General features: G+C 32.5%; 18 protein-coding genes, 2 long non-coding RNA genes and 4 pseudogenes across 35 annotated transcripts; 12 read left to right on the forward strand and 12 right to left on the reverse strand.

The window, feature by feature from the left end:
• The first annotated feature begins 2,984 nt into the window (after positions 1–2,984).
• LOC108854781 (E3 ubiquitin-protein ligase UPL7) lies at positions 2,985–9,076 on the forward strand. Of its 3 annotated transcripts, none has more exons than XM_018628438.2 (15): positions 2,985–3,129; positions 3,235–3,357; positions 3,432–3,672; positions 3,739–4,301; positions 4,445–5,404; positions 5,486–5,808; positions 5,942–6,220; positions 6,328–6,580; positions 6,694–6,864; positions 6,968–7,060; positions 7,140–7,247; positions 7,371–7,487; positions 7,579–7,668; positions 7,750–7,847; positions 8,658–9,076. In XM_018628438.2, the coding sequence occupies exons 1-14, from the start codon at positions 3,106–3,108 to the stop codon at positions 7,831–7,833; spliced, it is 3,429 nt and encodes a 1,142-aa protein (XP_018483940.1). In that variant the 5' UTR covers positions 2,985–3,105; the 3' UTR covers positions 7,834–7,847; positions 8,658–9,076. The 3 variants fall into 3 exon arrangements, with proteins under 3 accessions (XP_018483940.1, XP_056865211.1, XP_018483941.1); XM_057009231.1 differs by having other exon boundaries at positions 8,665–9,076; XM_018628439.2 differs by lacking the exons at positions 6,968–7,060; positions 7,140–7,247; positions 7,371–7,487; ... (1 more) ...; positions 7,750–7,847; positions 8,658–9,076 and having other exon boundaries at positions 6,328–6,596; positions 6,694–6,836.
• LOC108854782 (GDSL esterase/lipase At3g53100) lies at positions 8,127–10,241 on the reverse strand. Its single transcript, XM_018628440.2, has 5 exons — positions 9,600–10,241; positions 9,396–9,526; positions 9,088–9,321; positions 8,673–8,928; positions 8,127–8,557 (listed from the first exon to the last, which is right to left on the reverse strand). Exons 1-5 carry the CDS (start codon positions 9,838–9,840, stop codon positions 8,364–8,366), a joined length of 1,056 nt encoding a protein of 351 aa, XP_018483942.1. The 5' UTR covers positions 9,841–10,241; the 3' UTR covers positions 8,127–8,363.
• Positions 10,242–14,578: 4,337 nt separating this feature from the next.
• LOC130511731 (DEAD-box ATP-dependent RNA helicase 38) lies at positions 14,579–17,468 on the forward strand. The gene is made up of 8 exons (XM_057009232.1): positions 14,579–14,738; positions 14,818–15,061; positions 15,356–15,649; positions 15,731–15,955; positions 16,060–16,125; positions 16,468–16,866; positions 16,963–17,071; positions 17,145–17,468. Exons 2-8 carry the CDS (start codon positions 14,819–14,821, stop codon positions 17,300–17,302), a joined length of 1,494 nt encoding a protein of 497 aa, XP_056865212.1. The 5' UTR covers positions 14,579–14,738; position 14,818; the 3' UTR covers positions 17,303–17,468.
• Positions 17,356–18,218, reverse strand: LOC108851175 (vacuolar protein-sorting-associated protein 37 homolog 1-like). The gene is made up of 4 exons (XM_018624590.2): positions 17,966–18,218; positions 17,786–17,873; positions 17,638–17,677; positions 17,356–17,548 (listed from the first exon to the last, which is right to left on the reverse strand). The coding sequence occupies exons 1-4, from the start codon at positions 18,022–18,024 to the stop codon at positions 17,442–17,444; spliced, it is 294 nt and encodes a 97-aa protein (XP_018480092.1). The 5' UTR covers positions 18,025–18,218; the 3' UTR covers positions 17,356–17,441.
• Positions 18,219–20,456: 2,238 nt separating this feature from the next.
• On the reverse strand, positions 20,457–22,219 carry LOC130511732 (vacuolar protein-sorting-associated protein 37 homolog 1). Its single transcript, XM_057009233.1, has 7 exons — positions 22,035–22,219; positions 21,487–21,684; positions 21,328–21,415; positions 21,148–21,187; positions 21,013–21,059; positions 20,796–20,916; positions 20,457–20,726 (listed from the first exon to the last, which is right to left on the reverse strand). Exons 1-7 carry the CDS (start codon positions 22,046–22,048, stop codon positions 20,563–20,565), a joined length of 672 nt encoding a protein of 223 aa, XP_056865213.1. The 5' UTR covers positions 22,049–22,219; the 3' UTR covers positions 20,457–20,562.
• A 346-nt stretch (positions 22,220–22,565) lies between these two features.
• On the forward strand, positions 22,566–24,846 carry LOC108852696 (uncharacterized). 2 transcript variants are annotated; one of them, XR_008944922.1, is made up of 7 exons: positions 22,566–22,777; positions 23,084–23,210; positions 23,431–23,554; positions 23,670–23,763; positions 23,839–24,316; positions 24,387–24,456; positions 24,567–24,846. It is a non-coding gene; the product is annotated as an uncharacterized LOC108852696 (long non-coding RNA). The 2 variants fall into 2 exon arrangements; XR_001949574.2 differs by having other exon boundaries at positions 22,571–22,777; positions 23,670–23,772.
• A 10,898-nt stretch (positions 24,847–35,744) lies between these two features.
• LOC108852097 (thioredoxin-like 3-3) lies at positions 35,745–36,663 on the forward strand. Its single transcript, XM_018625592.2, has 3 exons — positions 35,745–36,061; positions 36,152–36,177; positions 36,262–36,663. The coding sequence occupies exons 1-3, from the start codon at positions 35,951–35,953 to the stop codon at positions 36,479–36,481; spliced, it is 357 nt and encodes a 118-aa protein (XP_018481094.1). The 5' UTR covers positions 35,745–35,950; the 3' UTR covers positions 36,482–36,663.
• Positions 36,664–42,685: 6,022 nt separating this feature from the next.
• LOC108851177 (F-box/kelch-repeat protein At3g27150-like) lies at positions 42,686–43,891 on the forward strand (annotated as a pseudogene).
• Positions 43,892–44,841: 950 nt separating this feature from the next.
• On the forward strand, positions 44,842–45,235 carry LOC108851178 (auxin-induced protein X10A-like; annotated as a pseudogene).
• A 279-nt stretch (positions 45,236–45,514) lies between these two features.
• Positions 45,515–48,306, reverse strand: LOC108854852 (phenylalanine ammonia-lyase 2). Its single transcript, XM_018628517.2, has 2 exons — positions 47,763–48,306; positions 45,515–47,437 (listed from the first exon to the last, which is right to left on the reverse strand). Exons 1-2 carry the CDS (start codon positions 48,185–48,187, stop codon positions 45,688–45,690), a joined length of 2,175 nt encoding a protein of 724 aa, XP_018484019.2. The 5' UTR covers positions 48,188–48,306; the 3' UTR covers positions 45,515–45,687.
• A 9,943-nt stretch (positions 48,307–58,249) lies between these two features.
• Positions 58,250–60,812, reverse strand: LOC108851983 (uncharacterized). Of its 7 annotated transcripts, XM_057009969.1 has the most exons (10): positions 60,604–60,675; positions 60,438–60,508; positions 60,129–60,243; positions 59,970–60,028; positions 59,747–59,873; positions 59,539–59,652; positions 59,258–59,456; positions 59,131–59,176; positions 58,946–59,021; positions 58,250–58,866 (listed from the first exon to the last, which is right to left on the reverse strand). In XM_057009969.1, the coding sequence occupies exons 3-10, from the start codon at positions 60,226–60,228 to the stop codon at positions 58,637–58,639; spliced, it is 951 nt and encodes a 316-aa protein (XP_056865949.1). In that variant the 5' UTR covers positions 60,229–60,243; positions 60,438–60,508; positions 60,604–60,675; the 3' UTR covers positions 58,250–58,636. The 7 variants fall into 7 exon arrangements, with proteins under 7 accessions (XP_056865949.1, XP_056865951.1, XP_018480968.1 ...); XM_057009971.1 differs by lacking the exons at positions 60,438–60,508; positions 60,604–60,675 and adding an exon at positions 60,685–60,812; XM_018625466.2 differs by lacking the exons at positions 60,438–60,508; positions 60,604–60,675 and adding an exon at positions 60,685–60,808 and having other exon boundaries at positions 60,153–60,243.
• Positions 60,813–62,267: 1,455 nt separating this feature from the next.
• LOC108855440 (L-type lectin-domain containing receptor kinase VIII.1) lies at positions 62,268–64,656 on the reverse strand. The gene has a single exon (XM_018629274.2). It carries the CDS (start codon positions 64,493–64,495, stop codon positions 62,372–62,374), a length of 2,124 nt encoding a protein of 707 aa, XP_018484776.1. The 5' UTR covers positions 64,496–64,656; the 3' UTR covers positions 62,268–62,371.
• Positions 64,657–65,732: 1,076 nt separating this feature from the next.
• On the forward strand, positions 65,733–69,946 carry LOC108848491 (uncharacterized). 2 transcript variants are annotated; one of them, XM_057009487.1, is made up of 11 exons: positions 65,733–66,136; positions 66,930–67,253; positions 67,334–67,442; positions 67,534–67,627; positions 67,818–67,905; positions 68,003–68,086; positions 68,272–68,368; positions 68,459–68,546; positions 68,662–68,767; positions 68,856–68,948; positions 69,027–69,946. In XM_057009487.1, the coding sequence occupies exons 1-11, from the start codon at positions 65,954–65,956 to the stop codon at positions 69,429–69,431; spliced, it is 1,671 nt and encodes a 556-aa protein (XP_056865467.1). In that variant the 5' UTR covers positions 65,733–65,953; the 3' UTR covers positions 69,432–69,946. The 2 variants fall into 2 exon arrangements, with proteins under 2 accessions (XP_056865467.1, XP_018477376.2); XM_018621874.2 differs by having other exon boundaries at positions 65,735–66,136; positions 69,018–69,946.
• A 5,496-nt stretch (positions 69,947–75,442) lies between these two features.
• On the forward strand, positions 75,443–77,512 carry LOC108855058 (uncharacterized). The gene has a single exon (XM_018628759.2). It carries the CDS (start codon positions 75,912–75,914, stop codon positions 77,301–77,303), a length of 1,392 nt encoding a protein of 463 aa, XP_018484261.2. The 5' UTR covers positions 75,443–75,911; the 3' UTR covers positions 77,304–77,512.
• A 1,480-nt stretch (positions 77,513–78,992) lies between these two features.
• On the reverse strand, positions 78,993–79,556 carry LOC108851295 (60S ribosomal protein L12-2). Its single transcript, XM_018624702.2, has one exon. The coding sequence runs from the start codon at positions 79,501–79,503 to the stop codon at positions 79,003–79,005; it is 501 nt and encodes a 166-aa protein (XP_018480204.1). The 5' UTR covers positions 79,504–79,556; the 3' UTR covers positions 78,993–79,002.
• Positions 79,557–82,968: 3,412 nt separating this feature from the next.
• On the reverse strand, positions 82,969–84,390 carry LOC108831267 (uncharacterized; annotated as a pseudogene).
• Positions 84,391–84,492: 102 nt separating this feature from the next.
• LOC108831266 (uncharacterized) lies at positions 84,493–86,024 on the reverse strand (annotated as a pseudogene).
• Positions 86,025–90,793: 4,769 nt separating this feature from the next.
• Positions 90,794–91,228, reverse strand: LOC108831264 (glutathione S-transferase T3-like). The gene has a single exon (XM_018604823.1). It carries the CDS (start codon positions 91,226–91,228, stop codon positions 90,794–90,796), a length of 435 nt encoding a protein of 144 aa, XP_018460325.1.
• A 7,419-nt stretch (positions 91,229–98,647) lies between these two features.
• On the forward strand, positions 98,648–100,012 carry LOC108835237 (uncharacterized). The gene is made up of 4 exons (XM_018608519.2): positions 98,648–98,919; positions 99,013–99,188; positions 99,330–99,525; positions 99,680–100,012. The coding sequence occupies exons 1-4, from the start codon at positions 98,841–98,843 to the stop codon at positions 99,898–99,900; spliced, it is 672 nt and encodes a 223-aa protein (XP_018464021.1). The 5' UTR covers positions 98,648–98,840; the 3' UTR covers positions 99,901–100,012.
• Positions 100,013–103,812: 3,800 nt separating this feature from the next.
• Positions 103,813–105,335, reverse strand: LOC108831262 (NADPH-dependent aldehyde reductase-like protein, chloroplastic). Its single transcript, XM_018604821.2, has 2 exons — positions 104,909–105,335; positions 103,813–104,338 (listed from the first exon to the last, which is right to left on the reverse strand). Exons 1-2 carry the CDS (start codon positions 105,289–105,291, stop codon positions 103,930–103,932), a joined length of 792 nt encoding a protein of 263 aa, XP_018460323.1. The 5' UTR covers positions 105,292–105,335; the 3' UTR covers positions 103,813–103,929.
• Positions 105,336–107,370: 2,035 nt separating this feature from the next.
• Positions 107,371–110,530, forward strand: LOC108831263 (protein SINE2-like). 3 transcript variants are annotated; one of them, XM_057010105.1, is made up of 3 exons: positions 107,371–108,811; positions 109,414–109,806; positions 109,926–110,530. In XM_057010105.1, the coding sequence occupies exons 2-3, from the start codon at positions 109,552–109,554 to the stop codon at positions 110,346–110,348; spliced, it is 678 nt and encodes a 225-aa protein (XP_056866085.1). In that variant the 5' UTR covers positions 107,371–108,811; positions 109,414–109,551; the 3' UTR covers positions 110,349–110,530. The 3 variants fall into 3 exon arrangements, with proteins under 3 accessions (XP_056866085.1, XP_056866086.1, XP_018460324.2); XM_057010106.1 differs by having other exon boundaries at positions 107,372–108,811; positions 109,872–110,527; XM_018604822.2 differs by lacking the exon at positions 107,371–108,811 and adding an exon at positions 108,864–108,953 and having other exon boundaries at positions 109,872–110,527.
• Positions 110,531–116,153: 5,623 nt separating this feature from the next.
• Positions 116,154–119,986, forward strand: LOC108831269 (uncharacterized). 2 transcript variants are annotated; one of them, XR_008944911.1, is made up of 5 exons: positions 116,154–116,265; positions 116,638–116,741; positions 116,848–116,986; positions 119,597–119,688; positions 119,751–119,986. It is a non-coding gene; the product is annotated as an uncharacterized LOC108831269 (long non-coding RNA). The 2 variants fall into 2 exon arrangements; XR_001946329.2 differs by lacking the exon at positions 116,638–116,741 and having other exon boundaries at positions 116,161–116,265.
• Positions 119,987–127,416: 7,430 nt separating this feature from the next.
• LOC108831260 (UDP-glucuronic acid decarboxylase 1-like) lies at positions 127,417–129,953 on the forward strand. Its single transcript, XM_018604819.2, has 7 exons — positions 127,417–128,134; positions 128,477–128,624; positions 128,718–128,797; positions 129,048–129,131; positions 129,228–129,302; positions 129,394–129,486; positions 129,563–129,953. The coding sequence occupies exons 1-7, from the start codon at positions 127,517–127,519 to the stop codon at positions 129,767–129,769; spliced, it is 1,305 nt and encodes a 434-aa protein (XP_018460321.1). The 5' UTR covers positions 127,417–127,516; the 3' UTR covers positions 129,770–129,953.
• A 1,274-nt stretch (positions 129,954–131,227) lies between these two features.
• Positions 131,228–135,291, reverse strand: LOC108855281 (uncharacterized). Of its 3 annotated transcripts, none has more exons than XM_018629057.2 (5): positions 134,863–135,291; positions 134,066–134,151; positions 132,229–133,971; positions 131,969–132,146; positions 131,228–131,880 (listed from the first exon to the last, which is right to left on the reverse strand). In XM_018629057.2, the coding sequence occupies exons 1-5, from the start codon at positions 134,936–134,938 to the stop codon at positions 131,288–131,290; spliced, it is 2,676 nt and encodes an 891-aa protein (XP_018484559.2). In that variant the 5' UTR covers positions 134,939–135,291; the 3' UTR covers positions 131,228–131,287. The 3 variants fall into 3 exon arrangements, with proteins under 3 accessions (XP_018484559.2, XP_018484558.2, XP_056865226.1); XM_018629056.2 differs by having other exon boundaries at positions 132,229–133,977; positions 134,863–135,290; XM_057009246.1 differs by lacking the exon at positions 134,863–135,291 and having other exon boundaries at positions 132,229–133,977; positions 134,066–134,222.
• Between the last annotated feature and the right edge of the window lie 1,309 nt (positions 135,292–136,600).

Consider the following 136,600-nt stretch of genomic DNA (forward strand, 5'->3'; position numbering starts at 1 on the left):
TTAATTAGGCACTAATAAAAATGCATATTCCATAAGAAGATCTGTTTCTGGTGTTTATATAAGGGATAAATGTAATATATACGTTTGAATCTAACATTCAAAAACTAAATTAAGTGCAAATATTTATACTAACTCATACGTTTGAGTCAAATAATTATATTGTATCATATTTAACTTGAAATGTTATGTTTTGTAAAATCAACTGATAATGTTAAACTATATATATGCTGATTCGATTATTCTATCATTTTATGTTTGCTTGACTTTCATTCATGAAAATATGTTTTAGAATAATATGAACACTTTAGCAGATCTTATAGGACATGAATTAGTATAGGTAACCCTGACTTCTGTCAAATAACCTAGATTGATATCCCATTTGTAAATGATTATAACAATATATAACGTCACACATATATATATTCTGGATATGATTATACTATAATAATTTTGTAGATGATTAATTGACAATGGCATAACATGTAATTAGTCTAAGGAAAAAAAGAGTTATTCAATAATCATTGTGAGAGGCATTATGGTGGTGCCACCTAAAAAATGATATTTTTTAAGATCACACATTAAGTAAAGGTTAGCAACTAAAAGTATGGCTCAAATAATAAAAAGAGATATACGTATAATGCTGCAGTTAATATAATATAAGCTTATAAAAAAAATTCAGAAAGTTTGTTTAAATGGAGGATGAGACCAACGCTCATAAGGAACATAATTTTTTTATGAATTTAACAAAAATCTAGTATAAACAAAAATCATAGGAAATTCTAGTATAAGTACAGAAATCTAATTTTTATAACTTACTTTTTCATCAACAAAAATCATTTATATAGTCTCTCTACCAGCAGTCGAATATTATTTCCAAAGTCAAATGACTTTCACCTTAATCTTCCATAGAGACTTCTTTAGTTTTAAATCAGAGATAAAATTCAAGCCTTGCATTTTGAGTGATATTTTTGAGGTGTTAAGATTGTGATGGAGGTGATCATATAGTGTAGGTAGGCTATATATATAGTACGTCGAATTTACTAAGTGTGCGGAAATATTGATATCTAATTAAGATGTTAATTACTAATTATCGAGCTGTGATTAACGTAGACAATCCCAAATTGATTAATAATTAAGAAAGAAAATATTATTTCGGACCATGAGATGACAATCATCGCCTAAATGGCAACGTCCTAATAGGATTTACGAATAAATGCATGATTTTTTTTCAAAAGTGGAATCAATTTTGAGTCTTAGACACATTATTTGAATATATTTAGACATAAATACTTTCCTTAAAAAAAACTTGAATCAACCATATTTTTAAAGCCGTAACTTTCTGAAACAAATCAATTTGATCACAATTTATACCATTACATATCTACTTACTTTTTATTCACCCATTAACATAGCAAAATAATACATGGAAAGAAAACTTAAATCGTATTCTAGCTTTTCAACATTAACATGGACACTACTCCATGTTACGGATCATTACGAAAAGTTAATATATATATATATATTATGTTAGTATGAGCATTGTATTAATTTATATGATAACCTGCGAGCATTATAATAATTATCATAGTTTATAGCAAAACATAAAATAAAAACATATATAGAATATATATGTTAGTATCATATAATATATCATCTGAGAGCATTAAATATCATGAAAACAATTTGTCATTGGATTACTATCCACATGGGTGTAGTATAAATTATGTATTATAATATTACAATATTGTATCATAAAAATATTAAAATTATGATAAACATAAAATATAAAAGAAGTATAACAAACATGAAATATAACAAATATAAAAATATAAGGTATATAAAATGTAGTTTATAGTTTAGCAATGTGAGTGCACATTTCATAAATAGCAAAGCACGTTACGTAAATATGAATAACATTCAATATGAGGCATATAACATCTATCTTATTAAAACAGAAACATTCTATTGGACCTAACATTTATTTTGTAAGTTTTTAAATTAAATACATTTTTATACTTTATAGTTAAACCTACATTAAATCACTAATGTTCCTTTCTTTATACTACTATCCATGTTTCCAAACAATATACTTATTTTTTTATACTACTATCAATGTTTCCAAACAATATATTTTTATACTATTATCAATGTTTCCAAACAATACAATAATTAATCTTAGTTATTTTATATATATCATTTTCTCTTTAAAATTTTGTAGAAATATCATAATTTCATAAATTGCAAAATAATAAACTTTAAAATTTGGATTATAAGATTAAAAATTATGAAACTATTACAATTTAAATCAAATTAGATTACATATCGGTCATCCATCAGTTCAATCGGTTAGTCTAGAGTTTTAGTTATTTTTTTAATATTAATATTTTAAAAACTTAAACTGAATTGTCAGATCTCCGGATTAACCGGTATAATCACAATCGGGTTGAATTTAGAAATACTGATTTAAATGCAAAAATATTTTAAATACACACTCTTTAAAAATTACCAAAATATTTATTAAGTTACTAGTGAAATTTTTCATCGTAAAATATTCCGCGCTTCCAAAGCGCGGATCAAAATCTAGTTTATCTATTAAAATGGCATGAGAGGTAAATATTCTAAGTAATGATGGGCTTTTGAAAAAATGGTGTAAGGTGAATTGTGGAGTTGTCAGTTGTCACATAAGAAATAGTACCCATGTAATCATGAACAAAAGGTTTATTTGAAAGTGGTTTCTTCCAATAATAAAGGGGATATTTTTTTTCCGAAATTCTATTATAAAAGTAGATTTGCTCCAATGTATGCCTCTATAATAGAGTTCCTCTATTTATAGAGGAAAATATAGAGATATGCTATTTCCATCTCTAAATATAGAGATAAAAAATAGAATTCCTCTATATTTTCCTTTAGAATAGAAAAACTCTATTATAAAAGCATACATTACAGCAAATCCACCTATTATCTCTATAACAGAGTCTCTCTATTTCATAGGAAAAAATAGAGGTGTACATCGGAGATGCTATTGTATCCTTAGAACGTCAATCCAAAGCCTATACGCAAAGACGAAGAAGAAGAAGAAGATCGGAGATCAAATTTTAGCCTCCAATGGACCTTAATCGAAAACACAAGGTACCTCCTCCTCCTCCTCCTCATTCCGATCATCTACTTTATTTTTCAATTCGCTATCGAATTGGTGCATGATGATGGATCTGTGTGATTGTTCTCATTAATCAGGTCTCCCTCAGAGGCGCCAGCAGTGAGGAGATGTCAAGAGATGCTTTGCTTGCTAAAGTCTCACAAGCAAGGGAGCTTCGCAGTTACGCCAGACGTGCTAATGCTGCTGCCATTTTCATTCAGGTCCTCTCTCTCTCTCTCTTTCTGCTTCACTTAGTTGGAATCTTTTGGTTTAATTAACTTTATAACTGTTGTAGAGAGTTTGGAGGTCGTACATTGTGAGAAAGAGAGCAGCTTTTGTGATCCAGGAAGAGTGGGAGAGTTCGCTGAGTTGCCATTCTGATACATTGACTAAGAGTTGGGTGTCAAGTAGAGTGTTGAGACCTTTCCTCTTCTTTATCAGATCTTTGTGTGTCCAGCAACAGAAGATAGAGCCAAGAGATGTACAGTGCATGCACACTTGCTTTAAGATTCTATTGGAAAGCATCAACTCTAATGGTATGATTGTTTTCATTTTATTGCAAATTAAAGTGGATTTGTAAAACTTGTTATTGTCTGTTGCAGATCAAGGGTACAACTTTTGCTCACTAGCAGTTGGTACTTCTGAAGAGAGTAAAACATGGGCCTGTCAAACACGAAGACTGGTGTCTCTCTGCTCTTTCCTTCTCACGGAGTGTAGTTACTCACAGGAAAGGCTAAAAGATGTTCTTGGTGTCAGTGCCCTTTTACTACGCATCCTTATTGTTTTAACTGATCCCAAAATCTGGAAGATTCTCTCAAAAGAAAGCTTTGAAGATGCAGAAACAGTTGGGAAAATGGTCGTTCAGTTTATAGGGAGCTCTAAAAGTGGATATTACACAGCAGTTAGAAGATATATCAAGTCATTAACCAAAAATACAGATGAGAGACTGTTGATTACTACAAGTGCAGTAACTTTGGCTCTACGACCATTCCATGCGAGACAACCTGCTTTTGTTGGTGACAGTCAGCTAGACACGAATTTGGCTGTTGAAGAATATGTTTCTTTAATACTTACAATTCCTCGACTGGTTTGCTGCCTGCCAAGCGCTCTCATACGTGCACTGAAGCACAAGAGCATACTAATGCCAAGCTTTCATACTCTATTGGTAAGTCTCATATCAAATTTTGTTAGAGCAAATGATTCTTTTTAAAGTCTTCAAAGAAAATGTATAGAGAAAGGGTTTGGATGAACCCATTGCATTTTACCAAACAATCGAAGGACTTATTAAAGTGTGGCAGGTGACAACAGATTTTGAGGGACAAACTGTTGACCCGAATATCGGAAATAGAGCATTTAGAGAAGCAAAGCTGCACTACTGAGATTCCTTCTGTTGGATGGGCTATGGGGAATATCATATCCCTGGCAACAGTTAGTGAGAATGATTTTATGGACCCTCAAGAATCCAATCCACAGATGTTTTATGTCTTTTATGTTCATGTTATTGTGACCCTCGCCGAGAATCTCTTGTCTCAAGTTGAAAAGGTTGGAACTCAGGATAGCCATCTTGACTTGGAGGCCACAGCGGATGAAACTGAGAAAGGAAAAAATTCTGTAAAGATTTCGTTTGTGGAATTGCTTCGACCAGTATGTCAGCAGTGGCATCTCGCAAAACTGTTGGCAGCTTCTGGAAAAGAAACTCGTGTAGGAGATAAAGATGCATCAACGAGTAGTGAAAAAGGATCAGAAACATTAGAATTATTTGACATTGCACGATTCTATTCATGTATGTTGAGAATCTTCTGCGTGCTGAACCCTGTTGTAGGGCCTTTGCCTGTTCTAAATATGTTATCCTTCTGTCCTGGATACATTGTCTCTTTATGGAGCTCTCTAGAGAGTGTCCTACTCCCTGAAGATGGTTGCACTGCTGATGAATCATTACGCAAACCTGCTAAAGCTTCATGGAATACAAGAAGTCCTTCTGAGAAGAAACAAAAGCATCTTAAGAATGACGGAGTCAACAAGTGGGTGAATGTGCTTAACAAATTTTCTGGTAAATCACCGGGACCGCGGGAACATGTGGAGAGTACTAGTGATCAGCCAGGATCAAGCCAGGTTAATGAGTCAACCGATGATGGGTGGGATGTGCAAACTCTTAGGGGTGGTCCTGTAGGTATCTCCAAAGATGTGTCATACCTGCTTCATCTATTTTGTGCAACCTATGCGCATTTACTCGTGGTTCTTGATGACATACAGTTCTATGAAAAGCAGGTAAAATACACAATATTGTCTCCTGCAGCTTATTTGTTATTAGTCTGATATTTACTTGAGGTTTGTTTTGGCATGATACAGATCCCCTTTACGCTAGAGAAACAACGGAGAATTGCGTCAGTGCTTAACACTCTCGTGTACAATGGATTGTTACGGGGCACAGGTCCTGAGAATAGACAACTTATGGATTCTGCTATCAGATGTTTGCATCTATTGTATGAAAGAGATTGCAGGCACCCTTTTTGTCCTTCTGCCCTGTGGCTCTCACCTGGTAGAACTAGTAGACCTCCAATTGCATTTGCTGCAAGAACTCATGAGGTTTTACCAACCAGTGATGTTTTTACTTCTCCAAGCATGGGTTCTGTTATAACAATTACTCCTCATGTCTTTCCATTTGAAGAAAGGTACTTTCCCACTGATTCGCTTTATAGCCTATTTGTCCTTTTGTGCTACAATGACTTATGACTAACTATTACCTGTCTCGTTTTTCATTATCTTTTGAATTATGCTTATTTAAATGTGTTGTTATCTATGCAGGGTCCATGTGTTTAGAGAGTTTATAAGCATGGATAAAGCTTCAAGGAAAATGGCTGGCGAAGTGGATGCACCTGGCGCGAGGTCAATAGAGATAGTCGTTCGCAGAGGTCATGTGGTTGAGGATGGATTTCGACAATTGAATTCTATTGGTAGCAGGCTAAAATCCTCCATTCATGTCTCCTTTGTGAATGAGTCTGGCCTTCCTGAGGCTGGCCTAGACTATGGTGGGCTTTCAAAAGAATTTCTGACGGACATAACAAAAGCAGCTTTTGCTTCTGAGTAAGCTCTTCTGTGCATTACTTTATTCTAAATCTAATCTGTTTTGTTACTTTTCCAATGGGTTAACTTATGTTTTATTGGCATGTCCATTCTATTTTTTTCACAAGGTATGGGTTATTCTCGCAAACCACTACTTCAGATAGGTTGCTTGTTCCCAGCCCATCTGCTCGGTACCTTGAGAACGGGATTCAGATGATTGAGTTTCTTGGAAGAATAGTTGGAAAAGCTCTATACGAAGGAATACTTCTGGATTACTCCTTTTCACACGTTTTCATTCAGAAGCTATTGGGACGTTATAGCTTTATTGATGAACTATCAGGGCTTGATCCGGAGCTCTACAGGAACCTTATGTATATCAAGGTAAAAACCATCGCAGGTGATAAATCTGTCACCTCATAGGAGAAAATTCAATCTTGAGTTAAGTGTAACAAAAGAGTGTTTCTGAGATCAAGACTATTGTTTGTTGTATGCAGCAATATGAGGGTGACTTACAGGAACTATGTCTGGATTTCACAGTCACTGAAGAGTTTTGTGGAAAAATGAGCGTAATTGAGCTCAAACCCGGTGGGAAGGATATCTCAGTAACGAATGAGAACAAAATGCAATATATTCATGCAATGGCCGACTATAAACTCAACCGGCAGGTCTCGTCTCTTATTTTATCCGTTTAATTTAAGGTCAATCATCCGTAAAAATAAAACTTACTGAGTGATGAGGAGATCGTGTTGTTCTATGTTTTGAATGCAGATTGTACCCTTTTCAAATGCATTTTACAGAGGATTAACCGACCTTATATCTCCTGCTTGGTTGAGACTATTCAACGCCCATGAATTTAATCAGGTATGTGGCTTTAGGAAGTCATTTCTATGGGTTTTTCTCTTGTACAGAGCTATTTTCTTACGTAAATGACTATGTGCAGTTACTCTCTGGAGGAAACCATGATATCGACGTTGATGATCTAAGGAGGAATACAAAATACACTGGTGGTTACACTGATAGCAGTCGAACAATCAAAATCTTCTGGGAGGTAATGGCTCAGATTCAGAGGCCATGATCTCTTCTTTTCCTCCTAATCTGTCTGCTGATTTATGACATACGCAGAGAGTTTTTCCGCTACTTGTTTAATTTCTCTCTGGGATTCCTGCCGCAGGTCATGAAAGGGTTTGAGCCGAGTGAACGTTGCATGCTCCTAAAATTTGTGACTAGTTGTTCTCGGGCACCACTCCTTGGTTTTAAATACTTGCAGCCAACCTTCATCATTCATAAAGTTTGTGTTGCAACCTTAACTTCTTATAAATTTTATGTGAAATATTTTGGTTGGTAGTTTATTCTTTACATTTGTTCTTTTACATCTGAAGGTTTCTTGTGATACCTCTCTTTGGGCTGCTATTGGAGGACAAGATGTAGAAAGGCTTCCATCTGCTTCTACGTGCTACAATACTCTTAAGGTTGAGTTTCAGTTGTCGTGTGTCTACTTGCTAACATTCATGTGCATGTTTTGTTTATTCTTTATTTGTTCATTGGTTCAGCTTCCAACATATAAACGAGCAAGCACTATGAGGGAGAAACTATTGTACGCAATTACATCAAATGCAGGATTTGAACTCTCCTAGAGACCTCTGACCAGGTACTATCCGGCGTTGCATCTAGACCTTTTATCCTTTACTCTATTCATTATATATATGCTTTGTGAGTTATATCGCTAGGCTTGATGCAAATAGTTTGTTCAGTTCGTCTTAAGATGTCGGGAACTTGGTGCTTCTTGGTTGATCGTATATGATAATTAACCACGCAGATATGTTGAATCAAACGTGAGTGTTTATGGTGTTCACATATGAGTAAACTTAACATATTTGTAGCTATACCAAAATTACTACTTTATAAAATAATAAAAATGCTCCAGAGATAAATCAAAACACACAAATTACCAAAGATCATGATCGTCTTTAACAAAGCTTGTACCTATTGACCCATCACACTGATCACAGATGCTCTTAGTAGTTTCTACATTTATCACACAGATACTGACTCTCTTATTTGTAAGTTTTATGAAAGTCAGTACTTCGTCACACAGACATGTCCTTAGAAATACAGAGAGACAATGGTAGGTATACCATTTGAATTCATCGAGATGGAATTTAATTCAAGAAATTAGAGAAATCCCTTGGCTCAATAGTTGACCAGCCAACAGCTCGTACACAGCCTCTGTGGGATGAAATCCATCCCAAAACATATATCCTGTGGCATTTGAACACGTTCCTAATGATAGAGAATTGCAAAGGAATGATGTCTCTATTGTTCCTGTTCCACAGCACGCCCTTTTTGTTTCAAAGAATCCTGTAATTAGATGCAGTTTAAATAAATGTTATTGGTATCTTATTAGTCGTTAATTAGATTAAATTGAGAATTTCTTCTTGTATTTTTCCTGTGTATGCAGACTGCAGAGGCATACCATTATCATATGGGTTGGTGATGATGTCCATGAGAGGTTGGTAGGCGTTAAAGGCGACGAGCTTGAGGCCTGAGTGCCGTTTCATCAATGTCTGGGTTGTGGTTTCAAGTTTGGTGTTGAACATGATAGCATCATTGTTCAGCCGTTCGACACAGCTCTTGTTTCCTGCACCGAAAAGAGTGATAGCTGCGGGCAAGCAACCCATTGGCGGTAACGATATCACTCCAATTCTCCTTGCTCCTAGTTCATACAGATTCTGTTACAAGCGACAGTATTGGTTTTGTTGACACACAAAAAGATGGTAAATAACTGAAACAGAGTTGTTTTGCTTCTTGTAAATTTGCAAATATTGTGGTTGACTTGTTAAGAATATTAGGTTCTAACTTTTAAAGTTCGTTAGTAAACTAAGAAGTACCTGGATGAACTCTGAATAAGATCGCATGAGAATATCAGAGAACTGTTCAGGTGTATTTAGGATGTTGAGCAGAGGATTAACGTAATAGTTCTGAAGAAAGTCGCTAGATCCCGCACTCAAAATATGGATAGATTTAGAGAACATAGTGCGTGCTCTTTCCCTCCCTATCATGCCCCTCACTCTGTTTTGATACATCCTGTAATAGCTCAACTGTCGTGTTAAGGAGATCGCACCCTGCAAAAGGAAGAGCAAAGCCTTATGGAGCATTTCATGGGTATGTGTGTGTTGATGTTTTTAGTCTCCCTTACAAATGGAACAGATGTGGCGTCATAGTATCCTGAAGACGCTGATGCAAAGTTGGCACCAATCAAGAAATCCTCGTTTCTTGCTTCTCTGCTTAGGAACGCAGGTGGGTATGAAGAGAAGCCAAGGTACTCAGCTACACATAAGTAAGAAGATAAAACCAATGAGAGTACGGAGAGTGATGTGGTTTCTGAATATAAAAGACTTACCTGCGAAATCTACAGCGAGTTTTCCGTTACAGAATCTTCCGGTGGGTGTTTGGTTGGTGAAGTCTCTGCCATAAGGAGGGAAGTTTGATTTAACAATGCTGAGTAAGTTATTGTTGTTGCCAACGTCAACAATGGAATCACCAAACATGATGAGTGCAGGAACAATGGCTCCTTTGGATTTGCAGAAGAAACAAGAAACCAATAGCAGAACCCAAAACCTTGAAACTCTCATCTTTTGCATTCTTCCTTCTTCTTGTACAATGCAATCAGACCGTTAGGACAGAGAGACGAGAGAGAAGGAGATAGTTATTATTAGTGGCAAAGGAAATGGAGTTGAGAATATGATGAATGTCATACAAAGATGATCATTTCGTGCTTCTTTTTAAGATAAAGAAAAAGCATTTGTTAGTGCAATAGAGTAGGTGGAAACTGTATGAGGCCCATCTCTCTGTTCATTGATCTTTGGACTATGGGCAACAATACTATCGGAAATGCAACGAAGTCTTCCCTGTTCAATCTGAATCTTAAACTGATCAATTGTTCTGTTAGAAGTTTGAAGGGTTGTTTTTTATAAGGGTATTGATAGATAATATAATCTTTGATTATTTGATTGCTCAGTTCTTGATTAATATAAGTTGTTTCTTGTAGAACCGTTAGAGGCATAAATAGATGTTCTTGGCAAGATATGATGAAAACAAAGTTAAATATTTGCAAAAAGTAGCATTATAAACAAAGTGTGACCTCCACCAACTTAATGTTATGGTTATGATAATGTCTCTGGTAATGTGACATCCACTTTGCGCATCTCAAAGATTGTGTTTATCTCTTTTCTGTTACCCTTCAAAGATTGTGGGTTCTTTTTCCTCTTATACCACCATCTTTATTTTCTTATATCTATTTTTTTTTGGTCAAAAGCTTGCAAAATTTCAACCAAAAAAGGAAGGATGTGGCCATAGCACCATGGAATTTTTCTACTTGACATAAGAGACCCAAATTGTGTGAATTAGGCAATAAACGTGGCCTATTTACATAAATAAAAATGGCTGATTCTTTTGTATTACAGAAAATTATTTCTACAAAAAAAAACGGTCTAAAAACATTCTGATTACGCCAAATTGGTTTAAGGATCAGTCCACGAAAAGAATTCAATGAGTTTGTGTCTCAATCGTTTTTCTTAAAACAAACTAGCTTTTGATCCGCACACCCGTGCAGGTGTATTCTTTCGTTTTAATATATTATTTAAAATTTGTTCTATATTATTGTATGTATATAATTTAAACACTTACCGGTTTTTCTAGTTTCTCCTTTATATATGACTAACATTTGTTAATGCACTCAATTTGATTGTTCTTATTTGTGTTATTGATGCATGCATCAAATGATTTTTAGATTTGAATCTTTTTTCAATGTGTTTAGTTTCTCAACTTTTTTATTTATGAGATTTGAATAATTTTTTTGCAATGTGTAAAGTTTCTAAACTTTCTAAACACTAAATTGAAGCATAGTATTATTTTAAGTATACTTTATAGTTTTATTAGATTTAAAGATGGGTACTTTGGTTTGAAATATTTATATAAAGTAAAAATTTATACTTAATATAAATATTTCAAACTTATTTGGCATGCAAACATTATTTGCAAGATTGTCGGTTTCATAGTTAATATTTTTGTTTACTTTCAAAATTTCCTTGTACGTAAGAAATGAATGATTAAAAAAAACCGGTTGACTTAAACCGAATCCTTGTAATAGATAATAATCCAAACATGACCAGCTGACCTATCTTCTCAGAGTATGTTTTACAAAAAGCATATTAGTAATATACGTATAGAATTGCATCCATAATTTATGCGACATATATATAGTTTTCGGTTCAATTTGTAGTGACATATACTGAGATCTGTGTAAAAAGTCAAAATCTGATTTTCATGTATGTCGGCCCAAATTTAAAATTGTAGATCATCTTAATGGACTTCGAAAGCAATGAAGGCCCTTCGATTGTTAAAATAGAGTGGTGATAAGAATTAAAAAGATGTTAGAAACAAATTAATAAAACAATTGTGTTTTAATGTTAGTGGCATAAGGTTGTAATTATTGTAGAAAAATCAGAACTAAATACTAAATGTACTTCAGTTTTAATAGATTAGATATTTGTATCAAATTCATAAACTCTTTGCAGCTAATTTTAGCTTTTAGACCGTTATTGTTTTGTCACCAAATTTTTTTTCCCTCTTATACCACCGTCATTAGTTTTTTGATTGTTTAGTTCGTATAATGACATTTATTTTGAAATAAAATAAAAAATCTAAAATGACACTTATAATGAAACAAAGAGAATAAAAACAATAACATATGGTTATCATTTATTTTATTAATATTTTATATATTATTAAGGTTTCTAATGAAAAACATTTATATATGGTAAACTTGTAATAATATATTTTGTTACTACCATATTTTATGTAAATAATAATATAATTTTATTTTTAAAGTGTTCACATGATATTAAGACAATTAAACATTTTAATAATCTTTATATCATATCAGAGATGATATATATAAGTATAATATAAATATATATATATATATAATTAAACTATATATATTTTTATTATTCAATGTAAGGATAAACATAATCAATTAAATAAATTATTGAATTTTATTTAAAATTTAAATGTGAAAAAAAATTAATTTAGTGATTAGCATCCGATTCATTAGGTTTAATAATTATCTTTTATAAGTTAGATCTTTTTAACTAAACCAACAAAACAAAATTTTATTCTTAAAAGAAATAAAATATTATATAATTTATTATTTTCAGAAAATGGAAATTAATTTATTAAATTAAACTAATTTAAATACAATCAAATCAGAAAATTAAAAAAAAAATACAAATGATTATTATATATTTTTTTAAATGATGGGGCCTGCACAAGTCGTGAAGCATGTGGTTTAATTCGATACAATGTCTATAACCTTACCAATTAATAAAATTAAAACTAAATATAACAAAAATATATTTTTAAAATATTAAATATTTTTAAGAGTTATTATTTCTGCATGATTTTTTACTGAAACGCATGTTATTATGAATCATTTGTATAAATATTGATTATCATCGAAGTTTATTATGCTGTGTTCACAAAATATATGAAAACATGTGAATATTGAAGGCATCTAATCTATTAAAACAGAGTCCTATTTTTTATCTACCATTACAAGTTGTCATTTAAATTTGGACTTATTGGACTTATTTATAACAGCGGTTATCATTTTCATTTAATTATTTTTTGTCATTTACTTCCTATAATTCCTATCACTCGCCTTAAACCACGTTTCATTAAAGTTACATAATATGGCATGTCAAGTTCAAACATAATGAATTCTGTTAAGTAATACATAGAGTATGTTAAAGCGGATTCATATGTTAACTAACCCTTTTCAAGAACCTGGTGCTGTATTTCAGATAGGGATTGACGTTTGGATATTCGGGGTTCGGATTAGAGATTTAGGATTCTCGTTTATCTCGGTATAGGGGTTTGTTTTGGTATTTCTGTATCTTGGATTGGTTCGGATATTTTTAATTCGAGTTCGACTATTTTGGGTCGGGTTTAGACATTTACATTTTGGAAAAAAAAATTCATTTCTCAGTTTTTTGAATGTAAAATATAACTTTCACTTAACCGATTTTTAATTTTTTATAATAGATTGAATGATTCATGGATTTGGAGATAATATTTTAAAACAAAAAAACATTAATTTGGTTATTTTTCTAAAAAAAAGTTTTTGATGTAACTTTTGTTACACATAAAACAAAAAGCTTGACACACATTTTAAGTGAGTAATAAATCATTTTGTCCGTAATTATATGTGTATATGATCTTAAACTATGTATAGCATAAATATAAATATTTTAAATAAAATAAAAGATTTAAAATAGAAATATAAAGTTAAGTATACATATGCTCGGTTATATTCAGATATCTATTCGGATTTGGGTATTACCCGTTCGGGTTCGTATATCCAATATCTTCTAATTCAATATCCCTTCGGATATTTTGCTACTTCAATTTGAATTTCAGTTCAGGTTTTTCAAATCAGGTTCGGATACGAATTCGGGTATCAAATATAATTCCCAAGCCTAATTTCAGACTTGCGGGTTCATGCAGATTATTTATATTATGTTTACAACTATATTAAATTTAAAACTCATATAACTTCCTCATAAATTGACAACAATATTCTAAATCCATTTTTCTTATAATTAATTCCAACAATTACCAATATATATCAACATTTACCGAAAGGATAGTTACCTAATTTCTATTTAGACTAAAAATATTTACTATTTCAAAATGATATCTAATATATACTGATCACAACTTTTGATTATATAGTTTATTTTTATCACACAAAAGTATAAAATTAGTTTATATTTTAATTTGGTATATAGCTTTCAGATATATCGATTCCCTAAAAATATTTAAAATATAAAAAATTCAATAAAAATAAAACCAGAAAATGTAACAAAAAATATAGCTATCTAAATCAGAATCAAGATCCAAAATTCCATATCCATATTCAGGTTTCTGTATTTGAATTAAACTCAAAATTTTATCAGGTTTTTAACATTGTTATTTGAACTAAATCAAGAACCAAATAACAAAATCCAAATTCATAAATAACCAAACTATTATTATATTTCAAGAACTGAAATTCAAAATCCACAATCAAACCGAAACCAAAAAAGAACAAAGCATAATCTGGAGACGAACCAAAATTTGTAAAATATCATCATATCATAAAAATTTAATGATAAAGTATAAATTATAAATATAAATAATTCTGCGCATCCGCGTGGGTCAGAATCCAGTTCTGTTAAAAAACTAAAAACCAGTTGTTAAAAAAGGACAGTAAACCGATGGAAATTGGAAATGATAAATTAAACCGAATCGTAAGAAAAGGCAAAGTCGGTTATTTCCTTTCTAGTAGCTTGAAAACAAAGCTTGATTCCGGCTTTATAGCTCCAAACCGAAGCGGCCAGCCGAGCGTGATCGTGCACCCACGAACTCAACACAATCTGCTCTCCTCTTCTCTGATTATCTTATTCTCAGCCTAGTCTAGATCCCTTACTTTAAAAGGGTTTGTTTTGCTATCTCTCAGCTCTTTCACCAAACCGATTAAAGGTTTCTAATTTTCTTTTTCTGGGTGTATCCGACAGAATGGCCGACACTGTAGAGAAACTCCCCACCGATGAAGCATCTTCATCCTCCGTAGAAGCATCAATCACCGGCGAGAACACAGAGCCCACGACAACAACAACGGAGAAGACAAAGTGGGGCGATGTCGAGGATGACGACGAAGAGGAAGCAAACGCAGTCTCGGAGCTCAACTCTTTAAGTATCAAGGAAGAAGAGAAACATGAATCTATCCTTGACGAACCCGAAGACTCAAACATCAAAGCGGTACCTACTTCTTACTATCCCCCAATCGAGCTTAGATCTGTGTTTTACTGTCAAAAAGTGTAGGTTTTTATTGATGGGTTTGATGCAAAAGTATCTCTTCGATGATCCCGACATCAGTTTAGGGTTATGTTTGGATTTTTGATTGTTTCGTCATACATCAGCAAGTAGCTTAGATCTGTGTTTTACTGGAAACAAGTTTAGGTTTTTCTTGATGGGTTTGATGCAAAAGTATCTCTTTGATGATCTTACAATCAATCTAGGATTGATTTTAATTTTGAGTCGTTTTTTTTGTAGGTTACGTCAGGTGACACACCGTATACATCAGCGAGTAGGTTTGAAGATTTGAACTTGTCACCTGAGTTGATGAAAGGCTTGTACGTGGAGATGAAGTTCGAGAAACCTAGCAAGATCCAAGCTATTAGTTTGCCTATGATCATCACACCGCCTCATAAGCATCTCATTGCCCAGGCCCATAATGGATCTGGCAAGACTACCTGTTTCGTTCTTGGGATGCTCAGTCGTGTTGACCCCAGTCTCAGACAGCCTCAAGCTCTTTGTATTTGTCCCACCAGAGAATTAGCAAACCAGGTTTTGTTTAGTTAGTCTACTAGTACTGGCTAATGATCTGAGAGTCATTGATTGTTTAATGATTGTTTAAATGAATGACAGAATATGGAAGTTCTTCAGAAGATGGGGAAGTTTACTGGTATCACTGCTGAAGTTGCTGTCCCTGAGTCGAATCAAGGTGCAACCTTTGCAAGAAGAGCACCTGTGTCTGCCCAAGTTGTGATTGGCACCCCTGGGACACTTAAAAAGTGGATGGCGTTTAAGAAACTTGGTCTAAATCATTTGAAGATTTTGGTTTTCGATGAGGCTGACCATATGCTTGCTACGGTATGCTATTTAATTTTTGTTTTAGTTGGCCTTGTTAATCTTTTTATAATTTGACCATATTTTCCCTTCATATGTTGATATCTGGGATTGCATTGTTGTTGCAGGATGGCTTTAGGGATGATTCTTTGAGGATAATGAAAGACATTAAGAGAGTTAATCCCAATTACCAGGTATGGTAAAACTCTTGTCTGGTTTTGTCATGGCTCGTGAACCTTAAGTAGGATGAATATAGATATTTAGTGGCCATAACTACCATTATACCCTTCTATACAATAAGTAGGATGAATATAGACATCAGCTGTGTCTCTTATTGTATAGAGCCCGTTATGTTAGTAAGACATATCTCCGTGTTAGTTTGATGATGAATCTGTGCCTACTGTTAGAAAGATGTATTGTGTTATTTAATTTTCGACATGGTTGTTAGTCTCAGTTTGAACGAAATTCTTTTGCTTTTTACTTTCTTATGCTAAAATTGATTACGTGCTTGTGTTCTTGGCCTCTTTTCTTAACAGGTTCTTCTGTTCTCGGCAACGTTTAACGAAACTGTCAAAGATTTTGTTCAGAGGACAGTCGAGAGCGCTAACCAACTCTTTGTAAAAAGAGAGGATCTAGCTTTGGACTCAGTAAAACAGTACAAAGTGGTTTGCCCAAAGGAGCAAGACAAGATTGAAGTCATCAAGGATCAGATCATGGAGCTGGGGGATATTGGCCAGACCATAATATTTGTGAAAACGAAGGTGTCAGCAAGCAAAGTGCACAAAGCTCTTGCGGAAATGGGGTATGACGTCACAAGTGTTCATGGTAGCATGAGTCAAGAGGAGAGAGATAAGATAGTGAAGGAGTTCAAAGACTGCCTTACTCAAGTCCTCATTGCAACTGATGTCCTTGCAAGAGGTTTTGACCAGCAACGGGTAAATTATTCTTCAACCCTATTGCTTTCATCTTGTTGTTTCCCCTAAAATGCTTCTTGGTTAAATGACTCTTGCTCGGTTATGAAATACTTGCAGGTGAATTTGGTTGTCAACTATAACATGCCTACTAAATATGAAACCGGGGAGCCAGATTATGAGGTTTACCTTCACAGAGTTGGAAGAGCTGGTCGGTTTGGTCGTAAAGGTGAGCATTGGGTGTTACCATCAAGTTAGACATTGATGATCATCAACTTATAAACTGTGTATTTGTATGACAGGGGCTGTGTTCAACCTCCTTCTAGAGAATGGGGATGATAAAGAGGTGATGGAGAAGATAGAGCGCTACTTCGGAGCGCAAGTTAAGGAGATTAAGTCTTGGAACTCAGAGGAAGAGTACAAGAGTGCCCTCAAGGAAGCTGGCCTGCTTGATGAGTGAAAAGAATGAAGACAGACAGATGTTAATTAGAAAACGTTTAAGGGGCTTTTGGCTTTTTGTTGTCTAAGATTTGCTGTTGTAATTTCATTTATCAGATTACAGAGAATTTAAACTTTGGTGTAGTTTTGTTTTTGTCTTATTAAAGAAAAACATAGTTTGGTTTCAATGCGAAAAATAATTTTGGTTGTTGATAACTCGCTTGGTTTCTGAGCTCCGTTATCTGTGGCTCCTTCTCTAAGTTCTCTCCTGTTTACATTTGACCATCAGAATGTCGTTAGATTTCTGGATGATAGGGAAGTCTCTCACCAAATGACATGAAGCAACAGAGCACTTACTAGCTAGCTGCAATGTTTCTCTGCGGAGCTCATCTTTGTTCTTATGGGCAGAAACCAAAACAATGAGCACCAGTAATAATCTCAATACATAACTAGCTATAAACAACCGCCGTTATCGACAAACAATTAGTGTGTTTTTAAGACTCACATTGCTCTGGATTTTGACCTGGTCAAGAGAGAGAAGAAACTGCTGATGCGCATCTTTGTCAGAAAGAAGCTTCCTGAGCTCGTCCACTCTACATCAAAAGTATAGAAATATTCAAAAAGTGAAGCATACAATAACCACAACACATGAGAGAAGCATAAGAAAACATAGACAGAGACGAACCTTTTGTCTTTCAAGAAGGTAATAATGCCAGCTGCTTCACCTGGTAAAACATTTACCATGGCTGCTGCTGCTGCGAAGAAACTTCCAGAGGAACGTGATTGCCCTTGTTGGTCTTTTGATCCCCTTTGATGTAAAGCAAATCAACAATATCAAGTCAGTTCTAACCACGTCAAAGTATAAACTTTAAAGATGATTTTAAGGGCACACAGCTCAAATAACTCAAGTCTATTTGAGAGAGATGAACAATATAGTATTATCAACACTTAGTTTCAGACATTAGAGGAGTTTTGGCCCCCAATGTTTGGTAAATTTTTGCTTAATGAAATCTTTTTTTTTGACAACTTGTTTAATGAAATCTAATATTGAAGGCTTCAAACTTATTTTTTGTGATTGAAACTGTTTCTCTATAGGTAAATCCAGTAGTTAAAAAGACACGAAGGTTTTAATTGTTTATAATAACCATCAGAATTTTACTGTTAAAAATTTAAACTCTAGTTTAACTGTTACAACTTTACACTTTTAAATAATGGAAATGACTTTAAAAATATTAGAAATCATGAAATATTGCCTTTAAAAAAACAAATAAGGTAAAGAATAAAATCAGTTATTTTGGCTTTGAAAGTTTTAATGAAAGTTTTTAAAACTTTAGATAGTGTAAAGTTTCATTGGAAATAAATTGACATTAGAAACTTTAGAATAAAATTAAAATATCAACCATAAACTAGAATTAATGACAGAAATTGGTAACAAATATTAAACTGAATAGTAAAAGAAGAAAAAAAAATCTAGGACTAATTCATGAAGAATCGGAATTTTGGAAGAAAGATCGTAAAGACAATGGATTGACGCTTTTAAAAAGCGAGTGCTTACACTTTATTACAGTGGTGTAGATATCTCTTTATGTTCTTCCACTTCCACAGCTCCTCATTCTCTCAAATGTTAACATTTGACATATATTAAGTGGACAATAATTGTGCAATCATTCCTCAAGCAACCCACATTTGATCCTTAACATTTCCCACTCACAACATTTCAAACAGAAAATAGGTTGGAGCTTTTTAAACATTCTAATGTTTCCGCTTCCAAGTTTGGTAATTTTTCATAGTTTGTTAATTAATTTAAACTATGATACTTTGACAAACTATTTATTTGATGATTACATGTTTTCAGAGGTTTATATTTACATCTTACCAACAATGGTGATGTATTTTACCATGTGCCAAAATTTATCATGTAAGGTAAATATGGCTTGTTTTATTGGTTATATCAACAACTTAAGGTCTTCTTGCCTGATTACCAAGTGTCAGAAATGCAACACAATCAGTTTCAAAATTTATGCTTCTACTTTAAAATCCAAAATTGTTGAATCCATGAATTTTCAAATAATTTCTTCTATATGTTTTAGTGGGATATCAAAAAAAATCTCATTTTATCATCAGAACCTAATAATCGTCACTTTATACCATAATAGATGTTTCTAATGAATATTTATAATTTGTATTATGAGTGTCTGATCACATTTTAAATATTTATAATCACATTATGCATATTGATCATATTATTATAAGATTTGTATTAGATACTGATCATATTATCTGATCACATTTAAAAATCCATTATCTAATCATACTTATATAGTTTTAATCAAAGTTTCAAATACTTGTGATCATAATCAAATTAAAATTTTGATTAGATACTTATGATCACATTATCTGTTCTTACTACATAAATCTTCAAAATTCATTAAAACTATTTAAGCTGTCATAATTATCTGATAACATTTCAAACAATTTGAATTAGCCGAAACACAATATAAAAGTTGCATAAATTTTTCAAAAATATTCAAATTTTTTAAATCATGTAAATGAGAAATTATTATTTAGTTTTGGATGCAGATTCAGATTTTGATTTGGAATGAGCATCACTTACCTAAAGCTCATGTTTAGTGACAAGATGGTTGGTGATTTAGTGAATTAGTGGTAACTGAAAGTTTATAAGATTATTAGTTATGTTCTATTTGATAGAGAGAGTTTACCTTTTTAAAACACACTAGTATCAATGCCTGGTTCCAGACACTAGAGGATATTGTGATCCAAAAGTCCGAAACTTCAACAATTATTTCGCTTAAAAATTAAAACAAAGGTTCGGTGAACTTTTAAACACTAAAATCATGTGAATGTTGAAGGCTTCAACCTCCTCCTCGATAATGGGGACGATAAAGAGGTGATGGAGAAGATTGAGCGTTACTTTGGAGTAAGGAGATCAAGTATTGGAACTCAGAGGAAGAGTAAAAGAGTGCACTCAAGGAGCTGGCCTGCTTGATGAGTAAAAAAACTCAGGGATGAAGACACAAGTTATTTAGAAAACGTGAAGCCTTTGGGCTTTGACTTTTTGTTGTCTGAGATTTGTTGTTGTAAGTTCATTTATCAGATTGCACAGATTTCAGATTTTGGTGTAGTATTTTTTCTTATTACAGAAAAAAACATAAGACTGGTTTCAATGTCAAATCAATATAGTATGAACGTAAACAGCAAAATCATTTCTTTTACAACATCATAAGTCACAAGACAAAAAAAAAAGGACTGGTTATCATAGTTTCAACCGATGGTTGAGGTTTTAGCAGCAAGATGAATCAATGCACGTCGATGATAGATAGTGCGCAGCTTCTTGTATTTCTGAACAAAAGCAGCTGTATCAATTTCCTTCTCTAGGAACTTCTCTTGCAGAGCTTCAGATTCTTCATCAACCTGATTCATAGCCTCTGCAAAAACCGTTGTTGTTTAGAAGTGATGACACATGAAGTATTGAAAACTTGTTGTATAAGTTTTACCTTGAAGTTTATTAAGAAGAGAAGCAGGGGAGTAGAACTTGAGGATCTCTTCTTTTTGTCTTTCCAGCTCATTAAGCTTTTCTTGCGCAGCTGCTAGCTCAGTCGTACGGATGATTCTGCACTGTAAAACGAGTGACACAAGGTTCTTAAGAAGAGATATCCAAAAAAAAAAAGCTTGTTTAAACATGGGTGAAGTGAACAAGGAAGTACAACTCACTTGGTTTCTGAGCTCCGTTATCTGCGGCTCCTTCTCTAAGTTGTCTCCTGTTTACATTTTGACCAATGACAATATTAGATTTCTGGATGATACAGAAGTCTTTGGTTAAATGACATGAAACAACAGGGAACTTACTAGCTAGCTGCAATGTTTCTCTGCGGAGCTCATCTTTGATCTTATGGACAGAAACCAAAAACCGAAACAATGAGCACCAGTGAATAATCTCAATACATAACTAATGAAGAAGCTACATTCTTATACCTACAAACAATCGTCCTTATCCAGAAACAATTAAAAAGTGTTTTTAAGACTTACATTGTTCTGGACCTTGACCTGGTCAAGAGAGAGCAGAAACTGCTGATACGCATCTTTGTCAGATAGAAGCTTCCTGAGCTCGTCCACACTGCATTACAAGTACACAAATATTCAAAAAAGAAAGCATACAAGAACCACAACACAGAATATAGAACAAACCTTTTGTCTTTCAAGAAGGTAATAATGCCAGCTGCTTCACCAGGTGAAACATGTGCTGGAATGTGACCAGATGTTTGAGGCCGAGATGAGGAGCTTGGCGAGCTGACTAGAGAAGGAGAGTACCATGGCTGCTGCTGCTGCGAAGAAGAAGAAACTTCCGGAGGAGGACGTGATTGCCCTTGTTGGTCTTTTGATCCCCTTTGATGTAAAGACAAACAAACATTATCAAGTAACCATGTCAAAGATATAAACTTTAAAGATGCTATAAAGGGGATACAAACAGTAACAAGACTACAATACACTACAACGTTCTAAATCTATTAGCAGCAAGCCAGTAACTATGAACCTTGCCTAAAGCAATAACACAGTGCTCAATTCAACAACTACATAACCAGATTTTCTTAATCAACGAACATACTAAATGTCCTGAGCACACGTATTTGGTTATCATAAATAGAAAATCTTGAAAGCATACGAAACAAGCTAGCTACCAACATAAGTCTCGAACAATCACGAAATACACAAAAAAATAAGATTTGGGTATTTACCAGAAATTGAACATCGTTTCTATAATTCGGCGAATAACCAGAAGAAGCTTGTGTCTTGTCGGAAAAAAAAAGAGTTTGCCCTTTTACAGGATCGACCAAATTAAAGGACTTTCTATAAGATCGAAGACTTTGGGAACTTCGGTTAGAAAGCGTGTTTGTCGACGAAAACTTTTTTACTTTTGTATTTCAGGTTCCTGACATGATTTTGGTTTTGGTTTTCCTCTGACGGGCCGTATTTTTTTAAAGGCCCAATTACGAACAATTTAAGAGTTTGAAACTTTAAGGCCCGTATAAAGTTTTACTGTTGAAACGACACTATTCACAGTCAACGGAAAAGTCAGTCGTAGTAATGTTAGTTTCATGATGGTTAATTATAAAGATCAATATATATATCAATACAATACTAAAAGGCAAATAAGATGCATAGAGAGGATGTCCACGTCGGATTAATTAAATCAACCAATAAGGATCTCTGCTTTAGCCACGTAATCATCTGTGAGTTAAATTGGGCTTTTGTGTGAAGTGTGTTAAAATTATCGTTTGGCCCACCTCAACCATGTCGAGAGTAATTTGTCCGACTCTTCCACTTCATATCTCTAGCTCTGTTTTCCTTTGATCCTCTTCATCAATCAATGGCTCTCTTTATTTTTTTTCTTAATGTTTCGTTTTACTTCGAAGCAAACTCGAAAAGTCTCCATTGAAGAATCTGAAGCTATGGAGATGACGCTGAGTAGGGTTATGAGGTAAGATTTTCGCAATCCTTTTGTCTTTTTTCTTTTGTCACTAGCCCTGTCCGTTTCATCACCCCTGCGTCTAGCAGCAGCGTCGATAATTAAGCCTTCCATCACGGCAACTTACAACGCCGGTGAAGCACCATCGACTTGATTTCCAGACGCTGCGGTAGCTAACAACAAACAAAACGGACGCGGAAAATTTCAGCGTCACTGGCGTCAAAATTTTTTATATCTCCAGCATTCAATCGACATTGTTTTGACTTTCAGTTCTGTTTTTTCTTTGTCTCCGTTGCCGTACGCTGCGGCTGAAAGCAGAGGTGATGAAACGAACAGGGCTATTGTCCATGAAGAAGTATGTCTATTTTGACAACTCGATTTTGTCATGATTGGGACCATGCTGATGCAACTATCTCATTGTGGAATGGTGGAAACTGCACGAAAGGTAGGATTCATATTGAAGCTTTTAGTCTACTGAAAGAAAGAGGAAATATACTTTTATGCTGATGGTAAATTTGTAGAATTTGTTAGAGAAGGATGTGAAGGTGTGAAGTTAGTACTCAAAGTTGTTGTAAAACTTATCCCAAGTGTGCTTTATGGGTTGTCTTACCATTGTTTGTTTTGTTCCCATGATGCATGTCTGGACAATATTGACATTACGCCAGTGTACATGGGACATGTGCTGCAAATAATAGAGAAGGATGAAGATAGTGGACACGTAAAGCCATCGGACGAACTTTCTCCAGCAAGAAGATATATATTGAAGAAAGTGATTTTGGGTTATTACAAGTAATTGTTTCAGAACATGAAACACTGATTGGATTAGTTGGAAATATTAGTTTCAGATTAGCATTTGTTTATGCATACATCACAGGCTTAAGCTAACTCGGGTTCATTGTTACAGGTCCTTCGAACTTTAAGGAGATTGAAAGGGAACTCACTAGGAGAAGATGACATTTGAGACAAAGCTTACCATTAGTTCTGCTGTATCCAGAATGGTGACTACAGTTAAGTCTCATATTAATTTTGCTATATCAAAAGCTTAGCTAAATGAAAATGGTGTCCTGTCATAGATGAATATGCAGAGACTGGCTCAAGCGAATACAGAATCTTATGATACGTTTGGCGATGACAAAAATACTACTGAATCTGAAGCCGTCCAATCTGATTGAAAAATCTTCAGGGTACGTTTATGAAGGTGGATTAACACCACCTGTCGATGCTCTCTTCCAGTTGAAAAATCTTCGAGAATCCTGAGACGATGAAGACCATAGTTGGACTTGGGTCTATATTACACACTTTTGCAGAGGATGAGTGAGTCAGGAACAAGTTAAGGGTGCAATCGATTTTGTAGGAGTGATAATAGCACCTTACGTCAACGATAAGTCTCCTCTCTCAAACAAAATTTCCATGATTAATTCACCATTGTTGAAATGGCTGTGGAACTGATCCATAATTTATACGATTCTGTGGCATTAAAGCTATAGATGTGGCTCACTGATTGCTTCTGTTTGCCTTGCAGCGTTTGGAAACACAAAGTTCAAGAATAAGGTTCGTAATATACATACGTGATCAATTAAAAGACAGAGAGATATTGATGTTTGGTGATTTTGCTTCTCAGTATATAAATACACCGTGCAAATTGAAAGGCAGAGCTGTGCAAGTACATCTGTATACCAAAGAAAACGGCGGTAAGTTTCCTATATAAATCGCAGAGAAAACGGCGGTACACTTTCTCTCTTTACTTCAGTTCGGTTCATGTATGTAGCTCTACCTCTGGTGAATGATTCTTCTCTTACAGGTCAGACGACTCCTCAAAGCTCATCACTTGAGGACATGCAGAGAATTAAGTATCTGAGCTCACACATTGAAGCAATGCTTCATTCCTCAGGTAACTTCCACAATAGCAAGGGCTCTTAAGATTCAATATCCCACAGCAGGAAAGGTTCGAACGGCAAAGGGTATTCTCAGTGGTCGTTGATGGATTGTGAGCTCTTCAAGGATCCTTATCTTAGTTTTTTTTTTAAACCAAACCGTTTTATATTGTCACACAAATATATAAAGTAAATTAATTTTCCGAATGTGCTAATGAGTAAAAAGTCAAATTCAAGCTAATTTGTAGAAAATCAGGAAACGTCTAGAATGACATCTAACTTATCAAAGACTAACTTATCAAATTACGCCACTCCATTTTTGTATTTCCTAATACATAACACTATTTAAAAAACATCCCAGACATATTTATATATTCAACAACTCATATTTTACAACAAATCAGAGAAAATATGAAAAATATGAGATATGAATTACATTGGAGGAAAACATATTATATAGAAAACTGAACAAAACAAATAATATTAAAAATAAAAAAAATACAGTAAATTTATAACACATACTCCACCCGTAAATAAATTATAGTTTAAAAATTCACAATTATAAAATACAATTCTATCATTATTGATACTATATTCTGTTATAATAATAGTATCTCATACGGAGAAAATTGAAAAGATACTAAATTGGAGAAAATTAATAATGTTTGTGAAATAAAAGAATAGTTTAATCATAAATAAATGCAGTTACTCTTTGATTTTTAGTGTACAAATCAAATTATAATATTTAATTCTGACATTATTGATACTAGAACTTTTTCCGGACTACGCCCGGGTTTATTTTCGTTAATTTTAATTTATTTTAAAATAGTATGTTAGTATATATAAAGATATAGTATATACTGGAAACTATGTTAAATATAAATCAATAAAATAAAGTTTAATTATTAGAATGCAAACAAAAATAATTATAAGATATATTATATATTGTCATAGTTAAAAAAACATGTTAAAATCTCAATCATTTTAAATTTTGATTTAGTAACTACTTTGTTTATTATATCTTTCTGATTTGTATTGTATAATTAGCTGATTTGTATTGTATAATTAGTGGCTAAAAGATTAAGTTCTTACCAAGAAAACTAAACTTTCTAGAAATATACACGAAAAATAAAATGGGGTTGCTGAATTTTTTCAAAAATGTTGGAAACAATAAATAAAATGGGGTTGCTGAACTTTTTCTTCCAAATACAAGATATTTTCTTTTGTAAATACCTTGATAAAAGGTAAAGAACTCTTCTTGACGATGGGTTTGACCGGACTGAAGGAATCTGCTGCTTCACCGTTCGTTTTCACTGAGTCGGGAACACCGGATAACTTTATGTCAATGTACAATCCTGAGGATAGAAGAATTTTTGATGAGAATAGAAAACCGGGTAAAATATTTATATAGAATCTCAGAAGGAGAAAGCGAAAAGGATCCATTAATGAAATTAAAGAGTGTACATTAGTGGGGAGAAAATTGATTGTTCGTAGGTGAAAGATTCATGAAACGGAGGAAACGAAAAAGAGGAAGAGAAAAGGTCCGGGAATCGATTTTGCAAAATAGAGTTCATGCTTGGCGGAAAGTGGAAAGGATATTTAGCAGTGAGATGAGCTCCGGGCCAGTGAAATTTCCCCTTCTCGAATTTGAACATACGGGCCGATGAAATTCGAAGCCGTGAGATGGGCTTTACGGGCTTCTCGAAATCGAAAGACACCGGGCCGTTAAAATTCGAAGCCTAAATGCAGAGGAGACGAGTCTGACATGGCAAAACGAAGGTCTCCTATAAATCGATTTTATTGGGGGACGTGGACACTCACCTTCTCCATCGATTATATCTTCCTTTTAGTATTAAAAAGGAAGAATACCTTCCTTTTCTTTCCACACAACAATAAAAACATCAAAGATTTCAATTAAAAAAAACACTAATAATTTATCGATGATTGTACTAAAAAACACTGATTTAAGTTCAATTATATTCTATTTTGATTATAACATCTCATATATAGGAAATAATACAAAATTAGGGAAAATAATGTGCGGAAAATTAAAAAATATTTAATCATAAATCAGTTCAGTTAATCTTTATTTTTACAATTCTGAATGTACAAATTGATATTAAAACAACTAATTTTCAAATAATAATATGCGTCATTTCATTTGGATCAACTATTCAAGAAACATGTCGATGGAGTTTTAAAGAGACTATGAATAACACGTAAATTTTCTTTTCAAACATTTTAAAAGATTCAGTACATAAACATTTTAAAATATTTAGTACACTGTTTATATATAATTTATGACTACATTAAAAAAAATTCAACATTTTAAAAACCAATGTCAATGCGTTATTGGACTATGTTCAGATCCGGCCTCTTGCTGATATACAATTATGACTATTAATTTTATCACTTCTGATAAACATTCATTTTTTTAGTTTGTATAAATTTATATTTCATATGTAAATTTTATTCTTAGTTATGTATATAGCAATAATAATGTCAATTTAAAATTATATGACGTAACTGTAACAAATAGAGCAAATGATTATTAATTCCAGCCAATGATAGAGCTTCATCTCTCCACATCACACCTTCACGTTTGAATCATAAAATTGAACATTTTTTGGGCTTCTAACAATAGCTTAAGCCCAAAACTACCAATACATTACCGTAAGGGAACTGTCATAACCTTTTTATTTTGTCGACACTAATTTGCACTTTTCTATCGTTTCCACTTCCATTACTCTTCTCCAAATCCGTTTCAATGTACTCACCACTATCTGCTCTAATCAATCCTTTGCTTGAGCTCATTCAATGGATTTGTTTCACTTTCCTCTCTTTTTATCTATTTATAAATCTCTTTTCTTAGCTTATGTTTCCATTAAAATTGATAAGATTCTCTCAGATATTCATCCCGATGTAACCCAGAGCCAACCCTCAAGTCTCCAGCGACCGCAACACCAACAAGAAGACCGTCGCTTCCTCCGGGACTGTGAAACAACACGGGAAGTCCACTGCTTCCTCCGCGATTGTGATGAAACCTAACGGCAAGACTGCCGTTTCATCAGGTTTTCATGCTGCATCGAAAACACCAGTAACTCCTTTATCCTCATCTCTCATCTGCAAATCTTTTTAATTGGTTTTAAATACAGTGAGTATTCGATTTGGTTCAGATATAAGAAGTCTTTTTTTTTCCTTTTGATCAACAGATATAAGAAGTCTCAGAATAATGATTTTGTCAAGCCCAATACCGCTTAAGAATGCTTGATTGGAAGAGGCAGTTTGAGGAGTTTCTTCAGGAGCAGTTGATGATAAGATCATTGCCATCTCCAGGCTTGAGGAGTTTCTTCAGGAGCAGATCAAAGTCACTCCGTTTCCATTACGCGAGACAAAGGCAAGATCACCTTCACCACCGCTTCCAACTCCGCTAAACGGTACATCACGATTTTTGTTTTGAGGTACTTCAAGTATCTGACCAGAAATATTTGAGAAAGTACAATCTCTGTGATTGGCTTTGCGTGATTGCGCTGAGCAAAGACAGGGACGGTAAGACCTTAGATACTTAAAATGTACGAGCTAAGATTTTAAACCTATACTAGATTCTGACCCGCCCTTTTTAAGGGCGGGTATATTTTTGTTTTAATTTTAATTTCCATATTTGTGTGTGTGTTTTATGGTTATATTTGTGCATAAGTCTTAATCAAATACATTTTATTGAATAATTGCAATTTAAAATTGATCTGGTATACGTTCGGTTAGGATTGGGTTGCGGGTTAAACCTGGTTCGCTGACCCGTCAACCTGCGGATTTCAATTTCTTTTGGTCAAAAAGTCTGACCCGCATAATCCGCAAAAAATAATTTTGTATTTGCTCCGCTTAATTTTGCGGTTATCGGAAGATTATATTTTTTTGACCCGCCTTAAAAGGGCGGATATATTTTTTGTTTTATATATTCTTAGAAATTTAATTTTTATATTTTTGTTCTTAAGTCATATTTGTGATTTTAGTCATATTTGTGATTTTCTTGGTATAATATTTCTCCTAAATGGTTAATAAGAGGTTTTAATCTATTTTATTAAAATAGTTGAACCACACCTATATCTATAAAAAATTATAATTATAAAATGCATATAAAAAACTGAAACATAAAATTAAAATTTTCAGAAAATTTTTAAACAAAAAATATATCCGCCCTTTGAAAGGGCATGTCATAATCTAGTAATAATATTAAATAGGAATACTAATTTACTTTTTTATTAATAACTTATAATATTTTATATTTTTTAAGATTTAAAACTTAATTTTGTAATAATTTTAAAATATTTTTGAACACGCAAAATTCTTACATTTGCACTGAACAGGCAAGCTATTATATGTTGATAAAATAATCATTTAAAATAACCGAATTTATATGTACATATTAGTCGACCATGTAGATATTTATTATCAGATGCTGAATACATTTTATAACTGTCGAGTACTATATGTGTATAATACGAAAGTGGTTGCGAGAATATTGGCACTAAATGGGAAGTTACAAAATTCAATATTATTAATTTATTCAATATTATTTCTGTAACTAAAATAAATAAATAATTGGACATAACCTTGCATCAATTGGTCATATTGAAGAATTAATAGAATAGATGACTTAGTATGCAATAGAAAAAATGATAATTTGGCATACATTTTAAAAAAAAATACAATGATTTTTACAATTCTATAAATTTTATAAAATATAAAAACGCTCAGTTTACAAAATTTGGCATTTATTCTTGAGTATTCTGCAAATCTGGTAATTAATAATTTATTTGGAAACAAAATATAGATAATTTATTATTTAGTTAAATATAGATAGTTAGAGAAAATCATGGCTATAGTTTGAATGATAATTGTTCACAATATATCTTTAATATATATATATATATATCTTATTTATGATGAACTGTTTCGGAAGTAAAGAGAAAAATGGATTTGGAAACATTTAGTATCATCTAATATTTAAACTGTTTATCTACGTTTTAATAGTTTATATATTTTTTTTTTAATAATATTATATATTGATTATAGATTTGGAAATATATTCTGTTTGGATTCAAAATTAATTATTAATTTGGTTTGTTGATATAGCTTAGCAAAAAACAATTTTGAATAGGTGGTTTGAATTTTATATATAAATAAATATAAATGTATATATCTCGGTTATAACATTTGTAGAAATTTATATCCTTGCTATACCATATATGTAAGGTGATTGAACATTGGACGGTTAAAACTATATGTGTAATAGAAGTTGGAGTCAGGATTAAGCCTTTTTTCAAAAAAAAAAGTTGGAGTCAGGATAATAGTTTATTGGACTTTTAAAAATATATATGTATAATATAAGTGGGAATCGAAAGTATAATGTAGCATGCACGTATATAACTTAGGACCCTGGGAAACTACCTATTTGATTTGCAGTTTTTAGAATTTATTTTTAGTTCCATTTTATTTTTGGAAACACATTAATTAAACTAAAAAAGACATGTATTAAAATAGGAAATTTAAATTAAACTAAAAAAGACATGCATTAAAATAGAAAACTTAAATTAACTTCTCAGTGGCATGCCATTGTAAATAAATTGAAACACTAAGGGTTATTTTCAAAGTGTACTTCTTTTTTAATAATATAGATATGAGTTTTCTTTCTTAGTTTTTTTCCAGTGCTCATGAATAGGTGCTTAACGTTCTTCCTCTGTTTACTTAAAAGAAGAGGCCGGATCTGTTTAGAAGTTGCAGAAGAAAATAACTTTTTCATGATGGATAAAGAGAGAAGAGCAGCAACTACTAGCTTACCAATTTCAGGTATTCTCACAAGAACTATAAAATCGGTGCAGTCTACGAGGCTTGCTTGGTTCCTTAAGCGGGTGTTAGTCTCAGGTTCCGGCCTGCCGGGATTGATATAGTAACCGGTTGGGGTAGACATTTTAGAGTTATGGCTACAGAAATTGTGAGAAAGCTTTTGAAGAGCTGCTCTACATCTTTGGCTCAGCGTTTTTCATGGAGAATGAAAACTTAGGTTTTTTAGTTTGATGTGGTGGGTCTCTTATCGCTTCAGTCTTATGTTGAGAGGATACATTTGCTGTGAGTTTTATTTGTTTCACATTTTCTACTTTTTTAATAAATATTATCTTTAGCTAATTGAATAAAGCGTATGAGGAGATCATATAACATTAGTGAAGAATTGTTTCTTGACAGGTTCGATATCAAGGATTATGTCTCAGGATTTCAGGAGCCATTTACTTGCATAATTTTATTAAGTTACTACTTCTCGCAACAGCGTGGTAGCAGCATTAGGATCTGGATTTGAGTATTCTTTGGTGACAAGGCTTGCAAGGTTTTGCTTTCTTCCAAGGAATACTTTTCAAAATGAGTTATTATTCTTCACTTGCTCACCGATTAGTACATATATCATCTTGAATGTTTCATGTCTGGATGGCTTTAGAAATATGAATGAAGTGCGGTAAGAGATGTGAGCATCCCACTAGGGACACGGCTTCTGATACTCTAGGGACACCGCCCTAAATTGTTAATAGTAAAGTCCAGTTTCTCATAGTATTGTATTGATGCTTTGATTTTTTATTATTGTTGAGATATTTTATGAGATGTTTACAAAGACCATTATCAGTGGTTCACTATATTTTTCATCAAAACAGAGTTGTTCTATAATAAAATTGGATCTACTCCAATAGTAATATATTTTAGAATGAAAGATAAAATGATGAATGAAAAATACATAAGTTATTCTATTTATAAAGTAAATTTATTTTTACTCTATTATACAATGAAAAACAGAGTACATTTGGAGGTTTTTTACTCTAAATTTTATTTTAGATGAGAAAATAGACTGAGCTTAGAGATGCTATAATGTAGATATCCTTACTTATCTCCAAAATAAAATAAAAACGATTTGTTTCGGGGAAGGCTAAATCAGAAAAATAGTAGATAACTGATTTTCCTTTTAAAAAAAAGTTTGATGTTTATTTTTGTCTATATAAATGGTGAAGAATTATGAGTACTTTACTGTCAAGGTGATCTAATTAAGTAATAAAACAGTAAAATTCTTGAAATAAATACAATCAAACAAATGTGATTAACTACTATGCTTGTGTTTAGTTGTTTACAATCACCTTGGGTTTGAAAAAAAGTCATAATAATGGAGACTGCAAAATCTATGCAATGTTTTAGAATATAGCATAAACTTTGGTTCTGGATAATCTAGAGATATACGATGTTTATTCCTCAAATCTTTCTCTTTTAGTAACTGCTTATACAGTATTATGTTTATCATACAAATTCAGATCCTGAGACAAAGGTGTGGTTAGAGAATAAAAGTTAATAAATACATGTTCTTTTGACAACAGATGAAAGTTTGGAGGTCAAAAAAGGAGAGATATCACCAGCTGGAACAACAAGCGTGACAAGGATAAAGAAAGAAGACAATTCTTCCCCGTCATTTGCGTCAACCTTATAATCTAAGAAACAGACGTGATCCACGTTTGGTGAATATAAAAGAAAGAAAATACTCGACATTTTGTTGATGCATAGTAATCTTTTTTCTTTTGTCAACTTGCATTGTAGTTGAGTGGAAGAGAATGGAGAACTTGCAAGTATATTGAGTAAAGTAGGAGAGAATGGAAAATATGCAACTGTATCAAGAAAATTGCATATTAACACGAAAGCAAGAATTCGTGATAGTGAACTATGTTTTAAAAAATTGTTGTTTTATATCGGTGTTCATTTGAAATATTTTGACTGCATGTCAATTTGTGATGAAATAAATAAAGTGGATCAAATATTTTACCATTAAACTAAGTCGCAATGCAGTGTTTACATAAATAGGTAAAAGAGAGAGTTAATTACACTTAAAATGAAGCTTAAACTAAGTTAACACCCACTGTATCACTCTAGATTTATTTTATTTTTTCAAATAATGTCATTTTACATTTCTAATGGAACTTTATAAATTAGATCTATTTTTAGTCTCTTAAATAACCAATAGATTTTTGTTTAATTTAACATATATTAAATAAGGAAACTTTAATATATTATACAGTAGAAAAATTTACAATTTATATTCTAAAGAAAAGTAATTATGCAGTGTTTACATAAATAGGTAAAAAAAAAGTTAATTACACTTAAAATGAAGCTTAAACTAATTTAACACCCACTGTATCACTCTAGATTTATTTTATTTTTTCAAATAATGTCATTTTACATTTCTAATGGAACTTTATAAATTAGATCTATTTTTAATCTCTTAAATAACCAATAGATTTTTATTTAATTTAACATATATTAAATAAGGAAACTTTAATATATTATACATTATTTTTAAGAAACGAAGGGAGTACAACAAAAATAAATTGGATATGAACAAACTGAAATTATATCCAAGCTAAGAACACATTATTTGATTATGAATTATTTTATAGATTTACATCTAAGCAAACAAACACTATAAACTAAATATATACATACAATGATAATGAAGCTTTTTTTGCAAATTGTAAATGATTCTTAAACATTTATAATTAACTTAGGAGAATTAATTTACTCTTATTTTCATCACATATTTAAGGTACTTATGAAAATTATTATTTTAAAAAATAAATTTAGAAAATTTATCAAAATATATGGTAAAATTAGAATTCCTCTAATTTAATGACATTTAAATATGTAATATGCACATGAGTCCTATTTTGATCGTTTTAAGTATCTTACAAACATTTGCATTATTTTAATAAAAAAATTCTAAAATAACTAACTGGATGAAAAATCACAACCAAATCTTAATTATTATTTGTAACAAAATATTATTTGATTTATATTTAATTATCTATTTTGATTGTACCATTCAAGATGTTGATTAATATGTATTTTTTCCTTAATTGGGGTCAATAGGAGGATTCGCGTATCAGCATATATACAAATATACAATCAACGATAATGTCTTCTATCTTCACTCTTGGAAAATCGATGAGGAAAAATAGGAACTTTGTGGTGACTGATAACATTTAAGAAGATATTTAGCGGGGAACTACGTATTAAATATAATATTTAGCAGAGATATTTAGTCTTCATAACATAAGAACTTCATGAAGTGTTTGATTGGTAGAAGCTGTGGATTTAATTACTTTGCTTTAGAATATAAATTATAAATTTTTCTACTAGCTATAAAATCAATTGATCTAGAGCAATATCAATAGCTATCAAAGAACTAAACATAAAATTTTGGAATTGATTTTTAAAGCCAATATAATTTTTAATTTAACTTTTGCGCTATTATCTTTAAATTATTCTCTTAGAGCACGATTGGTAAATTAAATTAGTTGTGGAAAAAAGAATGAGAAGCATTCAGAGTATTTACCAATCACCTTCGAAAACTATTGTATATTTTTCAACATTTATGAAATTTCAGAAAATATTCAATTATAAATTAAATGTTACTTTTAATCAAAGTATTTGCAAAAAAAAAATACTTATTATATCCAACATTTTTGAAATTGGATAAAAAATTTCAATAACCCCCATTTAATTTTTCATGTATAGTTCTAAAAAGATTATTTTTCTTGGTAAGAACATAAACTCTTAGCCACTAAATATAAAATACGAATCAAAAAATAGAATGAACAAAAGAGTTATAAAATCAACATTTTAAATGATTGAAATTTTAACGTATTTTCTTACTGTGATATATTTTAAATAATTTATTTTATCATTACTATACGTTTTGCGTTCTAATAAAGTATACTTTATTTTAGTAATTTATATGTATCATAGTTCCCAACATATAATATATATTAAATATAATAACATAATTTTTTAAAATATTTTTTTTTTGCAAGTAACCCGGGCGTAGCCCGGGAAAAACTCTAGTAACCTTAATAACTAAAACATTACTTTTGATTACCATTAATAACAATTCATGTTTCCTTTTTTCTTAGTAAAATTTTGATTAAATTTTGATTTAATTTTAATGTTCTACTAAAGCACATATATAATAAAAAGGAAAGCTTTTTAAAATATTAACATAGATTTTCATATAAAAACGAATTTTATTTTTATTGTTATTTCTGTTTCCTAAAAATATCTATAAATTTTAAAATATATACTAATAAATATATAATATAACTTAAAAAAAATAAAAGCAGAATAATTTAGGCATTCTTATCTAAATATAATAATATTTTTACTATAAACATATTTTTGTCAAAAGTTTTAACAACAGAAATGATCATTTAATATCTTATTTTCTAAAAATGATTATATATTATGATTTTTAAAATCCAAATAAATATTTAAAATGTGAGGCTGCAGTAAGATAAGTAATATTTATTATTATAAATATATTTTTGATTAAATGAATAGAATTTTTAAAAGAAAAATTATCAACACTTCCTTTTTAAAACTTTATTGAAAAGAACATATATCAAATTATACATAACTTACAAACATATTTATCATCCTAAGATAAAAGTAAGCAAAATCTAATTAACAAGATGTTTTTATTTTAGTCTAATTGTAACAAAAAATTGTGATTCATTTAAAAAATAATTGATACAATCCAATATACTAAAATATGAATAACCAACTATTCGAATGACCAGTTTTTATTACACATTTGGAGGAGTTCTAGCGAAGTAAGATTTTCTTTCCTACCTTCAAGATCCGACATATTCCAAAGATGCATAATTTAATGGCGGACAAGCTGACACGAGGTGTTCAATATTCCCCTTCTACTATGTTCTATGTCGATTATATGTCTCCAATTTTGGATTTCTGAACCAGCAGAGCATATAACCTAGTTTTAGATTTTATTATTGTTGTCAGAAAAAAAAAAGAATAACCAACCATTCTTAATATGAAAAATCAAATCAACCAATTATTATGAGTGTATGAATTTTCAAAATATGACAAGTTATGTTTATTAGTGCCACTCTTATTTGAACTATAAAGATCCAATGAACAATTAATGACACAGAGCAAAAACTTTTGGGGATGTTCATCAAAATAGGCGTAAGAGTTAGCGACCACTTCCCTTTGCCAGACAAATAAAACCTTAAAATTCAAACGGTAACCTAAAGAATCCTGAACGTAGTTGAGCCGGTTAATGAAACACGTCTATGTTAGAAATCAGATCGGTTAAAACCGGTTAGAGAATCAAGTTGATTGGTTTGGGTTTGATTAATGGTAAGTAGACTTATGGTTAGAGTAGCTTCTGTGGCCAAAAGGATCAAAATTGCCAATCCCGAAAGCAAAGATCAAAATGAGAAAGCAAGAATCGGAGGAGGCAAATCGTAACGTCAATATGGAAACCGCAACAAGCGACCAAAGTCTCATTACAATTCTGGACGACATCAAATCTTCAAAATCTCCGGTAATTATTACAGGCTACATTTTATACAGGTTTAAGACCCAAGCTTAACTCTCGAAATCTAAATTAATCTTCTTGTTTTGTAATTTGCAGGCTGTTATTAACTACGGTGCTTCGTGGTATTGACATGTTTGGTCTCTGTTTCATAGTGCTTACAAAGTGTTCGATGAAATGCCTCAATGATAATTGTTTTTGTTGAGTAGGTGTGGAGTTTGTAGCCAGATGTTTCCTGCGTTCCAAAAGCTTAGCAACAGTTTCCAAAGGATCAAGTTTGTTTATGCAGATATTGACGAGTGCCCTGAGACCACTCTTCACATCCGTTACACTCCGACGTTTCAGTTTTACAGGGACGGTGAAAAAATTGACGAGATGTTTGGAGCTGGTGAAGAGAGGCTTAATGATCGTCTTTGGCTTCATTCTTGAAAAATCAAATTATGATCTCCGCATTTTCTTTATAAACACGTTTATGATAGAATAAAGATCTGCTACCGTGTGCTACATAATTGATAAATTGTTGTAATACGATATGAACATATTGATTAGCAAACAAAACAATAGATAGATATAATAATAAAAAAAGTTCACTAAAGAATAATTTTCAGTCAGATATGGCATTCCTTATAACATATATCTGAAGCTGAGAAGGAAATGGTTTGGTCTGTGCTGTAAAATGGGCGTACTGTGCTGTAAAATGGGTCTACTCTGCCGTTTCTAATTCACCTTTGGATTTGCTTTTATAATATCATTTGAAAGTAAAAGTATTTTTGACCCAAAAAAAGAAAGTAAAAGTATTTTAATCAAATTTTCTTTTTCTTTTAAAATAGAGATTTTACTTTTTTCTTCTATTTATAGAAAAAGAAATAGTATTTTCTATTTTTATTATATATGTAGAAATTGCTATCTTTAAAAAATACATTGAATCAAATCTCATTTCTAATATAGAATTATTTTCTCTTTAAAAAATAGCAGAATACGATTGTGTCTAAGAATGATTGTGTTTTATACTCCCCAATAAACTTGCACTTTACATTGATGGAACATCTATTCCAAACTCGAAAGTGTACATAGGTTAACTTTGAATGAGCATCAGTAGTTGAAGTACTAGGTGGATATTAATTCAGTATAGAAATTTAAAATCAATTTGAGATTGCTTGTTTATACTCGGAGAGTTTTATCTTTGATAATCGGAGAGTTTATAGTAGAAATGTTTTCAAAATTATTTGATCTTATTGTTCACAAAAAGTTCAGATTTTCTTTTCCCATTTAACTAATCTATCTCGACAGATAATGCTAAGACAATTACTAAAATCCCCTTCGATTCAACTAACTAACCAACTATTTGTTTTTTCTTTACATCAAAATTGAAAGCATTTCAAGAACAAGATAGATTTGTGTCTACAAAAGACGTTAAAACATAAATGAGAAATAGTTCAAGAGAGCTTTATTATATGCAAAGAACTAAAAAGAAAAGAGAAGCTTTTAAGCTGTCACCAAAATGAATATGATATTCGATTGATAATCATAAATTGGAAGAGAGAAGCTGCTTTGGAGCAGCCAAGCTTGCTGTTTCACAGTGTCATGATAAGACATATTTGAAAATGATTTGTCATGCTAAAATCCTAGATACATGGGTTCATAGGCTTGCATATCATATCGGGCTTGAACTCTCTAATAAAATAATGTTCTACTAACTAACCAAATATGTAACTGTATAAATCAAATGATGTTTATTTATGATAGATGGCTTTAAGGCCGAACAAACTGTCTTGTGGTTTTGAAGAAATATCTTTTAGACATTGGATATTGTAAATGTCATGAGATAATGATTGTCCATCTTTTTTTCATCTAGCAAAGAGGTGTCACAACCTCAATATGAGACTGCATAGTCACCACCACTATCTTTCTTATGTAAGAAATATGAGTCATCTCTGTTTCCCATCTAGTATAAATAGGGTGTAACAGAATAATAAAGACATAAGTTCTATAATCTATCTCTCTTTTCGTTCTAACACACACACAAACATCACTATAAACTCTCTTTCTGCCACTCACGTTTTTCTTCTTCCTCTTTATACACCTAACACATATATACAATAATAAAAGTAAAAGTAACTCTATCTCTCTCTCTCACCTAATATTTCACAATAGGTTATCAGCACGAACGCTCCCCAACCAGAAAGATAAGTTTTTAAATTATGTCTTTTAGTTTATTTAATTTATTTTAATTCTATTATTATTCCGAAGTGATAGGCTAGGCTTTTTTCGTTTATTTTTCGGGATGATAGGCATTGTCTTCCCCGACTGATCCTTATGGTAGGTTATGCCTTCACGATCAGAGGATCACGTGATAGGTTTTACCTCCGTGAATTAAAAAAAAAAAGAACATGTAGTATGCTTTGCCTCCGTGAATAAAAAGAAAAGACCAAAATGGAAGATTAAGTCTCCTCGGATCTTCAAAACAAAGAAAATGTCAAAATGGTATGCTAAACCTCCTCAGACCTTGAATAAAAGAAAAATATTAATATGGCAGAACTTATCTCCTCGAACCTTTGATAAAAATAATCAATGTGGAAGGCTAAGACCTCCAATTTTATTTATGCTCTTTAAATTTCTGCATTTAATTATGAATTTAAATTATGCATTTAAGTTCCAGTTTTTATTATATTTCTATATGCTATTATATGTATAAGGATATCATGTTGAATTTAACAAAGCTCAAAATAAATTGCCTTGATAGTACGCGAAATAATTATATGACATGGGCAATGGGGTGCAAAGATGCATCTGAGAAAAAATGAGCTTTTGAGAAATCATTGATAAGTTAATTGGATGAGAAAAGAAAAGCCATGATATCTTACACCACTTTGATGATGGTTTATAATATGAAGTGTATCATGAGAAAATATCTAGAAGATCTTTGAGTAATTAAATCCTTGAAAGAAAGGATTCAATAAATAGTTGGAGTTGACGTAAATCCTCCATTAAAATTAGAAAAATGGAAATCATGATACTAAACCATCAAGTCGGTCCTATTAAAAAAGGACGAGGGTGTAGATGCAGTAGAAACTACTATCATGGTCGAGGAAAAGGACGAGGAAGAATATTCCGTCCCTATGAAATAATAAGAACTTCCACATATATGAAAATGGTCGGGTGAAAAGGCAAGCAGAAAAAGTTTGCTACAGATGTGACAAGAAAGAACATTGGGAACATATTTTTCATATGCCAAAATATTAGCCGATCTGTATTGTTAGTCAATAAAAAAAAAGTGAAATAAACTTCAATAGTGTTTCAGTTTGTTTTTCTAAAAGTTATAGGTTTACAAAAGTTATATACACATTAAAATCAACTCTAAATTTATTTTCTTGGTATGGATAAGTAGAGTTTTTAGGTTATTTGGTTTTTAACAACAGACCATGGTCGTATTAATTATATTTATTAGAATTTCCTATTTTTTATATGGTTAGATAATGGATTTACTAAATATAGAATATAATAATTTAGTTTCGGTAATTTTAATATAATAATTGTATTATATTTTATATGATCCCAAAATTGTATTATTTACATAGAGGAATGGCAAAATAATGGAGTTGTCAATAATTAGAAAGAAGCAAGCAACAGTTATGAAAATGTGCTTATTTATCTATAAATAATAATAAGAATAACTTTTTTATTTTAGTAATGTTATTTATCAGTGTATTATTATTGTCTTGATATCTGTAACTAGCTACTACATAATCTCAATTTCAAAAGTCTTTATTATTAAACCGCGATCAACGATTTCACTTCACTATGTTTTGTTTCTTTGAAGCCGATTTTAGGAATATTCAGAGGCTATATGAGAATCAGGTTTTGTCTTCGTAGAAGTGAACATTGTGAGCTACTTATAAGGGTTCCCGAATCGGCTTTCATGATAACTGGAAAGTAATCTTTTAATTTGAAATGAAACCGTCTTATTTCCGAAATGTTAACTTTGATATTTATTAATTTCTTTAATAATACAACTTTTTTAAAGTTGCAAAATTTTTTTTGTCAAATTTATAAATATTCTAAAACAATTTTTTAAAACCTTAGTTAAACTTGCAAAGAGTCACTAATTAGTAGTCCTATGATATTTGTGAAATTTTTAAACAATCTGATCAAAGTTTAATTATAATTTTCAGAGAATTTATTACTTGTATTTATGGTAGAAGGTTGAATAAGCATATTGCATTACTATGGTAAGAAAATTAAGCAAAAGATTATAATTATGGAAGAAAATTCAAAATAGATATACTATATATATATATGTGTGTGTGTGTGTGTGAGTAACTGGGTCAGGATTTCCTATATATGTTTTCAATTAACTAAATATAATTGAGATTCAAGTGTGCGTTCAACAAAAATAAGCTTTTAAGGTACACATGCAATTTTTATAAAAGACCTAATCACTAATTAAATTGTTACATATTCAGATTTTTATACTATATCAACATCATAAAATATATTTATCTTTGTCCTAATATGCTTGAAATTAAATTGGTTAGATTACGATAAATATCACATATTCTCAATTTCATATTCTAAATTTTTTTAAATGGTAAAATTTATAGCCTTAAAAAGCCTCAAATTGTATATTTTCATAAGAGTAATTTTCCATTTCCATCGTGTTACATAATTTAAAAATGCATTTTCTCTTTTGTTTTGTTTATTGTCGCTTTGGCTATTGTTTAAAATAATAAGATACTTTTTAAAATCTCTTGAAATATCAATTTCTGAATACATAAAAAAGTTACAAAAACATTAATTAATTAAGTTTTGGAAAATGATTGAGTTTAATATAGTTAATACAATTTTGAATCTCTTTGATTTCCTAGTTTACATAAAAACAAGGGAAATTTGGATGCATATACATAGTAGGATTTAAATTAAATCACTAACCATAGTATTCATTAGGCTATGATATTTGTGTATTAATTTCTATATTGTCCTTTCTTACTTTCTCCCCTTTTTTTCAATTAACTTTATAAATATAAAAAATATTTATTTGAATTTCTTAGGTATCTACAAAAAACATAGATTTTTTTCTGTTTATGAAATGTTTTGAATTTTATAACACCAACATATATTTATAAATTGTGTATGTATAGTTATAAGAAATGTTTGTCTATTCTATTTACGAGATATAGAATAGCTTTGAAATTATGCAATCTGTATGTGCTGTATATTTCCATCTATTTATTTTTCCAATCTCCATCTCTATCCCTCTCCATCTTTCATTCTTTATATGTATCTTCTTTTCTCATTTTCTCTTTCTTTCTCTTACTTTTTTTTCTTTCTCTAATATGTAATGCTTTTTATTTTGTAAAAGGCTTTTCTAATACGTATTGTTCAAATAATAAATTGTTGTATTATATTCTATTTACTAAGTATAGAATAAAATTTTAGTAATACATTTTCTTATTTCTCTCTTTCTCTCCATCCATTCCTCCTCAGGCAATTCCTCTCATACCCCTATATCTCATTCTTTAATCTCTATTGGCCATATTTTTTCTTTTAATTTTATATGTCAAACGAAAAATCATAAAATTAAATTGGAAACGTGAATATTTTTTATTTGATAAAAATATTTCAAAAATAAAAAATTGTTTTTCATATTTTCGTGAAAATCATAAAAATATGATTAAAACGATTTTAAAATATTTTTTTGATGATTTTGTATAGAACTTAAATATTTTCCCGTGGGTTCACTGGTCCATAGGGGGGGGGGTTAGGGTTTAGTTTTGATGATAGGAGAGGATTTGATTTAGGATTTTGTATAGAACTTAAATATTTTCCCGTGGGTTCACTGATCCATAGGGGAGGTTAGGGTTTAGTTTTGATGATAGGAGAGGATTTGATTTAGGATTTTGGGTTTTGATAAATAATAGAATTATAGAAAATGGGCATAGGAGATCAAGTGAGCTCATAGGAAATTGACTTACCACAAATAGGGGCACGGAAGAAGTTGGCTCATCCCTCCTTCCCTCCCTTCCCCCTCCCTCTTTCCCTCCTTCCCCCCACCCTCCCTCTCTCTCCCCGCCCTCCCTCTCTCTCTCTTCCACATACTAATATACTATACTATAATGACCATCACATATAGAATAACAATTTATTTTAATTTGTACTATATCAATCAAATAGATTTTTTCATATGTTATATCATACTAAACTATCTGTTATGAACAAATATGCTCTTTTATATTAAACATTGTGTTTATTCCATTAAACACTACAAATAAATAATAGAAAGAAAATTAAATTATTTTCTATTGTTGCATTCTTGTTTGAGATATCTATTCTATATCAATAACATAAATAGAATGGTATATGTTGTTGTGCGTGGCTTACAAACGTGTGACGCGCTACGGAGGATTACATTGTCTATTAGTGGGCTAAAAAGACACAGCTCCCAAGCCATGGCTATATTCTTAATTGATTGGCTTCCTATGAATATACAGCAAAATCACCCTAAAAACAATTCTGGTTTATTTAAATAAATATTGGGAGTTCAGATTCTTAAATTTGTAACTATATGTAGTAAAATTGTTTTGTCTCATTTTTGCAATTATTATTTTGGAATTCACAGGAAATGATGTCAAAGAGATGGCTAAAATAAATCAAGACATACTAATGCTAAGAGAAGATCAGGCTCCTAAATTTGACGAAATCTTGAGACAATCTAAACAAAGGAAAATTTCAATTGTTGGCATTAAACCCAGCATAATTGATCTGAATGTGAAACCTTGTTCGGATTCCGATGAGGAAGAAAAAGGAGAAATTACAAAAGCATTTCAGAATCTTGCAGGTTTAAAATCTCATGATGTTATATTGATCATAAGGTTTTGTACAAGCTTCAGGTCGAGATCTTTGCTCGTCTTCCATGCTTAGAATATTGGAAACTGCAGTTTCTTAACAAGAAACTTTTGCAGTTGTTAAGGAGTTGTGAAATTTTCAGGGTGAGACAAAAAGGGGACTTGTGAAACCCCATGTGATTTTGCATTCAGGGGCTGAATCTAATTGGGAAATGTTTGATAAGGATTTTAAAACATTTCGGTGACTTCCTAAAGTTCCTTCTTCTGACTATTGCTTTTTCTACAGCAATGAAGAAACAATTAGTGTGGGTACGCAACTAATTGTCATAGGAAAAGAAATAGAGGGAGTTGTGGTGTTTCGCTATGAGCTAGAGAATCATAAGTGGTTCAAAGGTCCTTCGATGATCACACCGAGGGTCATGTACGGTTCTGCAAGCCATGGAAAAAACACATTTTTGGCAGGAGGCATTCAACTGGATGACAATGGGAACCCTATTATTGTGCAAACTGTAGAAAAGTATAATGCTGATAAAAAAAGGTTGACTATGATTAATGGAATGCATAAAGCAAGGAAGTTCAGCTCAGGATTTTTCTCGCGTGGAAAATTTTATGTCATTGGTGGCCGAGATGAGAATGATAAACACCCTACTTGTGGAGAAAGGTATGATGGGACCACAAATCTTGGGAGTTGATTCCTGACATTTTAAAAGACGTGAGATTAATTATGTCTTCTCAATCTCCGCCCTTTATTGATGTGGTTGATAACAATCTATACATGTTGGAGACATCTTTGAACGAGCTTTGTATATATGATATAAGCAAAAATATTTGGAAAAAACTTGGTGTTGTCCCTGTGAGAGCAAATGCCTTTGGTTGGGGGGTTGCGTTTAAATCGATGGGAGATAGATTTCTGGTTATTGGAACTTCTCACTCTTTGCATAGGACATCAAGACTCTATTCATGCAGTCCTTCTCCAGATGTGGAAGAACAGCACTGAGAAGAATTAAAACATTGGTGTGATGGTGATGAGATCCCACATTTTATTCATAACTGTTGTGTGATGTTTGCTTAAAGTTGTTTCTTAGGCAAACTTGGTTGTTTTGAATTATGCTTACAATAATTTTGGCCGTTTGGACCCAAAACAATTAAAATTGTGGTTTTATGTTGTTTGTGTTTTCTGATTTTTTGTTTTGAATATGGGATATAAATGATGTTGTTTTCGTTTATTTTAACTTCTTTTGTTTATGCAAAAAAAAAGATTAATGTTGTTTATTTAATGTTTATTGAATTTTATGGTTTTGTGTTTTCCGCTCTTCAGACATAAAATATCACTTAATCGTGTTCAGTTAAAATTTAATATGGTTTCAGTTTGTTTTTCCCAAAGTTATAGGTTTTCAAAAGTTATATACACATTAAAATCAACTCTAAATTTATTTTCTTGGTATGGATAACTGGAGTTTTTAGGTTATTTGGTTTTTAACTACAAACCATGATCGTATTAATTTTTTTTTTTTAGAATTTCCTATTTTATTTTATATGGTTAGATAATGGATTTACTAAACATAGAATATACTAATTTAGTTTTGGTAATTTTGATATAACAATTGTATTATATTTTATATGAACCCAAAATGGTATTATTTACATAGAGGAATGGCAAAATAATGGAGTTGTCAATAATTAGAAATAAGCAAACAAAAGTTATGAAAATGTGTTTATTTATCTATAAATAATAATAAGAATAACGTTTTATTTTATAATATTATTTATTAGTGTATTATTAGCGCCTTGATATCTGTAACTAGCTAATACATAATCTCAGTTTCAAAAGTCTATTATTTATCCGTGATCAACGATTTGACTTCATTATGTTTTGTTTCTTTGAAGCCGATTTAAAGAACATTCAGAGGCTATATGAGAATCAAGTTTTTCTTCGTAGAAGTCAAAATGAAGAACAAATTCATAAAATCATGTGAAAACAAATTCAAAAATATGAAGAGCAAATCCATAGTCACACCTTGTTGAACATCATATTCATGGGAGAGTTGCTACGAGAAGGTTTCTTGGGGATTCAAGAAAGAAAATGAAGCCATATCTAAAAATGTTCCAAGAGGACATTTTGTAGTGTATGTAGGTGATGATAACAAGAGGTTTGTAATAAAGATGAGTTTTCTTAAACACCCAATCTTCAAGGCATTGCTTGATCAAGCTCAAGATGCTTATGATTTCATTTCTGGCCCATCAAGATTATGGTTTCCATGCCAGAAAATACTTTCCTCGATGTTGTTCGTTACAGTGGGCTCCTCAGCATCAACGGAACTGTATTGGTATGTACATGTAAGAAATGGAGAAATATTCATTTGATTTTGATTCATCATCTCTGAATCTATTTTTCCAGAGAGGATTAATGTTCATTAGATAATGTTGTACACTAATTAAGTAAAAGTTTGTCAAAGAAACAAAAATTAACGTTTCGTTCATACGTATGATCCATAATATGATAAGTATAAGCAAGACTCAGTGAACATGGAACATTTCAGGTAAACTCTGACAGATTGTTTTTTCTCAGACATGGTTGCTTCTGTTCGGTCTCATATAACAGATTGAAACGATTGTCTGATGCATCAAATAAATTACACGTAACTTTCATATATATTATACAAAGTGACACCATTCACATTACAATCAGTCACTGGTAAAAAACTCAAATTCAAACATATAAAAAGACGAAGTAAAAGCAACAAAACTGAAGCTGGACAAAATAAAACAGAGCAAAACAGAGGAATGCTTCTCTTAGCATATGGGAATGGGAGCTCCGTTCCATTCCTTGAGACAATCCATCAGTGGATCAATAATCTTACCTTCACACATTGCAGTGAACACCTTATCAAACTCCTCTCCCGGAGACACAACCTTTTCTCCGGTCAACAACTTCGTTCCGAGCTCCTCCCTCACAAACTTATACAATGGATAAGACCGACATTCCTTAATCCTGTTCGGAATCACAGCTGTTCCGTTACCGTAAGCCTCTCTAGTCGCCTCAACTTCTTTAGGAAGAACCACCTTGAGCTCCTCCTCAAAAGCTCCAATCTTTTGAAAGATCGAACTCACTGCGTTCTTCTCACTCTCCCCATTGGATAAAGCGTGATCAACAATAACTTGTCTTAACTTCTGCATCAATGGGTAAGTAGCGCTACAAGGATCGTCAACATACGTAAACACCTGTTCACGATCAACGACCTTAAGCAAGTCTTTCTCACAGAACCTTGATGGATGCAACTCCCCGTTGACTCCAGTGGTCAACACTTTCTTCGCCACTTGAGAAACAGTATTCTTCACAGTCTGTCTCAGATTCTCCTCAAGATGTCGCAAATCAACAGCTTGACATATAGCGACGAGGAACGTTGTGGACATCAGCTTGAGAATGTCAACAGCTTCAGACGTTTTACGAGACGAAATGAGTCCTAAAGAGTTAACATCTTGGTTATGCTGCTCAGCTGACTGAACATGGCTCGTAACCGGATTGGCTAGGTACTGAAGCTCAGAGCAGTAAGAAGCCATGGCGATCTCAGCTCCTTTGAATCCGTAATCCAAGCTCGGGTTGTTGGAAGCGGTTAAATTCGACGGAAGACCGTTATTGTAAAAGTCGTTAACAAGCTCGGAGAACTGAGCGAACATGAGCTTCCCGATAGCTGCAATCGCTAAACGCGTGTTGTCCATAGAGACACCTATAGGAGTCCCCTGGAAGTTACCGCCGTGAATCGCTTTGTTCCTCGAAACGTCGATTAACGGATTGTCGTTAACGGAGTTGATCTCACGCTCGATCGACTTGGTGGCGTGACGGATCACTTCGATCTGAGGGCCTAGCCACTGAGGAGACGTGCGGAGCGCGTAACGGTCTTGTTTCGGTTTCTGCAACGGATCCATCTCGTGAAGCTTCTGCGCTAACTTCATGTACGAGCTCCCGTCGAGGATGTGCTCCATGATCGCCGCCGCTTCGATTTGTCCGGGGTGGTGTTTGAGTCGGTGAGTCAAATGATCGGTGAACTCCGGCTTCCCGCTCATCACCTCCGCGAAGATCGCCGATAAAACCTCGGCGAGGACCGATTGAACGTTCGCTTCGAAGAGAACCATCGACGCCATGCCGGATCCAACCGCCGTGCCGTTGACGAGCGCTAAGCCTTCCTTAGGCTGTAGATCGAAGAATCCGGATGCGATTCCGGCTTTCTTGAAGGCTTCTTCGGCGGTTAGGGATTCGCCGTCGGGACCGGTGGCTTTGGAGTTCGGACGGCCGGTGAGGAGGCCGGCGATGTAGGAGAGGGGGACGAGATCGCCGGAGGCGGTTATGGTTCCGCGGAGGGGGAGAGACGGAGATATGTTGTGGTTGAGGAGGCTGGTGATCGCTTCGAGGATTTCGAATCGGATCCCGGAGTATCCTTGGAGGAGTGTGTTGACTCGGACGAGCATGGCGGCTCTCGTGGCGGATTCCGGTAGCGTGTGGCATGTCTCCTTCGTGTTCCCGAAGATTCCGGCGTTCAAAAACCTGAAACGTAACAAACAAAATTTCATTAAAAACTATATTATAAAATAAAATAAAATTTGACCTCGACCTGACCCGACCCGACCCGATATACTGACCCGGCGTGTTTCCCATGCAACAAAAACCCTCGTGAGTATATTCAGTGACAATTAGACCGCACCAAATAATCTCTGCCAATTACCCACTTAATCCACTAAATTATTATATCTCTAATTCGAACCCCGAACTTTCAAATTTAAAAGAAAAACTAGAAAATAAAATAATGGTTGATCACATTCCTTGCATGCTCTAGTTAATTACACATAATTTTGAAATTTTAGTTAATTACCTGATGAGTTCGGTTTGCAATGCGGTACCGTTTTTGGTTCTCCGGTGAGAAGTAGCTCCAAACCCGGTGGTTACACCGTAACTGTCAGTACCTTTACCCATACTCTCCATAACCCAATCGCTGCTAGCTTTCACGCCAGCTCTCGAAGCCTCCGCTAGCTCGACCTTCACTCCACCGCCTACGTTCGAGATCGCCGCGACTTGTCCGATCGTGAGCGTTTCTCCCCCGAGATTCACCACCGGTCTACGGTACTCCTCAACCATCCTCTTCACCTCATCCAAATGACTCCCTTTCATCTGCTCCGCCGCAGCACCCCAATTCAACGGATCCGCCGCCACAATCACTTTAGTCTTCTCTACTCCGCCGCACAACAACATCGCTTCGGTTTTGCCGTTTTGGTGAACTGATACGTTGATCTGATCCATTGGTTTTTGAGTTAGTGTTTGATAAATAGGAACAGATCTTTTGAATTGTTGGTGAATAAAGAGAGCTTTTGAAATGTTGGTGAAGGAGTTTGGTTTTGTGTTCCTGAGGAAGAAGAGAAGGAGAAGAGTGGTTTATATAAGGACACCATGTGGTAGTGTTTGTTGTTAGGTAAGTACAAGATAACAAGTTTATTTTTTTGTTTTATTATGTAATAATGAAAACCATATACTGAAAATGAGAACTGAGGGGTGGGTGGCGAGTTTCATGATGACCGTTGGATGACTTGTGAGAATCTAACGGTTGAAGATGGAGAACGTGAATTTGGTTTGAGCCGCAAAAAGTCTCTTTGGAAAAAGTGGTCGCAACTGGTGGGTGAAGGAAAATAGCGTTTTGCGGTTGGTGAGAGATTACGAGTGATTATGGTTTGGGAGGAGTAGGTGTGTAAGAACGTAGTAGAGTCAATTTCAAAGTCCCCACCAAATAAAACTTCAAGGATACTAAGAGATTTTTAGTAGTTTTGCTTCGTCTCATATGACACAATTTGTTATGTCTCAGCATGTATTCATGAGTTCATGACCGGTCTTTAGCACAGCAGAACAAAACGTTCAGTTTAGTTCCAAAAACTTAAGTAATCAATTTGTATAGACTTTTTAACTTTTAAATTGATTAATTAGATATTATGTATAAATTATTCAATGTCAATCCAAAATTGTTTTAGGTCCTATAAATTATTCAATGTCAATCCATAATTTAGGTCCTCTATATTTCTTCAAAAAAAATTATCTATATTATTAAAGTATCTATTTATAGAATATTAATTAAACTTTCTATAAAAATGTTTGTCTTAACCAGTTTATTAAATGTGTTTTTATCACTTTATTTTTTTATAGATGGTTTCTATTTTAATGCTTGTCTTTTTCAGTTTAGTTAATGTGTTGTCCTAAAACAAAATTTAACTTCTCTTATATTAAATAAATTTCGAAATTATATATTTGTTATCATAAAAAAAAATCTAAGATATTAATTTCGAAATTATTTGTTGTCGTAGAATAAAATTTAACTTCCATTCTCTATTAAAATAATTTCAAGATAAAATTGAATTTTTCTTTTCATCTAAACCAATGTTTATTCACCTCATATAGAGCTAGGTCTCAATAAGTCTAAAAATTATCGTATGAATAAATTTTCTACCTTAATGTTATATGTATAGTTTCAACTTTTTCTCATATATAACATTAAGATGTACCTGTATAAAAATCAGTGTAAATCATTAATCTATGTAAAATATTACCGATCTATATATATATTTATCTATGTTTACGCTTCCAACCAACTACACAAATCGACTGTTGTTAACCTTTCTCAAAAAAAAAAAAAACAAATCAAATCGATTTTTCTTATGCTTTCACAACAAACCAAATCAATCATTTTAGAACACAAACAAAATATCTTTATTACTCTATCAAATCTACAATCAATATCAAATATTAATTAACTTCAATATAGTGACATGATTTTCGCTAACTATCTATATTTAGCTAATAAATAATAAATTATATATGTTTTTCCCAGTAAAATCTGTTAACTGAACTTGCAGAATACTAAATATTAAATATAAGATTAAGTAAATGGTTAAGAATGAGGCAATTGCTTATATTTTTGCTAACTACATTATTTTTAGGAAACAATTGATTTGCTTTATAAATGTTATGAACATTTATTAATTAACTAGGTGTAACTAGACATGCAAACAATATACAACTTTGAAACAGAATGAAAAATAAACCAATTATTTCAAAAGAGATTTAATTACTCCATACCTTGATTCATAAAGAAAAAACATCAGATTCACAAAGATAAAACATTAGACCTTCGATTAATGAGTTTTGAAATCATCATCGCCATGGGAAAACACCGAAGTCGAGATATTTCTTTTTTTTCATTCTTCACAATTTTTTTCTAAACACCGAACGGTTACAAAACAAAATTATCGGTTAGAATAAGAGAGGGGTCATGAGCCACTAGACCAACTTAATTTAATCTAAAACACTATGGCCCTAACAAAAAATGTAATAACAATGAGCCGACTAAATTGATTTATATATGACTCGAAGTCATTTATTTCAACGTATTTTAAATTAACTAAATTGATTTATATATTTCATATATAATCTATCATTGTTTCATTTTAAGCTTTCTTTATATAATAAAAAATATTTTTCACACATTTGAAAATATTTTTCACACATTTGATTGTTTTCTAAAAACTCAAAAACTATCACAAGTAACTATTAACAAATACATCATTTAGTGTAAATCAAAAATTAAAAAATAAAATAAACACCCGCCCGGTCATGGTCTAGTAAGAAATTATATACATAGTCAAAAAATCATAATCATATTACAATACTGTCCATTAGATAACCATTTTTCTAAACGTCAAATACATCTTTGCATTTGATGATGACTTAAAAGAACCAAATCGAAATCAACGCGACTTAAAATATTTCTCAAACAAATATTATTACACCCCACTAAATAGTCAAAATCGAACCAAGCCAGCATGAATTATTTTCTATTATATATTGTTTTTAAAAGTTTTTATTTTATTTTATAAATTTTTATTTTCTACATTAAAATTTTATTTATTAACTATATTTATATGAATATATAGGGTTAGAGTTTGTTTTGAGAATTGGAGCCAAATATATTTATTGATTTCAGTAGTATTATATCTTTAAATTTGGAATATGTTGTGGGTGCAATATCTTATCAATTAATATCGATACCTTTTTAGTCGAGAGATAAACAATTATAACAAAATATATTCTGATATTTAAAATTTTTAAATTTTATTATGAAAAATCTTGTGTGCTTTTTAGCAAAAAAAGAAAAGAAAAAAAAACTTGTGCGCTAATGGATCATGCACTCCTTAATGGGCTCATTCTCATTTTATTATTGTAAAGACACGTGAGAGAGACCACGTGACATCTTCTTCTTTATGTTAAACCTAATTTTGTCTTGTATTTGTTACAGTTGCCGTTCTGTTTTTTTTACATTATGAAACTTCTCAAATACAGTATATAGATTTTTAATTGTAAAAAATTGTAAATCTATCATCTTTTCAGAAACTTTAACAATGGATATCCCAACTTTTACCAAATTAGGTGACTTTCTAACTCAGTTACTCAGGAGATTTGTTTCTAAATAACAGTTTTAGAGGAAAAAATCTGTTGACCTAGAAAACCACCAATCAAATCGTATACGCTTCCGAACAACGCTTTCTGGTAGTTTTTTGAACAGAGGATGAAAATAGAACGTGACAGTGTTTAAAAAATAGAACGTGGTTGTTTTTTTAATAAATCAGATACAATTATATAAAGATACAATAAGTGATTAATTAAATAAAAAAATAAATGATTGGACACAACTTTTATCAAATGGTCACACTGCAAAATTAATAGAATAGATTACGAAGTTGTGTATTGCCCTGGTTTCCTTCGTTTATGTTGCCGTCCGTTTGAATATGTAAAATAAGACGGTTTGAATCATGATGGTTTAGTTGTAGGTGATGACTTATTTGTTAAACGATTTCCCAAATTTTCTATGACTAATCTGACAAATATTATATCTTATGAATGCCAATTTACAAAAAAAAACAAATATTATATCTTAATATATAAACTCGAAAACGTTTCAATAATAGCATCTCTAAAAAGATTTTTTTTTGAAGTTTCCAAAACTTCATATTTAAAGTTTTTAAACTAATTTTCTCCAAAAACAAAACTTCAAACTTAACTTCAAAAAAAATTATATTTTATATTATGGTCCTTATATTTATGATACCTAATTTAAATTTATAAAACTTTATAAATAAATAATACATATTTAAAATTTTATATAAATATTAGTTAACAAAATGATACAATAAATATAATTTTACATAAAAATACATAACTAAATATCAAATTACAAGTAATATACTACATTGTTCTCTAAATTTATTTTCGTAATACTTTCATATATGATCAATTAGTGCATTTGTTAAGTTTCTTTTCTAATAGTATTGTTATCTAAATCTAGTTTTGAAAAAAAATATTCGAAATTTTTTGTTTAGTTTTATTTGTAAAAATTAAAATTATGAAAACAAATTTGAAATATTTATCAGTTATAAATTTTGAAAGATTAAAAAAGATTAAAGGATAAAATATTTAAATATAATATGTAACGTAAGGACCAAAATGCATTGAAAATATGAAATTCTATATTGAAGTTCTATTATTCAAGACTTCAAATTTGAAGTTTTGAAATTCTTTCTTAAAGAGCAAAAAATTTCATATTTGAAATTATATAGTATCTTTTAAAGAGGTTCTAACATGTCTGCAAAAGGAAAACATTGCTCCATCAAAAAAGAGAGAGAGAGAGAGAGAGTAAAACTCTTCAGAGTATTGTACATATATAGCTACCATGTCATCTTCCTTGAAGGAGAATACAACATATTGTATTCTCATTGTGAAATTTCATTTCTATTTATGTAGAACTTTATATCTCTGAGAGTATAAATGTTTTATCTCTATAGAAATAACATGCAAACGTGAATATATCATAGATATATAACTTAATACACGTGAATATATCAAAGATATATAAGTTAATATGCATAGCTATTTAAAAGCCATAAAACTATATATATATGAATTCTGTTGATTTAATAAAAAGTTCAGAATATAAAAAAATTCATAAATTACGTTTAGCAAAAAAAAAAACTATTTAAAAGCCATCACCTAAAACGTTTGTTGCTCCGTTTTACTAACTTTATAGCCATCTCAGTAACTACCCAAGAAAAAAAAAAGATTTTGACATGGGTGATTAACTTGAGGACAAAACCTAATACGGTAAAGCCACTAGAATTCAAATCCTAACTACTGAAAATTAATGAGATATTTCGGTATCGCCAAAAATAGAAAATTGATATGTAGACTATTAATACATGGCTACTCTTATCCACTTTATGTGTACCCTTGTATGATTCAAATAAACTCTTGATGAAAAATCCCCTATATATTAAAAAAATATTGTCATTTAATACTTTTATACTATATTAGACACGTGACAGTTTCACGTCGATTTCGATTTGAGTATGCTGACATTTTTTTTGTCGGGTTTATTATGCTATTAGAAACAATGAGAAACATTACATAGACGATATTACAGCTGACCATTCTACCTACCTTATAAGAATTCATGTCTGACTGCATCATCCTGAGCTGCCCTATGAGATCCATTCCTAACGGTATTCCTTGCGCCATGCTGAAGATCCCTTATAAGACTTGTCTCCAATATTCTGCATAATTCGCCTTCTCCGAGAATTGAAACCCAGACCTCCTGGTGTAGAAATTGTATCGCCTGGGATTCGAACACCAGATTTGGGTGTAGAAGCTTTTAAACCTTGACCACCAAACCAGTATGCTGACATTTCTACCTTACAATAATTTGACAATTAATGCATTTACATTCTAATTTTTTGTTTATTTTTCAAATAAAAAAACTACTAAACAGTAAAATATCTTTTATATATTATTTGATAAACATTACAATTTATGACATGTGTTATTATTGAAATAACTTTTAGAAATCTTAGAAATTTGTTGATATATCTAAACATATAATATGCTTCTCATTAAATAGTCATAAAATTAATTGTAATCAACACAAAATATTCTGTCTCATTTTCTTAAATAAAAATTACGAAATTATCTAAAGTGATTAAAATATATAAGAATAATTAAAAATTTTGAATAATAAAATTTTGATAATAATTTGTGTATTCTCTATCATTGTTCTTTAATTTTATATTACTAAAATAAATCAAACAACCATATTAACCATATGATAAAGACTTAGATTTTCTTGTATATTTTATATTTTAAAATGACTATAAATTATTAAAATTGTTAAAAATATCACATTTAACATTTTGTGATCAATGGTTTAAAAACTTTTTTATTACAAGATGAAAATTATGATAAAACCATATGAGTATAAATTTTCATTAATATATACATAATATATATATATATATACTTAATATTGTTCAAAATTAAACTATACACCATATAAAAATATATAAATATTTTAATTTCAAAATTTTAGAAACATATATCATATTTGAATTGATAAAATTTAAGTATTTTTACTATTTTAATTTAATAAAATCATTCAAATATTTTTCACATTTTTTTGTTATTATTGAAAAAAAAACATTTTTCTAAAAAAATAAATTATTTAACAAATATTATATAAAATATCTCGTATGGCACAAATTATCACCTAATCTTTAATTTATGATTTATAGAACAATATTAAGGTTAAGAGAGACCATATAATTTGCCATTTTGTCTTTCTTGCTTGAAACCGAAGTCTTATCATACAATCGTCGTAGAACAAATCCATTGATCAATTTTTTTTAGTATTGTTCTTTTTGTTATAAATATGAACGATGGTGATATCTAGCTACTATTTAGGTTAATTGCAGCTAATAGGTTGCCGAAAGCCAAAATTTAACATTTTCTGAAGATATAGCTCTATATACACAAATAAATATAGCTAATGTAAACCTATTGAACACGGAAATTAATTTAAAAGGTCTTCAAATTAAGCTACTATGGCTCAAAGAAGTAGTGGGTTGGTACTTGGTAAGATGGGTTCATTCAAACACTTGCATGTGTGTACACGCACTTTCCCGCTACTGCAGTAGGCGATGACTCCGATATGAATTCAACGAATACAATCATAGGTTATGATGATTTTATATTTTAAATATATATATTTGACTGGACGGGACCTTTTTTTTTTTGAAAAGATACCTATTTTCTTACATGAAATGTTTTGTTATATTTTTTTTTAACTAAATGTTTTGTTATTGTTTTATATAATAAACGAATTCTAGCTAAGATAGTATTAATTATCAACTGTAAATACAAATATAGAGACGTACAAGCACAAACTGACAAATTGTTGATTTCTATTGTGCTCACGTCGGAAGTTAAAAACACCAACACTTTCATTTTATCCGAGAAAAGCCATTTTTTTTTGTAACTTAGAAAAGCCATTTTTCAATAATGGGTTTTTGTCATTGATCAATACAATAGTAATTTACACGAAAATATTTGGAAACTTTCGGATATAATATAGATCTGAGTCAATTAATATATCGTTAATTGGCTTTGAACTGGAAATCCATATACTTATCACACAATTTTAAGTTTCTTAACAAAGATGACCTATTTACCATTATTTATAGCGTCTTCCGAAATACTCCCTCTGTTTTTAAAAGATTCATGTTTTAGAAAAAAAATTTGTTTCAAAAAGATACATTTTCTACATTTTCAAGACATTAATTAATGAAAAATTGTATATTTCCAAAAATATAATTGTATTTATTAAAATCTTATTGGTTCAAAATTTTGGGGAATTGTTAATTAATAAAAACAATGCATTGGTAACTAAAATTTTATGTTTTTCTTAATAAGTGTGAAAAATCTAAAACATGGATCTTATAAAAACAGAGGGAGTAATATATAGTCTTGATGGTTGATAATATAAATACAATGCAACAGGATTCTACTGAAAACGCGGTTCCCTGCGGCAAAATAGGAGTCATCAGAGTTGACAAATCAAACTCGAAACTTGTAAACATTGACGTAGAAGATGTAGTGGTAGGTGATCCCTTGTGTGGGGGCCCCGGTAAAAGGACCACCGAGGCAACAACCATATTGGCGAAGATCCAGCAAACACCACTCGTCTCACCAACCCCCTTCACCTTGGTCCTACATTTATTTCAGATATACAGTCATAAAGTCGCTTTGTTGCCCAAATCAGCCACATAAACTCATCTCTCTCTTTTTTTTATCATCCACAAATTCATGCCTCAGACAAAATATATGACGTGTTTAAATAAACATAACACATAGTATATTAAAACAAATCACCAGTTCTCGATTGTATTATGAGTTTATCAAATCTTGTTTTTGTAAAAATATATTTGTGTCAGCATCTACTTAATCCATGGTGTGATATGTAATGGTATTACTAGATTTTGATCCGCGCTTTTCAGCGCGGGTTTGTTTTCAAAATTAAATAAATTGATTTTAAATAATTTTTATATAATTGTAGTGTATAGCCTTTAATACATTTATCTGGAACCTCGAACCGAATTATACCAAGCTGAAAAAAGAAACTAAAATTGAACTAGGTTTTATAAACAACCGAGCATATCATATATAATTGAAACCAAAAATTTGAAACTGAGAACCAAATGGATATCTGAATTTTAAAATACAAATTATCTACCTACAAATATTAATCATATTTATTTATTTTAACTGCATTTAATTTCTAAATAATAAAATTTTAAAAATACTATTTATAAACCGAATCATTCAAAAACCAAATTACCTGAATTTAATTTATTTAAAATGTCAAAATATCTGAATTATCCTATATTTTATCCGACGAACCAAAATTACACAATGTTTAAACTAAAAATCCAAATTATTTGATATTTTTATCTATTAATCCGTAATTACCCAAAATCAGAATCAGACCATAGTTGACTTAGATCCAAGTCTTTTTAAAAAAAAATTAGCTGATTCTCAACTTTGTAACTAAACCGAATAAAAAATAACCCAACTGAAACTAAATTAAATTTTGTAAATACATGAACAGTTCTTAAATTTCTTAAACCAAAATATTCAAACCAAAATAGAATGTTGAAGATTAATAGTGCATTTACATTTAAATGGTACAAAGAAAATATTCTAGTTTTGCTTATTAATTTAACTCCTTTTGGTGGGTAAATATGTGGTTTATAGACTAATTATTAATTAAGATATAAACAGTATTTTTATATTCGATTCGGACTTGCGGTCGTAGCGATAGACCCAATGACCATATATAATTAAGATTGATTTATGTTTTCCATATAGTATTCGAGCAGAGGTTCTACCAAATGATGCGTTTCTACAAAATTCAGATTTAGAGATAACCTATTAATTCAAAATCTACTAAAATCTAAAAACTGGCCATTAACCTTTGAAACAACACCGGTTGACCCAGTAAAAACCTAGAAAAATATGGAGTATCATACATGCCTCGATATATAAACCGTTTATTGGTTTAAATATGGAATATTGTACATACATCAGTAAATATTAATTATATAGTTATTTTGTATAAAATGTGTACCTAATAATTCCCCCTTGGGGCATCAATTAGTAATAATGTCATTTACACTGGTTAACGGTTAACCGTGGATGAGCTTATGTTTAGTATTATCCTACAGGTACCCAATTCATAATTACGCCAATCCGTATAGAAACCAAGATCCACTTATTTGGTAAATCAGCCGAAATACTTGGTTATTAAATAAGATACATTTTTTTTTGAAAAAGAGTTTATGATAGATATTGAGTGAGTTATTGTTAAAGAAATATATGACAACATATTGTTAATCTAAGGTAAGACTAAAGTATTAGTAGTTTAATGAAATAGTGTAACAAACTTGTATAAGTAGACTTTTTAAAAAAAATAATTTTCTTTTAATAATGTATATTTAAAATTTAAAGTACAAAAAAAAAATAATTACAAAAATTATTTGATATGTTTTTAACTATGATGGGTTGAGTAAATATAAACACAAATTTAGATTTGAGGTATTAGTAGTCAGAGAAATAAATAATTTAGGCAGATATTAATTCACTGGATTAGATAATGTATAATGTACAATAAACCCATTATGTGTTGCTTATAATACTCTGGTATTAATTACATAATACTCTGGTATTAAATTGACAGAGTGTCGCACATGAATCAAAATCCATCGACCCATCGTATAACAAATTGAGATAGTGGGTCCCGCACGTTTCATATAATTCAGTTGAAGCGCATTTTTTCTTCTCAAATTGAAATTCATTCATATGTCAAATATCATATGTCAAATATCAATACCATATACAAACTGGCGGCAAAACGAAATAGCTCCAGAAACAAGAGACCATAAGAAGCGGCAATAGAGAGCTTTTCAATAAGCACTTGATACAAAGTCTGGTTCAAGCAAACTCACCTGTAGATACCAGGTCTATAGAGAGCTTTTCAATAGCGGGCATCCATAAAAGGTGGTTCTAGTGGCTAAGAGCATCTCCAATGTAAAACTCCATTTTTTTCTCTAAAATGGAGTAAAAGTGAATATGGAATAAAATTGCTCCAACCCTACTCCATTTTTCACTCTATAATAGAATCATGAACAAACAAAAAATAGATTATTCCATTTATGGAGTAAACTTTAAAATAGAATGAGATATGAAGTTGGATTGGAGCATATGTTACTCCATATTCACTTTTACTCTATTTTTGAGTAAAAAATGGAGTTGGGTTAGAGATGCCCTAAGTCAGCTCTCACAAAGTAGGCGATCAAGCTCATCAAACCCATCATCTTCACCGTTTTCAACATCTTTCAGAAGTTTCTGTGTCGTATGAAGACCATCAAGCTTGGTTTTCTCATAAAATGAAACTTTTTGCGAATCCCATTCCTCTTTCAGTTTCTCCACTCTCTCTGACATCAGTTCTTTCTCTTCAGCTATGTGCTTTATGCCCTCAATCTCCACTATTTCTCCTGCACCTTAAAAATTACCAAAAAATAAGAGATATGAGGAGATACCATAAATTTCGCATAAAACAGTTCATATGAAGTAACATACTTTTCACTGTACGCTTCTTGGCCTCTGCATATTCCATAGACATTTTACGCAGGGAACTCAGATCAACTTCATTACCCTGATAAGCACAAAAGCAGCAACAACGGATCAAATATTCTTTTGTCCTCTAATCCCAAGGAAAGAGCAATAGAGATCTGAAAATAAGATTAGATATCTCGTACTCTCACCATATCCAAATGAATAAACTTCTCAATCTCGGTTTCAGACGCTAATCTGTTCAAGTCAAGATGAGAATAATATCACTAACAAGGTCATTTACCAAACTACGATTTATTAAGGGACAAAGTGACGTACTTTCTATAAGCACACCGCACAAGTGCATTCTGTAGCTCTGTTGATTGGTGAAGCTTCTCAGTTGTAGACGCTTCATCAAAGTCTACAGCTCCAAATATAAACATGTTTCTGTCAAGCATTTGTTTCGCCACAGCATTAGCCATCTCTACACCTCTGTCCTTTGCCTCAACTATAAGATCCCTAAGTTTCTCAAGCTCCTCTGCAATATGAGAAGCCGTACAACAAGTTCATTACGAATTATAACGGTGAAGGTTGGATTTCAACAAATGGTAAACACTTACGAAGTGAGATATAGATCCGGAACTTGGGTTTAAAAGGCTGGATCTCATGAAGGCAATAAAGACAGTAAAGACCTCCAAGTCTCCGTGAAAAAGAATCAATACTAACCATGTGACCTGTAGAGATAAGGCTGGCTTGTGAGTTTAGCTAAAGAGAACAATCACAATGTGGATGTTCCAAAAGTAGTCCATGAGTTAGACATAAACGTACCAATGGTATGAGCATATAGTGACTGAATGAAAAAGGCTAAGTTGGTGTTAGGAAAGGCTTCATATATATAAGAAAACTTTCTTGATAGCCACACCCTCTTCATATCAGCAAACGTTGTCGAACTACCCTGGAAAGTAAAACCAGAGACTCAACAAGTTGAGAGGCCTGAAAACAATTCGAAATAACTAAAAATAAGATGGAGAAAAAAATAAATAAAATGTACCTCCACAAACTCGTCTATGAGCTCATCGATATCTCTCTTGAACAAAGAAAGATTCGTCCCTGACATGCACAAAAAGGTATGAGAATTGAAGAAACAAAAAAGTTTTTTAAGTACCAAGAGAAAGGAACCAAAGACTTTCATAGTTCTCGTAGCACCCACACAAGAGACAATGCTCAAATTCACCTGCAGGATGTGGCTTCCTCTTCATTTGCGCCTTTTCACTAACAGGAACAACCTTACAGTGTTTTCTCCGGTTCATTATGGTTTCTCTTTCCTATTTGGTAAAATATGTAACAGTTAATTTAGAGCTCATTCAACATAAAAGATAAAGACTTTCCTTAGAACATAAAAAACGATAACGCTAGCCTACACACAATCAGAGTCTGATTCTACACAAAGCATTAGTTTTTAAGTCTGATGTATAAAGAGTATCCATAGTATAAAGGACCGATCTTACAATTTGTATACCTTTCCTTGATGAGGCAGACAAATTAAACTTAACAAAAGTCGTCATTATTCATAAATTCAAGCAACATCCACTGACAGGGAGATATAGTCAAATGAAAAGCTTTTGAATTTAGAATTAATTTCTCTTTGACAGTGCACAACAAATAGTTTCGTTAAAATTGCATACTCGAAATTTCTCAAAACCCAGAGCAACGAATCACATAAGCTGAAGCCTGAATCGCTCGCTAGACAAGAAGATGATCTATACCTGGGTAGGTGGTTTCCAAAAGACGGCCAATCCAAATAAGAAAGATAGGTGAAATGTTAAAATCGAAACTGTGGCCCAAGTCTAAGCTGAAGCCCATCAGTAAAGAAAAAGCCTGCTGCAACATATCCACAGCAACAGTCAACACCTAAACAAGAAGACAAAATAGGCAGAGGAAGTAATGGGAAAACTGCTGAAGCTGGGACGGATTGCATATACGAGGTATTTTAGGGTATCCGGATCCGGATCTGGATCCATCGGATCTGTGTTATTAGTATATGGATCCGGATATGTGCTTTCTGGGCATCCAGATTTCAGATATCCATTCTAATATCGTATAATCCACGAATATATAAACTTACGTTAAGAAAATTTTGTTGTTGGATTTCGATGATAAAGTGGTAAACGAATGAAAAGAGTCGATTTATTTAAAAAGAAAAAAGATAAATATTTCCCACAACAATTGCTGCATGTGTGCGAAAATCTCGCGGAGATCAAAGAAAGCGAGTTACAGAATTTCCTTCCCAAGATCCTATCTCTCGTTTAAAATAAATATCTTGAACAAACAGATGAAATGCATGTTGTTTAAACAACTACACAGTGTTTTGCCACAAACATCTGGTTCAGAAATAGGCCAAAAAAACAAAAGTAATTTGCTCCAAAAGAGTTTTATTGGGATATGGTCCTTCTCCAAGACCCAAACTCAAGCCCAAGTCAGACGGACGCTGGCGTGTGTGGAGAGCCACTCTATCCCTATGAGCCATTTGAGTAATGATAATACATGATCATATTATCATATATATATTACTCAGACTTGGGACAAGTTTTTCTTAACTTCATTTAATCGATTAAAGCCTCTAATAGACCATTTATTTTCACTTAATTACATTTTTTTTCTAGAAGCCTTAGGCTTTAAATAATTGATCCAATAGGTCTCTGAGTCGTCTTCCTATATCGAGTATCGACAAATCGAGAAAACTTCTTTACATTCGCCTATGAAGTAGATCTTTGACACCACTACTACAGTTGAAGAATCATACTTATGAGGAGGGAAGGGAGTTGGATTTCGAACTAATCGAGGATACTCGTCATTCAGACGGAGGTTAAACCAGTGGAAAGATGAGTTGTCGTCGCCTCGGTAAGATAGATAGATGGAGGAGATCTTGTGGAGGGAGGTGGATTTTGAGCTCAGGCGAGCGAACGAGGAATTTTAAGTATTTTGAGATCCATGAAATCTTTAGGTGGTAGATAGGATCTAGACCTGAACCGAGACTCGCGGATCTAATAAAATATTCAATAGGTACTTTTCCATAGACTTAAACCATACTTATATTTGTGGGTTAATTTCAGTTGAGTTTTTTGGATCTCAATAAATTTTCATACCTAATAATGTGTTACATAAGAATGTAGATACAAAATTTTAGATAAATTAATTCATAAATTATATGTTTTAAATGAATCCTCTACTTCGATATAATACATATTTTGTAACATAATATTGTACAATCCCAAAATACTAATTCATATCAATTTTTTATAATCCAAAAAACCAGCGTATAATCGATCTGCTTGAATGGTTTAGTGGCTTTATAAACAAACAAATTCTGTGTACTAAACTCACATAAAATGAATTGAATGTTACAACACAAATCAAATTCTAATCGAATAAACAAACACAACATCTCTCGATCTACACCATATGGTCATCTTCACCTCTAATCATAACATTATGCTCCGGCACCGACCATGACGACGATCTGCTAGAATTTAACGCCAAAGTATTGCAATCAGAGAGAGTATCTTGCAAACTCAGCAACAAATGCGAAGTGCTAAAACTCATAGTAGGTCTCGACTTAGGCACCACCGGAACATCAGCCTCGCCAATCAGCATTTGCACCACAGACCTCATAGTGGGCCGAGCCTCTGGATCCGGATGAGAACAAGCTAAGCCCACCACCATAACCCGCCACATCTCTCCTTCATCAAACTTACCTTCAAGCCTTGAATCCGCCGCAGCCGTAACTTTCCCTTCTTTATACAAACCCCAAACCCATTCTACTAAATTCGGATTTGCCCCAACATTTTGTCTCTGCACATTTAAGTCCTTCTCGATCGGTCTCCTTCCCGTAACCACTTCAAGAACCACTGCTCCGTAGCTGAAAACATCCGTCTTTTCCGTGGCCCGACCCGTTAAAAGATACTCCGGCGCTAAGTACCCCATAGTCCCGGCGGCAACCGTCGCTTCCGGCGATTTGTCGTGTTCGATTTGTCTAGCTAACCCGAAATCTCCAAGCTTGGCGTTGAAGTTCTCGTCTAGCATTATGTTACTGCTCTTCACGTCTCTATGTATCACCTGATTCTCACACTCTCTATGTAGATAAGCAAGAGCTGATGCAACTCCAAGCAAGATCTTCTTCCGGTGATCCCACGGCAACGGGAACCGCGACTCAAACAAAGCTTTATCGAGCGAACCGTTAGGCATAAGATCATAAACCAACAGAATCTCACCTCTCTCGTGACACCATCCTTGTAACCGGACAAGGTTTCTATGTCTGAGGCTTCCGATTATAGATAGCTCCGACATGAACTCGTTCTTCTTGTCTTGCGAGCTGTGGCTACACCGTTTGACCGCGACGATGTCTCCTGTCTCGGGTAACACGCCTCTGTATACAACCCCGAAGGCGCCGTGTCCAATGGTACGATTCTCGTTGAAGCTCCTCGTGGCGGCTTTGAGCTCCTTGTAGGTGAACTCTTTAGGAGCTTTGATGATCTCCGACGCGAAGGAGTCATGCCTCTCGACGCGTTTGAACTTCTTTGAGAAAACCCAGAACAAACCTCCCGCGAATAGTGCTAAGAAGAAAGCTCCGGCGGTTACTACTCCGGCGATTGCTCCCCGGTTCTCTTTACACAGGTGGTTATGGCAAGACGAAGACGACGAAGTTGAGCTGATCGGAGTTGCTGAGGAAGACGGTTGGGAAGCTATGGGCGGCGGAGAGTTAACCGAATTAGCTTTCGGGTTCACTAAAGTAGTAGTAGGAGGAGAGGATCCGGGAGGACCCGACCCGAAGGAGGATCTGAAGCTCCACCACTCGATGATGTGGCTCTCTGTGCTTCCCTGAGTAGACGCGGAGAAACCAACGAACATGAAGTCGTTAACGTAACGGTCAAGATCGAGAGGGAAAGACAAAACCGGAGTTTTAGGTTTGAGATTCGAGTAAGAGACCGATACGTTGAAGACCCGGCTCGTTCCGTCGTACTCTATCCACGAGTTCACGGTGTTTCCGCTCTTGAGATCGATGTCTACAGTGCCGAGATCGCCCGAAACAGACGAAACGACGCCGTTCACATCGAACCCGACGTGGTTGCTGTTGATGTCTTTTAAGTCGACATCCATCAACGTGTCGAACTCCACAGCGACGAATTTGGAACCGCCGGCGAGACCCAGCGAGCCACCGGCGGCGCCGATTGTGTTTCCGTCGGGGGTGATAACGAAGGCGAGACCACCACCAATTGAAGAAGGGTTGATGTTTGTGATGGAGAAGGAGAAAAAAGTGGAGAAGCTTGTCGGAGAGTGAGTTCCGGGCTGTCGGAATCTGATTGGGTTAGCGTACAAGACTTTCCCGGCGGCGGAGTTGGGAACGGAGAGGTCGCGTGTGAGGCTGACGATTCCGTTGCTGAGACGAGCGTCGCCGAGAAGCTTCAAGTTGCTGATGGCGAGGGTGGAGAAATCGAACTCTGTCGTAGCTTCATTTAAAGAGGAGAAGAAGCAGAGGAGGAAGGTCGAAACTGAGGAGAGATATGAGAGAAAAGACATTATCTGTTTGGACAAAAAAAATGTTTTCAGAGAAGAGCCATTGAAGAAGAGAGATTGAGATAGGAGAGAGAGAGAGAGAGAGAGATGGGAATGGGAATTGATGAAAGTCACGGGTGGTGTATTGGGGGCAATACTTTGCTTGGAGTAAAGTAAAGAAGAGGATGAGACAAAGGAATATTAATTTGGGAAGAAGTGAGAAACCAAAAAAGAGAATCCAAAGAACGACAACGAATGAGAGCAGACAAGTGGATTGACTTATAACGCCACGTGGGTTTTCCCAACGGCTATAATATCTTTTTTGTCTGAAAATTTTTTCTATCCCGAAAAATGCAATGAAACTTTATATTGTGTGATAGGGAAAGAGGCTTTTCACGTATAACTAGAAGTAACGGTCATGGTCGTATCCACTCACAGGTTTCTTTTTGGTCGTGGTCGTTATTGAAGCTAAGGCATGCATGAAAAAGGTATCACAAACTCATTTTATACCGTTTTCATCCGATTGGTTAGACATGAATCAAAGCCGTATAAAACTTTACTGTAATCTGAATTGTATGATCATTTTTTAGTACCGGCCAAACTGAACCCTTTTTCAGTACCTTAAACTGAATAGAACTTATGCTTAATACATAACCAAATCGGACCCAAACTCATGCAACCAAACAAAGTCAACAAGAAAAAGGGGGTAATTCTTCCAAATAACTGATCCTAAAATAAGTTTTTTTTCACCAAAAAGGCCTACAATGAAAATGATTAAAAGAAGTTCCATTAAAAAGCCAAAAACATTCATACCCCTATTTTATAGATTATAAATATAAATAATTATTTTAATAAAATATTATAGTTTTGAATTATACATTTTGAATTAAAGTATTTATTTTTAAAATTTTAAATCTCAACACAAAACTCTCATTGTTCAAATATAAACCTTCTAAATATAGATTAGTTAATCTTATAGGTATAAATGTCTATTTACTTCTTCCACAAAATATTTTGGTCATTTTGAACTTCTAGGGGCTATAATTTGTGATGAAAACTAATCTCTCAAAACAAAAACCAAGTGATTGACATCCAAATAGAACCACAACCCCTCGGATCAATTATCTCATATCCAGACTTAAGGCCTCAGTTTAAGGGCTTTAAATGGGCCTGAATTAGTCTATATTCTTTAGAAACCCAATATCTAGGATCAATTATCTCATCTCCAGACTTTTGAGAGTCAAAAGCTTTGATAATAAGTTTGATTCGGTCATATGCACTTCTCAATAACACCTTTGATTCGATAAAACTGATAGAAGTTTTTATTCTTCCACTATCTCCACGAGCAGAAGAGAGAAATAAGGGATTGTTTTAATTCTCCCGATCTCTGTGACTGTGAGAGAGAAAAGAAACCCTAAGAGGGGTCGTGTAGGTTTTTTCTGATCAGATGCTATTGGATAGGAGCACGATTAGATAAGAAACATGATGAACACTTCTAATGGAATGATATCAGCACCATCTTCCTCCTCTTCACCTGCCGCCAATCCTCAGTCCCCTGGGATTAAAACTTATTTCAAGACGCCGGAAGGCAAGTACAAGCTCCACTACGAGAAGACTCATTCATCTACCCTCCTTCACTACTCTCACGGCAAAACCGTTACTCAGGTGAAAAAGATTTTGTTTTTATACTTTAATTCGTTTCATCCGATCCGAATGCGTAGTGGGTTTTTGATTTCCGGTTTGCCCAGTTGCAATTTTGAGTGAATCAATCGGTTTTGATAGTTGAAATTTGAATTTGCAATGATTTAAAGGTTGTAACTTGATCAATGGGTTTCACTAGTATTGCTCTCCTTTAGATTATAGAGGTTCCTTTAGACTGTGCTTAAGGTTGCAATGCTTAAAGGTTGTAACTTGATCAATGGGTTTCACTAGTAATCTAGTATTCCTCTCCTTTAGATTATAGAGGTTCCTTTAGATTATGCTTAAGGTTGCAATGCTTAAGGTTGCAATGCTTAAAGGTTGTAACTTGATCATGGGTTTCACTAGCATTGCTCTCCTTTAGATTATAGAGGTTCCTTAAGGTTGCAATGCTTAAAGGTTGTAACTTGATCATGGGTTTCGCTAGTTTTGCTCTCCTTTAGATTATAGATGTTCCTTTAGATTGTGCTTAAGGTTGCAATGCTTATAGGTTGTAACTTGATCGATGGGTTTCACTAGTATTGCTCTCCTTTAGATTATAGAGGTTCCTTTAGATTGTGCTTAAGGTTGCAATGCTTAAAGGTTGTAACTTGATCGATGGGTTTCGCTATTATTGCTCTCCTTTAGCTTAATAGCAAATGAGAGTTCCCTTTTGTGTGGTTTCTTTAAATTATGCTTAAGGTTGCAGTGCTTAAAGGTTGTAACTTGATCAATGGGTTTCACTAGAATTGCAATAAAGAGTTTCCTTTTGTGTTGTCAGGTAACGCTAGCTCAGCTTAAGGAAAGAGCTGCTCCTTCGACTCCAACTGGTACTTCGTCTTCTGGTTACACTGCTAGTAGCGGATTCCGTTCAGCAACGGCGAGATTGCTAGGCACTGGAAACGGAAACCGTGCGCTTAGTTTCGTTGGAGGTAATGGAGGGGGCAAAGGTGTGAGTACTAGTTCAAGGATTAGTGGCTCCTTTGCTGCTTCTAGCTCTAGCACGTCGATGATGACGAATACAAACTTTGATGGGAAAGGAACTTACTTGGTCTTCAATGTGGGTGATGCAATTTTTATCTGTGACTTGAACTCACAAGAGAAGGTATATAAAACTGCTCATCCTTGTTTTTTTTTTTTTGTTTTTTTCAAGACTTGGTTGTAATGGATTTTTGGGTGATGTAGGATCCAGTAAAGTCTATCCATTTCAGTAACTCAAACCCTATGTGCCATGCTTTTGATCCGGATGCTAAGGATGGGCATGATTTACTTATTGGGCTTAATTCTGGGGATGGTAATATTGGAATTTTGAGCTCAACATTTTTAGCCGATGATATCATGATGCTTTGTACCGTGGATTTATAGTTTATGTTGTGTTATTGTAGTGTACACTGTATCGCTGAGACAGCAGTTACAGGACGTCTCTAAAAAGCTAGTTGGTGCTCTACACTATAATAAGGACGGCTCTGTGAATAACAGGCAAGAATTTTTCTTTTCCATGCCACCTATTTAGCCTATTAGTCGTAGTGACATCTGAAGATAACAGTTTTAGTTGGTTGAGCTGAAACACAAATCTCGCCAAAAGTGTTTTTCAACGCTTGAACTTAATTCTATTGTGGTGTCATTCTCTCCCTAAGATGAAACTAAATTGTTTTTTGTTTGGTCACAGCCGTTGTACTAATATTGCTTGGGTGCCTGGAGGTGATGGAGCATTTGTCGTTGCTCATGCCGATGGCAATTTATACCTGTATGAGAAGGCAAGCTCAGATTTCAGAAAAACTACTTTTCTTTTACGTATTATTTTTATTTGCCTTATCTAATCTAATAATTGATCCTGATTAATTTAACTTATAGAACAAAGATGGTGCCACTGATTCAACATTTCCTGCTATAAGAGATCCTACACAATTTTTAGTTGACAAAGCCAAAAATAGCAAGGTACTTGAGTTTACAGCATCTATTATTTCCTTAGATCCTTGTTTAAGTTACTGGAAACATATGTTACATGCCCCTATCCTCTGATAGTATCATCAGCTGCCAGTGGTCTAAACAAGTTTTTCTTTTCTGTTCTTGAGTATATATGGATGATGTACCTTTATTCATTCCGGTGTGTATTCATGTAGAGTAACCCTGTTGCGAGATGGCATATCTGTCAAGGTTCAATCAACAGCATTGCATTCTCAAATGATGGGTCACACTTGGCGACTGTTGGAAGAGATGGTAAGACGTCTCTATTCCGTTGTGTGCCTCTTCTTCTCTCTCTCTATGTGTTTCCTAACTAATCATTCAGTTCCTCTTGCCTTTTAACAGGTTATCTTCGCGTTTTTGACTTCTCAACGCAGAAGCTAGTATGTGGTGGAAAAAGTTACTACGGTGCTCTGCTCTGCTGTTCTTGGAGGTGACTGAATATAAAATTCATTTGGCAAAAGTTTTGTCCTTCTTTGAGTGCAAATTCATTGTTGTGAGAATATTAGCTCATAATGATATTTTGACAACGAGACTATAATTAACAGTATGGATGGAAAGTACATTTTGACTGGAGGTGAAGATGACTTGGTTCAAGTGTGGAGTATGGATGATCGGAAGGTAGTGGCGTGGGGTGAGGGACATAACTCATGGGTGAGTTTTTTGATTTTTAGTACAGTGATTTCTTTTTTTTTTAACACAAAGTTTTCAGTAGACTCATGTTGGAATGCTTTGGCCTCAGGTAAGTGGAGTAGCGTTTGATTCCTATTGGTCGTCACCAAATACAGATGGGTCAGGAGAGCATATCATGTACCGTTTTGGATCAGTTGGTCAGGTATTTCTTCATTCTCCTTATGTTCTCCAAGACTCTGGTCTGTCTCACACACTTGGAGCATATCCGCAGGACACACAGCTACTTCTCTGGGACCTTGAAATGGACGAGATAGTGGTACCACTTAGGCGACCTCCAGGAGGATCTCCTACTTACAGCACGGGAAGTCAATCGGCTCACTGGGACAATGTTATACCGGTGGGAACTCTTCAGCCCGCTCCTTGCAAGCGTGATGTGCCAAAGCTCTCGCCGGTCATAGCTCACCGTGTTCACACCGAGCCCCTCTCCGGCTTGATGTTCACACAAGAATCTGTGGTGACGGCTTGTCGAGAAGGTCATATAAAGATCTGGACAAGGCCGAGTGTCTCAGAAACACAGTCTAGCAGCTCAGAAGCAAATCCTGCAATTGCTATCTTGAGCTCAAGCTTTCCTAAAGACAACAGAGGCTCACTGAGCAGCAAGATCGGTGGTTCTAGTTTAAAGTAATAACAGAGATCATGCTGTCTGAAAACCAGGTGCTGTAATTATGTCATGTTCTCTCCACATCTAAAGTGGAAAGGAAACCGGTAAAGAAAAGCCCTGTGAATAAAGATCTCTGCTGTGAAAAAATCTGACTGTATATTGGAGGCTCTGACAAACTTGTGGGCAATATAGATAGAAGAAGAAGCTGATGATGGGTGAGAGACTAGAGAGAATTTTCTGATGTAATTATAAGAACAAGCAAAATAAGATGTTTTGGTTTTCTAGGTTCATGGCAGAAAGACTTTCATCAGCTAATAACACTTCAGTGCCTCAGATGAAGACACTTTTTTAATGGCCTTTGCTTGTTTCTATAAATTATTAATTACTGAAGTCATTTTTTCCATTACTGGAGTCATTATGAGTTCATATTTCCTATATAGGCTTTATTTGTAGCTAACAACTTAAAATATTACTTCCGTTTCATTTTATTTGTCGTTCTAGACTTCAATACACAGATTAATAAAACATTTAATTTTGTATATTTACCAGATAAAAATATCATTACCAATACACTTAATCCAATAGAAAAATAGACTAGAATAAAAAGTCAATAAATTTTGCACTGAAATCATAAAACAACACTTATTTTCAAACGAAAATTTTGCTCTAAAACAACATCTAATTCGAAACAGAGAGAGTATCATTGTTTTGTTATATATGGTTTATTGATACGTGTCCTTGCCTTGACAATAGACTTTTTCAACGATTCGAGCAAAGGGGATTGGAGTTCGCTATTAATCACATTCGTGGAAAGAAAAAGAGAACTGTGGCACGACCGACAAGAGATAAGTCTAGGGAAGACTCACTAGCCCACCGATTTTTGGAATATTCATTGCTTTGTCTCTTCCCTTACCATACACACTCCTGCCTTGATCATACTTTTGTATATTGATGTGACAACATAATTGACACTAGTACTTCAAATATAATTACCATGAGACATCAACTAATATTTTTTTCTGATCCTAGTCTCAACTCTCAAAAGTGTCAGTAACTGTGTAATATGTATAGATGTGTAAAGGTGTTTGAAAACCTTATAACTCCTCACATGTGTGGTTGAAATGGGTTTTCTTATTATTGTTGTAAAAGCATTTTCATAAAGTATTACTCTAGAATTAGTTGCAACAGTGTGGTTTAAGCTTGTGATGTCTATTGTCTAGGTACCACTCAAGATTCAAGACAGCTGTAACAAAATACAATAATTGCAAGAAGTATTCTTTTTTGATTCTTTGCAATAATTATTACTCCAGTTCATAGAATCGGGTAACGTCGATATCTCAAGTGTCGGTGGATTGGATTCACTCTCCAAACCATAAGCCACATATTTTTAATGAATACTTTCTATTAAATGGCCTGATTTTATTATTAGGACATGCATGTGAAAACTGTAATGCTTGGTCCACCCGTATGGGTGTTTGTTTTTATTTTATTTTATAAGTGAATATTCATTCTCATTATAATAATATATATTTTAACATTCCGAAATATATAGTGGGAACTGGGAATGCAGTAATTTAATTTATTATTTTAAATTATCATTTGCCAAATAAATAAAAATATAACAAATACGATAACTCAGTTTAACATGTTTAGTAAATAAATATGGTATGACCGGTTAATAAGCGTATACCACACATCAATTTCACAGGTTTAATAAAATAAACATGAGAGTCAAATAATCTTAAACATAGTTCATATAATGTTTTATCTAAGAAGATAAAAATGGTATTATTGATAAATATTTTAGCAAATCGTTTTACTTCCCAATATATTTGAAACAACATGTTTTACTATTCTCTTTGTTTTATATTAAATGTCATTTTAACATTTTTTTTGTTACAAAATGAATGTCGTATTAGAATGCCAATGCAATTTTCAGTTTAATATTAATTAGAAATGTATTGATTTTTTAAATATTTTTATTTATCTCAAATACTATTGATTGAATATGTGTAATCAATAAAACTTAAATGTATTTTAATTATTTTTTAATATGTAAGAAAAAATGTCAAAATAACAGTCCTTATGAAATAGAGGGATTATTAATTAGTTAGAAATAATTAAAGTATGTTACTTACTTATTGTAAATGATGGAAATATAAATGCTGAAATCTAGGAATAATTAAAATTTCAATGGCATAATCTGTAATTTTTAATTTAGAAGAATAGCTATTTTTTTAATTTTAATAAGATAAACTAAATTATGATCCACGCTTTTGAAGCGTGTGATTATTTTTGGAACAAACCAAATTTATATGATATAAATTTGTATTTTTGATGTATTTAGGTTTAAATGTTGGAAAATTGTCAAAAATACTACATTTACTAGGATATGACATGCGCCTTACGCATGGTGAATAAAAAAATCAAATATTTAAAATTACAGCATATTTTGATTATATACCATGAAATCTAGAAGTATAAACAGGAAGATTTTTAATATACCATCATTAAAATAACATATCTATCTTATATATATTGTTTGCAGACATAAAATATTATAAAAATTAAAAAAATGACAATACAAAAATATGCATTACAAATTACAGATATTTAATATTCTGTTATTTGTTGAAAACTTGTGGGTGAAAAAAATTGTATAAAAACATATTAGTATGGGTTGGATTCATTTAAAATTGGCATATCAATCAATCATCATGGCATAGTAATTATAGGAAACAGAAAGAGTAAGGACAAATAGTATTTATAGAAAATAAAATTTTATAGGTAACAACTTAACAATTACATTAACTCACATGAACAGAAATAAAAAAAAATCTCATTATGTTCATTTATCCCCATAAATTACTCTTAATAAGAGTAAATTCTCTTATTAAATTGATGTCAAAAATTAACTCAATTCCTAAAAAAAACGCTAAGCTACAAGTTTAAGCAAAACCAATTTGAGAAAACCAGAGTTTATTAACTTTATTATGGGATAACCACGACTCAATCATATAGTTTTCTAAATTCTGTGTCAAGCATCACTATATTATATAAATTTTCCAACGAAACATTTGAAGCTTTTCGAAAAAAAATGTTTAAATATTTTAGCCTTTATTTGTATAACAAACCACGGCTCTTTCATATAAGTTTCTAACCTCATGTTTGAGGTTTATATAACTATCATATTATTCTCAAAAATTACATGTTTCAACCTTCTGTGTAAACATAAGATGATTCTTAACATCTTATGCAATGTTTTTTATATCAAAGCATGAATATACAAAGTTAGATATACAATTATGTGGCATTTAACATGTTAATATATCGGTGTAAATTTTCCATTTTTTAGTTCTCATGCTACAACTTTTGTAATATGCAGGTACTTATTACAATAATAGCAAGCTCTGTGGTTTAACTTACAGTAGATTCAAATGTTCTAATAAAATGATATTGAATACAATACACTAAACAAAAGGAGTACCAATGGCAGACAAAATAATTAATCTAGTCTTTTAAGGGTATTTTTATCTGAAGGCTAGAGATGTATGAGAGTTTGACACATCATTAAAATGGCAACATTGTAATAAGTTTACACATTAAAGGTTGTTCTCTCAAATTGCTTCTTGATTAATAATAAGGGGATAATACATTTTTCATGTTTACTTGACCAAAAAGAAACTCTAGGATTAACTAATCTAAACTTAAGGTTTATAATTGAGAACTGTGATAAAGTTTAGGGTTTGGAGTTAAAGGTCTAGGATTTAGGGTTTAGAGGTTAAGGTTTTGGATTTAGGGGTTTAGGGTTTTAGGGTTGATGGATTAAGATTTAGGGTTTCATGGTTTATGTTTTAGAGTTTTCGGGTTTAGGATTTAGAATTTATGATTTAGGGTTCGAATTTTGGAAAAGTATAATTCAAAAAAGATTTTTTTTATTTAAATATTTATTTATAAGAATCTTTTTCTTTTAACAAAATTTTTTTTTTGAAAATATCATTATATTCAATGTTCTGAAACTCAATCTAAATATGCGGTAAAATCGGTGACTCTATATACAATCTGTTTTGGTTTTCAAAAAAAAAGTTTGCTATTTAAAATTTTCACATACCTCGCAAAAAACCCCTAAAACTTGAGATCCCGTTGAACCCATGAGTGATCTATTATGTAAAAGAATTTGACTTAAATTGTGCATATTCTAAAGTACCCTAATTCATGAAGGTTTAGATGAATGGTGGATATATTATGAATATGGTGTTCTTATTTTACAAAAATTATTCATATAAAATTTTAGTAATATTAATTTATCATCTTGTTTTAAACGTAACAGATCAATATTTGAGAGGATTCATACTAAAATAAAAATAGATCTGATCATCAACGATTCATATACGGTTATTACAATTTAGTGGTTTAAGTTTGAAATACATATAGTTGTTTATATATTTATTTAGTTTATTTTTATTATTCACATGTTATTAGAATTTTTTTGATGTTTTTTTTGCTTTATTTTAATTTTTAAATTTAATTTAATTATTCATATTAATCATTTAAATATTTATTAATTTTAATTTGTTATATATATATATTTATTATATATCTAATAATAAATAATATTATTAGATTTTGACCGGGGCATCAAAAGGCGAAATTAATTTTTATTCGAAATTTTATTTACTGAAAATTTGAAATTTTATACATATGTAATTTAATAAAAAGGAATTAAAGTATATATAATTAAATTAAAATTGACATGAATATAATTTATGAAAATAAGATAATTCATTTATATAATCCACTTTGTATTATATTTTAAAACTTTAAATTGTAATAAAATTTCGTTAAAAATGTAGTAAAATCTTATTTTAAGTTTTTATATCGATAAAAAATTATCTTATTATTATACTTTTATCAGAATTATTATATAAATGAAGTATTATCATTTATTAGTTTATTCCTAATTTTATCAACATAGTCGAGCTTATTAAAAAAATATTTAACTAAGAAATAAGTTTATATTTTAATATACATATTTACCTTAGACCATTAAAAGAAATTTCATATATTTAAATTTGATAAAATAAGATGATAAATCTAGTTATTAATATTATTCGATTATTTGGTACCATCGAACTTTACGTTATGTGTTACAATTATAACTTTTTGTTGATTATTTCATAAAGATGTTAATATTTATCAACTATAAAAACATATTGAATGATATTATAATTAAATAAAGGGAAATTCTCTCAAATAACATTTTATTAAGTTTTTGTCATAAAAATAGTATTCAAAAAATAAAATGACTAAAATAGTCTTTTTATTTTGAAAATTTTAATGTTTATTTTTTACTTTAAAAAAATTTGAATTCATCCCCTAAACTCCTCCCATTAACTCTAAATCATAAGTCTTAGATTAGTTAACCATAAATGTATAAATGAATATTTACCTTTTAATAAAACATATTTTGGTCATTTTTCTCTTTGAAAAGCTATTGTTTTTTTTTTAAAAATAAACTAAAAAAATCTATCTAATGGAATTTCTCTAAAATAATTTTTGGTTAATATAAAGAATTAAAAATAAATTTATATCTTAATTTTAAATCTTAAAATTAAGTAAAATTAATATCTAGTGGACTATATAAATTAATTATCTTATTTTCATAAAATCATATTTATATAAATTGTAATTTAACTATCTAAATTTTAAAAAGGTAAATGTTTTCATAAAAGTATATATCTAAAATTCCTAATTTTCACTATATAATTTGTCAAATTTTTTTAATTAATTCTGCGTTTTGAAAATCAAGTACAGTATTTTTTTAAGTTTATACCATTTTTCTTGTAATAAACGTCTTAATCATTTACGTAATCTCTTTCTTAATCTGAATATTTAAACGATCAGTCCATCGGTAGGTGTGTTTAATAATGTCTCATAACATTCAGTTACACATCGAAGGGCTTCACGACAAACCACGTGGCATGATGACTTCACTACTCTCTCTCTCTCTTTCTCTCTTTCTTCAATCGTCGTCTTCTTCGCACTTTGTCACTTTATTACTTCATCTCTTTTGCTTCCGAGAGAAAGAACCACAGATCTCTCCCGTGCCTTATCTCCATTTCTCTCTTCTTCAGATTCCCAATCTCAAATCGCCTTAGAAAATTTCCTGCAAAAGAGAAGAAACACACACACCATCACATCAATTCATCATCGAAGAGGAGGATCGTACACGGACTATGTAAGATTAGATCTATGATGGTTGGGTAAAAGAGAAAAAAAGAATGGATCAGATGCAGAGAAGAGAACCGAGAAGGGTGTGGTTAGGTTTACAAAACACAATAGTTCTCCTCGTGGGTGGAAACCATACCTCCTCCAGGTTTTGCTCTCGCTAAATCTCCCTTCCTTCCTCCTTAATTGAATCTCTCTCTCTCTCTCTCTCTTCCGAGTAAAAAAAAAAACAAAGATCCGATCTTGTTTTAACTGTTGGATTCCTCTTCCTCGCCAATGGGCCTTCAGCTCCTGAAGCTGAAACTAACCCCCACCACAACTTCTCTCCGTCGGCGCGTGATCCTACGCGCCCTCGTGATCCTCTGCGCTTTCTCCGTCGTATCAATCCTTCGAAACCTCAACGGAGCTTACCAAGAAGAACAGACTCACCACCACCGTAAGGTCGATGACTGCGCCGTGAACTTCGCCTTCCTCGGCCCGTTCCTCTTCTCCGGCAACAACGGCCTCCTCTCCTCCAACACCTTCCTCAAACCCGTCTGGAACTTCATAGAGTCGGAGAAATGCAAGAAAAACATCGACTTGGCCACCCAAGTCGTCGCCGAGCTTAAAGGTCTAAACTTGCTGAGCAACGACGCGAAAGCTCTCTGTATCGGCATGAGATCGGTCTCGGCTCTTCTCGCCATGAACTCGCAAGGGATCTCCGACGCTCGCGTGAGCCACCACGCGCCACCTGTCTTCGCTTTCAAGCACAGGAAGTTCGCTAGTGGGTACTTACAGTACGACGACGCTTCCTTCGGTTTCGTCTTGTCTACCGATCTCGAGACGGTTTCTGTTGTTTATGAGATCGAGCGTGTGCTTAAGCCCGGTGGGACCGGAGCCATGCTTGTTGGGTCCGACTCTAACGGGTTGGTTAGATCCGTCTCTCCTGTTTCTTCCCTGCTGAAGAACTCGAGTGTTGTCCACGTTGGTTCCTTAGGTGAAGAGGTTTTGGTTGTGTTCAGGAGAAACGGTGAAGATAGTTACCGTTTTGATCAAACTCTTCCGGGTGATTGCTCCTCTGTGCTTAATAGCAAACCCTACGTTGGGTTGTTGGAGCCTCTTCTCGAGGAGAAACGTTCGGATTTCGAGAGAAGGATCCATTACTTGCCTGAGTTTATTGATCTCTCTTCCAGGAAGAGGCTGGTGTACATTGATATCGGAGCGGCGGATCATCTGACAACACCGAGATCGAATTGGTTCTTCCCGTCGTATCCTATCGACAAGAAAGCTTTTAACAGCTATTTTGTGCATCACAACACATCTATCTTGACTTCTTATGTCAAAAGTCCTGGTGTTACCTTCATCTACCATCCGGGACTGGCGGGAACAGTAGCTAGTCCGAGAGAGCATGAAGAAGAAGAACCTTTTGTAGAAGATGACAGCTTTGATTTTCTGGCATGGTTCAAGGAGACAGCAAGCTTCGCTGATTTTGTGGTTCTGAAGATGAACACAGGCGAAGCCGAGCTGAAGTTTCTGTCGGAGCTGATAAAGACTGGTGAGATCTGCTCAGTTGATGAACTGTTTCTTCACTGCACAGGGTATGGAGACTGCACTAGTATCATAAAGAGCCTCAGAAACAGTGGCGTCTTTGTTCATCAGTGGTGGGAAGACGAAGAGCTCAGCAGCTAAATGAAAGCTTTAAAACTAAAAAGTATGTTGTTTGATAAGTTATGTTGTTGTTTTTCTATGTTTGTTACAATCTTTGCTCATGTATAGAGCAAAGCCACAGAAGTTAGCCCCAGCGACCCGGCGCTTCTATGGTTCTACCTAAAATAAGCAGTCGCCATTATGAACTATCTGTATGTCTGTTTTTCAATGAAGTTGCTATGTTGTGTGTTTCTACTTATTCTAATACTCTGTTTATTCAACTAATCACAAGACCTGATCGTATACTAAAGATAGAGGGATTGAATGAAAAGAAAAGCAAGTATTTTAAGTGTCATTTGATATAATGTAATTAGTAACTTGAGTTTTAACGACTGCATATCTACCACAAGCAAGAACACTGGGAGGCTGACTCTGTACAAACAGAGGAAGAGCAACACGGAAAATTCAACTGTTCGAGCTATCGGTATTGATCTCCACCGGTTATCTGTAGATGGGAGGTTTGTCTCCACTCCAAAGTTCATTTGGAACGCAACACGCCACTGATATGGCCTCATGATTTTTGTGAGAGGGTAAGTGGTAAGTGAATAGACTGAAGAGAAGATTTTATAGGAGACCAGTTAACATCTACCAAGTGATTAGTGTTCTACTTCGAGGCCACAACTATGAGAGTAAGTAAAGTAGATTGGCACAAGATATAGCTTGAAGAAACAAATCACTTAACGAGCTCGAAGCTCTCTAGTAATATTGGAAAATGAGAAAACAACATTTTAACAGTCGATTGATATTAAAAACCCTCTGTTCTACTCTTTGGCTTAGGTTATGAACATTTTCCAATTTTATCTTTTGTTTCAAAAGTCTTGAAGACCTAAACCGTAATCTTGTTTTCAGAGTTTCAAATGTTTTAGACGATTGAATCTGACTTTCGGAGAGCATGATTGTTCTACACTTGCGCTAGTTCAAAAAACATACATGAAAACACGAACAGTGGGAGCTAAAGACTTTAAGACCCAACCCAATCTTGTTCTCAGAGTTAAAATGTTTTAAACGATTGAAACCGACTTTCGGAGAGCATGATTGATCTACACTTGCGCTTGTTCAAGAAACATACAAAAAAACACGAACAGTAGGAGCTAAAGACTTTATGAACATTACACAACAGAAAAAGCAATCTCGAACAAATAGACAAGAACTCGCAGGAATGTTCTATTTTTTTTTTTGCTGACAGAAAAATCGTATTTGGGAATTGTTCATGAAATCAAATGACCATGTTATCCACTCTATGAAAGACATAAGTGACTAACATAAACCCTAATGATATTCAAGTAGAAGAAGGCAGAGTTATAAGAAGAATGCAAACACAGGTTCACGAAAAAGATTTGAAGACGATACTACCAATTGATAAAAAACATAACTTTAAATGAGTATGCAATGAACCCTAACATTACACTAATTCAGTAAACTAGAACAAGTCCAGGAATCAAATAAAATAGTCAATCCCTATACCATGAATACACAAAAACCAATAATCAAGAAACAATCCTAAAAGATCAAAGCTCCAAACTTTATAGAAAGCAATGGCATAGATAGAACATGAACATCAAATGCAAATTCAAATTCAAATTCTCATGACAAAACAAAGAAAGATCCTTAAACAGAGATAACAAAACCAAACAACAACCCAAAACTAAAGATAAAATCTTTTTCCTTTCCTTCCTTTTCCTTAGTTCTCAGGAATCTCAATCTCACCCTCTTGAATCTCCTGCTGAAGATCCTTGGGATCCTTCCCATCAACAGTGCATCCAACAGACACACACGTACCCAGAATCTCCCTCACGGTCCCACTCAGCTCCTTAGCAATAGATCTAGGCCTCATGATCCTAGCGATCTCAATCACGTCATCAAACGAAATGTTCCCATTGTGCTTGATGTTCTTCACCTTCTTCCTGTCTCTCTCCGGCTCCTTCAAGGCCTTGATGACGAGAGCAGCGGCGGACGGAACCACCGTGACCTTAGCCTGACGGTTCTGAACGGTTAGCTTGACTGTGACGCGGAGTCCTTTCCACTCTTTGGCTGTCTCTTTGGCGATGTCTTCTCCGATCTTCTTTGGTGCGAGACCGAGAGGACCGATCTTGGGAGCGAGGGAACTGGCTGCTCCGACTTCTCCTCCGGTTACGCGGACGTAGACGTCGACGATCGCGCTCGGGTCCAACTTCGGCGGCATGGTTGTTAGAGTCTATTGTTTCGGCTCTTGCTGAGTGTGGGAGGCGCAGTGAAATGAGATTTTAGGGTTTTTGAAGATGGTGGTGAGGTCGAAACCTAATGGGCTTTTATTTGCGGGCCGATGTAAGTTACGAATTTATCCATCTCGTGACACGGCCCAACTCAAGCACGTAAGCTAGAAAGGTTTAAACAAGGCATTGCATGAGAAGTACTGTACATTGATCATCTCATGGAAGGGAGGCTAAAAAGAAAATTGAGTGTAATCATGACCGGTCCTACACAAATTTCATCTTATAGTATTTTTTATAGAAAGAAATCGGTTAAATGAATTAATGTACTTTATTAATTGCTTATGTCTATAAATTTAAACAATTGTTTCTATCATCATTTAAATTTTAGACAAAGAAATGTTGAAATATAATTTTTTTATTCATACATCTACTATATTAATTTAGAGTCCTATTTGAAAATTACCATGGCATGTTTTTTTTTGGGCCTATTGAAAATGTTGTGACTAATTAGCTAACATCTATTATTTCTAGGTATCATTAAAATATCTAATATATATACTTTAATATTCAACTAGATTTACGAGACTCTACGACACCATACAAACAAATTAAACAAATAGATATTTCCAACTTGGGTTTACAATTCGAAGGTGAAGAGAATCTCAATCTGCTATCACCAAAAGATGGGCAACTAGAGAATGGGGGTTTTACATGATACTAACAAATGATTGATCATGTTCATGTGTGTTGTTGTTACAGACATCATTAAGATATTAGTTTATCTGTTTCAAACTTTTCAACTTATTTTAATCCTTTCATATATATTGACGAGAGAATACAATAGCGATCAGAAATTCAGTAGTGTATAGCCCTTTATTTTCATGTCTGCAGGTGTGCTTTGTTCTAGCGTGGTTGATCGGTGATACCTGCATCAGTTTACAGCCATGTTACACGATCTGTATTTTTTTTCAAAAAAAACACTCCAACAGATAAACATAAATAACTTTTTCAAATAATATTATGTTTTATCAAAAAAATAATAATATTATGTTATAGTTCAAAATAACATACATATATTTTATAATACATTTGTTGCTGTATGTTATTATAGGTCTAAAATAGAACTAAATTGTTTTAAATGATAAAATCTAAATAATAAGGAGTGGGCACTTCGGTTATTTTATCGGTTCGGTTCGGGTTCGGTTCGGTTTGGTTAATTCGGTTCAATGATTTATCCAACCAAAGTAAACCATAGTTAGTTCGGTTTGGATCGGTTTCGGTTCGGTTTGAACTCAGTTCGGTTTGAATTCGGTTCGGTTTTAAAACACAAATGCATGGTCATAAAATCATCGTGTTGACGATTATAAGAAACTAAATTATGTTGACTAAATTCAATATAAAACTGAAAAAAACTTTTAGAAACACAAAACATTTATAAGAGCACAATCAAATCAAAATTAACTATAATAAATAGAAAATTAAAAAAACATCGTTAATAATACCTCTACAAAATAAACTATGTAAACTAAATATAATGTAAAACTGAAACAAAAACTTTAACAAATTATAAACATCAAACCTAAAGTAAATAGAAAACTAAAAAAAAAATCCTTAATAAAATTAACAATAACTTTAGTCTTAGCATTTTAGTATATTGTATATTGCTAATATGCACATTGGTTATGAGTTCGGTTTAGTTTGGTTCGGTTCAACGTGCTTCGGTTCGGATCGGGTTCGGTTCGGTTGGTTCGGGTTGGGAAAATCTTAAACCTAACTGTTTGATAATAGACTTTGGTTCGGTTCGAATCGGTTTCGGTTCGGTTGGTTCGGTTCGATCGGTTCGGTTCGGTTTTTTTGCCCACCCTAATTTGTATTGATTATGAAAATCTGAACAATAGTGCTGATTTGTTGTTACCAAATCAAGTGATATTATCAAACAAAAAACTACTAATTAACTGAATATACAAAGAATCTAAACAATTATCAATAATAACAAAGAATCTAAACAATATACCAATTTGTTGTTGCCAAATCTAAGCATTATTTTATTATCTATATTATTAAAAGAAAATCATTCCAAAAAAATCTATGTAAATAAAATCGTTAGACCCTTTCATTATCATTATTTAGTCCATCCTATTATATACTAACCTCTATTATAGCAACCAAAAATATATTAATATAATTAATATATTATCACAATAAGTCTATACAGCTTCATTTACTTATAGTATATATCATTTAAGAATTGAATGCGGTGGAGAATTTTCTTGCACACTCTTACATATAGTAAACAATTTATTCTATTAAAACAAGAATATTATTTATTGATAAATCTTATGTCCAACTATATATTTTATTTATTTAAGGGATTGTTCTATCATATTAAATTAAGATTAAATATAAATATGACTACAAAAAGCTCAAATATAAAAAAATAAAATTTTCAAAAAAATATTAAAACGAAAAAATATATCCGTCCTTTAAGGACGGGTTAGAATCTAGTATATATTATAATACATTCATGGATTTTATCTTGTGTTAACTAGTTTTCATATTTTAGGTTGTTTTATGTATCTATATATCCACAAGAATCAATTCAAAAAATAAAAGTATATTTCTGATTTGTTTCTTCAGTGAATTATAAAATCTCAATATGTTAAAAATAAGAGACGTAGATTTTTATATAATGTTTAAATTCTAATTGAATCCGACACAAATTATTCAAATCCGGTACGTTTTACAAGTTTTTGGTTTTTAAACAGGTTTATAAACATTTCAATCCGAATGCTTGGACCCGATGTAAACTGTAAACAAAAGTGTCAAGAGTTCCAGAGTTTTTTCGTTTTACGGTTTTTTGCTGTAATTATATTTAAATTTTTTATAATGTTTAAACTTTATTTTTATCTATTAAAATAATAAAAATAATCGATAAGAATTTCTACTTTTGTTTTGGATATTTAATTTAAAAATTGTTTTTAACATTTGGTTAAATGCACTAATTTAAAAAAAAAAAAATCTTAACCATTTTGATCTATATTTTCTTGACCTGCATATCGTATTAAGGTTCCGAATGGAAAAAGCATTTCAAGCGGTGCAGATCAAGCAGATCATGCAAGATAAGTGCAGATCAAGCAGATCATGCAAGATAAGTGCAGATCAAACGGATCATGTAGGAAAAATGCAAATCAAGAAGGAGAAGTTATTTTAGAAGTTATGAATGGTAAAATCAGTCCAAAAATGCAGATCATATATTTAAACAATAAAAGTTACACCAAAATATCAAAATACATAATGAAAAAATACATAAACAAATATAAAATAATAATGATTTGCCCATAACATATGTGCAATATTGTCTCTCATATTTGTCATATGATCTCTATCAGCAATATTTTTTGTCTCCATGTCATTTATATCACTTTCAGAATCTTCGTTGTTGATATTTGTATGTCTCACTTTTTCAACAAAATCTTCATCAAAAATAATTTAAAATTCTGATAGAATTATGTAGTCCCATTGTAGCAGTTACCACTCTCTTTTGAACTGCAATATCATATCTCGGAAAATCACTCAAAATCCTCCTTTTCTTCTTTCAAACTCCAAATATCCTTTCAATAACAGAACATAGAGATGCATGACATCAATTAAAAAGTTCTTGTTTATTCTTAGAAGGAGGACCATTGTTGAAATGAGACATATGATACCTAATAACTTCATTCCGAGAAGATATATAGGGAGCAAAAAAACTTTGCTTATTTGGATACCCAGAATCAACTACATAATACTTGTCTCCTGGAGGTAAATTATTTGGATACCCAGAATCAACTACATAATACTTGTCTCCTGGAGGTAAAGGAAATTCAGAATCACCGTCATGTGCCATCGTGAGAACTGCTGTATCGTGACATGATTCAGATGCTCCATTCCAAACATACGTAAACAACATATTTAGATCACATATCGCCATTATGTTAAATGATGTCCTATCATGTCGATTCCAATACATTCCTTGCAGTTCAAGCTTCACTTTAACACATACATGTACTCCATCCATAGCTCCCAAAAACTCACTAAAATATGGCCAATATATTCTATCCGTTTGCAGCCTTTCAGGAATTCGGAGTAGTTCTCGTCTTGTTGGAGTTTTAACGTAATCACAAGCAAGTAACTCTGTAGCCGTAAGAACTTCAAAGAATTTTCTATTCACCGTCTCTTGTGTCTGTCCAAACCGTGATCCAACATCTCTTTGAACTTCATTGTGCCCACAAGTTCTAAAAAACATAGCCACACTCTCTTCAATGGTAACGTTAAGAGTGGGGCGTAAACCATATTTTGATTGTAGTATGTCATATAAAGACCTAAAAACACCAAGAGACATTCGTAGTAACTGAAGACACGCAGCATCGTCTACTTGTAGTCGACGCCAAATATTTCTCCATCCTAAACCACCATCGGTTTGAACTAGTCCTCTTTCAAAATAACGATTGTAATAACTCAATGATGGTTTAATTATTAACTCTTCAAATTGCTCATTTTCTAAATTCCATAACTCAATTCTTTCATTGTGATTTAGACTTTGGGGATATTGTGATCGCAACTGACATATATGAAAAGCCTGAAAATTTAACCACAAAATTAAAACTAAATCAGTGAAAAATATCATTAACCAAACGTACAATACATAACAGACATAACAAAATAAAATATGAAACAAACCATAACAACGACAAACAAAGCATGAATCTTATTAAGCTAGTTATCCGAAGTGGAATCAATTTCTTGTGTTTCATTTAGATTTAGTCCTCGTTCAGTTTCCCAGATGTTGAACAATCCTCCTCGTCTTCGTGGACGCTATGCTTTACTTGTAGAAGCATAGTTTGTGAAACCAAATTTCCGTGATACTCCTCTGTTAAAATTCTCGGAAACAAAAACTTATTTTTCATGTGAAACTCCTTGATGATCATTTGTTGTAGTTTTTACTTCTGTTTCCAGTGAAAATATACGTTGACCATTTGTTGGCGGGATATACTATGGGAATTTTGTGATGAACCCCACTGTGGAACAACAGATGTAGAACCCCATTGTTGAGTACTTGGTGATGAAACCCATTGTTGAGAACTTTGAGGCGCCCCCCATTGATGAGAACTTTGAGGCGCACCCCATTGTGGAGGATTTGGAGATGAACTCCATTGCCGGGAATTTGGCGGTGTACCCCATTGCGGAGCATTTGGTGGTGTACTCTATTGCGGAGCATTTGGAGATGAACTCCATTCCGGAGAATTTGGCGGTGTACCCCATTGAGAGACATTTAGAGGTGTACTACATTGCAGAGCATTTGGAGGTGTTCCCCATTGTTGAAAACTAGAACTCCATTCCCCACATGTTGGACTACCAACATTTTGTCTAGATTCTAACCGCTTTCCCACGTATTCGCTGTCCAGTGTATATCCAGTAAGAGCTTGTAAGAACTTCAACTTATCTTCTATGGCTCTTTTAGCTCTATCAATAAAGTACTTGCGCCAAAATCTTTCTTCCTTTAATGTATGAATGCACGCCCAATAAAAGTTGGTGTCGTTTGGAAGCTCCATTGATTCAAATATCTTCACGGCAGCATCAAATTCATTGTAGTCATCTTCGTCAAAAGAATTTGGACGTAGGTATTGTAAACTTTGGCGCTGAAATTCTCTAAAGCCATTCATTGTATCTGTCAGGTTGTCTCAAATGATTGTTTCCTATGAATTCCTTGGGATGCACTTCTAGCAGAGACCCGAGAGTTTCTTACACCTCTTTGTGAACCACTTCCCCGCCTTAGTCCACCTTGTTGTTGAACTCTAGAAGTAGGAATCCGTAAAGTATCAACAACATGTGAAGAATTCTGACGCACAATCTCATGGATGACCTGATTTAAAGGATGCATTTAATCATCAATATCTACGCGATAGACTTCTCTATTTTCTTGTGTCTCGGGAATCTGAGTGTGTTGCATATCACCACCATATGTTTCAGAGTACAAATGGTCTTCATCATTATTTTGGCTTTCGTTCATCAACTCTTCTCTTCTTTTGTGCAAAAAATATTGAGACTTTGATTGGACGTCATATAATATGAAACATCGTTTCATCACATCCCAATGCTCTGACGGCTTTCTTTTAAATGAATACGATCCTATCTACTTGTTAATAAGATAAGTAATTTTTAGTCTATAAATATTATAGATATATTATTTATTAATGTATTTTGGTTGTAAGAAATATTGTATGTATTATGTACTTAGTTCACGATCTTTCCACCATGAATCAGACGCGGATAGCAAAGATGTAGCATGATCAACCGAAATGCCCGTAGAATTTTTCATAAGATGCTTGTACTTCTTGTATTTTCTTTTTAGTTGATCAAGTTTTTCTTTGAAGAACCGGTAGTTTACATTACTATTAAACATTTGGTTGAACTTATCAACGAGAAACTCTTTACCAGGGTGTGGAGGATCTTTGAAACGGTAATCACCCATGGCAATTGTTCGATCATACAACTCAATAAATACTCGTTCGCAGTTAGGATTCCATTTAAAAATTGTATTCCCTCTAAATTTTTTTAAAAAAATTCAATCATTTTATTTTACTATTAATTATTAAACAACATTTAAAAATTTACGTTTCTATAGGTAAATTGATATCTTCATCATCAGAAAATGTTATATTTTGTCGGTGATTTAACGTCATATCTACAATTTTAAAATGATTATTATTAATTTTGTCGGTAAATTGACATCTTCTTAAATATATATATATATATATATATATATTTCTCTTCATATTTATATTAACTATATTTATATGCATAACATGAATATATAACTTATATATGTTTAAATATTTTTTAAACATATAAAGTTACTATTATTATAAAATAATAAAGGGAGTTGAGGTGTCTTTATTATTATTAATATCCCCAATTTTATAACTCAGTAAAGTTAAATGTCAATAATTTTTTACATAGATGCGGTCATGTAAACATCACTACAAGAATTTATTTAAATAGTTACGGACTGGCAAAGACATTTCCGTAGCCAGATTTGTTAGCTATAAATATAGCGACAGAACACATAATTTTAACTTTGTAGCTAAATTTGTAGCTAACTGTAGCAATCTATAGCTATATAGCTAGAGATGGATTACGTCGGTGATCTATAGCTAAATAGCTATGTCTTAGCTAGAAATATGTGGTTGCTATAAGTGTTCCAATGTTTTATATGACAATCTCACAAATTTTATATTTTAAATTTTATTTTTCTTATGTTTAATCTACCACTTTCAAATTTAAATACAAACTTTAAATTTTCAATCAAACTCTATACCCTAAATATACATTTAGATCCTAAACTACACCTTCCAAACTTTATTAAACCCTAAACTATGTATATCTCAACCTATGTCCTAAATATAAACTCCAACTTTAAAATTGTTAAATCTTAAACAAAAAAAACTTTAACCTTAATCTCTTAAAAAAATAATCTCAAACTACCTTAATTCCAAATCATAAACCTAAACCCTAAACCATATAATTGAAACCCTATATCATATACATGAACCTTAAATTCTAATTATCTAATCCCTATAATATTTATATACCCTAAACCATAAAAATTAAACTTCATAGTTTATTCATATACTCTAGTTCCTATAATATACCACGAAAGTCTAATTACACCTACATATACACTAGCACTAGAATAAAGTTAAATATAATTAATAACTAACTTTAGTTTTCTATCCAATAAGAGACAAGTGCGCGGATTGTCAATGTGAGCCCTTGATAACTTTTAATCTAATGGTCACATTTAATTCATGTGTTTCTTCCTCTGTCCAATCCCACTTTCCTCTCTTATCTGTCCAACAACATTTCTTCTCTGCTCTCTTCACCTTCTTCCATGCTAATCTTCTTTCTCTCTTAAACAAGAAAACTCTGGGACTTCTTTATTCCAAATCAGTTCTTTTGTTTTCTTTAAAGTTTGCCATCGGCCTTCCTAATTTTTCACCTTTTGAATCCGGCTGTGCATCTCCTTGCCTTCGTCTTTAGATCCAGTTTAACGAGGAACCCAAAAACTCCACGCACAGACTTCTCCATCTGCATCTCCTAAGATCCTAGCAGCAACAAGGAGATAAACTAGATGATTTTTGACCATATTTTGCTGTGAAAACTTGACATAACAAAAGAATCTTTCGTGTTAGTTTGAAATTTTTGTTATGTCATTAGTTTTCATTTAGAGAATTAGGTTTAGTTTTGTTTGTTTGTTTGTAGAGATATGGCTTTCTAGCATCTCTATAATATTGTGGGATTGTAAGATTTCTTTATGATAAATCTAATGTTTTAAATTAATTTATACAGTTTTGATTTCCAAACAAAATAAATCATTTTAACTCTGGCAACAATAAATCTGTTGCTAAATGTGCCACAATATCAGCCACAAATCGTGTTTACTACTAATTGGAGACCAACAATTAGGTGCAAAATTTTGTAGCCATATTCCGGTGCTCTATTCGATATGACTTAGCTAAAGAAAGGTCGTAGCAACTCTCTAGCCACTTAGCAATAGAGTATTCTATAGCCATGCCGTTGCTATTAAGCAACAGAGTACTTTGTGGCTATGCTGTCGCTAACAGCTACATCTTGTTCTCTGGCTAATCTGTCGCTAGCATGCTACGGAATGGCGACGGATCAGGTTTAGCGTCGACGCTGACGCCACGGTTCCAATCCGTAGCCATCTGTCGCTTTCTGCATTGCAGCTACAGATTTTTCTCTCTAGCTATGAAAAATTCGGTAGCTATATGATTGATTTCTTGTAGTGCATGAATATTTTAATACCCTCGAACTTTAGATAAAGAAGATTGTTGTGCATGTATTTTGTCCTCGTTCGATTGTTGTGCATGTATTTTTTTTATTTTCAGATATTTAAGTTTTTTTTTCTTGTCAACAAGCTTAATATTATTAAGCTCATAAGACCCATATCAACACGTTTATTTGTTCTCAAACTTAAACTTTAATAAATATATGAATTCAGCTGAACTGTAAAAGCTATTAATAATACGTGTCTATATATAGTCGCATATGATTAATGCTTTAAGGTTTTATTCCATTATTTCTATAATTGTATTGCGTATTTAATGATTAGACTTTAGTACTATTGACAGATTATCAGTGTTTTGAAATTAAAAATACTAACAGTGTTCAATAAAATATACTAACCCTTTAGAAAAACAATAAATATACTACATACATAATAACTAAACCTAACTAATTCCATTTCTTTTTTTTTGAAGATTTTTTTTTTTTATTTTTTACTATTTCCATTTGCTAGCATAAACATTAAAGAGTATACTGAGTTTCTATTAAAATCTCAAATAACAAAAAAAAATTGAGAATAATACAAGAATACAATAATACTTGGTTAATATTTTTTGCATCATTTTTCCTAAAGCCACTAGTAAGATTTAAAATAAAATAATATTTGTGAATCATCATAAAATTCGAATTGAAATTATGGTTGTGAAGGTTTTCGAATTTCAAAAATATTTTGTATATTTTATAAAACAAAAAATGTTTCAAGATATTTTATTTTTATTTTTATTAATAAATATTGTATATCATTATATAGTTTGTCATAACGTTTTTATTTTCATTTTAATTGGTTTTGTTTCATCTAATATCTCAAAGTTTAGTGTTATGTATACAATATACTAAATTATTGACACAATAATTCTGAACAAAATGGACACAATAGACAATACTATTTTAACTACTAATTGATGTTTAATAATAATATATAAATTAAATGAGATTGTTACCTTCCTGACAGAGGTTTTGTGATGTAGAGGAACATTGGAGAAGAGTATGAATCAGATTCTGTCTAATAGTAATGACAACCCGAAAAAATAGATGTTATTTATATATGAAACTAAAGCATTTCGATAAAATAATAAAATAGAAAAAGTATACTAGTTAAAATATTTGACATACAAATAAAAAAACATCTATACAATATTTAGCTGTTATTATTTAAATTATCAGTTGATGTTCTACCACAAGAGAGCGTTACCTGTTTGATAATTGTGTTTGTGGAATTGCAGTTAGAATAAGAAAAACTGATGTTGTTATTAATAGATGGAAAATAAAGAATTTTAATTAATCTAATAAATCAGAAAACATGTATTGGGTTAGAAAACTAGAAGCAATGGTTGATCAGCTACAAAAACGAAGCGTATTGCAGGACATGCATGAGACATGCATTTAGGCAGAAAATGACAAAAAAGCTGGCTGTATGCAGGACAACTGCTTTTCAATTTTGTAAGACTACCTACAATGAGATAGTTGAATTATAAATTCAACAGTTGAATGCATGCAATGAGCCAATTGAATAAAAAATGCTTAGGTGGATTACTATGTGTTGAATAAATTCAAAGAGTTGAATAGAAAAAAAGTGGACTCCTAATAACACGTGGTGACGACTGAATGGAGAGAGAAGAAAGAAGTGAAACGCGCGCCCACCTTTTCTGAAAACAAAATCTCATTTATTTTTAAAATTATGTTGCTTTACTTTTATTGGTTGGCCAAAGGTTTTTGAAATTCTTATCCCTTCAAATTATTGAAACTCAATTATTTTGTAGTAAATCTATTTTTGTAAACAAAATTTATATCAAAATTCATGATTTTTTATGATTTATAATTAGAGACTAGTCTCATTTCATTCGGATACATAAAAACATCAATTTTCTCTATAATTTAGCTTTGAATCCAAAAAAATCTGTGTGTTTAAACTTTTTTTTTGTTAATGGATCACAATAATAATCCATTTAACACTCAAAATTCCTCTAACCTTTTAACTACCCAAATTCCAACAACTATCAATTCGAAATCAATCTTCAAACGCACCCCAAAATATGCCAAATTATGGTTTTGCACCAAATATCTTTATGCCATCAGCTGTTCCAAATTATCCTCCATATTAGAGCATCCTTAATGGGATAAGTGGGGGACGGAGGGGGGGGATATAGCTTAGGTGTGAAAAATTAATAAAATAATGTAAGACATGAAGTTTAGTAATAATTAGTAGTGGGATAAGTGGGAGGATATAAAACTTGTATATCTTAATAATTATATAATTTAATAATGTTAAAACATATAATAATTTTTAAAACATTAAAAATAACTTTTAGATTGAAAACATAAAAAGTAATATTAAATTTTATTTGAAAATAAAAAGATACCCACTAGATTTTTCATCTAGAGCACATGCATACGCTCCACAGAATGGCTCACGTCCCTGCTGATTCTTCCCCACCTTTGCTTGCAATTGTCAATAGTTCTTCCTTCAGCACCATTCAGGACATGATCACTTGATGCATAGTAGTCTGCAATCCTTTGCCAGAAGGTCCCTGACCTTTGGTCATTGCCAACAATGACATCCTTCGATGTGTTTAACCAGCCGCTGACTAGGACTAGGTCATCTGCGCTGCTCCATTGCCTTCTCTCTCTACGCTCAAGTGGTGTGTCCTGAGAATCAGGTGTAGCTTGAGATTGAGTTGGAGCGTGATATTGAGGAGGATTCAGATTCTGTGATGACCCAAAGTTTAAATTCCCAGAAAAGCTGTCGTAAGGGAAGTTAAGAAGGCTAAAGTAAGAAGGAGCTTGACTGTTTGGATTATTAGGTGAATCCATATCAAACAGATTGGAAGAAGAGATAATTAAAAGATAGGTGATAGAAAGAAGATTGGCTCGATTAAATAGATGAATGTTACACTAGTAATAAGTAATAAGCTAACCATTACTTACCTAAGTCAAATCAAAATTAAACACTTTACACCAAATTGGAAGAAATCAAGTATTATTAGCTATATGTCTACTAGAAAAGTTGTTTGTTACCATTAACTAGTACAATAAATTGTAAGAGGAAGTGGTTAACTTTCAGTTCAATCAAATTCTTTGCCATTTCATTTCATTTCACAATCAGTCTCTTTCACGAGACCATAAACACTCACATTTCAGAAACCATAATACACTACTCTACATTTTCGACAACCAATCAATTCAGGAAACAAAACAGGTCGGACTTACCTGTTACTTATGATTAAAGGGTGGTTTCTTGTTGCTTATCCGGTATAACTCTCAGCATGCTTAACCTCACCTACAATCCTCATAAACAAAGCAAAACATAAAGTTAATGTTCTTCAAAGTAAGGTTGATTTTCACATAGACCAACGCTTAGTTTATATCAGTTTATATCAGGAATCAAAAGAGCAAAGCCAGAAGACAAATTTTCCCAATTACAGTGACTCAAGAAAGACATCTACAACTTAATAAACTTTCTGTTTGAAAACATTTTATAGTCGACACAGTGACAAGAATACCTTTAATCTACACTAAAATTGCATGAACTAAAACACCATTCATTCCATACCAAAGACCATCACAATTCATCAATTTTCACAATCAGTCTCTGGTTTCTAACCTAACTCACAAATCTGATCAAAAACCAACCAAACCCATTTTCTAAATCGACTTAATATCATAGTTTCTGATAGTAAACCCAAACCTTATGAACCTACATCAACTTCCAAATCAAAATCCCAAATCTCCTAGTTTCGGATGATAAGACATACCTTCTTTTTAGATCGCCGGAAGCAAAGACTGGGAGAACAATATGGGATTTGAGAGACCGAGGAGAGGATGAGAGAACAGATTGGTGAGGATTTCGATTTCGTCAAGGTTCGCCGGAGATATGAATCGCCGAAGAGAATTTCGCCAAGCAGAAGACGGAAAATGAACGGATTCGACCAAATAAAAAGCTGATAACGGTTACGCCATCGAGCAGAGATCGATTTTGCCGGAAATCAGACGGAAATCGGATTTCGCGATGGTTTGGTCTCTGTCGCCGTGAGAGAGATATCGGGATTTTTCCAACAAATGGAAATATTATTTCATTTTCAAAAAAAAACAGAACCAATGAAATTGTGCCACATCACCCTAACAACCTCGCCAAAACGCTTCTTGCGGAATACCCAAGATACACATCTCTGATCATAGTTTCAATTTTTTTCCTTTTATTATAATGCTCTAAGATACGTTGAAATACACCGATAAAGATGCTCTTATGGATCGATGATGTCAAATTTTTATTTTTGTATTTGTTTTTGAAAATTTAGGTACAATATTTTTTTTCAAAACTATATAATTTGATTATTTAATTTAATTACAATCAAAATTAGTATTAATATGTTGTTTAAATTATAAAAGATAAAAAAAGAATTAAAAATTGTGGGGTATAGTGTTGAATTTTATTAAACAAAACCATTGTGGAGGTTAAAAATGAAGTGGATGTTGAATAATGAGATGGAAGAGAAATAAGATGATGTGGAGTGTTAAAAGAAGAAAAATATAGTGTTGAATAAATCTACCATTATAGATAGTCTAATGTTAAAAAAAACGTGATTGGCAATAAAATATTTTTAAAAAGCAGTTGCAGATGTCCTATCTCTCTCATGCTTCTCAATTCACACTCTAAGGGTTCGAATGGTAAAAACAATTCAAGCAGATCATGCAGATTAAGTGGGACAAGTACAGATCATGCAAATCGAGCGTCACAAGTGCGGATCAAGCAGATCAAATGATTTTAGTAATTGTGAATGGCAAAAGTAGTTCAAAATACAGATCATATATTTAAATAATCAAAATTTTAACTAAATAATCAAAATATATAGTTTTGTTATACAATAAATAAACAAAGCTAAAATAATTTATTGAAAAGTATTTTATTTGTCCATAACGTATATGCGATATTATCTACAATATTTGAAATATTTGTCATATGATTTCCATCAATAAAAACATTTTGTTGTGTTTATCGGCGATTAGACGTCATCCGTATAATTTTAAATTGATACAAATAATATAAAGTGTGAGTTAACCAGTAAGAGTAGTTGTATTATTAAGTATATTCTAACAACTTTTATCATATTATATATTTATAATTTTTTTAAAAACTTTGTAAATTATGTGTATATGAATAATGTGAAAATAAACTTTGTATATGTATAATTATGAATATATTTATTAGAATAATTATTATGTGTAAGGAAAAAGTACATCTATAAGACTAGTTTTGTTATTTTAGTTGAATAAATCAAAATCATTTTAATTTCTAGATGATTATTAAAATATATTTTACTAATACCTATAGTATATTGTATTTATATAAATATGATCGTCTATATATAGTTACTCTTCATTGTAATTTAATACCTTGAGATTTTTGTAAATTTTATGTCCATTCCGTTTTGTTTTATTTAGGCTTTGAATGGGTGATGCGGATCAAAAAAACGCCGATCAAACGAAAATACAGATCAAGCAGAATAAATGCAGATCATGCAGATCAATCAGAACAAATTCAGATCAAATTAAATTAATAAAATATTATAATTAGTACATTTTGAATGATACAAAATAAAACTTATTATAAAAAGTAATAACTATAATATAGATAAAATAACAATAAATATAGTGAAATTTTAAATTATATACAATTCATTATAATTACAAAAATTATAAAGAATATTCTTGTTTTACTCTTATTTTTTTGTATCTTTATTCAACTTTCGTTTTTTACCATTTGATTCAACTATTAAATTAATAAGGTATGGACATAAAAACCGAGAACTAAAAACAAAACCAAAACAAAACCGAATCCAAAACCAAAGTTCAAAAATTATTTATTATTATTTTGTGAACTTAAGCATTTTTAAATGATACAAAATAACATGTATAGATACTTTACTTTATATAATTATGAATTTATAAACTATATATGTGTAATTTTTTGTAAACATATTTCTACAAGATAATGTATATAATACTATTAATATTTTATATATCATATATATAAAATGATTATAAATAAAATATTAAATAATAACAAAACAGTGAAATATTAAATCTTATGTTTGAAAAGAAAATTGTGTAAGGTTTAAAATAAATAAAATATGTTCACTAATACTGTTTATAAACAATCATAACGAAAATAATAAAAAATAAAACTTGCATGGATTTTCATTGGCCATCTCCATATCTCCCAGCTGATTTTTCTCATACTCATACAAATCAAATTTTAACACATATCTTTAAACTGCATGCAGATATTCATTATTATATTACTTATTTTTGTTCTGTAATAAATTAGTTGAATGGATAAAAAATACAGAACAATCTGCATAGTAATTGAACTGCATACGTATATTCTGCAATTTGTTCTCCATTACATTCAAAGACTTATTAGTTTAAAAAGTTAAAAGGAGGAGAACTACCTTTTTTGTTTCTTTCTGCAAAAGTGCAGATCGTCTTCTTGCATTTTTAACCATCTTTTTTTTTTGGTGTTGTACGTATTCTCCTATCCTCTTTAACCAATAAATACTCTTCTGTATAATAAATTAATTTAAGATACTTCTATTTTGCTTAAATGCCGATGGTGAATTTTTCCCTCTTTTCTTTTCATTCCAACGTATGTAATTTTATTTTTTGTTCTAATTATTATTGCATTTATATAATATATTAAATATAAAATAAAATTTACTTAATTAAAAAGCTTTATATCTATGGTATATTTATGAATTTTACTTAAAATTATGCATATAAAACTTAAGCACACAAAATATATGCATGTAAGTAAATAATATATTCTATATATTAATTGAAAGTAGAAAATACATAATATTTTAATTCATAGATATTAAACTCAGAAATTATTTACAGAGATATTTTCAAAATTAATTTTAATGTAAACAATTATATACATGTACAACAATTAATTTGTAAACATAAATATTGATCTAAAATAATGAAATTATTTCTTATAGCTTTAGATTTTACCTTATAAATAATAATTATTCTTATAAATACATATGCATATATTATTTCACATTATTCATATATATAAAGATTTTTTTCATATTATCCATAATATATAACTAAAATGATTGAAATTTTGTAAGTATATAGAGGGAGAACAAGTTTTAATGGGCTCATAACGAGGAAGGAATATTTATTGATGGAGATCATACAACGAAGATTAGAGATAAAATTGCATATATGCGGTGGAAAAATCAAAATATTTTTTATTAAATTATTTTATCTCTGTTTATATATTGTATATATATTAGTATTTTGATATTTGGTGTAATTTAATTATTTAAATATATGATTTGCACTTTTGAACTGATTTGTCTTATATAACTATAATAAATTACTTGATCCGCTTGATCTGCATCTCTCCCACTTGTCCCGCTTGATATGCATTTGTTCCGTTTGTTCTACTAGATCTGCTTGATTTGCACCGCCTGAACTGCTTTTACCATCGAACCCTAACATATATGCAGATCTCCTGCATATTACTTTTGAAATTTTAAAAAGTGTGAATGGTAACACTAAAACAGTTCTCATGTTCAGGTGTATGAATTGTTATTGTCCCGCCCTTCTATTCACACACTTGATCTGCACTGTTTGTATTATTTTCACTAGGTAGTAATCTGCGCCCTGCGTGGAGTGATTGACTAAAAAATATGTTATTTTTAATCTATAGATATTATAAAATTAAAAGTTATAGTCATAAATATTAGATATAAACAAATATGGTGAGAAGTTGTGCATGTTTATATAATGTAATCTTTTTCAATTTTTTTCTTTTTGTAATTGGTTATGTGTAATTGAAGTATATTTAAAAAAAATTATAAGAGTAAGCAAAGACTTATATAAATTTATTATGAATTTAAGCTAAAACAAAACATAAAAATATAATTATTGGAGTTCATCACTAACGGAATATTTGTTTTTCATTAATCTTTCAACAGAAAACCCCTAAAAGAGAAAATACACACACACACACACACACACACACACACATATATATATATATATATATATATATCAATGGACTCAAAATCAAATCGAATATTCTACCGATGATATCTTTTTTTGGCTAGAAAGATATCATTGAAAAATCATAGAGGAAAAATAATATTCTATCATGTAAATAAAATTGAATTAATCCTTAACTTTTAGCTGCCAATTTCAAAATTATGGAAAGTAATATACTTAAGAATTAAACATATAGGAAACAATATTAACTTTGAAATTAAGTTGATCGAAAATAACCAAATTGATGAGTTATGACGTGTTGATTCCTTAATTTTAGAGTTTTGGAGCTTAAATTAAGGGGGTTAAATGCAATTTGTAAGTTTCTATCGTCCAATCAGTCAAATGATCAGATACATAAGTTTATTATGAATTTAAGATAAAACAAAATATAGGCAATAGAACTATAGAGTTCACCACTAATAAAATATTTGTTTCCCTCTAATCTTCAACAGAAAAACCCTAAAAATAAAACATATATATATATATATATATATATATATATTAATAGACTTAAAATCAAATCGAATATTCTAATAATGATATTTTTCTTTGGCAAGGAAGACATTACTAAAAATTCATAGAGTGAAACAAATATTATATCATGAAAATCAAATCGAATTAATCCCTAACTTTTAGCTGTCAATTTCAAAATTATGGAAAAATAATATAATTAAGAAATGAACATATAGGAAACAATATTAATTTTGAAATTTAAGCTGATCGAAAATAACCAAGTTGATGGATTCTGAAGTGTTGATTCCTTAATTGCAGACTGCTTAATTGTATAGTCTTTGTGCTTATGTTAAGAGATTAAATGCAATTTGTAGTTTCTATCGTCTAATCAGTCAAATGGTCAAATTCAATATGCGTCATAAACCATGATCAATGCTTCTATCAAATCAATTAGGTTTATATGAAGAATATTCATATACAAATTGCATCATATAAATCTAAAACACAAATATAACATCTCAAAACAATAGCGAGGAACATAAACAATATATACATATATAAATATAAATAATACGTACACTGATATATTAAGGAATTATATGATAAGAAACAAATATATGTATGTCGTATGTTTTATAACTTTTCAACGATGAAAAGTTAGAAAAAGAGAAACAATATGTTTATATGCTTATCAAACGTTTCTTGTGGAATAATAGGTTTTTCTTTACGTATGTTATAACAGTATGTTGATAACAGATTATATTTGATTGACATAAACGTACATAGATATGATAAGAAACAAATATATTTACGTCGTATGTTCTATAACGTTTTGGAAAACAAATATATGATAAGGAATAAATATAATAAACGTTCATACGGATTTATTAGAAATCATTGCAAATATATGTGGAAATAGAAAGAGGTAATCATTTATAAAGAACATATCACATGAAAATAAAAGAAATATGCTTAATATATAGGAACCAATTATAGTATGCTGAAATATGAAAGTTAAATGAATAATGACATTACATGTAATTAATCTAAGTAATATTTCCTCTGTTCCACTTTAAGTGAAGTTTTAAGATTTTTATTTTGATTCATAATATGTGATGTTCTCACTATTCTAGGTAAGATTAAATGTCATTCAAATTTTGTGACCAATTACATAATCATGTACTATTTTGTTATTAGTTAAATTTGTTTTATTTAATGTGATTTTTGTATAACCAAGATAAAGTGCATAAAAATTTGTATTTTTTTAATAATTGTGTAAATACCTTAAACATCGCTTAAAATGGTACATGGAGTAAAAGGTTATTCACTAAAAGTTATGAGGAAGACTATCATGATGACACTTAATAATGACATTCTTGTTAATAATAACACAAGAGACAAATGTTTATTTGTTAGAATGTTCCTTGAATAATAGTAAAGGATCATTCGGAACCTAACGCCAATTAAAGAGAAACACCACTGACACGAGTTTATGTTCTGATCAAATTTCATATAATAAAAAAAATTACTTTATAAGATGGTTGGTCTTATTTTTTTGAATAAATGTTTTAACGAAAATGACTTTGTTTATACTAAACCCCAAGTATTCACTCCTATTTTCTTTCTTGGGTAAGCCACTGGCGTACTCAATCGATTGCGTATCACTATCATCTTATCGAAATTCCATTTAGACTAAGTCTAATATGTCCCAAGTCCACGTTACTATATACAAATCAACAAACCAAAGTCTGTCAACTCAAAAGTCTCCTCCGTCTCGTCCCTTCCTATACGGAGTGAGGACGCTTTTTTCTCGAACGCCATAGCCAAAAAGGCTCACCGAGAGAGGTCCAACAGAGTGAGAACGGTACGTACTGTACATCTTTGTAGTTATACACTGGTCGGATAGGAATTCGTGATGTCAATCCGAATCCCCTCGGCTTCTCAGGGTTCTAGAGGTATCATATTATGTCTCATCTTCCTCGGGTCGTTACCAGGTAGTCTGATCTCTTCCTTATATCTTTTTGAATCTCGCTGTTTCTTTGAAGATGATGAGAGTTTTCGAATTGTATTGTGATGGTTGTTCATAGGGACAATACTTACACAACAAGTTACACTAGATTCGATTCTGATTTTCAAGACGCACGAGTGGTTCTCCACTAAACCTATAGTTTATTTCCAATGCAAAGGAGAGAACAAGACTGTCTTTCGCGACGTGAAGACAACAAACGTGTCTTATTCTTTCAATGGCCAAGAATCTTGGCAGGTTCGTTTTGGTCTCATGTTAAGTCTTAAGCTGATCAGGAGATTAGCTTTATAATAGTTTATCTTGTTTGGAGGGTTATCATCACTGTCTTTGAGATACACTTTTGCTTTGTTTGTTTTTTTTTTTTGTTGATATTTTCAGCCACTAACAGAACTTAAGGGAACACAATGCAAGAGATGTGGAATCTATGAGGAAGATACCTTTAGATATGATGCATTTAACGAATGGGAGCTTTGTCCTTCTGATTTTACATCTGAGGGTATATACACACACGCCAAGGCTAAAGATTTCAATGCTACTTTTCTCTGCCATGGTTGCTCACAAGTACTAGGTGCTGGTGAGTTACCACATCTTGGGACTTTAGGATCATTCACTGCATCAAATAAGCAGAACTACTAGTGTGGCTCTCTGTTCGATTCTAACTTCAAAGTTGAATTACGTGATTGGAGATATCAGATGCGCTTTCTTATTCTTCTTCTTTTTTGGGGCAGGTTTGAATAAAGATTCTGGCACTGACAAGGAAGAAGAAACGCCCAGAAAGGGTCCTGCAATCATTGTAGTACTTGTGCTAGGTGGAGTTGCGGTGGGTTTTGTGGTAGGTTGTAAGAATTGGCGAAAGAAGAAGCAGCAACAAGAACAGGCCTGGTTTCTCAAGCTGTTTGAAGATGGTGACGAAATGGAGGTCGAAATTTGCCTTGAAGATACCCTATGAAGTCTTAGACACTGAACTCAATGTCACCTGTTACGTTATATATATACACAGCTTCTTGATCTCACAAACATTTTGTTTTAATCTGAAATAGAGAGTTTGAAAGATAATACAATTTGAAAGCTGTGCGAAGACAGAAAACAAGAACAACATCATTCATTGATACACAAGGGGTGCATTGAGCTTAACCTGTTCTTGCAGTTTCTCTCAATGTGTCCTCTTTTACCACATCGGTAATATTTGGTAGAGGTCTTTGACATTTTTTATTTTAGTGTATTTGAAAACTATACAATTATATCATTTTATTTATATTAAATATGGAAGTTATATAAGATATTATTTAATTTTGTTTTTAATTAGTTTAGTCTGTTTTGTTGTTAAATTTCAATAAAACTAGATTTTGACCCGCACACCCGTGCGGGTGTATATTTCAGAAATATATTGCTATTTATTTTTCATGTCAATATCAAAGCTGGATAAAAAAATTCAAATCTGAAGAATCGAACCAATCACGATCCAAAAAAAGTAATACCAAACCCTAACCAAAATTGATTAAATATCTAAACTATCAAAATTTTAATATTTAGACAACCGAAACCATAACCAATTCGAACCAAAGTATTTTGGATATTTGTTCTGTATCCGAAAAAGATTTATATACTTATATATATATATATATATTAATTATTTTTAGTTTTAATGTATATAAAAAATATCCAGAATATATATGATACTTTTAGGTTGGTTTACATACTTGAAAATATATAAAAATAGTCAAATATAAATATCTAACATAGTGGAAGTACACTCAAAACAGTAAAAATATTTAAAATAATTTTTGATTTTTGATCCAAAATTTAAACTAAACCAATTTATATGTTAAGTTTAGGTATTCTGGCATATGTTATTCAAATTTATATACAATAAATTATTTTATTTATAGATTTTAAGAAATTCAAAATATATAGTGAATTTTAAAAAAAAATTAAATGGGTTATCTGAACCCGAACTGAATCCGCAAAGATCCGAATGTAATTCAAACTGAAATTTAAAAATATATGAATGAGACTGATATTTTTGATCCCAGAAATCCAAAACTCAAACAGATCTGAAACGAACCCGAATGGATATCTGAACGCCCAGCCCTAGTGATAATTCGAACTGAAGTTTAGAAATATATGAACGGGGTTGAAATCTTTGACCCCGGAAATCCGAAACTCAAACAGATTTGAAACGAATGGAATGAATACCTGAACGCCCATCCCTAATCACTATTATGTATCCTATATATGTCATCATATAATTAATTGTATTGGTCCATCATATAAATAATCATATAATTAATAGTATTTTATATGTATAATCTTATAAATAATCATATATATTATATTCTTCAAGTTTAATGTCAAATATAAAAACTATAATTTAAGTTAGTATATGAAATTAATCTTTTTGTTGTATTTTTCTTATATATATTGAAAACATTTTTTAATAATGGTTATTGATTGTTTTGATTGTTTTTAATTTATAAAATCATTATAAATTTCTAAACCATTGGTAATTACTGTGTTTTATAAATGATTAAATGGATCGTTATTGATGACAATTTTGAATCTATATATCAACCCAAATGTTAATCTATTTGTGCAAGTATTACATTGTATATATAAAATATTCTGTAATGTAAATGCTATTATTAAAATTAAAAATATAAATGCGGTGACTCACTAACATTTGACAGGTGTTTTCTTAATGTCATGTGTATAATATATAAGATATAAAACTACAATGCACAGGATATTAAACGTACGTTTTAAGTTTTTGGTAAGTAATGTCAGAAAAAAAAAGTTTGGTAAGTAAATCATCCAGATTTGCGGTTAGATAATAATAGTAATTTAGATTAATTATTTGTTTTAAATGCAGTGGCAGTCCTTTGTAATATTTGAGCAACTTTAAGGGGATATAACTAAGTGTACTTCAGTTTTAATAGTTTAGATATATGTAACTCTTTTGATTAATTGTGTGATATATATATATTTATTTATTTATTTGATCTATTTTTATTTGATGTCGATTTACTAACTCTAATATCTTATTTGTTTAATATAAAAATAATTAAATTACTTAAACTAATGAATTATTTTATTTATATTTTCATAAAAAATTGCATTCATTTAACTTTCTAAACCATATTATATTATTATATTATTTTATTCTTAAAATTAAATAATTAATAATTAGACACGAGAGATTATTTTTGGTTTAAATGACATCAAATAAGTTTTGAAAAAATAAAATGTTAGAGTCAATGAATTGACGTCAAATAAGTTTTGTAATTAAATTTATCAAATAAGTATATATCATACAATTCATCAAGCAAACTACAGAAAATTATTAAAATTTCATAAAAAATATTAAGATAACTAAAAAACAAAATTACACAATATCTTATATTACTTTCATATCTTATATAAATAAAATAATATAAATATATAGTTTTCAAATACACTAAAATAAAAATGTTAAAACACTACATATCAAAAATGTTAAAACATATTGATTTTGTATATTGGATATGTATAAAAAAATTCTTACGCTTTTAATACATTAGGTTAAAATCTAATTTTAGTTAAATTATTGTCGTATTGGTCATATTTTAATTAATGAAACGAGATATTAAAACGGTCTCTGACATCTACATTAAGTTTTCGATGAGTAAAATTAAACTTGTGATGTTAGCTACATAACATCATTAAGTTGAGGGATGTTATCATGCATAATATATACTTCGTGTAGTTAGGTATACATTAGTATACTTTGCATGGTTAGCCATGTGATGGTCAATACTTCACGTAGGCAGCAATTATTTTTCCTTTTTTTTAATATAAGTTTAGTTAAGAGTACATATTCGTGATATGAGGAAAATGTAAGTGTAGTTATTTTTAAAAGCATAACGTGTTCTTATTGATTTTGTCTGTCAGCCGCTTAGCAATCTCAAGTGGGTGGATTTGAGTTATTCAAAAAATTTGAAGGATGTTTCTAGTCTCTCAACTGCCACTAGTCTACAGGAATTAGATCTCAGTGGATGTTCGAGTTTAGTGGAGCTTCCCATCTTCTATAAGGAATGCCATTCATCTCAAAAAGTTGGATCTCAGTGAATGTTTAAGTTTGGTAGAACTTCCTTCATCTACTGGGAATGCCATAAGAAACCTCAAGGAAATGGATTTAAGGATTACCCAAGTTTAGTGGGAGTCCCTTCCTCTATTGGAAACACCACTAATATCAAGTGACTAGATTGCTCCTTTCTTAATCAAAAGATTGATCTCAACTCTCAACTTCGCCAACTGCTTCAAACTGAATAAAGAAGCAACATACATCATCATCTAGACATCGCCAGATAGAGTAACGGTCTTACCCTGGTAAAGAAATGCCTAACTACTTCAATTATCAACCTAATGGAGGTTCCCTAGTAATAAAGTTGAACGAGAGGTCTTCACCTTCATAAATGATATGTAAGGCTTGCATCTTGCTGGATTGTAAAGATGAGGTTCTGCTAAAGGACAAATGGTGTGTATACATCACCGGATCAAACAGAATAGCATCAATGTCCAGTGCAGTCCAAGTCACCACATTTTGTTTCGCCCTTTAACAGAACATCTATACATCTTTGAATTGGAAGCATACGTGACTTCAGACGAACTTTGCTTAGAATTTGGAGTCACCAGAGACGAATGGATGATAAGCGAATGTGGAGTGCGTTACCTTAATACCAGTTGATGGGTTGAGATATGTAATGTTGTGTTTTTTTGTGTATGATTGTCAATCATCCTGTTGTGGTGGGTTTTGAGCAGTTACTTATACCCTATGAATAAACTAAGAACCAATTCTCTCATACATTTAGGTTATCTTTCTAACTGAGCATCGAATCAAAATCATTATCTGGTTATTATTGTTATATAACAACACATTTGCAGACATATCATCAGTAAGCCTCAAAAGAACAGTAAAGAGGCTACTAAAGACCAAATCCTTTTACACATATCCACCATTAACAGGAATGATCTGACCGTTGATCCATTCACCACCATCGCCAGCCAAGAACCCAACAAGAGGCACCACATCTTTAACTTCGCCGACTCTCCCAAAAGGATTCTCTGCGGCTATATTCTCCACCAACTCTGAGCTCTTTCCTTCAAAGAACATCTCAGTGGCGATGGGTCCCGGAGCTACACAGTTTGCAGTGATTCCTGTTCCTTTGAGCTCTTTCGCTAGAATCTTAACCATAGTTTCCACAGCTGCTTTTGACGCTGCATATGCCCCGAATCCCGGCTTCAAACCTCGGGTCATGGAAGATGTGAGGAGTATGATCCGACCACCGCCTCCCTTTTTGAGCCTATTGGCAGCTTCTTTGCTGCAAAGAAACGCCCCTTTTGTATTGACACTACACATTCCATAAGAAACAAAGGTCAAACAGAGAGTGATTAAGAACATAAAAGTAGCAGCGAATGAAAGAATAAACCTTTAGTTGAAACTTGATTAATATTAGACATACACATCTTAAGAACACAAGACATGTTACATTTTATTCGAAATTAAGACATACACATCTCAATACATTGAAACAAAGAATGTATCATGTTTTCATTTGATTCGAAATTAAGACATACAAATCTCAGTAACATTGGAACATAGACTGAAACATGTTTTCATTTGATTCGAAATTAAGACATAAAAATCTCAGTAACATTGGTACATAGAATGAATTAGGATTCATGGAGAGTGATCAAGAGCAGACCCGTAACAGGGGTTGAAACAGCATTTGAAATGACACCCAAAGGAATCATTTTTCTAACTCAAAAAGAAAAAAGACAGAACCAATCACATTTGATTCGAATTCAGACATAATAATCATCTCACTGTAATAACAACAACCGAATTAACGGACTGAATTTTTTTTTCTTGCTTACTTTTTCGACTATTTAGAGTGAAAACAAGATTCTAATCAATATACCTGAAAGTGCGATCAAAATCTTCAACCGATGTGTTTGCGATGGAAGGGTACTTGGGATCGAGTACTCCCGCCGAGTTAACCAGAATATGAACCGGCGACTCGAAGGCGCTCTCCGCCGCATCGAAAAGCGATTTCACCTGGCTTGCCTCTGAAACGTTGGCCTGAACCACGATCGCTCTCGGTCCATCATTTTCGGGGGACGGAAGGCCGTTGATCTCCGCCGCGACAATCTCGGCGTCTGCCGATTTAGTTGTGTAATTGACAACGATCCTCGCACCGAGTTCGGCGAGGTGGATCGCTATGGCTCTTCCGATACCACGAGAAGAGCCGGTGACTATGGCTACTCTGCCGGCGAGAGGAAGCGATTGCGACTGTGCAGCCATAGCGATTTCTACGAAGAAAGAACAATACGAACTCGGACGACCTCTTTAGGAAATTTTCGTTTTTAGGCCGAGGCTCATAAATTATAGGCCCATTAGCTAACTTTAGATTTTTTTTTTTTCATGGTAATTTAAACAGAAATTGCATTGTATAGCACACAAAAAATAAGGATACATCCGAATCAAACAGGAGCAGAAGACAGCTTCATTTGGCTCCCCCTATCGTCAGGAACATACACTACCAAATCAGGGTATAATTCAGTAAGCTCTGACATCAAAAGAAACGTCAGCAATGAGACAACAAATGAGTTCAACTGGGTTAAAGATGTATGGATGCTAGAATGCTCACCAAAGACGAAGACGTTTCTATGGTCAGCGCTCCAAGATGCCCTACCGCTGGGAGAAAACCTACGACGAAAAGGATTAACATCAGAGATCTACTGTCCGAGATGTAAGGAAGCTGAAACTATCCTACATCATATATCCGGTTGTAATGTAATTGTTTTATAGTTAGAGTAAAAAACGAGTATAATATATATGTAGTTAACGTAACGTTACAAAATATATGGTAAGACTAAAAAATAGTAAGTTTAATAAAATTGTGCAATAACCTTATGTAAGTAGATTTTTTTAAGACTTATTCTATTTTAATAGCATAGATTTGCTCAGTAATCAGTTGACCTAACTTTCACCTATACAGCATATTATATATGTAATATTGCTTTTTGCCCTTCTAAATAACCGGCTCAACATGGACACAAAAAAACACTTTGCATTAGTAAATATTTTAGAAAACTTTAGTCGTGTTCCTTCCATATTCATTCAGCCAAAAATGCATACATGTATTATGTTTGTTCTATTCTTATTATAATGCGATATATTCTGTTACTATACGACGTTATCATGTTCCATTCCATTTGACGATTAATAAAGAATGATTTGTTTTGTTTATAAATATAGTTTGTAATTTTCTTAAGTTCTAACTATGGTTATATGTTTTTTTGAACATGTAAAAATCGTACTTTGATATATATTGTACATTTTAATATTTAATAATATAATTTAATATTATATAATATTATGCACTTTTTTAGATTTTGATATTTGGGTTTAGAATTTAAATTTGGATTTATAGTTTAGTAATTAGGGTTTAAGGTTAGTATTTAGAAGATGAAGAGATATGACTGGAATCAACATTAATTGCTTTCATGCAGACATTTCACAATTTTATCAATATATACTAGTCTATGTATTTTGTTCTATTTTATTTGGGTTTATGATTTATATTTGGGTTTATGGTTTATGTTTAGGTTTAGGATTTACTGATTAGAATTTCGAGTTTAGTATTTGGGGTTTGGGTGGGACTGAGATAAAGTTTAGTATCTAGATGATAGAAGTCAAAATAGATTTTGTGTCAAATACTATTTTAGTGATATGGAATAAAACACTTAAGTTTTCTATGCAGTAAAAACATGTTTACATGTGGACCAGATACGTAGCGGTCAACGTCACCTATTTTTTTATTTGTTACCGGTAACTTATATTAATCAAGGGTATAACTGGATGAGTAGAAGCATAATTATTATTTTCTTAATAATGTCAAAATCATAGCTGTTTACTTAATTTCCTTTGAGATTTTAGTCATTTGGCAAATTATCCCCAATTTAAATAGCGTTAAAATTTTGAAAAATCCAAGTTTCTATGGTCACTTTTACCTCAAACCGAAGTTCTGACTTTAACCAAAAAAGGAGTTGAATCCAAATCAGTATTCAAAAATATCCGAATATAATTTTAAAGTTTGCTATAAAGACCTGAATACGAAATATAATCTAAAATATCCAAAATTAGTTATATATGTTAATATTTTTATATTATTTAAGGTAATCTCGAGTCTGAGTTTAAAGCAATTTCATCTGTTCCCTGGTAAGCAAAACTTTGATGAACTCTCTGATTTTGGTTAAATGTTTGTCTGAGATAAATGGCTTTTGTGTTACAAAAAGGCTTTTATTGTTAACATGATTGGTTTAAAATGTTTGTTTGCACAAGGCACAATTCTCCGGAAATCACAAATCATGGTTTGTTTTTCTTATTGAATCTTATTGTAGCAACTTAACCGATTCATTTACAAACAATCAAAACATTAAGCCTAAAAAGAACAACAAAAAGGTCTCTCAAGACCAAACATTTTACATAATCCACCATTAACATAAACGATTTGGCCATTAACACCATTAGCTGAAGTTCTGCCAATTGATTGCTTTTGGAATGATAGTCAAAAATCTTGTTTGCTAATTGAATTGTATCTAAACCAAAATAAAAGAAATAACTAAGAAAAATACGGAAATAAAAAATGAAATGATAGTAAGAAGTTTCTGAACTTAAGGGGGGTGTTAGTGGAAATGTGATATGTAGTGATTATTAGAGTTTTCAATTCTAGTGTTATTGATGTATAGATTCTCATATTCTCATTAAAATATAGTATGATTGGTTTTATGATTCTCAAACTTTTAACTCACAAAATAAGATTTTGAGAATACCACATGTTTCACTTGGATTCTTAAAATCATTACATTACTTTACTTTCATAGATTTTAACAATATATACAAAATTCTCTACAACTCTTTTCAAATTTAACAAATCTTATAACTTTTCAAATTAACAAATTCTATAAAAATTCAAGTCCCACTAACACCCCCTAAATGCAAATTGACCAACATTTTCCATTGAAAAAATGGTGAATTTTATCTGGACCAAATTATACCAATCACATAGTGTGTAGAATGATAATTTTAGAACATAGGTCTATTTAAGTAAAAAAGCAGATAAATAAAGGAGTAGATTTGCTTAAGACCCAACAATTAGGGAGCGTTGCCATAATAATTAAACCCGCGCCCATCGCACAAAACGCTCGCAAAGTTCTTTTTTTTGAGCACGGATATATTAAAATTTAAAGACTCTCTCAAAAAGAGGAGGGAGCCTGGGAAGCATTACAGAGGGTGTCCTTAGCCAGACGATCGCAAAGTTCAAAAACAAAAGTTGAAGAAACCCTTTTCTGGTTTTCTTGGCGTCGTATCGTAAGTAGGAGGAGAAGAAAGATCCATCTCTCTTGGGTTTTTCCTTAATTTTCAGATTCTGGGATCAATCTTCGTGAGACAGATATGGTGAGTATGATAGATAAGTCCCGACTAGGAGCTAACCGATAGCTCTAAGTTAGGTAGATAGAAGTCTAGAAGATGATTTTAGGGAAGAACAATCACCTCGAAGAGCTTAGATCTTGATAGAGAGAACAGAGAGTTTTAGAGGTTGGAAAATGATAATGTTATTGATAAAATTGTTTCTCTGCAAATGCAGGGTACAAATACTAAAGACAAAGAGGCTCTAACGGTTCAAACGTGAGCTGTAAAGTAAAAGCAAAAGCATAAAGTAGCAAAGGGATCAGCATATTTGCTGAGAGATGCTGTTGTGATAAGGATGTCAAGGATGACTCATCCTATGACACTTCGCTATCAAACAAGACAACTGGTACATTCTTGATTCTTCGTTATTCATCAACCTTACTACTATTGCAGTTTGCAGACACTCGAAACTCTCTTCATACGCTTTTTGTGAGATTAGGGTTACTAGTTCTCTTCTTTGTTTCATTTATATACGATAGTTATTAAAGGTTCAAATCAAACTCTTAAGAATCAATTTACTCAGAATGATACTTTTTTCGGTTTACCTAAGAAATTAGATTAAAAGTTTTTATTTTTTGGGAACTAAGCATTAGTTTTGGTATAATCCTCTTACGGAAAGATTGATTTTTTTAGTTTCCTGATTAGGATATGGTTCAGAATCATTGAATATAATTATCTCGGTATAACAACTCGTTAGGATTAAATAATCTAATCTTATACTCAAATGATTGTACTATATCTCTAAGTTGTGTATATCCTGTTTTAAGATATGGTTAGAACCATTGAGTATGATCACTTCGGTAATGTTGTTAGGATCAAAGAATCTATCTTATACGCAAATGATTTGTATATAACTTCTATAAGTTGTCTATATACTCAAATGATATGATCAAAATGTCAAGATCTTGCTTGTTATTGACTTCGTTGTGTGGCTTTTTTTACTTTCAGAGGGATTCAAGAGGGGAACACAGAAAATGGGGAGAAACCTCGGTTCAGCGTTTAGACAAGAATTGGCTAATGTTGACAAAGATCCAGATAATTACGAGACTGCAATGAGCAAATTGAGAACCATTGTGAAAGATTTGGATGCAAACGCTATACATGCGTTTCTCACTCAAGTTTCTGAAACAAAAGAGATTGGTTCCGAGTCTGGCGGCTACACGGTCTCTCTCTCTCTTTGAAGACCTTGCACGTGCAGAGAGATTGATAAAAGAGGCTGATCCATCAGTGAAGTCTACACATAACAGGAGTTATGTAAACGACCAAGAAGATGATGAGGTGTCAGGCTCTCCTTTGTTGGCTTATGCTGACAATAACCAAGAAACCGGTTCAAGAAATCAGGTACAGACATTAAAAAGCTATATCTCTTATGTGTTCTTTTTTAGGGAAGTTTTTCATTGTTTCAGATTCAGTTCTCTGGTGTTGAAGATGATAACATGGAGTTAGTTTGTTTCCATCAGAGGAACAGAAGCTCTGAGTCTAGGACCAATCGCCCACGAAGTTCAAGACGAAACAGGAAGAAGAGACGGTCAGAACGTAACAGGCACGGTTTCACACAAGATTCATTTACTGTACTGCTAGAGAACAGAGAGCAGCAGCTACGACAGTACAGTGAAAGCTCATCGTCATCACCAATACATGATAGATCGGGTACTACTACTCCAACAGAAGACATCTGTGAGAAACTAAAGATAGATTTGGATTCTGTGGCCAAAGTGAAGAGAGAAGAGAGTGAAACAGAGTCAAGACGGGACAGCAGCAAGAAGAGTGTGTTGAGATGGGGTTTGAGTTTCTTCTCTGTTGTAGTTGCAGGGCTTGTTTCCTTCATGTGGGTGCATCTGCAAGATGATATGATGATGCCTCCTCATCTTGTTCCTACTTGAACTTACTTAGGTTCAGATTATATAATTCAAGAGTGTTCGCAAGTCCTCTGTTCTTATTAAATCAAAGGCTCTTTCAAGCTTACAATCTTTCGTGATATCTTACAACTTCACTTTCGTATCATATATATAGGTCTAGCTATTTCCTAAACCTACTTGTAATCACTTTCACTTTCATGTATATCCTAATCCTTTATATATCACACTTTCAATAGGATTAGGATAACTTACAACTCAAGCTAACTTCAAGTTTATCTCAACATTGTCTTCCTTAAGCTTGAAGTCTTTATCTTTCACATTTTGAACTCCGATCAATCTTCTCATCTCTGCAAACTTAACACGACCAAGTCCCTTTGTCAATATATCTGCATTCTGCTCACTCCCCGGAACATGCTCGACTTCCACTTGTTCATTCTCAACACATTCACGAATGAAGTGAAACCTCCTATAAATGTGCTTACTTCTACCATGGAAGACTGGATTCTTAGTGAGAGCAATTGCTGACTTGTTATCAACTTTGATCGTCACCTTCTTGCCCACTTCACCTGTAACTTCACTTAGTAGTTCTTGGAGCCAGATCGCTTGCTTTGCAGCCTCTGTCGTTGCCATGAACTCGGCCTCACACGATGATAATGCCACTACTTCCTGTTTCTGAGAACACCAAGTGATGGGGCTTTTACCAAAGTAAAACATGTGTCCAGTTGTACTACGACCATCATCAATATCGACACTATGAGAACTATCACTGAACCCAATTAACTCTTGATTCATTGACCTTGCAAAACGTAGTCCTAGAGATGTAGTCCCACGCAAGTACCTCAAGATTTGCTTCCGTGCTGACCCATGTGATTCCTTCGGAGCCTGCATATACCGGCTAAGCACTCCAATGCTGTAAGATAGATCAGGCCGGGTATGTAACAGGTAGCGCAGACATCCTATAGTCCTCCTGTACTCTCGCTCATCAATGCTCTTTTCATGATCAGACTTTGACAACTTTAGATTCACTTCCATGGGTATATGAGTAAGGTTGCAGTTGCTCATATTAGTATCTTCAAGAATCTTTGTTGCATATTTTTCTTGTGACAATACGATACTCCCACTGAGTTGCTCAACTTCAATACCTAAGTAATAGGTTAACTTTCCCAAATCACTCATCTCGAACTTGCTCCCCATCTCCTTTTTAAAGTTCATGATCGACTTTAGGCACGAGCCAGTAACTAGTAAGTCGTCCACGTAGACGCATACAATAAGTAGACCCGCTTTCTCATCTTTTCTGTATAACGACGGTTCTTTGGAGCATCTAATGAAACCAAGGTTCTGTAGAATCCGGTTGAGCTTGATGTTCCAAGCTCTCGGAGCCTGTCTTAGACCATAGAGAGCTTTGTTTAGTTTATAAACTTTTTCTTCCTTTCCTTTTATCACAAACCCCTCTGGTTGGCTCACATATTCTCTTAAATCTCCATGTAAGAATGCAGTTTTAACATCCAGATGATGTATCTCCCAGCCTTTAGATGCTGCAAACGCAATAACCATTCTTATTGTTTCAATACGAGCGACCGGAGCAAAGACCTCGTCGAAGTCAATACCATGCCTCTGTACATAACCTTTGGCTACTAGACGTGCTTTGTATTTGCTTATACTCCCATCTGCATTCCTTTTAATTTTAAATACCCACTTCAGACCAATAGGTTTGAAACCTTTTGGTAGATCGACAAGAACCCACGTGTTGTTTCTCTCGATTGAATGCAGCTCATCTTCGCAAGCATCAACCCAAACCTGCATCTCTTTAGCTTCATTCCAGTCCCATGGCTCGTTGTTTATAGCCATTAGAAGTCTCTCACACTCAACCTCTGCACGTAACAAGTAGTCATCGAGATAAGATGGTTTTGTGCTCACCCTCGTTGACCGTCTTAGAGGAGAAGATGTCTGTTCATCATGAGTTACTTCATCTTCATCGGATTTTTCATCCTCGTTATCTTCTCCTCCTGTCTCTCCACTGTCATCTTCATCCTCAAGTGTTGTTATTACACGATCAGCACTATCCTTAACTGGTAATAGTTCAATTTCAAACGAACCAGTCATCATCACCACTTGCTTCAGTCGTTTCCCAATTCCATTGTTTATCTTCTTCGAGCAGAACATCTCGAGATACTATGATTTTGTTGCTCTCTGGATCAAAGCAACGATATGCTTTCGTGCCGGGTTCTATTCCTAGATGAACCAAGATTCTAGATCGATCATCAAGCTTCCGTCTTCCTACAGCCTCTGTTCTTACATGACACACACATCCAAACACCTTGAGATGCTCTATATTTGGACGTCTTCCTCGTAACATCTCATATGGTGTATGTTCTTTCAAGGCTCGTGTTGCAATCCGGTTTATTAAGTAGGTAGCGTGCCTTACTGCCTCTCCCCAAAACTTGTTTGGTACTTTCATGTGTTTCAATAAGCTTCTGGTCATCTCGAGTAAGGTACGATTCCGACGTTCTACTACTCCGTTCTGTTGCGGAGAGTACGGAGCTGTTAGATGTCTATTGATCCCATTCTTATTACAGTAGTCTTTAAACTCTTTAGATAGAAACTCGCCTCCTCTGTCAGTCCTAAACGTTTGTATGGTTGTCTTAGTCTCCTTTTCTGCAAGTTTCTTGAAGCTTTTAAATTTATCAAAGGCTTCACCTTTCTCTCCAAGCATCACTGTCCACATATACCTAGAGAAATCGTCGATCAAGACAAAGACGTATCGCTTCTTTCCTGGTGTCGGAGGCGTAATAGGTCCACACAAGTCACTGTGAACTAGCTCAAGTGGTTTAGTTGCTCTGTAAGACGTTGATTTTGGGAATGGTTTCCTAGTCTGTTTCCCAAGTAGGCAAGATACGCAAGTTTCCTTTTCGATTGTCATATTAGGTATCCCAACAACAATGTTTTTATTCATCATCATCTTCATTGTCTCGTTGTTGAGATGGCCTAGACGTGCGTGCCACCTAGATGCCTCCGAAGACGCTGTAACTTGCAGACACTGAATGATATCGGCTTGTAGCAGGACTTTGTAAAGTCTGTTCTTAGACCTTGTGCACTCGATCATTATCTGTCCTGATCTATCAAACAACTTCAAGACGTTATTCTTCATACTTACTTCGCAACCAGTTTCAGTAGCTTGGCCCAAGGACACTATATTGCTCTTTAGACCAGGTATGTAGTACACATTACTTAGTATTTTCTTGTCTCCTCCCTTTAATATGAATCTAATAGATCCTTTCCCTTTTATCTCAATACGGGAGTCGTCGCCAAAACGTACTATTCCAGTCACTTCTTCATCAAGTTTACAGAACATAGTACGATTTCCACTCATATGATTGCTTGCTCCATTGTCGAGATACCAAAGTCTCTCCATATCTTGCTCAACGTCGAAAGTGCTCGGTTTCACCTTTTGTTCGTTTAGGTAAACGACTTCATGAACCATCAGTTCATCAGCTTCTTGCGTATCATCTTCCTTCTTTTCAACTGTTTCTTGCAGTTTAAGCTTAGCATCTGGACACTCAGAGGCGTAGTGACCAAGTTTCTCGCAATTGAAACAGGTTATATGGCTTTTGTCTTTGGTTCCATATTGTCCTGTTTTGTAGGCTTCCTTTTGTGCATAGAATCCCACAAAACGTCCTCGGCCTCTGCCTCCTCTCCAACTACTTCGTCCACCACGTCCTCTTCCTCTGCCATAACCATCCGCTTGTGATTCGTTGCTTGCATACATAAGCTTTCCAATGTCGTTACTCTGTTCTTCATCTTCTTCACTTATTCTCTCTTCATAAGCTTTTATTCTTCCAACAATGTCTTCAAAGCTAGTCTTTTTAAGATCCAAAACTTGCTCAAGAGACGCCACCATATGTATGAACTTCTTTCGAGGCAGACTCTTTAAGAACTTCTGCACAAGTTTAGTTTCTTCAATAACCAGACCAAGAGAAGCCGTCTTAGAAGAGATCTATGTAAGCTTGCCGACAAAGGCATCAACATTGTCTTCCTCCTTCATCTTGAGCTTGTCGAAATCTGCAGTAAGTGTCATAAGTCGTGCTTCTCGTACTCTCTCGGCTCCTACGTGCCTAGATTGGATTGCATCCCAAACGGCTTTGGCTGTATCAAGATTTCCTATCTGCAGTGTTAGTGCTTCGGGTATTGACTGGAATATCAATGCTATGGCTAAATTATTTTTCTCTTCATGCTTGCTTCCAGGATCAATTGACTCCCAAACTCTATTGACTTTGAGAGCAATCTTCATCTTCATAGCCCACACAGTATAGTTGGTGGAGTTCAGCATCGGATACTTGATGGACGAAGGTCCAGTTTCTTTCTCGGTTTCATTCTTCACGTCTGTCATGGTGGTTGTGTTCTTCGTTTCTTAGCTCCTTGATCTCAGGTCTTTGATTCTGTTTTAGAAAGCTCTGATACCAAATATATAATTCAAGAGTGTTCGCAAGTCCTCTGTTCTTATTAAATCAAAGGCTCTTTCAAGCTTACAATCTTTCGTGATATCTTACAACTTCACTTTCGTATCATATATATAGGTCTAGCTATTTCCTAAATCTACTTGTAATCACTTTCACTTTCATGTATATCCTAATCCTTTATATATCACACTTTCAATAGGATTAGGATAACTTACAACTCAAGCTAACTTCAAGTTTATCTCAATACAGATTGTGTGTTCTATTCTTCTTCTGTAGATGTGTGGATCTTATTTGAATACTCTCTGTCTTTTTACTCTCCAAAAGAACTTGTGACTAATATAAAACAAGAGTGATTTTGGTAGATATACCCATTTAAGATTCAAATTAGTAAATTACCCTACTAAGTCAAAATGCCCAACCTGTCTACCATTTTTGGTTCACAAGTGACAATTATATACAATTATAAAATTTTATTTTTCATATAATTATTATTAAGTTTGATATGGAAAATTTAATATATTATGTTGTTAATTTATAATTATTTTTCAAATTATATGGCAAAAATACCAACTAAAATTATCGAAAATATAAAATAATCAAAATTACCTAAAATCAATAGAACTCTAGATAGAAGACAACTAGACCTTATTCTATAGATATATAAAAATAAAAATTTAATAAAATCTTATTTAAAGATAAAAATTGAAAACATTTATTTTCAAAAAAAATTTAGGTAACAATTTTTTTAAATTTTTTTTGAAAATCTTTATAAATATATATCGTATCTTTGTGAATTTGAGTTTACGAAACGAATTACATAGAAATAATAGAAAACGACGGCGTAATAGTTAGACATAGTGGGAAAAGCACCAGTTCGAATTAAGGGGGGTGTATTCAACCGAGAATTTTAGGTGATTTGTATTAAAATGTCAAATCCACTGCTATTCAAACATGAATTTTAAAAACTCATTTAAAATCCACTGTTATTGAACTTGACATTTCGTAAAGTACTCTGAAATCCACTGTTATTGAAAAAAATTTAAGTTGTGGAATTTTAAAGTTTTGAGGTGATATTCTAGAGTAGTTTAACAAAAATCACCTAAATCTCTGCAACTTATTAAAATCATCTAAAACTCCATTAAAAATCAAATCACATCAAATGTTAAATTGAATACACCTCTCTAAGTGTTGAATGAAGTACCAGTTTGATTTGAGGATAAATCGACTCAAATTTTCAAATATAACTAAACCGTTAACGAGACCGAGACCGACCTAAAATTAAAAATATAACCGTTACGAAAACACGCGTCACAATAAAAACATGCGAAACAAAAAACAATAATACCTTTTATTAATAATAAATGAAAGAAACGGGAGAACTTTTTTTCTCCCAAATCACAAAAATATGAAGAACTCTCAACCTTCGTAAAGTGTTTCGATCTCTTCCAAACTTTTGCATAAAAGGATCCGATTCATTTATTATAGTAAGTGTTTCGATCTCTCCCTCTCTCTCTGTAAATCTTAAATTTCTTTGAGGATTTTCGACCTCCATTTCGATTTTAGGTTTTCGATCTCTCTTTAGATCCCGTTCGATTGATTCTGGGTTTCTGGCTCTATGCTAGGGTTTCGTGTGAATCTTTCTCGTTCGATTGATTTTCTTGTTCCTTTGTTGTTCGATTGATGTCTTGTTCCTTTATAAATCGATTGCAATTTTTGATTTAGGGTTTTGTTCACTTTAGATTCCGTCCCGATTTGTTTGTGTTTCTCGCTATGTTAGGGTTTCGTGTGAATCTTTCTTGTTCGATTGACTGTCTTGTTCATTTTATAGTTCGATTGATTTTCTTGTTTTTATACAGATTGGATCCGACCTGTTTGATTTTGGTACTAAAAGGATCCAAGTGTTGTTTGTTTAACGGCCCAAATTCTTATTCTCACAAGCCCTGTCGTTAGTTAGACAATGGTAAAAGAGTTTATGCTATTGTTTCAAAGCTTGCGTCTTTATTCTTTTGTAGTTTTATTTGAAGGTTCATAATGTGTGGTTATGGTGTATCTTACTACTGTTTCAGTGAGCTTCAAAACAAGAAGAAACAGGGTGATCGAGAGAGATGGAAGAGAGTAAAGGCAAAACAACAGCATACATTGGTTTTATAGCAGCATAATGTTTTTGCAGTGACTCCTCCACATGTGAAACCTGTCATCATTAAGGTAAATAACTCTTTCAAAAACCCTAAGATGGATTGTTTTTGGTTTGTTTTGTTTTGATGTTTTGGTTTTCCACTTCAAAACCTCCCAAAAAGATCTTAGACAGACACTAATCTAATAGTGTTCTGTCAGATTCTTATTTTGGGAACATTGTCCCTTCGCTGCCCCTATAGAAAACATATTACCCACGGCTTAAAAAAAGTCTTTTAAGACAAGAACCGGCTTTTACTAACCCACGACTTGAAAAGGATCTGTTTTTGATTATTTGGATGGATTGGATTATAACGACCAAAAGTCTTCAAGACAAATGACTAAAATCAAAAACAGATCCTTATTCTTTATTTACCCACGGCTTTAAGAAAGATCTGTTTTTGATTATTAAAAAGACCAATGGTTAAGAAAGTCTTTAAGACAAGAGACTTGAGAAATCAAAAACAGATCTTTATTTGACTTACACCCACGGCTTGATTGTCCCTTTGCTGCCTCTAAAGGAAACTTATTACTCTCGGCTTAAAAAAGGTCTTTTAAGACAAGAAGATGCTTTTACTAACCCACGGCTTGAAAAGGATCTGTTTTTGATTTTTTGGATGGATTATAACGACCAATGGTTAAGAAGTCTTTTAAGACAAAAGACTAAAATCAAAAACAGGTCCTTATTTTTTATTTACCCTCGGCTTCAGAAAGATCTGTTCTTGATTATTATAAAGACCAATGTTAAGAAAGTCTTTAAGACAAGAGACTTGAGAAATCAAAAACAGATCTTTACTTGACTCAAACCCACAGCTTGATTGTCCCTTTGCCCCTAAAGGAAACTTAAAACCCACGGCTTAAAAAAGTCTTTTAAGACAAGAAGAGGCTTTACTAATCCACGGCTTGAAAAGGATATGTTTTTGATTATTTAGATGGATTGGATTATAACGAATGGTTAAGAAAGTCTTTAAGGCACTAAAAGCAAAAACATGATCCTTATTTTTTAACTTACCCACGGCTTAGAGAAAATCTATTTGGATGAAATGGGAGTATAGGTATCAATAGTTTAAGACAGTCTTTAAGACAAAAGACTTGAGAAATCATTTTACTGCTACCCACGGCTTACATAGACAAGATATGTCATGTTAATACACCCACGGCTTACAAGTCTTTAGACAAAGACATATAAGACATGTCATGTTAATACACACACGGCTGAAAATTCTTTATTACCCACGGCTTAGAAGTCTCTAGACAAAGACTGCATATCAAAAACAGTTCCTTATCTCACTGTCCACGCCGTACACAAGTCTTTAGACAAATACGTACAAGGCAAGTCTTTACACTGTCCACGTCTTACCCAAGTCTTTAAGACAAAAGACAAGAAGAGACTTTACTAACCCACGGCTTAAGAAGGATCTGTTTTGGATGTAGATTATAATGATTAAGAAAGTCTTTAAGACAAAAGAGTAAAATCAAAAACAGATCTTTTTCTTACTTACCCACGGCTTAGAGAAAAAACTATTTGGATGAAATGGGAGTATAAGGATCAAAGGTTTAGGAAAGTCTTCAAGACAAAAGACTTGAGAAATCAAAAATAGACCCTTATTGTACTTACCCACGGCTTACATAGACAAGACATGTCAGTTAAAAGACTCACATCTTACAAGTCTTTAGACAAAGACATATAAGACATGACATGTTAAAATACACCCACGGCTTAAAAGTCTCTAGACAAAGACTGCATATCAAAAACAGTTCCTTATCTCACTATCCACGCCTTACACAAGTCTTTAGATGTACAAGGCAAGTCTTTACACTGTCCACGCCTTACACAAGTCTTCAGACAAAGACATTTAAGGCATGTCAGATAAAAGACCCACGGCTTACAAGTCTTAGACAAAGATGTATAAGACATGTCAGTTAATTAAAAAGACCCACGGCTTACATACAACTCTTTAGACAAAGACATCTAAGGCCTGTTAGTTAAAAGACCCACGGCTTACAAAGTCTTTAGAGTTTAGACAAAGACATATAAGACATGTAAGACCCACAGTCTACAATTAACAACCCACGGCTTAAGAAAATCTGATTTGATTATTTTGAAGGAATGGAGTATAATGACCAACAATTGCAAGTATTACAAAGACTATAAATCAAAAACAGATTCCTTATTTTGTTACCCCAAGGCTTACAAAAGTCTCAAGACAGACACAGACTTGCAAAAGTACAAGTATTAAGACAAAGACATAATACATGTCAGTTCAAAGTCCCACTGTTTAAAAATCTTTACCACCCACGGCTTAGAAGTCTTTACTACCCACGGCTTACGCATAAGTCTTTAGACAGAGACGTTCAAGGCATGTCAGTTAAAAACACCCATGGTTTACAAGTCTTTAAACAAAGACATATAAGACATGTCAGTTTACTTTGGATGAGAATAACAAACCACGAGAATAAAAAACCAACAACGTTGGTTTAAGAAAGTCTCAAGTCAAAGACTACACATGGAAAGAAACCTACCCATGGGTTGATTTTAGAATGCGGCTTAGATAAAGACTATGTGAACCGAGAACCAAATGGTTACAAAGTCTTATATCCAGTCATGTAAGTAAAGACTAATTAATTTGTTTTGTTTTGCAGGTTTGTGCTTTAGGAGGTCTGAGGAGATTGCAACACTGAGACCATTCAAATTTGAAAAACCGATCCAAGATTTAGGCACTGGAAGGAACATGGTAAGCATGAGGCATATATGCCTACATGTAAGTAAAAACTAGTTAATTTGTTTTTTTTTCAGGTTTGTGCTTTTGGAGATCTGAGGAGATTGCAATTGTAGTAGACTTCTGCGACAGGTAGTATATTAGTTGAGTCTCACGTAGAGATATATTTTTGAAGGATGTGAGACTTCTTTAGTTTGTCTGAGAAACATTTTATTTGTGTTATCCACTAACCCTTCGTGATCACATATGATCACGGTCTTGTAATTTTAGAATCGAAATTTGGATGTTGAATGATTGTCCTATATTTTGCATTCTGCATCATGTCTTTACAGTTCTTGATTCTGCATCATGTGTTCTGATGTTTGCATTCTGCATCATGTATTTACAGTTCTGGATTCTGCATCATGTACTTACAGTTTTGCATTCTGATGTTTGCATTCAGCATCATGTCTTTACGGTTTTGCATTCAGCATATGTCCTTAAATTTTGCATCATGTATCATGTCTTTGAAATCCTATAGTTAAATTTGTATGTCTGAGAAATTATATCATTCTGCGTAATAGTTTATATACACTTATGATTACTGTAATATATTATCTAAGTGCTATTTACATAAATTTTCAAAGTACACTGATAAAAAATAGATTTGGTTGTGGTATTAGTGTTTATCCTTAGTCTCTTAGTCCTACTACAACGTTGGTGGTTTTGGAAATCTATTGAACCATTGGTGTATTTATTTAGCATGTGCAACAGATCTTTCTTGATTTCTCTATTATGTCTTTTTTAATACTATATCTATAATTGATATAGAAAAGCAAGAATTAGCAGCCGAACTCCAATGTTGTCGTCCATTTTGTTGGTATGCTATCATATGTGCTCTAAACTTCTAGGTTGTTACGTAGGCTATATTCTATGCCTGAAATTTTATTTCGGTTTCAAAAACCGTATATTCTCTATCATCTATCTTATTAAAACAGAAACATTACAACTTCTTCTAGGTAGATTTTAAAGTTGGACCTTATGTAATTAATGCTATATTAATCTACTTATTATTAGACATGTCTTATAAATAATTAATATCAACCATAACCATAGTTTTTCACTTCTTACCTTATTATTATATTCACTACCCATGTTTCCTTATATTGCATATATTTTATTATAAGCTAGATACATCTACTTGCATATTATACTATAAGATAGATTATTAATAATACATCTACTAACATATAATACTATACGACAGATTACTAATAATACAATATATTATCTGTATTCATTAACTTGCATCTATCAATATTAGCAATACTATGAAGACGACTAACTCTATACTTTGAACCTATAAACCATGATATACTAATTTATAACAAAAATGATATTACTGTTACAAATTAGTTTTTATAAAAATTAGTTATAGCAGCAATTTGTTATATAAGATAAATTTAATCAAGACCCAAATCTTTTTTTTTCCTGTTCAGAAAAAAGAAACCTACGAATATATACCATTAAATTAGCCAAAAATCTTCCAAATAAATAGTAAATCTCACCAACCCAAAAAAATGAATTAAAAATATAACAAAAGATCTTATGTTTGAAATTTAGCTCACTGGGTCGGGTATAAATCTGTTCATTTCAGGTATGAGTTCTTCGAGTTCTCAACATTTGGATCTAAGTAGATATTTGATTTTTTTTGTCCGGATCGATTTTTTTTGGTTCCGGATCATTCTAACTTTTTTTATATTATAAATCTTAAATAATATACAACATATATATAAAATATGTGAATCAAAAGATATATCCGCGCAAGCGCGCGGGTCATGATCTAGTAGTGGTTATACTCGGAAGTCCTCAACTCTCTGGCAGAGATAGTAATGTAAAAAATTCAGCAACATAAACAAAATCATGTAAACTATGCAAACAAAACTTATTATATTTATATTATAACTTCACAGTTTTGAAAAATGAACTACAAATATATTATTTTGTAGTTTTTTTGTGTTTTGATTTGGTTTAATGATTTTACTTTTATTTTATTCAAATTTTAATATACATTTTATAAAAATATGTTTACTAATTTTAAATATGTCTCTTATTAACTATTTTTAAATATGTATATATATATATATATATCTAATAACTTAAAACATTGTTTACTTTAGTTAAAATACGTTGAATGGGTAAAAAAATAATATGTTAAGTAATATGATAAACTTATAAATTTAAATAAAATTTTGATCGTTTAACTATCAAAAGACATATTTGATTAGTGTACTTTAGTTTTGGTTAAAATGTTGATGCCCACTTATCACCTAGTTTTGATTATATATATATATATATATACATATATATATATATATATATTATTCAAAATTAAATCAAATATACTTACAAAAATGGTGATATATGAGTTGTTATTTATATATATATATATTGAAATAGTTTTGCCAAAATAAATAGTTATAGGAAAAATTACATTAATATATATAATTTAATGGTGATGTATGAGTTGTTATTTATATCTATAGTGAGTTAAAAGTCTTATTATATTAAAAATCCTTGCAAAATATAATTTTTTAAAAAAGAATATTGTACATGTTATAACTATTTTAATGTCATGTCATCATTTTTGTTAAGATCGACTGTGGTGGTAACAAATATGCAAACCACTTTACAAATAATATTTAGAGGATTATTAAAAAAATATTAAATTTTAGTTACCAATGCACTATTTTGTAATTAAATATTCTCTTAAGAAATGAATTTTCAATGCCAGTTATGTTTTTTGAAGATTACAATTTACCATTAAATAATGCATTAAAAATATAAAAAATGTATTTTAAACAATTTTTTTTCTTTTTAAAACATGTATTTTTCGGAAATGAATTGAGTATAGGTAATTGATTCAAAATCTTAACCAAACTTAAACAAAAAAAATTTGCAATCATACTTAGTTTTGTAAAAATCTTAATCACAGATTTTATTCAAACTCAACTCGAATAGAAAAATCTAAAACTCAAAAGATTTATCTAAATGAGTACTCATATATTTAATTTTATAATTACTTTTGTTTATTATGTAAAAATTCAAACCAACATATTGTTAGCCAAATTCAAAATGAATTTAACTTAAAATAAGTTCTAGATAAAATTATACAGTCAACTAAAACTTTTTTTTTCAGTCAACTAACTTATAACAATATATAATGGAATAGAATTTAAATATATATAAAAACCTTTTTTAGCTTATATGAAAGGGAAATTGCATTCTAAATTATAATTCACTAACTAACTAAACAAAAATTCTCTTCCAAATTGAAAAATTTGAATTTGAATTTTTCAATACATTATATTAAACTATATTATAAATCACATTGAAAAATTCAACTAAAAAGAGTATAATCTTTCAGTACATATCACATAATTTGAATTTTTTTAACCAGATACCTCTTCAAAAATATAAATAATTATTATTTTTTGTCATACTATATAGAACAATATATTTTTACAAATTCTATAGTCTATATTGAATTAACTGATAGTGTATAAAACGAACCAAATCGAAGTAGATACAATGTTAATATGGTAGTAAATTTGTATAAATAAAAAAACCAAATAAAATTAACCGAAATGGTGAAACCAAACCAAAATCCGGATTGAATATCCCTACTCCTGTGCAATGAGCAGAAATAATCTTTCAAAAAATAATTAATAAAAACTTGAATTTATTAGTATTTAAAGTTTGATGCAATGATTATAAAATAAAATAAGATAAGAAGAAAAACTTCTTAATTATAAGCTTCGCAGATTCCTGCTTCATGTAGGAGAATATTTCTCCAATAGTCAACGTCTCTGCACTGACCAGCTTGGCAATATCTGGATTACTTCCCAACTTGATCCAATGTGAGAAAACAATTCATTACTCAAACTGATAATAACTGCCAAGTCTCCAAGTTATTATATACTAAATAGTGAAAACATACCAGCCGATATACTCCTTAGTTTTTTTTTTTTTTTTTTTTTTTTTTTTTTTTTTTTTGATATCTCTGGTGTCTGGACAGCCACTTTCCCAAATATCCCCCGAAGGGGTCCAGCGCCCCAGCAGTAAGGATGTTAAATCGCTGTGGCCGGGTTTCGAAGCTGGGTGGCGGGCACCTCAGCCGAGGTTCCATTACCACCAGGCTACGAAGCCCGGTTAAAAAACTGTTTAGGGTTAACTTTTTATAGTGACTAGCCCCACCGCTTGCGCGGCCCCAAATCCAGGAAATCCCTCCCCTCCGGCTTGGACCTACGGATTAATGTATATTCCGCTTGCCCCTACTCGTATGGGGAAACCCCTCCGGCTTGGACCTACGGTTGGTATACACCGCTTGCCCCTACTCGTATGAGGAAGGATTTATTTGGAGAGGCATAGTACCACCCTGCTGTCCCCGAGTATCGAACTGGCGACCTCGGGTAGGCATGTGTGAGAAGATTCGCTGGGACCACTAGACCACCAACGCTTCTCAAAACTGTTTAGGGTTAACTTTTTATAGTGACTAGCCCCACCGCTTGCGCGGCCCCAAATCCAGGAAATCCCTCCCCTCCGGCTTGGACCTACGGATTAATGTATATTCCGCTTGCCCCTACTCGTATGGGGAAACCCCTCCGGCTTGGACCTACGGTTGGTATACACCGCTTGCCCCTACTCGTATGAGGAAGGATTTATTTGGAGAGGCATAGTACCACCCTGCTGTCCCCGAGTATCGAACTGGCGACCTCGGGTAGGCATGTGTGAGAAGATTCGCTGGGACCACTAGACCACCAACGCTTCTCGATATACTCCTTAGTTGGTTGGACATCGTAGTCTAAAAACACACGTGAAGAGGCCATGGATGTGAGAGCAAGTGTGCCTGATGTATTATGTTGTAATAGACAAAGGCAAATGAGACAGAATTAGACATGTAAGTTGTATATTTGTGCTTTCACTCTCAAGTAGATATATATTTTAAAAAATTAAACAACTACAATGGGTAAACTTAAACGACTGAGACACACATCTAAAATATATGTGGTTATTAAATGATAGAGAAATTAGGAAATGTAAGGTGCTACTCAGTTCAAGAAAGTAAAAATGCATACCTCCTACACACTTGGGGTAAACAGTAGTCACCAAAATTACGGAAGGAGTGTTCTCAGAAGACATGAACTTCTTGCGAAAATCAAAAGCAACTTGGTCCCAAAGATAGAGCTTCATAACAGGTCCCCTGCAAGCAATAAACATTTTATGTTAAAAATATAGCATAGTGTGTGTGATTTTAAAAATAGTAAACGTAAACACTTACTCATGAGACTGCACATGCACCAATATACGGCGGGTGGCTGCGAGCTCGGCATCGTCAATGAAGGGACGCTCATTGAGACTCTGGCCGTTGACCAGATTTAAGTGTCCGATCAGATCTGACGCATGTTGAGAACAGAGTGTTGATGAGAAAGCTTATATTAAGAAGTTTTGTATTTAAAATGACACCCCAAATTCAGACTTAACATTGTATATATATTAGAAATCAAAGGTTATCAGAACATCAAATAATCAAATGATACAAAACTTACCGAAAAGATCACCTTGCATATCACAGCCTGCTTCAAAGTATTCAAAAGAATTTTTTTTTGTCATTTTCAAGATGATGTTGGAAACTATCGTTGGAGATATGGCAATTATCGTCATTATTAATGGTTATATGAGAAACCATCATCGTCACTAGTGAATTTTGAATTTTATATTTTCCATTTTTAAAAGAAAATTGTGAACTTTTTATTTAGTTCTTCTCTATTTAAATTTAATCTTATTTATTATTAATTTTTAGTTATTTTTATTAATATTTTAGAAAATAATTTAATTTTTAATATATTTACTTAATTTTCTAAAATTTGAATTTAGTTTTTTTTTTTTTTGTAAATTTAATTAAAAGTTTTGATTTTTATTTATTTTGGATTTTTATTTATTTATTTTGTTTATTTTATTAATTAAATAATTATTTTTGAAAAATTACCTGTTGAACCGGTCAACTTTTTGATTTGAAGGTTTTTTATGATACAAAAGTCACTTTGAAGGTTAAAAGTGTTAGTGAAAAAACTTGAAGGTTTAAAGTGCTAGTAAGTGACATTTTGAAGGTTTTTTATGCGATTTCCCCTTTTATAAAGTGATCCCCTAGACTATATTTGAGAAGAACAAAACTTGGGTTCACTCCCTGTGGTGAACTCTCAAATTCACCTCAATTGTTAGCACCAATCAAAGTGCCATGTAAGATTAATAAAAAAGGAACCAAAATTAAAAAAAAGGAAAGAAATAAAAAAGACGTAGACTAATTTTTTTAACGCCATCCATGGCTTCTTCTTCATCACCTACACAAAATATTAAAAGCTTCTTTATCATCCACACATAATATTAAAAGCTTTATTTGTCAAATTGGTAAACCCAAAACACTAAACCCTAAATCATTGGGATAAACTCTAAACCTTTGGAATATTTCTAAACCTTTGGAATATCTTTTTATCCAAGGGTTTAGGGTTTACCCAAAGATTTAGGGTTTATCCAATGGTTTAGGATTTAATATTTTGGGTTTAGATTTGAGATATAAGGGAAGATGATTGTAGACACCAATTTGACAAATAAAACTTTCAATATTCTGTGTAGATGATAAAAAAACTTTTAAAATTATGTGTTGGTGATGAAGAAGAAGCCATAGATGGCGTTACAAAAATTAGTCGACGTATTTTTCACTTCTTTCCCTTTTTTTTCTTTTTAATTTTGTTTCATTTTTTACTAATCCTACATGGCACTTGATTGGTGCTAACAATTGAGGTGAATTTGAGAGTTCACCATAGGGGGTGAACCCAAGTCTTGTCCTTTGAGAAGTGATTTTGCCATATATCTTCTCTACAATCATTGTCACAAAAATAATATGACATGACTACTAAAATTGATGACATGTCTTATAGATTAATATGACATGTCTTATAGATTAATATGACATGAACAATTATATTTAATGTTAATTTATAATTTTGGTAATTTTTTAAAAATATGGTAATAACTCATAAATCATCATTAAAATAAACATATTCAATTATGGCATTTCAAATTTCAAAATATCATTTAAATTAAAAATATTTCAAAAATATATACATATTTTTAGAAAATTATAAAAATTAAACCATAAAATCAAATTAAATCATCAACTCATTAGTTTCTTATATATATCTACAGATTTTATAAATATCTTTTAATTTTAATTTTTGATAATTATGAAATTTTACATCCCTTAGACTATATTTGAGAAGTGATTTTGCCACATGTCTTTTCTACAATTATTTTCACAAAAATAATATGAATTAATGACATGTCTTATAGATTAATATGACATGGACAATTATATTTAATGTTAATCTATATTTTTAGTAAATTTTTTAAAATATGATAATAACTCATATATTACATTTATTATCTATTTTTATTTTTGGACTTTTTAAAAATATGGTAATAACTCATAAATCATCATTAAAATAAATATATTCAATTATAGCATTTCAAATTTCGAAATATCATTTAAACTAAAAATATTTCAAAAATATATACATATTTTTAGAGTGGAAGATATTTGTCCTTTTAGTATATGGATTTTGATTTGCTAAACATAAATATATTTTTATATACATAAATATTTCTCTAAACCAAAAATATATAATGGGGAAAAAAAAGAGCGAAAATACATGATGCCGCATCAAGGAATCACCGTGTAACTACCTCAACGCTCTCTCCTTCTTCTCCTTTTTGAATCTATCCAGATCTCATTTCACCGGCAACGATGAAGCAGCTTCACAAGCAAATGAGCTCGAAGCGCGACGACGACACAATCCCCATGAGCCAGTCGTCTCCTTACTCACCCAAGGCCTTAAAGCACCCCAGATCTCTCCCCAGATCGCTCCACTACCTCTTCCGCGAACAGAGACTCCTCTTCATCCTCGTCGGGATCCTGATCGGATCAACCTTCTTCATCCTCCAGCCTTCTCTCTCCCGTCTATCCCCCGCCGAGTCCACCTCCCTCATCACCAGATCCGTCGTGGACAGTAACAACAACTACTCGCCTTCCAAGATGAGTTTTAATAACGGCGGAGGTAGTAAGACCGGCCGCGTTCCCGTCGGTATCGGAGGGCGGAGGCTGAGGATCGTGGTGACAGGTGGAGCTGGATTCGTCGGGAGTCATCTCGTGGATAAGCTTATAGGGAGGGGAGATGAAGTGATCGTGATTGATAACTTCTTCACGGGGAGGAAGGAGAATCTGGTTCATCTGTTCTCGAATCCTAGGTTTGAGCTCATTCGTCACGATGTGGTTGAGCCGATCCTCCTAGAGGTTGATCAGATTTACCATTTAGCTTGCCCTGCCTCACCTGTTCATTACAAGTTTAATCCAGTAAAGACTATCATATCCTTATGATTACTTCTAATCGCTCTTTTTGTAGAGAACTAGCCTCTAGGCGCCTAAACCGTTAATAATTGTTAGTTTATGAATGATTTGCAGGCGCCTAGGCCGAGTTTTAGAACACTGATGAGGCTATGGATCCTGCTTTGCTTTCAAATGCTACTTCTGATTCCAAATGAATAGTTTCAATGTAGGAAACGTTAGCTTGATGAACACCATTCTTAGCATCCAGCTGATACGCATCTAAGTAGTAGATTTTTTGGTTTCTGGTTAGATTCTCTTATACTTTTTATGATCATTGGTGATGAGATGCTTCTGTTGGCTGATCCTTAACGATGGTTTCACAAGACAAATGTAATGGGAACTCTCAATATGCTGGGTCTTGCAAAGAGAGTTGGAGCGAGGTTTCTGCTCACAAGCACAAGTGAAGTCTATGGAGATCCTCTTGAGCATCCTCAGAAGGAGACGTATTGGGGAAATGTGAACCCAATCGGTGAGTTGGATTTTTTTTTTTTTTTTGTATTTGCTCCTAAGTTTATGTTATCTATAAATAAACGAGAGATTGATCACTGATATCTTGTTGAAGGTGAGAGGAGTTGCTATGATGAAGGAAAGCGTACTGCAGAAACACTGGCCATGGATTATCACCGAGGTGCAGGTGTGGAGGTAAATGATCCCATAGATTATATGCTTGCAAGCCTCTTAGCACAGTAGATGGAGAAATTTACATGATTTTACAACTCCTACCCATTACGATTTCATGTTGTTGTGCTTATTGTTGTTACATTTGAAGATGCTGTTTCTTACTTTTGTTGATAGGATAGTTTTGGATATTGGAATGTTCAGAACTGATGGCCGTTTGCAAACATCAATGATATATGAGTGTAACTATCTTTTTTGTTTTACAAATTTTCAGGTTAGAATCGCTCGTATTTTCAACACGTACGGACCGAGAATGTGCCTCGATGATGGGCGTGTTGTTAGTAACTTCGTTGCCCAGGTTTAGCTCTTTCATCAACCCTTAAATCAACTCCTAAACTTTCAAGCCTTTTGGAAAGCACTCTCAGAGGAAGATGTTTTATATCTATGATTGCAGGCCATCCGCAAAAACCCAATGACTGTTTATGGTGATGGAAAACAAACTCGAAGCTTTCAATATGTTTCTGACTTAGTAAGTAAACAACCTCTGTTTCCCCATTCTGCTCCAGGCAGTGTAAACGAATATATTACCCTGATGTATATAACAAAACATCTCTTTTTAGGTGGATGGACTTGTAGCGTTAATGGAACACGATCACGTAGGACCTTTCAATCTTGGTAACCCAGGAGAATTCACAATGCTTGAGCTTGCAGAGGTTTGCTTTCTTTATCTTCAGTTTCGGATTATAATTAACAAGAAACACTCAGTTCTGTGTATGAATGTGTGTGTAGGTGGTTAAGGAGGTGATTGACCCAAGTGCGACCATAGAGTTCAAACCGAACACAGCAGATGATCCTCACAAGAGGAAACCAGACATAAGCAAGGCAAAGGAGCTTCTGAACTGGGAACCAAAGATCTCTCTGCGTGATGGTCTCCCTCGTATGGTCAGTGACTTCCGTAACCGAATCTTGAACGAAGATGAAGGCAAAGGTCTCTAAGTTAGCCACGCAACGATACTGTATTCCTTCTTCTTTGGCAAATGATTGAAATATGTATAGTCTCTTTTTCAAGAGCTCTGCTATAGTCTTTTTTTATTCTTTTTTCTTATCTTCTGTTCTTTTTGTTCTTCACCACGACACAAATTACTACTTATATTAGCTAAATATATTTTGTTGCCTTAAATTGATTCTGACATCTATCTTATTAAAGTAGAAGTACTTTAAGCTTTTGTTTGGTAATAGGGATAGTCTTTAAAAAAATTAAATTTTGTTTGGTAACAAAGATAGTAGAGAATTTTGTCTTTTCCTTATTTAAATGATAGATTTAAGTATTTAATGTTTTTTCCTAATTTAAATAATAAATTTCTTTAATATAATGAATCTTAACCAAAATAATATTTTATTTATAAATTGTTAGTATAACCCTTTTATAATATAAGTCCAATTAGTTATAAATATTAGATTTTTATATGATACACAGTGATATAATAGACGATTAAAATCACATAATATAATTATTTAAAGTAATATATAAAAAATTTTGTTTTAAAATGTTATACTAACAATTATGTAATACATATTAATTTACACACACACACACACATATATATATATATATATATATTATCATTAGAACAAAGAAAAAAATTGAGGTGAAAGCAAATATTTATACGGTCACGGGTCAAACTATAGAAATAAACAACAATGGCGTAAGATTTCTTTTTAACAAATTTATTTTAATTTCAAATATGTTTATATATTTTATGTATTTATAGATTATTTTATTTGTTATTAAGAATGCTAAGATTTTGGAATTGGAAAAATTATGACCCATTTCTATATTATTTTAATTAGGAATTTAAAATTTATATCAAAATATGTTTTAAAACTTTTAATTTTTATTATAACTACAATTTTTAATTTTCAATATAAATTTATGTTTAAATATTACAAATATATCATTTATAAATAAAAAACTAAAAACATAAAATAAATACCCGCCCGGTTGGGCGGGTCAAGATCTAGTTTTGTTATTAAGCTTGTGAAATTGGAAAATGTACATCGTTTTGGGATCTGTTTATGTTCATTGTGACTGGGTTTAAAGTTAATTACAGTTGGTGGGGTTTTGGCAAATATTTAGGTGTGACATCCTTCAGTATTGATTTTACTTCAAAGAAGTTATGTGACTGGAGACATCACTCCTTTTTGACTAGTTTTGTTTGAATCCTTGTTCTAGTGTGTTTTTAGAGGCTTTCATGCGTTTTAACCTGCTCCTCTTGTTTGGGCTAATACATATCTATAGTCATCCTTCCAGTGTATTTCACAGACTTTCCCTATTCCAGTTTTAGTATCCATTAGGAAGGAGTACCTAAAACTTCCAGATGATTGGTGTTTTTTTGTCCAAAGGACACTTGCTTCATTATTCATCACCTCATATGATGAAACTGTCATTACACATTGCTTTTTTTTCCTGTTTTATTCTTCAAAAGTATGTAATAGATAATATTATTTAACTTTCTAGAAGATTGCATCTACTACAAGCTCAGCTATGAGTTCATCTGTCAGCATTTCCTCAATCTCTCTACCTATGATTTCAATGTCATCTCCCAAGCTTAGCCACTGCAACTCCTTCTCCTCCGCATCATCTTTGCTTGGTTTATCGTGTTTTCTTGTCACCAAATCGCGCAGTCTCTCCTGTATCATGTTTGTATCCCATTTCGGGCAGACCCTTGTAGGTTTAACCCAAGGATGTGGATCCGAAAACTGCTTCAATATCTGCACAAGCTCTCTACTGATCTGATCAAAAAGCAACTTTCTTTCCAACCGGGTTGAGGTTTTCACGCTGGAGTACTTCTTCTCAAGATCCTCAAACAAGGATGGATCTACAGGTGTCATTTCCATGACAGTGGAGGTGTGGTCTGAGTCACTGAATCTAGAGCTTGCTAAGAAGTCAACTAAGTATAGTGACTTCCAGTCTTCTTCTTTAACCTCATCAGTTATGGTTGATGACTCTTCCTGATCTGTGTCGTCTTCATCACTTGAAACGAGCATGCCACCTTCATTGTAAGCAGCTGTCTCTAGTTTGAGGAGCTGTAGTTGCTTCCTGAGTCCTGGAACATAGAGATAGCGATTGACACATCAATGCATATACTAGCGTACGAAAAGAATCAATGGACCAACAAGAACTGATTGAAATACCTTGGAGATCGGCGCTAACACTCTCGAAACATTCAGAACTCGATGAAACATCATCATCAAAAGAAGCTTCTAGAACTGAAACCGGACTTGGTTGATCTCCTTCCTTTGAGCTTTCAAGAGACTGTGGTTCAGGAACCGAAGAATGTTTTACATTCTCAGTTGGCATCCTTGAGATATCCTAGTAACATCAGTAAACCATTAATATATGTATATCATAAAAGCACACACCAATGATCTTGAAACATAATGCTCTCACTTACAGGGTCAGTTAACGAGGTGACAGTTGACAAATCCGGAGCTTCAGAAGACATTGCCGTCTTCATATCATCAGAAGCCGAACTATCCTCACTGTCTGAATTTGCATCTACTGAGAAACTGTAACGTGCTTTAGAATGAGAGAGCTTCTCTTTTTGATAAAGGAACTTGGTTAAACTTGGGCTCATGTTGACCTCTGGTGAACTATTGTATGATGAATGAGATTTATAACTACCAAGTCTTGAAGACTTGCTTGCCAAGTAAGACTGAGAAGAGCTTCCCTTCACTAATCCATCTCGATAGTTCAACTCCTTAGGAAGCACTATCGTGTAACCATAGGTGCTTTCCTGGTTCATGATAGTTTTGGATTTTGAGAAACTTCCTTTCCAACCATCTCTACTGCTGATTCCGACCGGTTCTGGCGATTCAGTCCACTCAACTCTTTTACTAATAATCCCCTCTTCGAAAACGAGTCCATTAAAACTTGCTGGTCTTGCCTCCCTATCTGAACTTGCAAGCATTTCAGCTAATGTCCCGCTTCTACGAATTTCTATCTCTTCCTCGTACTTGTGTGTCAGCTTCCATCTCTCTGAGAGTCTCCTCTTGGCTTCCCTGGTCACAGATGATGTTGTTGTTGACTTGGACGGCAAAGATCTCTGGTAGTTCTTACGGTTAAAGGCGGTTCTTGTTCTTGAAGTTACTGGCACTAGCTCTGACTCACTTGCGGAATCACTCCCTGATGAGCTTTCATCACCTGCGTATCCTCTGAATCCGGGAGCCTCGAACCTCATGGCACTACTACTACTACCACCATTACCACGGCTCGCCTTCCTTTGCCTTGACATTATTTTGGAAAACTCTCCGGAATCTCTAGAACTATGTCTTGAAAGGCGGATATCTTCATTACTCTTCTGCCTCCTGCTGGTGCATGGAAGAAGCCTACGATCTGCTCTGAACTCATCGGAAGAAGAGCTTGGCGATGCAAAGGCTCTACTAGCATAACGTGGCTCACCGAGGCTAGGTTTCAGAACAACAATATTGGTTGGCTGTAAATCATGTGTGTCATAAGAAGCATGCCTGGTATGAGAATGGCTATGACAACCACCACCACCACCATGCCGATGAGGACTCTTCCATAACAAGTCCTTATCAGCTTTCTGAGTTTTTAGACTATCCACATGCCTCTGGCTGTTTGGAGACTTCTTGTGAGGTGTGGTTTGAAGATCATGCAGATGTTTAGTGAATAGCGAATCTGGTTGCTGAAGAAACTTTATTAAAAGGTCTTTGTTAGAGTCTAGAGCCTCAAGCGCATCGTTGAACTCTTTAGAATGACGAAGTTTCTCATCAGTTGATAACCTCTTAGCCTCCATGAACTTCTGCCTTATAAAAGCCAACTCTGCCTGGGTGAGATTAGCAGCCTGATGATGATGATACAAGTTTCTATTGCTCGCTGCCTTCTTAGCATCCAAAACTTCGAAAACATCTTTGAACTTTTGCTCACCACTCTTTGAGCTCCTTGTTGGTGATTTATAAGAAGTGCCTTCACCACCACTCCTACCTTGCTTCTGATTCTCCACAGACTTGGGTTGTCTGTGAGAAGAAGAACTCTGAAGCGATGGCAAGACATCAAGACCCATCAATCTGGCTATAATGCTTGGTGATCTCTTTTTAGATTCTTTCTGCTTTGACTTTTCTTGTGCTAACAAACTCTTCATTGGTAATCCAGTGCCTTGATGACCAGAATCTAGCTGCAACTACAATAAGTCCAAGAAGTCATTTTCAAAACAAGAACTGGAACCCAAAAAATGCTTAAAGTATATCATAAAAGAGTATTATACATACCTTGTTTTCACTTAGAGATTCACAATGGCAAGAACTAAACTCAGAAGATGACTTTGGAGACTTGAGTTTCTGACTCTGTTTCTTTCCTGACAAAAGATAAAAATTCAATAATGAGAAGAAGTAGAAGATGATGATGACTTTGATAAAAGCAATCGACTTTAACTTTACAACGGAAGAAACTAATAACAAAAAATCAAAACTTGGGAGACAAAAAGAGTGATTTGTAGCATAAAATGGGGGGGGGGGGGGGGGGGGGGAGAAACAGAATAAAGCAAAGCAAGGAGGTTAAGGGCACACTGATTAACTAAACAAACAAACAAAACAAAATCATGACACTACACAACAACAAACCTTTCCCTAAGATAATTAATTTTTTTTGGTTCCTTGTTTGCTTTAACTTTATTTTTTTTTATAGTAAAAGCAGAGCAATCTGACTCATCTTCTCTACAACACTGCCTTTAACTGTAGTTTTCCACAAAGAAACAAATCACCATGTTTTTGTTTTTATCCTTCTTGAACTATTAATTTTTTCCTCAGATAATAAAAAAAAAAAAAAAAAATTAGCAGTATTTAGTAGTAACCAATTAGGGCAGAGATCTGAGGAGATTCTCGACCAACCCGGCTAAGAAGGAAACAAATAAAATCTCAGAGGGGCTTTACTATATACTATTTAAAAAAAAAATATTTGCTACTAAATTTTGTTACACAAATCTAATCGTTTTTTTCTTCTTGGGGTTTTCTCGTCGTCAATAACAAAAAACAGAGACGGAAAAACAAAAGAGAGGGAGAGAGGGAACCTTGGCGAGGAGATGTGTGCACTTTCGAAGCTAATCGATCTCGGGAGTTAGGCTCTGCGAATCGAAATATGTTCATTTTTTTTTTTCGCTCAATCGAAATCAGAGGGAGAATTCTCCGAGGAAAACATTAACACGGGAAGAAGAAACACGAAGAGACGATGCTTTTAGAAAATCAGAGAAAGAAGGAAGGAAAATGCAAGTGATTCTTTAGGATTACAGGGAACCGAAACAAAAATCTAAGAAGAAATCAAACGATTACTGAGAGGAGCAGAGGAGTAAGAAGATGCCGGAGAGAAAAAGAGAAGCTTTCGGAATAATTTGAAAGTTTAAAATGAGAAGAAGAAAAATAAAACTGGTTAAAATATAAAATAAGGTTTTTTTGTTTTTTATTTTTTTTAAAAGACAACAGGGGAAAGGTGTGAATGGTGCGGGTTTGGTTTGGTACTATTCTACTTACGGAGTTCTGTGCATCCGTGAATCGCTGCCACTTGTCTCTCCTCTTCCTCATTTTTTTTTTTAATTTTCTCGCAACCCTCGCTTTTTTATACAATCAGCAAATTGGTGAATAGTTTAGCCAAATTGCCGGGAAAAGAAAAGTTTAACCAAATTAACTATACTCTCAAGTTTTGTGTTTGTTTTCTTTGATTTATAGGAAACAATATGTTATGATAAGTATATAATTTTTCTAGGTGACTAATTTTCCTTAATTCAGAAAATAGTATTGTTGATATTATATGATATTGAGTAGAATATTCTATGATATTATTTGATAATATTGTCATATTTTCTAATTCAGAAATTAATATTTTTATGTTTTATAATATTATTATTTGATATTTACATAATTCAGAAAAAAAAATTCGTATTTCTTTTGTAAAAGAAAATATCTTGTATTGTTGATTTGATAATATTGAATTGCCGTATTTGATAATATTTTAAAATTATCATTAACCAAATTTTTTTCATATTTGATAATATTGAAAAATTGTTGTATTTGAAAAGTTATAATATTTTATGTTTACATATCTTAGTATTTATTTAAAATATTTTATTTGTACTTACATAATTTAGAAAATAATATTATCGTATTTTATAATACTATTTTATATTACATAATTCAGAAAATAATATTGTTAGTTTAGTCAAAAACGATATTTTTTATAAGTATATAATTTGTTTAGGTGAATAAATTTAATATATAATATTTATATATAATATAATTCAGAAAATAATATTGTTGATTCCCAAACTTTGATTGCATATGTATGTACACGATGATTTAGTTGTCCCCTGTGTGACCCAAACGGAACTGAAAACAACAAAACGTACCAAAAAGAACTCCAATAAAAGAAGAAGAAGAAGGCTAATTTGGTTCAAGTCATCAACGTGAAAAAAAAAATCTTTCTTGGCGATCAGTAAAAAAAAAATCTTTCTTGGCGAGATGGTTTTGCTGAGCAAAAGTGTATCGATTTGCAACTGTTTTTATTCTAACTAAACTCCAATACATTTTAGACAGAAATGCCACGGTAGATACACCTATTTAATTCCTCTTTGATTTTTCTTGTTAATTCATTTTCTTTTCGGATGTTAAGTCTTTTTTTTTTTAATTTTACATCATAATCTAAACATCCTGTTATAGCTTTATCACATTGTTTTCTTAGAAACTTTTTAGTTTATTATTTTTTACATCAAACAATTATTCTATTGTTCAAACAGCATTAAAAACTATATCAAAATA

This window comes from Raphanus sativus, chromosome 4, assembly GCF_000801105.2.
Source record: "Raphanus sativus cultivar WK10039 chromosome 4, ASM80110v3, whole genome shotgun sequence".
NCBI lineage: Eukaryota > Viridiplantae > Streptophyta > Magnoliopsida > Brassicales > Brassicaceae > Raphanus > Raphanus sativus.

Coding starts and splice junctions, on each gene's coding strand:
- LOC108855281 (XM_018629056.2), bottom strand. CDS start 134,938: ATGAACATATTTCGATTCGCAGAGCCTAACTCCCGAGATCGATTAGCT. Junction 133,978..134,065: donor AATCTCTAAGTGAAAACAAG/GTATGTATAATA, acceptor GACTTATTGTAG/TTGCAGCTAGATTCTGGTCA. Junction 132,147..132,228: donor TCACCTCGTTAACTGACCCT/GTAAGTGAGAGC, acceptor TGATGTTACTAG/GATATCTCAAGGATGCCAAC.
- LOC108851295 (XM_018624702.2), bottom strand. CDS start 79,503: ATGCCGCCGAAGTTGGACCCGAGCGCGATCGTCGACGTCTACGTCCGC.
- LOC108854852 (XM_018628517.2), bottom strand. CDS start 48,187: ATGGATCAGATCAACGTATCAGTTCACCAAAACGGCAAAACCGAAGCG. Junction 47,438..47,762: donor TTGCAAACCGAACTCATCAG/GTAATTAACTAA, acceptor GTTACGTTTCAG/GTTTTTGAACGCCGGAATCT.
- LOC108855440 (XM_018629274.2), bottom strand. CDS start 64,495: ATGTCTTTTCTCTCATATCTCTCCTCAGTTTCGACCTTCCTCCTCTGC.
- LOC108855058 (XM_018628759.2), top strand. CDS start 75,912: ATGGGCCTTCAGCTCCTGAAGCTGAAACTAACCCCCACCACAACTTCT.
- LOC108848491 (XM_018621874.2), top strand. CDS start 65,954: ATGATGAACACTTCTAATGGAATGATATCAGCACCATCTTCCTCCTCT. Junction 67,443..67,533: donor TGGGCTTAATTCTGGGGATG/GTAATATTGGAA, acceptor GTGTTATTGTAG/TGTACACTGTATCGCTGAGA. Junction 68,547..68,661: donor CTGCTCTGCTGTTCTTGGAG/GTGACTGAATAT, acceptor TATAATTAACAG/TATGGATGGAAAGTACATTT.
- LOC108831263 (XM_057010106.1), top strand. CDS start 109,552: ATGCAAACGCTATACATGCGTTTCTCACTCAAGTTTCTGAAACAAAAG. Junction 109,807..109,871: donor AAACCGGTTCAAGAAATCAG/GTACAGACATTA, acceptor TCATTGTTTCAG/ATTCAGTTCTCTGGTGTTGA.
- LOC130511731 (XM_057009232.1), top strand. CDS start 14,819: ATGGCCGACACTGTAGAGAAACTCCCCACCGATGAAGCATCTTCATCC. Junction 15,650..15,730: donor CCAGAGAATTAGCAAACCAG/GTTTTGTTTAGT, acceptor AATGAATGACAG/AATATGGAAGTTCTTCAGAA. Junction 16,126..16,467: donor GAGTTAATCCCAATTACCAG/GTATGGTAAAAC, acceptor TTTTCTTAACAG/GTTCTTCTGTTCTCGGCAAC.
- LOC130511732 (XM_057009233.1), bottom strand. Junction 21,416..21,486: donor ACCTTCTTGAAAGACAAAAG/GTTTGTTCTATA, acceptor CTTGTAATGCAG/TGTGGACGAGCTCAGGAAGC. Junction 21,188..21,327: donor AGGTCAAGGTCCAGAACAAT/GTAAGTCTTAAA, acceptor TCTGTCCATAAG/ATCAAAGATGAGCTCCGCAG.
- LOC108852097 (XM_018625592.2), top strand. CDS start 35,951: ATGAGAAAGCAAGAATCGGAGGAGGCAAATCGTAACGTCAATATGGAA. Junction 36,062..36,151: donor TCAAATCTTCAAAATCTCCG/GTAATTATTACA, acceptor TGTAATTTGCAG/GCTGTTATTAACTACGGTGC. Junction 36,178..36,261: donor ATTAACTACGGTGCTTCGTG/GTATTGACATGT, acceptor TTTGTTGAGTAG/GTGTGGAGTTTGTAGCCAGA.
- LOC108854781 (XM_018628438.2), top strand. CDS start 3,106: ATGGACCTTAATCGAAAACACAAG. Junction 3,673..3,738: donor GGAAAGCATCAACTCTAATG/GTATGATTGTTT, acceptor TGTCTGTTGCAG/ATCAAGGGTACAACTTTTGC. Junction 5,405..5,485: donor TACAGTTCTATGAAAAGCAG/GTAAAATACACA, acceptor GGCATGATACAG/ATCCCCTTTACGCTAGAGAA.
- LOC108854782 (XM_018628440.2), bottom strand. CDS start 9,840: ATGCAAAAGATGAGAGTTTCAAGGTTTTGGGTTCTGCTATTGGTTTCT. Junction 9,322..9,395: donor ACGCCACATCTGTTCCATTT/GTAAGGGAGACT, acceptor TTCCTTTTGCAG/GGTGCGATCTCCTTAACACG. Junction 8,558..8,672: donor CACCAACCCATATGATAATG/GTATGCCTCTGC, acceptor ATCTAATTACAG/GATTCTTTGAAACAAAAAGG.
- LOC108831262 (XM_018604821.2), bottom strand. CDS start 105,291: ATGGCTGCACAGTCGCAATCGCTTCCTCTCGCCGGCAGAGTAGCCATA. Junction 104,339..104,908: donor GATTTTGATCGCACTTTCAG/GTATATTGATTA, acceptor TGGAATGTGTAG/TGTCAATACAAAAGGGGCGT.
- LOC108835237 (XM_018608519.2), top strand. CDS start 98,841: ATGTCAATCCGAATCCCCTCGGCTTCTCAGGGTTCTAGAGGTATCATA. Junction 98,920..99,012: donor CTTCCTCGGGTCGTTACCAG/GTAGTCTGATCT, acceptor GGTTGTTCATAG/GGACAATACTTACACAACAA. Junction 99,526..99,679: donor CTCACAAGTACTAGGTGCTG/GTGAGTTACCAC, acceptor TTTTTGGGGCAG/GTTTGAATAAAGATTCTGGC.
- LOC108851175 (XM_018624590.2), bottom strand. CDS start 18,024: ATGGTAAATGTTTTACCAGGTGAAGCAGCTGGCATTATTACCTTCTTG. Junction 17,874..17,965: donor ACCTTCTTGAAAGACAAAAG/GTTCGTCTCTGT, acceptor CTTTTGATGTAG/AGTGGACGAGCTCAGGAAGC. Junction 17,549..17,637: donor AGAAACATTGCAGCTAGCTA/GTAAGTGCTCTG, acceptor AAATGTAAACAG/GAGAGAACTTAGAGAAGGAG.
- LOC108851983 (XM_057009971.1), bottom strand. CDS start 60,228: ATGAACCGGAGAAAACACTGTAAGGTTGTTCCTGTTAGTGAAAAGGCG. Junction 59,874..59,969: donor TCATAGACGAGTTTGTGGAG/GTACATTTTATT, acceptor TTTACTTTCCAG/GGTAGTTCGACAACGTTTGC. Junction 59,653..59,746: donor ACTATATGCTCATACCATTG/GTACGTTTATGT, acceptor TTATCTCTACAG/GTCACATGGTTAGTATTGAT.
- LOC108831264 (XM_018604823.1), bottom strand. CDS start 91,228: ATGGATTCACCTAATAATCCAAACAGTCAAGCTCCTTCTTACTTTAGC.
- LOC108831260 (XM_018604819.2), top strand. CDS start 127,517: ATGAAGCAGCTTCACAAGCAAATGAGCTCGAAGCGCGACGACGACACA. Junction 128,135..128,476: donor TTAATCCAGTAAAGACTATC/ATATCCTTATGA, acceptor CGATGGTTTCAC/AAGACAAATGTAATGGGAAC. Junction 129,487..129,562: donor CAATGCTTGAGCTTGCAGAG/GTTTGCTTTCTT, acceptor ATGTGTGTGTAG/GTGGTTAAGGAGGTGATTGA.